Source organism: Talpa occidentalis, unplaced genomic scaffold (genome assembly GCF_014898055.3).
Source record: "Talpa occidentalis isolate TD23 unplaced genomic scaffold, MPIMG_talOcc4v2.1 talOcc4.2, whole genome shotgun sequence".
Classification (NCBI taxonomy): domain Eukaryota; kingdom Metazoa; phylum Chordata; class Mammalia; order Eulipotyphla; family Talpidae; genus Talpa; species Talpa occidentalis.
Window position 1 is genome coordinate 23541294 of NW_023602073.1, and position 115909 is coordinate 23657202.

At 48.2% G+C, this 115909-nt stretch overlaps 3 protein-coding genes across 9 annotated transcripts; 2 read left to right on the forward strand and 1 right to left on the reverse strand.

Moving 5' to 3' along the window:
• Window positions 1-4000: 4000 nt before the first annotated feature.
• On the reverse strand, window positions 4001-17768 carry SERPINB6 (serpin family B member 6). 2 transcript variants are annotated; one of them, XM_054698425.1, is made up of 7 exons: window positions 17751-17768; window positions 12217-12391; window positions 10132-10281; window positions 8711-8828; window positions 7862-8004; window positions 4952-5107; window positions 4001-4532 (listed from the first exon to the last, which is right to left on the reverse strand). In XM_054698425.1, exons 2-7 carry the CDS (start codon window positions 12379-12381, stop codon window positions 4128-4130), a joined length of 1137 nt encoding a protein of 378 aa, XP_054554400.1. In that variant the 5' UTR covers window positions 12382-12391; window positions 17751-17768; the 3' UTR covers window positions 4001-4127. The 2 variants fall into 2 exon arrangements, with proteins under 2 accessions (XP_054554400.1, XP_037375075.1); XM_037519178.2 differs by lacking the exon at window positions 17751-17768 and adding an exon at window positions 17163-17227.
• A 20259-nt stretch (window positions 17769-38027) lies between these two features.
• NQO2 (N-ribosyldihydronicotinamide:quinone reductase 2) lies at window positions 38028-79415 on the forward strand. Of its 6 annotated transcripts, XR_008553035.1 has the most exons (9): window positions 38028-38068; window positions 40900-41016; window positions 47115-47279; window positions 48802-48932; window positions 50615-50731; window positions 51765-51866; window positions 72743-72815; window positions 74609-74736; window positions 79331-79369. XR_008553035.1 is itself a non-coding variant. In XM_054698426.1 (8 exons), the coding sequence occupies exons 2-8, from the start codon at window positions 41010-41012 to the stop codon at window positions 79372-79374; spliced, it is 639 nt and encodes a 212-aa protein (XP_054554401.1). In that variant the 5' UTR covers window positions 38028-38068; window positions 40900-41009; the 3' UTR covers window positions 79375-79415. The 6 variants fall into 6 exon arrangements, 5 of the variants coding, with proteins under 5 accessions (XP_054554401.1, XP_037375076.1, XP_037375077.1 ...); XM_054698426.1 differs by lacking the exon at window positions 74609-74736 and having other exon boundaries at window positions 79331-79415; XM_037519179.2 differs by lacking the exons at window positions 72743-72815; window positions 74609-74736; window positions 79331-79369 and adding an exon at window positions 53805-55153.
• Window positions 79379-110884, forward strand: RIPK1 (receptor interacting serine/threonine kinase 1; the record flags this gene model as incomplete). Its single annotated transcript, XM_037518564.2, has 10 exons — window positions 79379-79539; window positions 80275-80428; window positions 82867-83004; window positions 84513-84744; window positions 87944-88093; window positions 90755-90831; window positions 96817-96907; window positions 98268-98816; window positions 104244-104396; window positions 108580-110884. Coding segments are annotated over 10 exons (1992 nt in total), but the record flags the coding sequence as incomplete, so codon positions are not given.
• Between the last annotated feature and the right edge of the window lie 5025 nt (window positions 110885-115909).

The following is a 115909-nucleotide window of genomic DNA, read 5'->3' on the forward strand; positions in this document are numbered from 1 at the left end:
TTTTAAACCTTGGAGTGCACAGATCCCTTCAAATTAGTGTTTTTACATTCTTTGTGAAGACAGTGAGCAGTGGGGTTGCTGGATTATATGTTTTTTAAAGTGTAACTGTTTTTTTAAATTTCCTATCATCACCAGCTTCTGGTTTCTCTTATCTTTCTACTTTTTCATGGTGGTTTCTCGCCTCCATTTCCTCTACTGGGCAATGTTAGTCAGTAGCCTGGTATTTCCCATCAGCATCTACTCCACAGTGATGGCACACACAGGCGTGTGACACACTCACAGAAGAGTATGCCTCCGGGGTGGGCCCCAGCTCACACCAGGTCACCAGGTAACAGAGTGACTCCCCCCGATTCTCAGTGCTGCTATCCCATTTATACAGTAAAGCTTCTGAGATGTTGGAACTCAAACATCAACCTCTCCCTCTAAATGCCAAAAGGATTTCATTTTCATATAAAACAAAACAGCCATGGTGTCTAAATACACTGCACTGTGGAAAGGTTTAAACTGGCCTAGGGCCTCCCTGGTAGTGCAGGGGTTAAACATAGCACTGTGAAGCTGTCTGCAGCCTCTGCAGCATGAGTTTGATCCCGGGCCAGGGAGCAACCCACATGGCACAGCAGACCTCCCCTGTTTCACCCATTGCTCCCCTCAGCAGTGTATTTTAGTAGATCTGTCTATTCTGCTCCCTGCTCTCTCTGGTGAATCCTCACACACACACACCCCCACAACTCTGGCCTGCACCCCAGTTCTTCTAATGTGCAAAAAAACAAAAACAAAAACCAAAAAAAACCTGGCACCTTCCCTCACCCCTCCATCAACTTCACACCACTGTCACGTTGCACACATGATAGGGTAGAATTCTTTCATATATTTATTTTTTAATTTTTTTTTATTTATGCATCATATAACTGGGCTGCAGGCCAGAGGTGCGGGGGGTGAGAGGATTCACCAGAGACAAAGTGGGGAACAGAATAGGTGGAACTACTGAAATACAGTGCTGAGAGGAGCAGCAGGCAAGATAGAGGAGGTCTGCTGTGCCATGTAGTTTAGCCCTCCCCCCCTCACACCTCTGGCCTACATCCCAGTTCTTCTACACAAAAATTAAAAAAAAAAAAAAATAGATGAGAACTTGGTTTATATGGTTTACAGGAAAGAAAGGAAATTAGGTGCTACGAGACCCTAAGCCAGGTCAGACATAAACCTACTCTGTCTGGGCAGGAAGAGGCCTGAAGGTTTCCTGTGGAGAGAAGCTAAGGGGAAGGGGGCGCCACCCACCTCTCCCTTCCCCCTCCCCTGCCCCTGCCTGCCCAGACACCAGTTTAAATTTATACCTAAGGGAGCAGGCAGGTGAGGGGGATTCTTTTTTTTTTAAGGATTTCTTTTTTAAATTTATTTGTTTAAGCACACAAGAACTAGGGTGCAGGCAGAGGTGCAGGGGTGAAAGGATTCAGCAGAGACAGAGCAGGGAACAGAACAGGCAGACTGACTGAAGTACACTGCTGAGGGGAGCAGGTAGCTCCCTGGCTGGGGTCGCAGGTGAGGGGCCTTCTTAAGAGGAAGCCTGCTCAGAATAGGGAGGAGACTTTCCATTTGAGGTCTTTGGGGCATTGCCAGTAACCACCAAGGTTTACACAGCCTGGGAATGAGTAGAGAGGGTGAGGCAGGAAGGGCAGGGCTTCCAAAAAAAAAAAAACTGCAAAAAAAATTGCTGTTCCCACCGGCTGATGAGCAAGAGCTTAAATACCTAATGACTCCAGGCCTGGCACCTGCTGCCATGAATTTACTAGTTTTCCCCCAGAATGTAAATTCCTGAGTTATCTTTTCACAGCTCATGAAATTGGCCTCTATAGGGGGAATAAGGGAGTTGCACACCCAGAAGAAAGACCAGCTGGGTCCATATCAGCACCTGGGCCGGCCTCCCTGAGCTGCTCGCCTGGAAACCGTCTCGAGCCTGCGAGACCCCCAGCCGCAGCCCCTCGGAGCTCACAGCCAGCAGCCCAGTGTTGCTTCCTCAGCCAATCGAGTAGCTCCTCTGTTCTCAGCCCCGGCCCTAAAGCCTCTCCAGGCCCCGCACTTGCCGTGTCTCTCATGCCTGAGGCCTCCCCAGGTTCTCTGTCCTGCTCTTTCCCTAATCAACCAACACCGACTCACTGCCTGCGCCCACCGAGACGGTGGAGTCCCCTTTTCAGGCCTGACCTGGGGTCTCAAGAGCCCTTTCCTGCTTCCTAGCTGGAGCAGGGACAGCGGCCAGCTGGCTCCCAGCTTACCCGCCTGTGCTGTTGGAGGGAGGGGTGGGGCTGGGGGCCCTGGGCCTCCGTCATCCAGTGACAGAGGGGACTCCAGGGGGACCCCAGATGAGTAGCAGTGAGACCATTGGCTCTATGAGCACCCCATCCCAGGGGGTTCTAGGTGAGTGAACGAAAGTACTAGGTCGGGTAAGGGCGAAGACATCCACCTGATTCTGGGGCATTTCTGCTATCCGAAGGGGGTAACAGGAAGGGGAGGGGGAGACCGGCCCAGCCAAGGGAGATGGGAGAACTGGGAGGCCTCATGAGCAGCCAGGCCCTGAACCCCGATCTGCAGCAAGGCACGAAGCTACGGCGGAACCTGTCTCAGTGTTCTTCCAAGCAGAGGAGAAGCAGCAGGTGAAGAACACAAAGTTAAAGGTTTTGTTTTTATTTTTCATTAGCCGAAAAGGCCAGAGCTGGAGGCAGGCCTTCTCCGGGCAGCGTCTCTCCAGCGCCCTCTAGTGACATATCCCAGCAGTCACTCATCCTGGAGGCCCGGAACCCACGTGACCTGACCTCCAGCCCCCACCTTACCCTAGCACCTCAGACCCCTCCTGGGCTTATCGCCTGCCAAGGATTAAATAAAATCATCCACGTGAAACAACTGATGCAATGTCAGGGCTCGGGAACCCTCGGTGAGTAGGGGAGAGACACCTTCCTAGAATTACACCCTAGGGGGAGGTGACTTGGCAGATTTGCTGCCCATGTGATGGCAAGGAGTCCTGGTGCAATGTCATCGAAGATGGGGAGTTCAGGGGGTGACTCTGCTTTTACTGAAATCACTGTGTGGTGGTGACTCCTGGGGGCACATCAACAAGACAGCTGAAGTGAAAGAACTCAGGGAGCCCCAGGAGCCTCTAGAACAGCTGGTGTCCGTTGATTCCTCTCTCATGTGCTGTGAAGCACTGGCAGTCGCAATCAGGACTCACCCCGGCCTGGCCTGGAGGTCCCTGTCCAGGGTGGAGACAAGCACCTGGATGGTCAGCCTGGACGGGCAGGCTTGCAGGGCCCCCTGGGGGTGTAAAGAGGGTGGGCTGGAAGGGTCCTTCAGTTTGGTTGGAGGGAGCTGTTGAGGGCAGTGCAGGAGCTGTTGAGGGCGTGCAAGTCAGTGGGGGAGAGGGTGGTGGCCACCCCCAGGGTACAGCATGGTCCCTAATGCAGTGCTTTGCTGCTGAGTGGGTGACCCTATTTCTAGCTAGTGACATAAGTGGCTGAAGATCCTCCGCCACTTCTTTCTTCTCTCAGTTAAATACAGTCATTTGGCGTCTACTCAGGAAACTCGCCCACAGCGCCCCTGGCACAGGACCTGTAGGCCTTCTGGCCTCTGGTGGCCACTCTATTTCAGGGCAAGTGGCCAAGTGCGCACTGAACAGGTAGGTATGTGACCGTGCAGTCCTGTGAATGAGCTGGGACTGGTCTTTCTAGGGTTAAAATTGCGTTCCTGCCTTTGTTGGGGGGGGGGTGAGCAGCCTCCGAGACCTGCTGGCCACACCTCCTGCGTGCCTCACTTTGTCCTAGATGGATGAGAAAGGGAAGGTCACCCTCTCAGCCTGGACAGAGCCGCCCTCTGTCCCAGGTGGCACCCCACGACGGGTGTGGCTGGGAGGGGACCTACCCCAAGGTGGGCAGTGTGGCCACAGGCCCCCCTGAAAGGCAATTTCAGGTCCCAGAGCACATCTGCCTGTGAACTCACAAATACACAAGAACTCTAGAGAACAGGATTTATTCCTGGATCGTCACTGAAGGCGACTTTGGGTGGCAGGCACTTTGGGAAGTGTTGGGAGGGTTGTGGCTGGGGGGCAGTGGGTAGGCAGGAAGATGGCAGCCGGCGGTACCTCCCTACGGGGAGGCGAATCGGCCGCAGAACAGGATGCCCTTGGTCTTGCTGTGCTGGATGAAGAAGAGGAAGGGGTGGTCGGCACAGAACTTGGGGGTGATCATCGCGCACTTGAACATCATGATGGCGGCGGTAGCCGCGGCCGCCTCGGTGCCCTCCTCGTTGACCTCCACAAAGGCCTTGTGCGCGACCTTGGACAGCGTCAGCCGGTCCCCGGCCGACATTCCGGAGAAATCAGCCCTGGCCTCGTCGAAGGCATCGCTCATGCCCAGGCTGCGCAGCACGGCCTTCATGTCGTAGTTCTCCTCCAGCTTGAAGCGCGGCAGGGACAGCTCCACCTCCTCCTCGTCCATCATGTCAGGGTTCGTCCACTCCAAGAACTTCTCGTAAGTGAGTTCTTTTTCCACCTGGAAAAGGAGAGGTGAAGATTTTTTTTTAAAGATTTATTTATGCATACAAGAACTGGGGTGTAGGCCAGAGGTGCAGGGGTGAGAGGATTCACCAGAGACAGAGTGGGGAGCAGAACAGGCAGATGACCAAAATACACTGCTGAGGGGAGCAGTGGGGAGACAGGAGAGGTCTGCTGCGCCATGTGGGTAGCTCCCTGGCCAGCTGTGGATGGAACTCGTGCTGCAGAGGCTGCAGACAGCTTCACAGTGCTGTGCTCCATCCCTTGCACCACCAGAGAGGCCCTGAGGTGCAAATTTTGAGATCAAGAGCAGCAAGGGTGATGTCCGTGACGTCTGCCATGACAGGGTCCAGATGGGAAGTGGGGGCAGGGACCCCAGGGGGAGCCCCAGCAGCCTCGGGGTGACGGCAGCCTTACCATTCTCAAGTCTCTGCCTCTTTCTGGGAGCATGATGATCATGTTCAGCTCCTGGCCAGCGTAGGGCAGCATCAGGATCTGGGTAAAGATGTCTCCTATGTAGGTTATTTTATACTTAGATTTCCTAAACATCATCTGCACAGTTTTCTTCTCGTTCTGTAAAGGGAATGGAGAAACATTTAGTTGAAACGGGACCTGTTGAACTTAGGGGACAAGTCGGGCAAAGCTGCCTGCTCCGGGCCCCGGAAGTACTGTCTTGGCTTCTGAAACCCCCACCAACCCCCTGATTGCCTCCAGAGGTCAGGGTGCTCAGGGGCCCCTTGGAATTGAACTCCTGAACCTCTGGGCCTGGCCCACTCCCCTGCAGCAGACTCATGTTTTCCAGGCTACTTGGTGGCAACATTTGGACATGAGGGGAACCTGCATTGTCACGTGTCTCCCTGGGCGCCCACCTCTCCTTCCAAGTCTGTGCCACCTACGATTGTCCCTTTATCAGGGGATGGTCACACCCACCAGGCTCCTTTTTTTTTTTTAAAGATTTTTTTTTTTAGATTTTATTTATTTATGCACTCAAGACCGGGGGTACAGGCCAGGGGTGCAGGGGGTGAGAGGATTTACCAGAGACAGAGTGGGGAACAGAACAGGTAGACTGACTGAAATACACTGCTGAGGGGAGTCAGGAAAGGTCTGATGTGCCATGTGGGTTGTTCTCTGGCCAGGGGTCGAACTCATGCTGCAGAGGCTGCAGTTAGCTTCATAGGTTGCATATTATTAACCCCTTGCACCACCAGGGAGGCCCCCCTTTTTTAAAAAAAAGATTTATTTTTATTTATACAAGAACCGGGGCACAGGCCAGATGAGTGGGAGGTGAGAGGATTCACCAGAGACAGAGCGGGGAACAGAACACGCAGACTGACGATATACACTGCTGAGGGGAGCAGCGGGAGGGCAAGACAGGAGAGGTCTGCTCACCATATGGGTTGCTCTGAGGCTGGCAGGGATCAAACCAGCACTGCAGAGGCTGCAGACAGCTTCACAGTGCTGCGCTCAACCGCCTGCACCACCAGGGAGGCCCTCCCCCACCCCTTTTTTTAAAGATTTATTTACTTATGCACACAAGAGCTAGGGTACAGGCCAGAGGTGTGGGGGGGGCGGTGAGAGGCTTGGGATTGAACTCATGCTGCAGTGACTGCAGATAGCTTCATGGTGCTGAGACTTAACCCCGTGCGCCACAAGGGGGCCCCCCCAAAGGCTCCTTGACTTGTTTCTCTCACAGGGCACATCTGACTTATCAGCAAATGATGTTAACTCTCCCTATAAAACACTCAGCACCTCTGCTGTAGTCAGCCCAGCTGGGGTCATTGTGACAGTGCACCGTGCCCTCCCTGCTCCAGTGCATGTGCCAGCTCAGTGGCCAGAGAGATCCTGGTGCACCAACCAGGGAGCCAGGTCACATGGCTTGTGCTGAACACATCCCCCCTCCAAGGAGGAGGCAGAGGGCACTCAAGCCCTTACAGTGACCCATGATGGCAACAAGGGCACGGCACCCAGGCCTTCCACTCTCAACCTGTCACGATCTGCTTCCACCACAGGGGCCCTGAACAGCGGGTGGACAAAGCGGGCCCCTTCTGTCTGCCCAGTCAGCATGTACCCCAGCACCTGGAGAATGTACCCCAGGCCTCCTTTGGCCCTTACCTGAAACTGGGTGCCCACCATGGCCCCCCACCCCTTCCTCTAGATCTGTCTCTGCAGGAGACCCCAACTCATGCCCCTCACCTGCCCACCCACACCCTGAGAACCAGCCTCATGAGCAGAGGGCTGCTTGGCTGGAAGGTGTCCAACATGGCTCCTAGCACTGTCCACCCTCAGAAACTTCTGCTGAATAGATGAACAAGCCACTAAGGGACAGGGCACGGCCAGGCCAGCAGAACCCACACCACTGACGAGGGAAGAGCTGTCTGCCCCCAGGCATCCCAGCTAGCCAAGGAGGTAGCCCTGACACTGCCACATCTCCTAACTGCCCCCCAGCTTCTGAGCCCCATGCAAGGTAAGATGAGGCTTCTATGAACCTACTGCCACCCAGCGGCCCTCATCACGGCACACGAGGCTGCGGCCAGCAGAAGAAACACCCTTGCCCATCATTTTTCCTGGCCTCCGCCAAGTGGGCCCCCTCGACTCCCACCTCACGAACCTCCTTGGCCAGAGGAGCTTAGGGGAGGCTACAGGCCTCCAACTGGGGAGAAGGGCTATCAGGGAAGGCTCCCAGACGCTGCTGGGAGAAAGGAGTGGGTGCCAATGGGCATCGACTGGGGAGAACCCGGGTCTACAGGGAACACGCTGTTTTGGAGTCTAAACTTGACCCCAGCATTTCTGGGAAGCCCAGAAGGACCTTAGGCCTAAGATCCACAAAATCAGACCTGCAGTACAGACAAAGCACCTGGCACAGGATGGCAGGCGAGAGGGGAGCCATGCTGGGGAACTGGGCCAGAGGCCGAGGCAGGTGAGCCTTGGCTTCGATGTTGGAACAAAGGGGAGCAAAGAGCCTCAAGACTGGCTGGCAGTCTGGCTGCGAGCATGTTACCTGAGGTGAGGCTTCCATTTAAGAGCCAATGTGGGCTTAGGGGTTATGTCTCAGTGCTATGAAGCTATCGGCAACCACTGCAGCATGAGTTTGATCCCTGGCCAGGGAGATGACCCACATGGTGCAGCAGACCTCTCCTGTCTCCCTGATGCTCCCCTCAGCAGTGTATTTCAGTAGACCTGCCTATTCTGCTCCCCACTCTGTCTCAGGTGAGTCCTCTCACCCCCTGCACCTCTGGCCTGCATCCCAGTTCTACGCAAAAATGAAAGAACCAATGTGGACACAGGGCCTGTCTCCAAGAATGTCCTTTGTTACTGCACAGCCCTCACCTGACTGACATAAAAGGGAGCCTCGTGTGTGTGCTGCTTGTCAAACTTTTTATCCCAGTTGCCTTTGAAGTAGATGGCGTTCACAAGCACCAGAGATGTCATCGCATTCACCGAATCTGGAGGCAGCAAATCTTTAATTTTATCTGAAAAGGAAGAATTAAAGAACCAGTTAGGCAAAGAGTTTCCCGAGGCAGGAACACCAGGAACAGCATTCTGACGGGGCCATCTCAGTGCGTGATCAAGTACACGGACGAAGGAGTTCACTGCCCCCAAACAGAAACACAGGAAGGGAGCTTGGCCCTTCAAACAAGAGCTGACAAGCCCTTTTAAGAGAAATACTGTCAGCTGAATACAACACGTAAAGTCTGCAGGATGAGTCACAGCACAGAGAAAGAAAGAGGAGCTCGACCTGTAATGTAAACTGAGGAATGACATGGACGGGCAAAGGGGTGAGGGGCTGGAGCGAGTGTAGAGACGCATTGAAATAAAGACCCGCAGGTGGACCAGCGCCAGGTGAGATAATACAAGGTGACCAGCAGCACAGATGTAATGACGGGCAGGGAGACAGACACCCACATGCAAATTGATGTGAGTGCAATTTGTGGAACAAGAAGACTACATCAACATTCACCAGAAATGAAAGTGTGGATTGTTCTGGAGGAGACGTATGAACACTGGGAAACATCGCCGTGATGAGGGGAAAGCTAGAGAATATCACAGTGACAGTAACTCGGAGAGGGATTTTTTATAAGCGTACAGTTATTCAGAAAGCAAGTGTCATTCCTGAAATGGGACGGTCTGGTCAAGGACGGGACAGTAAGATGAAGAACAGAGTAACAGCGTCTTCACCTTCCGTCTTCTCAGCCACCCAGGAGTTGATGCGCTTCCGGGACGCCTCCCCAGCGTTGACAAAGTCCATCTCCTCCAGCTCTGCCTGGTAGAATTTGTGGCAGTCGTCCTTGAAGGGCTAGGAGACACAGTGACACCACATCATGGCCAGGGAAATAACCGCTGAATCGGTCAGAACCAGCCACCCTGATGATTCTTGTGCGGGATGGACAAATAAACACGAGGGATGGCCTCAGGCCCAACTTCTCCCTTTCTGGCTACATTTAACCTTCACTCATAACAAGTGAAATGGCAGCCTGCCTATCGAGGAGCCTCCTGAATCGGGGGCCCTTTGAGGAAGTCTGTGCACCAGTGGGGAAGGTGAAGACCTAGGGGTACAACAGCCAGAGTTCATGGCCCCCAATCTTGTGGGCTGAGTGAGGGCTTCCAGCAAGACCCATGGGTCCCTCTTCATTTCTGAACATCAGCCTTGGTGTTTCAGGTAAAGGATAGCTCTTGTGGCAGCTCCTGCCTCCATGGTTGGCAATGCCACTGTTGCCACCATTGCTCGCCAGTAATTGGATGAAATAAAGAGTGGCTGTACTGTGGATGCTCACAAATAGAGTACGTAAGACCCTCTTCCCCTGTGCGCTGGACTGGACAGTCAATGACGGGTAAGATCAGGGGCAGACTAAAGAAGGCACTGGCCAGCCTCATGTCTGTGACTTCTGACGACCTAAGACAGGCGCAGTCCCCGAGGGGCTTCATCATAATAAACTTTGGTGTTCAGATCAAACGAGGCCTACAAGCCTATAAGCTCAATCTAGGCACTAAGCCTGCAGTAAAAAACCCCTCTTTGCTTGAAAACAAGGCTGCTGAGAGTGTTGCCTACAAACAAGCCTGATGGAATTACCTACAAAGCAGTTTAACCATTAACCAGTTAATCATTGTTTCTGAATAAGTAGTAACTTAGCAACTTGTCCATAATTATACTATTTTCTTACCTGACTTTTTCTATATATGTGAAAATCAGTTTCAGGAAACGTATTGTAAACACATACGCTTAGCAACTTGTAAACCATTAGCTAGAAAATTGCTTTCTATGCCTAGGTAAAAAGAAACATTGTTATGCTGGAAAAATAGATTTTGTGTGACCTAATGCCTTTTGAAAATGTATAAATATGCGTAATGATTTGAGCAAATTACACTCAGATTTTCACTCTCCCTTGAGTGTGTCTGTGTGTCATTCTTTCTTGTCCCCCGCCCTAATTCCTTCGACCACCTTTTGCTCGTTCTCAATCCCTGAGACTGTCTCGATCTCCTGCCACCACTGGGCTGGTCTGCGGCAAGCTCTCCCTCCTCCCTCCCCCTCCTCCCCTTCTCTCCCCCACCTCCTCCTCCATGGCTTTACTTCCTCGGTGAACACAGCAAGCATGACTTACTGAGAGGAAATTAAAGGTCTTCTCTCCAAACAGCCTATTGGCCGTCCTGAGCAAGTACTGTGTGCCGGTCTTGTTCACTTCGCTGAGAAGCGACTGGAAGCCCTGGTGGACATCCCCACTGCCTCCGCGGCTCCGGTGGAAAGAGAGAGCCTGAAATCAAAACCGGAACACACACGTACAAGTTCAGTATGCCCTGGCATCTGGATCCAAGACAAAACCTGGCCTAAGAACCGTCCAGATGCTCACTCCAGCTGGGAAGAGTCACCCAATCAAGGACAAAAAGGTCATGGAAGCCACCCACTCACCCACCCAGCCTGCCTGGCACCCTCAGGGAGCCAGAGCCCAGTGGTTCTGGCAGAGTGGAGGGGCCGGGTTCTGTGTGCCCCTTGTTGCAGGCCTCCTGGCTCTGCAAACACAGGACCGTGGGGCAGGGGCAACCTCTCCCCGGGGTCCTGGAGTCTGCACAAGCCCTGTGACCTCAGACTAGAGAATGCAGAAACCAGAATGCCCCAGGACGACCTTAAACAAGCCGCTCCAGGCTCTCTCTCCTGCACCCCAGCCTCTAAGGTAAAAAACAAATCTAGCTGGTCCTCTCAAGACCCCCAGAGCTACTTCTAGGAGAAGGGACCTCAGACAGGCCATAGAGACCATCTTGACCCTGAGGACCCCTGCTGGCACCACGGGGTGCCGCCACAAAGTCGGAGGAGTAAACACTTCAGTGCTGTGATTTGTAGGAAATCAATTAATTTGATCATTCAAGTGACCAAAATCAATTTCGCAAACACAGCTCAGTCTTCATCCAGTTTCTGTCTCAAATGCCCCCCACCACCACCTCGGAATTTCCTGAGTGTTGAGAACATTAGAGATGACTTTCACTGTTTTTGAAGGAAACCTTGAGAAAACACCTGCGAAGGGAGGCTATGTGCCAGCAAAAACAACAAACAGAGCAGGCGGATCTTCTAGTCTCACCCAGATCTGGAGGAAGGGGAGAGGAGCTGAGATCAGGTCAGTGGCCAATGGCCAGTGATTTAATGGTTCAGGCCTATGCCACGAAGCCTCCAGAAACGCGGAAGCGGAGGGGGCTTCACGGAGCTGCTGAGCTGGTGAACATCTGGGGATCTGGGGAGAGTGGCGGCCTGCAGAGGGCCCGAAGCCCCGCACCTCACCCCTGCGCCTCCCTCCTCCAGCTCCGATTCGTATCCTTTGTGATAAACTGGTGATGGGGTGTGTAAATGGCTGAGCTCTGGGAGCTGCTCTGGCAAATTAAAGGAAGCTGAAGTGGGTGTCCTGGGACCCGGGAATTTGGGGCCAGCTGGTCAGAAGCACAGACGGTCTGTCTCTAGTTCACAGAGGTCTGTGTCGGGGGAACGGCACTACGGGGCCACAGTAGCCTGTTCCTCCTGGCGTGAAGCCTGAGCCTGACCCTCTGATGGGGTGACTGGGGAAGGGCACTGGCCTGTGCCTGGGCTGTGAGCCTGGGGCCTGGGGCCAGACCGCGGCCGCCCCAATGCAGGCCCCTCAGCTGCGCTAGTCTTGGCCACGTGACTAGCTTCAGCCTACAGGGACTTAGCAAGTGGTCACGGCTTATCCTGTGCGGGAGCCCAGGCTACCCCCCAGGACACCATGTGGAAGGCCTGGGGGTCCCACACTAGGATCCCAGCTGGGCCAAGGGGAGCAAGGGGAGCCGGGTCCACCCAGCGTTATGGGCAGAAAATCCTTAGCCGCGTGAGCTGCTAAGATTTGGGGCACTGATCACTCAGCAACAAATACCATGATTTGTGTCATGGACACGTTGGGCTCACAAGTACCTTTCTCAGGAGGTTTTACACTTAAATTCATTTTCCTGAGAAAAGGAAAAAATAGTCTAACAATGGAGATGCTGCTCACAGCAAGGACGTCGCTGGCTCAACCTGGACCTGGTGACCTGCATCTACTCGACATCTCAGACAGGAGCTGTGCGGGGCCCCCGCAGGCCCCCCCATGGGCAGGGATGCCTGCTGTCCATGCCTGGCTGCACCAGCACATCCTCTAGACATGGGGGCCCCCTCGGCGGCTGGTTGCCTGGAAGTAGCTTCAGGTACGTACCTGCGACATCTGGGCCGCGGTGTTCCCCTTGGCCCCCAGGAAGACCATGGCCAGGGCAGAGGAGATGCTCATGGGTGAGAAAAACACATTTTTCGAGTTGCCTTCACCCAGCTTTTTCAGGAGGTCAAAGGCAAAGGAGCCGTTGGCTTCTGCAAGCGCATCCATGGTAGCGAGCCTGGAACAGGGGGGCCAGTCAGTCAGTCCACGTGGGCCCCACGGCCGCCGCACTCGGGCTGCTGTTGCCCGTTATGGCTGACACTTTGGCTCAGTGAGCAAACGGATACGCATGCCAAACTCTGTGTGTGTCTTTGGGGTTCTATGGTTGCAAGCTTTTATAATGTGGGAGAGAGGACCCTGTTTTAGGATAACCCGCAGCCTCAAGATAAAAGATGGAGAAGATCAAAGCGCAGGCAGAGATATGTGAGAAACTGAAGAACAAGTGCTTCCGCCCTCAGTTCTCCCGGGAAACCTGTGCTCGTGTCACAGCCCAGGTCTGCCCATGTTCCCCCACCCTCCTGCCCCTGTGCTGGACTGAGGGGCACTTGGTGGTGCAGGGCAGCGGGAGCAGCCATGTCCTCCTCCAGATACAGGCCTCAGAGACCAGGCTGTACACAGGGACAGCTCCTGCCATGCAGGCCATCAGGCAAGGTCTTGGCAGCCCCGCAGGGTCCAGAACAGGGACCCTGCAGGGTAGTGGGAGATGGGGTAGGGTGGAGTGACAATTCCACAGGCCCTTACAGAGACTAAGTGGGACTCAAGGCCCAGGTTTTGTCTCTGGACTTCGGTTCTAGAAGACTTTTCTTCAGGGTTGGGAGCCTGGAGGGTGGGGTGGGGAGGCCCCACCAGTCAGCCTGCCTTAGGCTCTGCAGATGGGGCCGGGCAGTGGGGAGGAGTGACTAGGGCACAATGCCTGGCAGCATCATATTTCCAAGTATTTACCAAGAATGTTCCCCCCTCTCCCCGCCCCAAGGGAGCGGTCTGGCATTCTAGCACATTCCCAGTGACTCATCTGAACCATGGGTGGGGACTTTCCTGGGCCCTAGGGAAAGGGCAGCAGAAATGTGGGGAAGTGGGGAATTTATCCACTCTTCACATTTAGTGTGCCCTCTCATTTATCACTGGGGGGCAAGTGAGGGCCCCCAAAACATCCCCATCCTAATCCCTCAATTCTATGGCAAAAGACACTGCAGGAGGAACTGAATCAAGTTTCCTAATGGGGTGACCGTGCTGGATTATTCCCCAGGCCCTGAACTAAGTGGGGCTGTAAGAGGAGACCACGGGAGATTGGAGAGAGAAATTAAGGTGAGGACAGGAGCCAGAGGATGCTCTGCCTGCTGGCTTTGAACTGGAGCAGAGGCCAGGGGCCAGGGGCCAGAGGCCAGGGTAGCAGCTCTAATAAAGGGAAAAGACAAGGAACATTCTCTGCCAGGGGGGCCAGGTCTTGCCGACTGCTTCATTTCACTAGGAAACCCTAGTGAGTTCTCAAGTCGAGAACTGCAGGAGAATGACGAGTATGTAGCCTGAGTTTGTAGGAATTGGTACAAGAGCTGAGGGCAACATATTACACCTGAGAAATTGTGTCCACTGTCCTCGGTTACATGTTCTGTTTTCAAACCCTTCTTTAGTCTTCACAGAGAATGCTTAGAGCTGAGCCTTTCCACACCATCTTAGATTCCTAGTTTTCCATTAGTGCAACAGACACAGTATAAAATTATATCTGGATTCTAGGACAATTGCTCAATAAAAAGGAACAAGAAGTCAACCATGCCCTGGAGGGTATCCAAGCTATGCAGTGTAATTTTATAGCAGAAAATGTACTTATCATAAAATAATTGAATGGCCAGTCCTGATAAAAAACCTGCCACAGAAATGATACCGCCTGTACATTCTTAATGGGATGAGGATAAGCTGCTTCATCAGCCATCACCAGGGTGATGATAAAATACTACAGGCAGTTTCCTTGTTACCTAATAGGAGAGAGATAAGCCTATCAGTGATCCTAACTTTGCTCTGATAATCCAGGGCAAGCACAAACCAGGAAACCTAAGGAACATTACCAGAGAGGAGAGGAAAGCAACAAAACTATTAGCAAATGATTTGATGACTCAGAAGAGCAGCTGGAATCAATGAAATACTCCTAAACTGCTAAGACAACAGTGTAAAATGGTCTCAGAAAAAAAAGTTAAGAAAAATAGCCTGCAATAGAAATACATACAAAGAATATTAGCAAATTTACAAGATAGGAAAATGATAGCTAGCTATCTTGCTTAAAAGTGTTCACTTTGGGGCCTCCCTCGTGGCCTAGGGGGTAAGTCTCAGCTCTATCACCCCTAAAGCCTGAGTTCAATCACCGGCCAGGGAGCAACCCACATGGCGCAGCAGACCTCTCCTGTCTCACTGGCTGCTCCCCTCAGCAGTGTATTTCAGTGGCTCTGCCTGTTCTGCTCCCCAATCTGTCTCTGGTGAATCCTCTAGACACCCACCCCCCACCCCACCCCACCCCACACCTCTGGCTACACCCCAGTTCTTTTACTAGATAGATATATATATAGATAAGAATTTTTTTTTAATGTTCACTTCAGAAAAAGATAACAAACACCACTGCTTAAGTAAATACTGGGCTCTGGCATTATTTCTTAAAAGAACCTTATAACGTGGTGAGGCAGGCCGACAAATCAGTACCAGACAAGCAACTAAAGGGAGTCTTAGGTCTTTAAGGGCTTGCTCCTGAGTCCAGGGTGGCCAATCGGGCGTGTGTCTGTGGCGTTCTCTCTTCATCTCTAGAGCACATAGCCTTCTAGAAGAAAAGGAGAGGTGGAGCGCAAATCCCAGGTACCTCTGAAAAACATGAACTGTGCAAGTTCAAAATCCATTCCAGTACTGACTGCTACAGGCACTCCTGCTTATGCTATGCAAATGATGCTGCAAATCGGTGTCCTTTCGAATTACAAAAAAAATTAAAAGGAAAAAGGAAGAAATGAAAATGCTATGAACACATTCATACCATCAAAACCAAAAATTCCACTTCTAGAAACTTCACCCATGTGAAAGATGAAGAAACAAAGCAAACAAAAAACAAAGCCATAGAGCTGAAAGCAGGATGAATGGTGGTGACCAGGCTGGGGAGGGGAGAGGTAGAAGGGCCACTATCAAGGTGGTAGATGGAAACTAGGCCTCTGATGGTGTCCAGCTATCCACCTGAAATTTCTTCAATGCTGTAAACCAATATAATCTCAATGGGAAATTAATAAAAATATTTAATCCTAAAGGCAAAAGCTAGGTATTAAGGTTTTCCTCGTGAGCAATTTTATATGTGTGTATATAAATAAAACAAATCTAACAAATCCTAATACCATTTTTTCCCTGTAGCACCACAATAATGAACATTCATAACTGATATCAATCAATCCAGTCTTGGTGTTTTCTTAAGGTGTTGCTACTTAATTGTGCTTCCTCCAAAATGTAGCCACTTGAAAATTGGTTTGATGGAGTCTGGGGATCTTGCTTAGTCCCTGCCTTCATTTCTGTTTTCTGGTGGTGGGGTGTGTGTGTGTATGTATGTGTGTGTTGTGCATAATATGGAGTGTGTGGATGGTATGTGGATGTGTGTGCACTTAGTGTCTCTGAGCAGCCAACTCTAATATGTAAATGGGGTTATTGCTTCTACTTCATAGGTTTACTGTGAGGGTTAAATAAACTAATGCCTGGTGCACCGTGGGTATCCCACAAAGAGTGGGTACAGTTATACATTATTTTCTCCCTGCTGCTGTCCACACTTGATCTCAGATCCAGGAAACTAGGAAAAGCAAGATATTCCGTCCTCCAGGCCTACCCCTAGTGTGATGCAGGCCACCTTTGGTAGAAACAGAAAGGGAGGCTGACCTATCCATTTAATCTCACTGGACTGTTAATGGTTGGAGTCAACTGTAATATGCTGAGTTGGAATAAAATGCCTTGGAGTGGCACTGGCCCCATAATTTTAAATATTGGGTTTTCGTGGCCAAGTATGACTAAACTCGCACCCCCTGTCTGGGATGGCATAAAACAAGGATGCTATGCCTTCCAGTCATGCAATCCTAGGCACACCCCAGCCACACTGATAACAGTGCCATGCACTGAATCACAATGCACTTTACTTAGTAAGGCTAATCCAAAGGTTACTTCTCATGTTACTTCTCATGTTATCAGCCCTAAACCACCCTAGGGAGGAAGCTGGCAGCTATGGGTCATATTCCCTTCCAGGCACAGCGGGCCGCCTGGAAAGCAAAAGTGGCAACACTGACTCGGCTTCCCCTGGGCACCGTATTCCCGGACGCATTAACGTGGATATTAATTTTCCAAAACAGTTTTATGGGATACCGGAAAGGGGAAGGGCGGAGAGGGAGGAGGGGAAAAGAATAAAGTAACTTAAATGCCAATTTCTTCTAGCACACAAGCCCAGAGTATTAGTGAAATGCCCCCCATGTCCTCTCAGCCCTGGAGGTACCAAATCTTGTCATTGCCACATTTACTAAGTTTAGTAAAAAAGAGAGAGAACAAGGTCTGGAATGGGCCTCACGATGATCTTCGCAGGTCTGAGAGACCTCAAAACTGTGGCGCACTTTGCCAAGCTCTAGGGCACAAACCAGACCCCCAGGTTGGGAGAGCGGGGAGACCCGGGCGCCCCATCGGGAAAAGGCCCCGGGGAGCCGGCCGCTTCGGGCACCGACCCCTGCGCCCTCCCTGTCCTCCGCCCGCCCGATGCCCAACGCCGGGCGCCCTGCGTCGCGCGCCCGGCCGGCCGGGGTCGCCTGTGGCCGGGGCCGCGGGGGTCACCGCGGCAGAGGGACCCCGCGCAGCAGCCCGCATGGCTCGGCGCCGTCCCCAAGGCTGCGGGCGCGAGGCTGTGCGCGCCGGGCCGGGAGATCCAGGCGCCGCCGCCGGCCCGGCCGCCACGCGCAACTCACCAGCGGCGCGTCGCTCCCTGCCTGCTCGGCTCCCACGGAGAACGCGCCTCAGCCTCCCCCGCCGGGCCCCGGGAACACAGCGGGCGGCGGCCACGCCCCGCCGCGCCCGCGCCCCGCCCCTGCGCGCGCCCGCGCCTCCACCCTGCAGGAGCGGTCCCGGCCGGGCCAACGCCCTCCCTGCAGCGGGCGCTCCGAGGCCGCGCGCCCCCGTCCCCGCGCAGCCACGCCCGTCCCCGCGCAGCCACGCCCGTCCCCGCGCAGCCACGCCCGTCCCCGCGCAGCCACGCCCCTCCCCGCGCAGCCACGCCCCTCTCGCGCAGCCCCGCTACTTCCGCGCCCGGTTGTCCACACGGCCACGCCCTACACAGCCACGCCACTCCCGCGCCCGGCTGTCTACGCAGCCACGCCCCTTCCCACGCAGCCACGCCACTCCCGCGCCCGGCTGTCCACGCAGCCACGCCCCTCCCCACGCAGCCACGCCCCTCCCGCGCCCGGCCCTCCGCGCCTGCGGGTCTCTCAGCCGCGGCTGCTGCCGGCGGAGGGGGTGAGCGAAGCTCCGCGGGCCGCGGCGGCCCACGCCAGACATACCACAGAGGGTGGGTGCCGAGTGGGAGCGAGCTGAGCCGCGTCCTGGAGCCGGCCCGGCCGGCCGCTCCGGGCTTCAAATACTGTCGGGGAGGGAGGCGGACCGCGCCGGAGGGGAGGGCGGCTCCAGGTGTGCGCCAGGTACCTCCCTGCACTTTGACCCCCGCCGCGCGCCGGCCCGGCTCTCCCGCTGGAGGGGCCGCGCCCCCGCCCCCCGCCCACTGCCCGGGGCCGCCGCGAGGGGCATCCAGGCAGCCTTGATGTTCTGGGCCTCGCCGGCTGGGGACGAAGCGCTCGGTGACCAGAAAAGTGCCACGGCCCCCGCCCTGCAGAACAGAAGCTTAAAATGGACAAAGGCCCGGTTGTCATTTAGTGCGGCCGAGGACCCTAGTGCGCCTCTGGTCCACGCGAACTAGAGTCCACGATTAGAGGCCTGGCAGACTAATGCGGGTGAAATCCCTGTGGGGGCTCAGCAGCGATGCTGTTGACACCTAAACCAGAATTTCTTTTTTAGAAAAATACCGGATGGTCTCACTCATAGCAGGAATCTAGAAAACCTAAGTAAGAGACCAGGAAAAAGAATAACTATAAGAAAAAAAATCAAAATCAAAAACAACTAAACCAGAGACACACTATGGGGGGGGCGGCGGGGAAAGGAGGGATTGGGGTCAAAATAAGGGGGTTGCAATGGTATGGGGAATATAAAAATAAAATTAAAAAAAAGAATTTCTTTTTTTAAAAAGATTTATTTTTGTTTATTTATGCATATAAGAACTGGGGTTTAGGGCAGAGGTGTGGGGAGAAGGTGAGAGGATTCACCAGAGGCAGAGTGGGGAGCAGAACAGACTGACTGAAATACACTGCTGAGGGGAGCAGCCAGCGAGACAGGAGAGAGAGGTCTGCTGCGCCATGTGGGTCAGCTCCCTGGCTGGGGCTGGAAGCTCATGCTGCAGTGGCTGGTGATAGCTTGATAGCGCTGAGACTTTTAACTTCTGGGCCACCAAGGAGGCCCCAGAATTTAATTCATTGTTGAGGGTCGCAGAGTGTGTACTGATACAGGCACTGAAAAGATGAAAAGCTTTATTTTCAGAGCCAAAAGTGAAACCTGTCCGCTACGTACAGTGGAAGGAGCACATGAATTATTCATTGTGAAGTATTTGTTGTAGAAGCGGGTAACCTGACATCCTCAGGGAAAGGCAAGCGTAGAGATGCAATCTCTCTATGACAGCTGCAAGAAGCAGGTCATAAAATTGTTACTTTAAGGGATGTGTTTGGTCAGTCTGTGGGTTTGGTCAAACATTCCTCAGTGTTTATCGTCACAGGCTAGCACCATAGTGTGGGGGTTTGCAGTTACCATGTCTGAGTCTTTGGAGCTTCTTAGCATTCAAGCTGCTGTTACAGCTGACTCTGGCCACTCTCACTCTTCTGTCCTGGGCTGCTGATTTCCACTGTCATGGCGCTAGGAAGTAATTTAACCAACTCACTAGCCTTTGTACCCACTAGATGCCAGGAAAGGAAAAATAACCACCCTTCCTCCCAAGCTGTGACTGTTTTCATTTTATTTTTTGACGAGTGAAACAGAGAGACTCAGATATCTCATTTTCACCTTTATCCTCTCCAGTGCCTTTCACCCAGCACGGGGGGGACACCGGTGAGGCAGATTCCCTCACTAGTGCTGGTCAGGGCTCCTGACTGAATGACTCATGAGTCCCATTTTTGGGAGAGCGGACATTGCAATAATGCCTCCAATGCCTTTCACCCCATTTTTATTAGCTTCTGTTTTCCACCTTATCTTTTTTTTTTAAGGATTTAAGATTTATTTATGTATGTATACAAGAACTGGGGTGTAGGCCAGATGTGCGGGGGGTGAGAGGATTCACCAGAGAGAGTGGGAAGCAGAACTGGCAGATCTACTGAAATACACTGCTGAAGGGAGCAGCTGGGGGTGAGACAGGAGAGGTCCTCTGCACCATGTGGATCACCTCCCTGGCCAGTCGGGGGTGCTGCAGAGGCTGTGGATAGCTTCATAGCACTGTGCTTAACCCCTTGCGCTACCAGGGAGGCCCATGAGTACATTTTAAATATCTTGTTGGCTCTATGCAGCGATTCATGAATCAAGCAGCCTCCAAACTAGCAGTTAGGAGGGGCTTCCGGGGAACTCTAGAAAATGAAGGAATGATGACAGGACAGAAAAAAGGATCCTGCTAGCATAAGCAGACTTGGTTGTGGGCAGGTCACTTCCCTTTAGGGAGAGGCACGGGTGGGTGAGGCAGATTCCCTAACTAGTGCTGGTCAGGAGTGGGCTCCTGACTGAATGGCTCATGAGTCCAGTTTCTGGGAGTGCTGAAATTGCAATAAAGTCCCTGTTTAGTGATCTGGGGCTCAGCATAAGTGACTTTATTTGGCACCGGTTGTCTTGTTTTTAACACATTCTTGATCTACTCCTTATCTATTTTTTTTTTTAAGATTTACTTATTTATTTATACAAGCGCTGGAAACAGTCAGAAGCGCAGGAGGGTAAGAGAATTCACCAGAGCCAGAGTGGAGAAAAGAGCAGGCAGACTAACGAAGTACACTGCTGAGGGGAGCAGCGGGTGGCAGGAGAGGTCTGCGCACTATGTGGGACCCTCTCCCCAGCAGCCGGGGATCAAACCGGCGCTGCAGAGGCTGCGGGCAGCTTCGCAACACAGTGCTCAACTGCTGTGCCACCGGGGAGGCCCTCTACTCCTTATCTACAGGGAAATAATCTGTTCCCTGAAGATTAGTAGTTCTGCAACTTGCTTTTTTCACTTTCTACAATTTTGGACCTCTTTCTAACTTGCTCCTTAGAGATCATCCTTTTTTCTTTCCTAACTGCATCTTTCTTTGGGTGCCACTGAGGACCACTGGGGTTGTTTCCAATCTTGGGCCATTACAAGTAAAGCTGCCACTAATAATCTTGTTCTGTGCTTCTCAAACTTGAATGCACACAGGAAACATCCTGGGTGTTATTAAAATGCAGATTCCTATTCAGTAACTCCTATGATTCAGCATTTTGGACTAGCTCCCACGTAGCTGATGCCATCAGCCCCCAGACCACACTCTCAGTAGCAAGAACTTAGTGTCAATATTATTACTATTATTATTTTGCATAGAAGAACTGGGGTATAGGCCAGAGTTGCAGGGGTTGAGAGGATTCACCAGAGACAAAGTGGGGAACAGAACAGGTGGGCTTACTGAAATATACCGCTGAGGGGAGCAGCAGGCAAGACAGGAGAGGTCTGCTCTGCCATATTTGGGTTAGCTCCCTGGCCAGGGATCCAACCTCAGGGCGTCGTGGTGATAGCACCCAACTCCTAGGCCACCAAGGAGGCCCAATATTATTTTGTATTAATGGAGAAACAGAGCCTGGAATGCAGATGCCTAGATCCTAGATTGCTAGAAACGGGACTGCTAGATCAAAATACAAAGACACACAGTTTTTGTTAAATATTGTCAAATTCTTCTCCACAGGGATTATACCATGTTCTTCTCTTCCCCAGATATCTGAAGGTGTCACAGCCTTATAACTAGCAAAACTTGCCGTCTCTGACTTTTTATCAGTCTGATCAGTGAGAGTTGTAATCTCATGAAGTTTTAATTTGCATTTTCTTGTGATATGTGAGATTGAGCATCTTTTCATGTTTAAAAAGTATTGCCTCTTTTCTGTTTTATACCCCTCCCCACACTGTCAGTGATTGAAATTCATTTAAAAAATTATTTGGTGCATTTCTTCTTGGTTCCTTTTTTTTTTTTTTAAGATTTATTTATTTATTTATTTATTTATTTATTTATTTATTTATACAAGCACTGGGTACAGTCAGAAGCGCGGGAGGGTGAGAGAATTCACCAGAGCCAGAGGGGAGAGCAGAGCAGACAAACTGACGAAATACACTGCTGAGGGGAGCAGCGGGCACGCTGGGAGAGGTCTGCGCACCATGTGGGACCCTCGCCTGGCGGCCGGGGATGGAACTGGTGCTGCAGAGGCTGCGGGCAGCTTCACAACCCAGCGCTCAACCCCTGCGCCACCGGGGAGGCCCTCTTCTTGGTTCTTTTTTTTTTTTTTTTTTTTTATAGAGGCATGTTTATTTATTTATTTATTTGTTTGTTTGTTTGTTTTGTTTATACATGCACTGGGTACAGTCAGAAGCACGGGAGGGTGAGAGAATTCACCAGAGCCAGAGCGGAGAACAGAGCAGGCAGAAGGACCGAAGTACACTGCTGAGGGGAGCAGCGGGTGGCAGGAGAGGTCTGCGCACCATGTGGGACCCTCCTCCGGTGGCCGGGGAGCAGCCGGGGATTGAACCGGTGTCGCTGAGGCTGCGGGCAGCTTCGCAACCCAGCGCTCAACCGCTGCGCCACCGGGGAGGCCTCTTCTTGGTTCTTAAGTGCTTTTTATGTGTTGACATAATTAGCCCTTGATAATATAAGTTGTAAATATTTTTCCCAGCTTCTCATCTGTTTTCTGACATTGCTTCTAGTGAATTGACCCTACATTTTTTTAATGCCATCAATTGTACTGATTTTCTCTTATTGCTTCTAGAGTTTTGAATCATAATTAGGAAATCTTTCTCCAAATTATACAGCTCACCAATGTTTTCTTTCAGGATTTATATGGCTGTACTTTTCTAAATTAGATTGCTGATTCATTTAAGAGTTCTTGCTGGTGGAGGGGAAATATAGGCCCACTTTTAATCCTTTTTTCCAAATGGATTTCCACTTGTTCCAACCCCATTTCTTAAGAAGTCCACCTTTGTCACTGCCTGCTTTGCAGTTCCAAACTTGCCCTCAGAGGAATCAGCACAGACTGTAGACTGAGGGGGTACAGATAAGAACCAATTTGGGCTCTGGATTCTAGTCCTGTTCTCTATTCCAGCATTTCCAGAATATAGCTGATATTCAGAGGTAACACTCTAGTGTTTCACAGCTGGTTCTCAACTATAGGGGGTTGGGATGGGATGGGAGAAGAGTGATTAAATGTCAACCTTAAACCCTAACTTTGCCAAACATCTGTCATGAGCTTATAAATATTTCAGCCAAGACCATTTAAAAGATTTGTTTTTTGAATGATTGCTTGTATTATCTTGACATCTATTGAAAATTTTAAAAATCCATATTTTCACTAGTGATTTGACAACTGCCTTTACTACATATATATGGTTTATGTATGTGATATGCTCACAGAGAGAGGTGTTATGATGGATTTACTATCTGCTAGTTCCCTTACTTGCTCTTCTTTTTTCCTGATTATCCTTGTCTTTTTATTTAACTATATAAATGTAAGAACATACTTGCTAGCTCTAAATTAAACAAGAAACAGAAAATCCTCATTGGTAAATTTCTCAAAATCATATTTGCATTTACCTTGTGGTGAATTAATATTTGTATATTAATTTAATTGTCCTATCCAAGAGCATTCTGGACCTTCCTATTTTCTCAAATATTCTTTTTTCTTTCTCAGGAATGTTCTAAGGTTTCTTCATATAAGATTTGTTCATGTCCTGTCCAGTTTATTCATAGTTATTTTCTCTTTCTGAGAATATATAAGTAAGCACTTTTCCACCATTATAGTTTTGAACAGGCTTTTGTTTGTAAATGAGAAAATTAGTTCTTTTATATGTTAATTTTATCACCTGCTATCTTACTGAATTTTCCATTTGTGTTAGTTTTTTTTTTTTTTCATTGATTCTGTGAGTCCTACAGTCCTATCACCTGCAAATAGAAATAGTTTTATTTCTCTAGTCTCATGTCTCTGTTTTCTCTTGTCTGAGGGCATCAACTAATACCTCAAATAATAAATTACTTAGCCAGTCTTGTTAATACTAACAAAATAAAAATGTGGATATAAATCATCCATGTGACTTCAAAGAAAAAGTCATTCCTAACCCCATTTGCTTTTTCTAAAGAAGGATTTACTTGGCAGAGAGAGCTAGGGAGGGGTTCTGTATTCTTTACCATCCTGCCTGGATTTTTTTTTTTAATTGATTTATGCATACAAGAACTGGGGTACAGGCCAGAGGGTGGGGGGGTGAGAGGATTCACCAGAGACAGAGTGGGGAACAGAACAGGCAGATCTACTGAAATATACTGCTGAGGGGAGCAGTGCGTGAGACAGGAGAGGTCTGCTGCACCATGTGGGTATCTCCCTGGCCAGGCATCAAACTTGTGCCACAGTAGCTGTGGACAGCTTCATAGTGCTGATGCTTAACCCCTTGCACCACCAGGAAGACCCCATCCTGCCTGGATTTAAAGTAGGTTCCAGAACTGCTTCCAAATCCAGTAAGTTAATAATTCTCAGCTCAGCATCCTTCTAGGAAAATTCTCTAACACAGTGCTGCGACATGCATGTTCATCACTTCTTTCTTGACTTAACTATCCTGAAGAGCTTAGAATAAAAAACAATCAAAACCAAGTCACCATTTATCTTTAAAATAATAATCTGAGCACACAACTGGTTAACTACTGTGGCCATGTGACAAAGGCCAGGGGCTGGGGTTTCAATTGTCTTTAGCCAATAGGAGGCAGGAATCCCCCCTTTAAGCCAGTAATTTATAAGCGTTGGGGAGCTGCCATTCTGTAACAGGGATCCTCGGCAAACCAGTGTCCAAACCCCAAGACTGAAGGTCATTTTACAATCACTCAGCCAGGCCAGCTCCTCTGTTTTCTGTCTTCTCTTCCTCATTCCTGTTGCTTCTTTTTCTTTTTCTTTTTTTTAAGATTTATTTATTTGTACATACAAGAACTGGGGTGTAGGCCATGTGGCATTGAACTCATGTTGCAGTGGCTGGCGATAGTTGATAGCACTGTGTTCTAACCCTTGCACCACTAGGGAGGCGCGCTTAGTTTTTCTTTTTTCTTTTTTTTTAAGATTTTTTTATTTTTTTATGTGTACAAGAACTGGAGTACAGGCCAGTGGTGTGGGGGGTGAGAGGATTCACCAGAAACATAGTGGGGAGCAGAACAGGCAGGTCCACTGAAATCCACTGCTGAGGGGAGCAGCGGGCAAGTCAGGAGAGGTCTGCTGCACCATGTAGGTAGCTCCCTGGCCAGGGATCGAACTTGTGCTGTAGAGGCTGAGGCTAGTACTGCCTTAACCCCTTGTGCCACACAGGAACCCCTCCTCCCTGCTTAATCTTTAAATAGACCCCTGGTGCTCCTTCCCTGCAGCTGACCCAGAACACAAACACAGTGGAAGGCAAGCAGGGGTGACTCCCAAAATGGGCATCTCATCTCAAGGTTTTTCAGTATTCTGGCCTCCACTATCAGAGCATCCGAAGGAGGTGGGTTCTCTTGGGAAGAGTTTGTCGGCCTCTACAGTATTTCCTTTCCAGTTGGTGGCTTGAGGAGGGAGGAGAGGGCCGCAGTCAGGGCAGCGGAGAGTAGAAGGCAAGAACCTGTCCAAGTGCCAGGACCCACACACCACTGTCCTCATTGTTGTGGAATGTTTACAAAATTCCCTTCAAATACAGCAATGATGTCAACTAGAAGAGCTGATTCCAGAGAATGCCTTTTTCTTTCTGACGCCACTTGACCTTGTCCCTACTGCTCACCCTATCGGAAAGCACAAGGCTCTCACGGGGCGGCCCCCCAGGCAGTCCTCACTCCAGACTTCTCTGGGGTAGCAGTGGGGGCCACTCCCAGAGACTAATCTGAAAAAACTTTTCAGGTCATGGGTCACTTCTAAAGAACCAGGCTGGCAGCAGGGAAGGTGACGTGAGGCCTGAGGACAGAGGTCATGTGTGTCACCGTGCCTTCTGCCCACAAGGGCCAGCTTAGAAATGGCCACCACCCAAAGCAGGGAAACGTGAGAAGCCGTGCTCTGACCGGACAGTGGACAGTGGCGAGCAGGTGAACAGCACCACTCCCTCCGGGAGATCTTGACTTTCTTTCCTGCAAGAAGAGTGTTTGGGAAATGAAGATTTTTTTCTGTCATATCTCAGGTGCTGCTGACAGCTGCTCTTTGCTGCTCCCCAAGATGGCACACATAGCTGGAGGTGGACTCCCAGGCTCTCTTTAGTCTGGAGAGGACCCTAAGCTCCCAGCCCTGTACCCACCCTCAACTGGGAGGGCAGGCCAGTGGGATGCCCACAGAGCTCCCTGCTCCTGGCTTCACGCCAAGAACTCAGTTCCTTCCAGTGCTTTCTGGGACTGGGCAGACCATTGAGGTGGGTCTCAGGCTTAAGTGTGATCACCCCCAGCTTTCCCTCCAGATTCAAAAGGACCAGGTTGCTAGAGAATATTCTTTATCCCTCTGGTTTTCCTACCTTAAAACAGATCTAGCAATGACTTCGTACTGGAATTCTTGGGGGATTATGCACACACCGGTCTACTGCACTCCTATAGCTAAAACAATTCATCCAGGTGGGTAAAGGACCAAGAGACACAAGCCAGACTGTGCTCTCCTGCTCTACTTTATAGTTTTCTGATTGGCCCTTTAAAAAAAAAAAAGAGTAAATTATTTATGCATACAAGAACTGGAGTACAGGCCAGAGGTGGGGGGGTGAGAGTATTCACCAGAGACAGAGTGGGGAGCAGAACAAGCAGATCTACTGAAACACACTGCTGAGGGGAGCAGCAGGCGAGACAGGAGAGGTCTGCTGCACCATGTGGGTAGCTCCCTGGCAGGGAATCGAACTCATGCTGCAGTGGCTGGCGATAGCTTGAAAGCGCTATCTTTAACCCCTGTACACCAGGGAGGCCCCAGCCCATATTTTAAAAGAGAAAATGATTTTTCCTAAAGTATAAACCACTTTTCACACTCAGATACTTGGATTTTGTAAATCCTCCCAAAGGCAGAATTCACACTCTTCAAGTCCCAACTCAGTAGCCAGAGCTGGAAAGCAGTTACTTAGTTCATTTCTTGGCTATTAATTGTACTGGGTACTGCATCGGGTCACGAGGAAGTTGAGAAATAAAATGGGCCTGCCTTTTTCAGCAGTTCAGCGGGATGGGGAGGGAGGTCTTATTTGTCCTGCAGTGGGTGGCAGCGCTAAGTGAGCCGGAGGGAAAGCGCTCTGGGCTCCGGATGGATTCCCAGGGGCCCCAGGTGGGTGGAGCGACTGGAAGGAAAGTAGAGAAAGAACAGAGTAAGCAGGATAAGTGGGTGTGCGAAGGCGTGGGTACAGAAGGCTTACAGTAGGCAAAGTGAGTGTACTTTGAGGGGGCGGGCTGGGGAGTGGTACCCCCTCTAAGTGAAGGGAGGGGGTAAGGCTGGATGAATAGGTGGATTAGGGCTGGGCTGGGAGAGAGTACTGGGAGATTCTCAGGAATTGAGAATTTCTCCCTCAAGCCGTGGAGAACTGCTGGGGGATGTTAACAGCGATCATTCATCATTCATTCTGTCATTTCTCTCTTTCTTTCCCTCTCCTTAGACTCCCTTGCTCCTTCCCTGCCTCTTTAAGGTGAGGAGGGTCTTGGTGAAGCTGGTGACCCACCAAGCTAATTAGGAGGCAGAAATCACAGGACACAGTGACCAAGTGGGCTCGGAGCAGAGGAACCAGGAAACAGCTGGCGTTCCAGATGACTTTCAGTATTTTACTCCTTGCTATTTTAACTCAGATCATGGGTATGCATGATGATAGAATTAACTGGATGAGAGAACCAGGGAAGGAGGGTCAGGTTTGGGATCAGTCAAACTGGACTTGAGGCAGCAGGGTGTGAGAGTGCTTGTGAAGCCTGTAGGTGAGGACCCAGGGGCCCGCTGAAATGAAGGTGAAGGCCTGGGCTATCAGGGCTAGATGCAGCAGTAAGAAGGAGGCCGCGCCCACCCATTTTGTCAGGAGGCAGAAGCCAAGGCCAAGCCAGCCAGCTGCTGGGAAGCCAAGAAGCTGCTGGAAAAAACACCTAGCAGAGAGGACTGAGAAGGAGACCAAGAAGCTGGACAAGGGAGGGCAAAATGAGCAGCATCAGTGAGGGCAGGAGGCAGGATAAACACCAGAGTGCGTGCGATTCCCGCATGGAGAGGCAATGGAGCAGACTTGGGACACTCTCTGAAGTGACAAGAGAGACAGTGCTATCTAGAGCTGAGGGTGAACTGGGAGGACAGCGTTGAAGACAGAACAGAGAGGGGGTGTCCTCTGCTTTCTGAAGAGTGACAATCAGAAACAACTGGTAAAACACCGGGCAATTAGGAAATTGTCTGATTTAAAAGAAAACCTAAGCTAAAAACACGATTGCTTTGTCAAGAGTACAAGTCAGGGGCCTCCCTGGTGGCGCAAGGGGTTAAGCACAGCACTAGGAAGCTGTCAGCAGCCTCTGCAGCACAAGTTCGATCCCCAGCCAGGGAACTATCCACACAGTACAGCAGACCTCTCCTGTCTCCCTGCTGCTCCCCTCAGCAGTGTATTTCAGTAGATCTGCCTGTTCTGCTCCCCACTCTCTGGTGAATCCTCTCACCTCCCCACACCTCTGGCCTACACCCCAGGTCTTGTATGCATAAATAAATAAATCTTTCAAAAAAATAAAATATTTCTTTTCCTAAGATTTTAAGAAACAACTAAAAAATGGTGATCGCTTTCAGAATGCAAAGGAAGAACACGAGGAGCAGGAGCCCTGGTCTTGGGCAGCCTCTCCCTCAGGGCCCAGGTTGCCACTGCAGGGTCTGGATGAACTTGCACAAAAAGGTGGAGGAAGCTGTTCCCTCAAATGCCAAGTTAGAAAGACCCAGAGCTTGGCCAGAGGATTCCCGACCAGGGCCCAGCAGCCATGAATCTCCTGGAGCTAGGACAGCAGAGAAACACGCCCTGTGGGCAGCAGGGCCCAACCCTCCTGAGGCTCCTTGCAGCCCGCCCAAGGTGAGCTCTCTTAGGGTGCTCTGGGGTGCAAACTGGGCCTTGCATTACAAAGCCTTGATCTTGGCTAACTAGCAGGGTCCCTGCTGGGCCAGGCTTCCTGCCCAGGGAGTGGGAGCCCCTTCCTGCCCAGGGAGTTTGCACAGAGCCAAGAGGCACCATTTCAAAACCCAAGCTTGCAAAATGATGAAATGCGTGAAAGTAAAAAGGGGCATGAGATAACTATGTCAGCATTATTCCTTCTTGGCAAGAGTTAGGCAACTCCATTCCATTTAAACAGAGGCAAGCATGTTCCTGCACTTTCTAGGAACCCATCCACCTGGGACTGGGAAGGTAAGGATTCCAAGGTAGGGGGCCTCATCCCCACATCACTGATGCCAGGAGCAAAGCAGTAAGGATAGGGGCAGGGCTCTATTATCTGGCCACCCCCCCACCCCGCTATACTCCCCCACCCCACCCCCACACACATCCCTTAATATGGACTTTCTCTCCTCTCTTCATGGCTTCCAAAGACCACACCAGGTTCCCTAGGTCTCTGAGTCCTTCTTACCCTGTATTGATTGAACAGTACAAGGGGCAAAGTGTTCTGGGTGCAGTGTTATTTTTTTGGATGACTTCATATTTGCTCTTGGCTGTAACAGTTTTATTCTGCAACATTATGAAAGTGGTGGCAGTGAGTCACTCTTGATCTTATTCCTCCCACCCGGTTTTAATGAGCATCTCCTAGGGACCAGGAGCTGAACTCCAGGCTGACAACATGGTCAGATAAGACACGACCCTGCCCCAATGTAGCAATGGATGTTGAAAGAGAATAGAAAAGAGCGGTGCTGGTCTCTGCCCTGGCTCCTGACATGGGACTCCCTGGTTCCTTGGTCATTTTCTAAGTGATAAAAGTACTCCAGGTGTCTTTGGTTTGGCCTTTGCCGCCCCCCTTGCTGATCTGGGGCTCCCGAAAAGCGTTGTCATTTCCTGGATGTCTTCTGTGCTAATGAAGCAACTTTTCATGGACTCCTGGGTGGGCGAGTTGCCTGGAAAGGACAAGTCTTGACTAGGAGCTTGGAATTTTCAGCCTCGCCCCTTGCCACCCCCATTCTTTTGAAAAGGGAGGACTGGACTTGGAGCTAATGATCTAGCACGTCTACATGAGGAAGTCCCCATAAAAAATGTGAAGTTTTTATGAGGTTTGGAGGTCTTCCAGGTGGGTGAGCATATTCCTGCCAGGAGGGTGGCACACCCCAGAGGTTCCTGGACTGGGGGTCCTCCCAGACCTCACCCTGCATATCTCTTCATTTAGTTGTTCATCTGCATCCTTTCTCCTACCCTTTAAGAAGCTGGTAAACATAAGTGTTTCCCTGAATTGTGTGAGCCACCCTTGTGTGAGCCACCCTGGCAGGTTAATGGACCTCTTGGAGGCGTGGGAACGACCCACCTGTATCAAGCAGGTCAGAAGCGCAGGTGATACCCACGGCATGCAGCCAGCATCTGAGGGGTGTGTGTGAGAGAGAATCATGCAGAACTGAACCCTTAACCTGTGGGATCTGATGCTATCTCAGGCTGGAGTATCAGAATTAGTTAAATTGTTGGACATCCCGTTTGTATCCCGGGGACCTGCATGGTATGGGGGGGGGGTGCATGTGAAGGGGAGACAGCCACATTGGGTGACCAGACGCATAAGAAGTGAAATGTTTTGTGTGAAGCAGAAGGGAGACTCACAGGAGAGAAACCTGGGAGGAGGAATCACTGGGTTTTTCCCTGCACAGGAGAAAACTGAACTGAGGTTTTTCCCTACACATATCTATAACCACCCGAGACATAATATGATATGTGCTGTGATGGCGCTGAGTAGCAAGGAAAAAAAAAAATGTAGAAACAGCAACACTACATGTGATTGAAGGGCCAAGGATGTTGCCACAGAAGCCATGAGATCTGAAGAGTGAGGATGCTCTTAGTCAGCAGCACCCAATAGGAGGGTACTCTAAACTCGGAGACCAGAAAATGTGCGAAATATGCAGGCTTGAGAAAACAAGTAACTTAACTACTGCCATGGCATTAAATATGAAGCTGGACAAGATATCTGTGAAGGGACGTGTATGTCATTCTGATTTTTTAAAAGTTATTTATTTACGTGTACAAGAACTGGGGTACAGGCCAGAGGTGTGGGGGTGAGAGGGTTCACCAGAGACAGAGTGGGGAACAGAACAGGCAGACTGACCGAAATACACTGCTGAGGGGAGCAGTGGGGAGACAAGAGAGGTCTGCTGCGCCAAGTGGATTGCTCCCTGGCTGGCCGGGGGATCGAACTTGTGCTGCAGTGGCTGCGACAGTTTCATAGGTTGCATCTTAACCCCTTGCGCCACCAGGGAGGCCCTCTGATACATTTTTATCTATAGATCAGAGAGAGTATTTGAATAATTCTGAACTGTATGGTCATATCATCAGAGGTATATGTTGAGAAGACTGTTTTGGGATAAGGCGAACAAGTGGGGTGGGAGAGAGACAGTGTCAGTGCTATAATACTTTAATACGTCAAGACCCCAGGGCCTCCCTGGTGGCACAGCGGTTGAGCGCTGGGTTGCGAAGCTGCCCGCAGCCTCTGCGGCCCCGGTTCGATCCCCGGCTGCTCCCCGGCCACCAGAGGAGGGTCCCACATGGCGCGCAGACCTCTCTTGCCACCCGCTGCTCCCCTCAGCAGTGTACTTCGGTCCTTCTGCCTGCTCTGCTCCCCGCTCTGGCTCTGGTGAATTCTCTCACCCTCCCGTGCTTCTGACTGTACCCAGTGCTTGTATAAACAAAACAAACAAACAAACAAATAAATAAATAAAGCATGCCTCTATTAAAAAAAAAAAAAAAAAGACCCCAAGAGGTGACCAGAGGCAGTGGGGATGGGGGGCATGGAAGGGATTGCTCTTTAAGGATATGGCCTGGGGATTGTTGGGTGGGTCATGCCCCGAAAAACAAATGACAATCCACATATACCATAGTGGTCCCTACAGACAGTCTAGCTGTGCAGTAGTTTATACCTTCAAGGTTTGTGAAATTACTCCATGATGCCCTGCAAGGAGAAACTTTCACCGAAGGGCACATTATTTGTCCCCATAGCCAAGCAAGGCAAGACTCAGGCCAGTGTGGAATAAGATGGGCGGAACAGGAAGGCAAATGAACTTGGAGGAGAAAATGAATTTCACTTTGTCTATGGTAAGGTTGAGTTTCCACAGCAGGCTCAAGTGGGAGGTCTAGGCCCCAGAGGTCAACATGAGGGTCACCAGCAAATATGTAGCTAAAGTCATGGGCTGGGGAGGTTTGCCAGGGAGAGCACGGAACCCCAGGGATGCCCATACATAAGTGAATAGAGGAAAAGTTGCCAGAAAAAGACAAGGAGAGGCCAAAAGGGCATGGAAAGAATCAGAAGGGTTATCAATAAACTGTCTTATAAAAAAATTAATAACCCTGAGTCTTTCAGTAGAGCTGTAATTCCTTACACACACACACACACACACACACACACAAATGGAAGCAGCCGTAGGGACTGTGTGGTGGTGCCTTTGTGACGTCAGATAATCCATGTGAAGAAGTTGACTCGCTGCTGGTCCTCAGTGGACACCTGCGGGTGCTGCTGATGACAACCCAACCCCATTCCTTTTCCTATAATTACCCAGAAATACTCATGGGCCTTTCTTAGCTTACCTTTCAATAGCAGGGGATGCTGGCTCGGTTCACATCCCCGCAGCCCAGGTTCATGACCCTGAGCCAGAGAGAAGGTGGGGAGGATCCGGGCGGGATCATACTTGCTGGTGTGTAATCACAATGATGTCTGACAGCGCCGTCATTCCTGATTATTTTTCACTCTTGCTGTTGTGCATTCTGTGGGTTTGGGTGAATTTGTAGTGACATGCAGCCACCATTACAGGGTCACATGGAAGGGTCTCGCCGGCCTCTGAACCCCCTGTGCACTACCTATTCACCCCTCCTTCTCCTACAGCACCTGCAAATCCCTGATATTGTTCCTGTCTGTAATTTCACCTTTCCCAGAACATCATATCAGACAGTCTGCCACCTTTTCAGATTGATTTCTTTCACTTAGTAGTAAGTGTTCACCTTCAGTTTATTTTATTTTATTTTTTGCATAGAACTGGGGTGTAGGTCAGAGTGGGTAAGAGGGTAAGAAGATGGGTACGAGGATTCACCAGAGACAGAGTGGGGAGCAGAACAGGTGGATCTACTGAAATACACTGCTGAGGGGAGCAGCGGGGAGACAGGAGAGGTCTGCTGTGCCATGTGGGTCACCTCCCTGGCCAGGGATCAAATTCAGGCTGTAGGGGTGATCGCGCTGAGACTTAAGACCCACCAAGAGACCCTCACCTTTACTTCTAATTTTTAATCAAACTCTCACATAATTGGTACATTAATTGGTACAGTGAAAAACTAATACTGTTCATCATACAGTTGTCAAAATGTTATGGTTGGATTGGGGTAGAGATTCAGGGCTCAAGGTTTGGTCAAGTTCAAGACACACATAAATAATTTCTGAAAACACATCAAGATCGCCAGTGTTTGATTGTTCAACTAACCCTTACTTTAAAAACAAGAGGCTTGCATTCTCATTTTCAGCAGTCAATTATTCATGATATGAATGTCCACTTAGCCTCAGTAACTCATCACAAAGAGGCTCTTACTGGAATCTGGGCTCCAGATCACCATTTTGTTGGGATGATTCCACTTAAGAGTTATTAATGCAAAAAACCAACTTGTAACATGTTGCATGTCATAAATTGAGCTAGATTATAGCCACAGCTTTTGAGGACTCAATATCCATCACTCCTGAACAGCAACAGAAACACCAAAACACCCCAGGGAGACAGACTTCTCAGAAACCAGGTGTTTTGTAAGGAGAGCAGCATTATGACTCATTTCCAAGTGAAATTGGCAGATATCCATGTAGATTATAATGTTTAGGAAAAACCATTAGATTTCTCATGAGATTTCAGAGTTTGGATAGTTTTCAATGGAAGATAAATTTGACAGCCTGCAAGGATAACATCTGATTACCCCCATATATGCAAAGAAATCTAAAAATATTCAGAAGCACCAGGATGTTCACAGGATAAAGAATGGGCCTGTATCCCTGCTCCAAGGTCTATATCCTGGAAACTCAGCAGCAAAGTAGAAATAACAGTCAGAGGGAAGAAGTAAAAGAATCGCTGCTTCCTTGCTCTTCAAGGGATAGAACAGAAAAGAGAAAGATAACTACAGATTCGGAGAAAATATCTGTGAATTATTTATCTGCTACTACCCAGAATTTATAAAGAACTCTTATGACAAGTAGAAAAATTACCTAATTAAATTGAGCAAAGGACCTGTATAGACATTTCACCAAAGAAGATATACAAATGGCTGATAACACATGAAAAGATTTCATGTCATTTGTCATTGAGGAATTGCAACTCAAAACCACAGAGATACCACATCATGCCTATTAGGATAGTTATAATAATATTTTTTTAATTTTTTAAAGATTTATTTATTTATGCACACAAGAAGTGGGTACAGACCAGAGGTGTGGGTGTGAGAGGACTCACCAGAGACCTAGTGGGGAATAAAACAGGCAGACTGACTAAAATACACTGCTAAGGGGAGCAGCAGGCGAATCAGGAGAGGTCTGCCATGCCATGTGGGCAGCTCACTGGCCAGGGATCGAACTCGAGCTTCAGAGGCTGCAGATAGCTTCATAGTGCTGTGCTTAACCCCTTGTGTCACCAGGGAGGCCCATAATAATAATTTTTTAAATGTTGGTGAGAATGTGAAGTCAGAGCCCTCAAACATTGCTGGTGGGTATGTACAGTGGTGGAGTTGCTATAGAAACAGTTTGGTGGTTCCTTCAAAAGCTAAACAGAATTACCATATGATCCAAAATTTCAGTCCTATGTACATACTCAAAAGAATTGAAAACAGGGACTCAGAAATTGTACACCAACATCTCTGGCAGCATCATTCACACTAGCCAAACAATCTAAGTATCAGTCAACAGTGGTGAACAAAATATGGTATATAACATATAATGAAATATTATGCTACCATAAAAAAGGAATGGAGGTACCTTGAAAACATTATGGCTAAATGAAATGAGCCAGACACTCAGGACCATGTATTGTGTTCCCACTTGCATGAACTATCTAGAATAGGCAAATTCATGGAGACAGTAAGAATACTGTATAGGTTATTGGGGAATTGGGAGGGTAAGAAGTGGGAGGGGTGAGTAAGTAGCTATTGCTTAATAGTTGCTAAGTTTCTCTGTGGAGTGATGAAAATTTTTGGAAATAAATAATGGTGATGGGGGCACCACACTCTGGATGTAAGCCATGCCACTGAATTGTGTGTTTAGAATAGCTGAAAGGACTCATCTTATGTTACACATGTACTTCACTACAATAAAATAAATAAATGTTATTATCAAGAGTTAGTTTCCCAAAGGAAAGGGAATGCTGTCCACAGAGGGAAAAAGTCTTTAAATAAAGCTGAAAGTAATTACTCCTCTGTGCAATAGCTCAAGCTACTTTGATTAGCCTTCAGGGGTTCTTGATAGTTGTCTTCATCTGAAAACACAAAAGTGGAGTTGGGGAGATGAGGAAGTATAAAACTGTCTTACCTGCCTCCTTGCCTCTTCTGCCTAATTCCCTCCCGGCATTTCTTCCTAACAAGGGAAGAAATGAGAAGTGGGAATCTGGGAACCCCAAAAGAGATGTTTATTGTCGGTGCTATTTCTTGTAGTAGCGTCATCTCCTTAAGCTCAGGATACAAATATGGTCACATCTCATTTGTGTGCAGTAAATGCTCAATGTCCAAGCCCAGATTAATAAGCAGTGATTGCCTTTCACAAGTGGGCTCCTATTGAACTTTTGGAGAATCGACTGGGGCAGCTTACACCATTCAAAAGCCCAAGGGAATGAGGGCCTGCTTTCCTGCTCCCCAGTTCTGAGTAACTTACTCAGTCGCCACAGTGATTTCTTCATTGCCACAAGGCGGCGCAGTTGCAATGCAGCCATGTGTGCTCACAGCTGCCAAGCCTCCCTGGCTGGACCTGCTGTTTTCAGAGAAGAGGCCAACGTGGTCTCTCTTAGAGCTTAACTTTTTCACCAAGGACTAAAATGGCATCAGGTGGTTCCAGCTGTTTCACAGTTTCCTTGCCCTCCCCACAGATTCTACACCATCCAGAGGTCTGGATGGTTTTCTTTAGAAAGTACAAAAGACCTGAACATAGCCTTCCCACTGGACAACAAGGCTAGTGTCCTTCATGTAAGGACATCGACCTTCAACTAATCCGGGGCATCTCCACCTCCCTTTTTTCGGATGACTCATTTGGTTTCTATGTCACAAAGGTAATTTGAGGACTTCCCTGAGTGAGTTTCACCTGAAAAAGGCAAACAAACAAACCAAATTTCCAACAGAAATTTATCAACAGATGATAATAAACAAAATGTGGTATATATGTGCGATGGAACATTATTCTGCCATGTAAAAGGAATGGATGAACCTTGAAAACATTATGCTAAGTGAAGTGAGCCAGACTCCAAAGGCTATTCAGAAATGAGGGGATATTCTAGGCCATTCAGAAATGCCAAGCACTTTTTCTTCTGATGAAGGTCATTCTACAATGAAGATCTTCTAGGATCTCCTGGTTCATGAGTAGGTGGCATGAGTTTCCTGTGGCATACAGGAGGGTATCTCAAGCCACATTCTCACCCCCAATACAAGGAAAACATCAACAGCAGACAAGACCACCTCCAACCCTGGTCTCGGACAACATCCACAGATAATTTCACAAGGATCACAGGGGAATCTTCCTCCTGCTTAGTTGCTTGAATGGGGCCACCCCGGGAAGAAAGAAATCAAGGCAAAGGGTTTGGGGAGGGTCCTTGAGGAGTCAAAATGTAGGTGGGCTACCAAATGAGTGGGCACAACCAGAAAATGATGGAGAAGAAAAGAAGAGAATTAGCCCAGACGCCTCAGCAGCACCACTCCCCCAAACACCTCCACAGAGTGGCTTGTAGGGCATGGAGGCCCTCTTGAAACTTTGTTTTTTTAACATTAAACTTTTTTTTTTTTTTTTGGAGAAAACTGCAGATTCGCATGCAGGGACACGCAGTTCTAAGAACTGACACGGGCACGCCCATGTTTTCGCCAAGGCGAACGGCCAGACGACTGCCATGTGGACACGGCTCCGTCAGCACTAAACCATCCCCCAAGGGCCCGCTGTGCCCCACCCCAACCCGCAACCCCCATCTGTTCTCCGTTTCTGTTATTTGTCGTTTCTAGAATGTTACATAAATGGAATCACACAGCACGAAGCCTTTGGGCACTGGCTTTTTTCACTCGAGTGCGCGGGCCTTGCGCCGCCCCGCGAGCGGCACTCGCCCACGCCGCGACCTTCATTGTTTTATGCCGGACACCCGCCTAGGCAGGAGGGCACCCCCCGTCCCAACGCTGCGTCCAGCCGGGCGCCTCTGCGCCAGGCCCACCGGACCCCGACCGCACCCCAGGGGCAGGGGCGGAGCCCGGCGCAGGGCGGGGGCGGGGCGCGCAGGGCCGCGGGGAGGGAGAGCGGGGAGTACAGGGGGAGGGGCTCAGGGGGCGGGGCGGAGCGTCACCTCGGGGCCTGGCAATAGGCGGGGCGAGGCGAGGGGCGGGATGGAGTGGGCGCTCGGAGCCGGGAGTGGGCGGGGCGAGAGTAGGGGCGCGCGTGGAGAGGCGTGGTGTGGGCGTGGCATTTCTGGGGCGGGGCTCGACGGCGTCAGGGCGAGGGTCGAAGGGCGTGTTGGGGGCGGGGGCCGAGGGTAGAGGGGCGGGGAGGGGCGTGTCCGGAGCGCGGCTAGCTAATCGAGGGGGGTGGTGTGGGCGCGGCGTTTCCGGGGGCGGGGCTCGACGGCGTCAGGGGTGGGGCTCGAAGGGCGTGCTGGGGCGGGGGCCGAGGGGAGAGGGGCGGGGAGGGGCGTGTCCGGAGCGCGGCTAGCTAATCGAGGGGGCGTGGTGTGGGCGCGGGGTCTCCGGGGGCGGGGCTCGACGGCGTCAGGGGTGGGGCTCGAAGGGCGTGTCGGGGGCGGAGGCCGAGGATAGAGGGGCGGGGAGGGGGCGTGTCCGGAGCGCGGCTAGATAACCGAGAGGGCGTTTCCGGGGGGCGGGGCTCGTCGGCGGAGGGGGCGGGGTCGAAGGGCGTGTCGGGGGCGGGGAGGCCTAGTGAATAGGGGCGGGGCGTGGGACCCGATGGTCGCGGGGGGGTGTCGGGGCGGGGCTAGAGGGTCAGGGGGCGGGGCTGTCCGGGGGCGGGGTCCGGGCTGGTGGCCGGCTGCCCAGAGGTCGCGGTCTGGCGCGGGCCTGACCCGCAGAGCGCAGCCTCCCGCCTGCTGGGAGCGCGCCGTCAGCCGCTCGCGCCGGAAACTGCTGTGCCGCCGGGTGTCGTCGGTTCAGGCGGCCCGGGTCCGAGTCGTGCGGGCGGTCCCGGGGGCTTGCGCTGGCCGGAGGGTGAGTGCCTCCGCCCGCCAGGTCCCAGGGGCTTGGCAGGGACGTTTCCCGGTGCCGCCTCAGGGCGGGGCGGGCTCTGCTGACCTTCACTTCCCGGGCAGGCTGGGAACGCGCGGTCCTCGTCGTTCCTCCCGCCACCCGCTGCCCACTCCAAAACTGGGATTGCACTGGAAAGGAGGAGAGCCAGACCAGGAGATTATTGCGCTCCCAGGCGAGGTTCACCGACCCCCACGGAGGCCAGAGAAGTCGCGCCCGTTGGGGCTTGAGGGGAAGCTTTGGTAGGGCGGGGTCTGGCCTTGGCGGGAGGTGGAGTCGAAGTTGCTCTCAGACCTGGTTGTTCTTTTTTTTTTTTTAAGATTTATTTATTTATGCATACAAGAGCTGGGGTACAGGCCAGAGATGAGGGGGGTGAGTGTGAGGATTCACCAGAGACAGAGCGGGGAGCAGAACAGGCAGCCCCACCAAACACACTGCTGAGGGGAGCAGCGGGCGAGACAGGAGAGGTCTGCTGCGCTATGTGGGTTGCTCTCTGGCCGGCAATCAAACTCGTGCTGCAGAGGCTGCGGACTGCTTCATAGTGCTGTGCTTAACCCCTAGCGCCACCAGGGAGGCCCGGAACTGGTTATTCTTTCATTGCTACTTATCAGGCCCAGCTTCCCGTCTCAGGGATGCAGGTGGCATCAAGTTCCCCTTTTCTGCCCCATCCCTGCCGCGACCTCGACCTTACTGTCCTTACCTCTTCCCGAGCTCTAGCACCTGTGGGGCCAGGGTAGGTGCTTGACGGAGTCGTCTTGTTTAATCTGTCCTCAACCCTTTGAAATCGGTGTTGTGATTACCTGCATATTGTGGGGAGCAGGTAGGGACCTCCGGACCACAGCTTGAGAAGGGGGTGCCAAGACTGAGGCCTAGTCGACTCCCAGGGCTGCACTGACCTCGCATGACCACTGTGGTTTGTCAAGGATACTGTGACCGTCTGTAAGAAGTCCAGCAAAAATCTGCTTCTTTAGCCTTTTATCTTCTCTGAAAACATCATATATTCTAGTGGGGCTATTTATAGTTCCGGGGGAAAGGAAAATTAGAGCCCAGGAATAGGGAGATGGTCCCACGTGGGCGTGGGCCTCTTGGCCATCTAGCCCCGCCCCTACACTCACCCCTGTTAGAATACGGATGTGGAACTCCCCACTATGGAAAGAGGCATAGGAAAGTGAAAACAAAAAAGCCTCTGGCTGCTGATTAGGATAAAATAATGTGCATCATTTGATGCACATTTGAAGGGGGTATACATAATAGCTTGATGACCTTGCCTTCTTTCTTCCTATAGACCTGGGGAAGAGCATACTTTCTGATAATGGAAGAAACGTGACTGCTATGGAGTGGGGTAGTAAAGAAGGTGAGGGGGTGGGAAGAGCCCTGGACAGCTAGTCAAGAGCCTGGGCACATGGAGACCTCCCTAAATCCACGGGCTAATCTTAAAGACCAAGAGAAAGGATACCAGGGGTACCAAAGAGGTAGGTTCCTAACTATTCCATCAGTAGTCAATTCAGGCAAGTAGGGAAGGACTCAAACACACGTGGGGTCTGGGGGTGTTTGGAGGCCCCACCCCTGTCTGCAAGAGCCCTTTGCTCCCTTTGCCTGTTAAGTGCCCAGCTCAGCTCTAGCCTCGGTTAGATCAGCCTTTTTTCCTTTCTGTCCCCAGGCCATCCAGTCTTGGGTGACGCCCGTTCCTCTGCCCCCCTACTCTCCCTTTTTGTGGGATTCTACATATCCTCACCCTTTACCAAGGGCTCACAGACAGCCGGAGACTTGCTAATTGAGACCCTGCTCCAGATTCCAGTCATGGATAAGCTCAATTTCTGCCTTTATTTTTTCCATTATCCTGCCACTCTGACGTCTTGCAATGGTAGTTTGGCCATGGCTTGCATCTCCCAGTGTCTCCACACTGGCCCAGGTCATGGGCTCCTAAGCCTTTAGTGGAGCAGATTTGCTGGTGGCACCTTATCTCTTTTTTTTAAAAAAAAAAAAAAAAGATTTATTTATTTATTTATGCATACAAGAACTGGAGTATAAACCAGAGGCCTGGTGGGTGAGAGGATTCACCAGACAGAATGGGGAGCAGAACAGGTAGAGCCACTGAAACACACTGCTGAGGGAAGCAGTGGGTGAGACAGGAGAGGTCTGCTGCACCATGTGGGTCAGCTCCCTGGCTGGGATTGAACTCATGCTGCAGTGTCTGGTGAGAGCCCGATAGTGCTGTGTCTTCAACCCCTGCGCCACCAGGGAGGCCCAGAACCTTGACTCTTGAAGAATGAAGCTGGTTATCTCAGAGTTGGCTGCCAGGGCTGAGGAGTCAGGCCTTCTCTGGTCCACGAGGCCCTACTGTCTCCAGAGCCATATCCTGTGGCGGCCATGGCAGGTGTGCTCCGCCTCTCTCACCCACCTCAGCCCGGCCGGGCCTCTGCAGACTATGGCTACACTTGTAGCCATGGATTTCCTTCAGCCTGCTCAGCTAACTTGGTTACCTGGAGGAGAAAACTGGGGAGAGAGAGGAAAGACCGAGAGGCAGGATTCCCCGTTTCGTATCTGCTCTCTTGTTTCCCAGGGCCTCTTCTCTATGGCTACCTGTGTGCAAGGTTTAAAAATGGTGTTGATTTTGACACTGTGGCTGATTGTCCTCCAGGCCTGAGTTCCAGGGGGCCTCTTGCCTCTCCTGAGAATTCTTTTTTCTCACATGTTTGTGCGGCCTTCACAAAGCAGCTGTGAGGCCCAGAGTTGGCACAGGGCCCTCACCCCGGTGTCTCCCCACTTCCCTCAGGTGTTGTTTCCTCTTCCAGATCGCTGGGGTCACTGAGGACAGCCACCACACCTGAAAGCCACACGGAATCCCACTATTCCAGGATCAACTGGAGACCCTCCTCTCAGAGACACCCCAAATTCCGAGACCATGGCAGGTGACTATTGGCTGGCGGGGAGTTAAATTTTCAAAAATGCGAAAATTTTAAATCAGAGTTGAGTACATTGTTAAAAAAAATCCAGCTAACACTGAGGTATATAAAACTTGCATATAACCTGGACCCCTAGCTGGAACTACCTTGTTTGCATTTTCTCACATGTCTAATTGTCAGCCCCACCAGGATATAAGTCCCTCAAAAGTAACCGCCATGCTTAGCTCTGCCTCCAGTCTCTGGAATGGCCCCAGGGCATAGCAGGTGCTCAATAAATACAGTCACCCCAGGCTTAAGGCCCAGCTCTGTTCAGAGAAATATGTTGTTAGGAAGTTTTGTTGTTGTGTGAAGGTCACAGAGTGTAACTGCAGCTGGGCCAAACCCAGATGGGGCAGCCAACTACACACCTAGGCTTACCCAGTACAGCCAGTGGGGCCCCGCCGAACATGAGGGTCACTGTTGACTGGAATGTCATTCACTTTGCCTGCCTATGGCTGTTGAGTGAATGAGCACAGGAGTAGCCATGGTTGAAGATTCAGCGTGACTCCATCATTACTGTCTTCTGCTCACCACACGCAAATCTGCCATTTCTCTGGCTCTTCAGGGTAACATGAAAATCCTTTGAATTCAGGGCCTCCCTGGTGGTGCAGGGGTTAAACACATAATGCTATCAAGCTATCGCCAGCCACTGCAGCACAAGTTTGATCCCCGACTGGCCAGGGAGCTACTCACATGGTACAGCAGACCTCTCCTGTCTTGCCCGCTGTTCCCCTTAGCAGTGTATTTCAGTCAGTCTGCCAGATCTGTTCCCCACTCTCTCTGGTGAATCCTCTCACCCCCCCCCCCACACCTCTGGTCTATACCCCAGTTCTTGTATGCATAAATAATAAATCTTCAGGAAAAAAAGAAAGAAAAGAAAATCCTTTGAATTCAACACATAAAAACCAACCTCCTGGGGCCTCCCTGGGTTGCACAAGGAATTAAGACGCAGCATTATGAAGTTATCAGCAGCCGCTGCAGCATGAGTTCCATCCCCGGCCAGGGAGCTACCCACATGACGCAGCAGACCTCTCCTGTCTCCCCGCTGCTCCCCTCAGCAGTGTACGTCAGTCATTCTGCCTGTTCTGTTCCCCACTCTGTGTCTGGTGAATCCTCTCTTCCCCCCAACACCTCTGGCCTGTACTCCAGTTCTCATATGCATAAATAAATCAAAAATAAATCTTTAAAAAATGAAAACAACCTCCTTTCCACACAATATATTGTAGATTAGGATTTCTTGACCTCAGCACTACTGCACTACTGACATTTAGGGCCAGACTGTCCTTTGTTGGAGGGCTGACCTGTGCATCATAGGCTGTTTCTCAACATCTCTGGTCCTATTGACAAGATGCCACTGGGCATCCCCCCTTCACAATATCCCCCCTTCACACCCTTCCCAGTTGCGACAGCCAGAAATGTCTCAAGACAATGTGAACTGTCCCCTGGGGGCGTGGGCAAGTTGGTGAAGATTATTCTATTTGTATCCATTCTTCTTCTAAGTCTGCCCAAGTAGAGTTCCTTCATAACAAAGACATTTAAGAAGTTAACATAAAAAGTTTAATGATTAATTAATAATTAATGGAGTTCAACCTTTGTACTCAGTTCAATGCTCTGAAACTGTTTGCTTCAAACTAACACAGTTCATGTTTCCTCCTTGAGTGCCTAAACCAAAAATTTCAAATCAGGAGTTCAGACATTTTCATCTTAGCTGTTGCCTGTGCCCATCGAGTTAGATTAGCACAGCTGCCTCCCAGAAGTCAGTTCGTGATCTCACAGAATCTTCCATCTGTCAGTTTCTCTCTTTAGGTCAGTTAATTTTTGCTTTCTCTATTTTGGTGCTCCTAATTGTTCCGTTCTGTGGGTGGACTGATCTCTTTATCCTTAGATAATTGTCGAAGACCAGCCTCGGCAAAATGTCGTGTCAGGGGTCCCCGAAAGGATGAGATGGCCTAGGCGAAACTTTAAGGGCTGAAGGGAAGGGGATGAGGTAGTGAGAAGACACTGACGCTAGATGAGGTGCAAGTATCTCCTACTGAGGAACTCAGAGGGTCTTTATTCATTTTTAGCAGGCGTGAGATGACATCATCATATGCATAGAAGAAGCAAAGCAGAAACAATCAGTGCATTCTTTTCCCATAGACTTTTGGCTGCTATGTGCTCTCAGCGAGAAGGCAACCTTCAAGGTTAATAGATAAAAAACTAAAGCTTACACTAAAACTCATTATTTCAGTTTAGACAATTACCTAAGACAGTTGATAGCGGTCGGCACACTTAGGCATCAAAAGTTTCTTCTTATTCGCATGGCCTTCAGCCGAAGACCAGCTGCTTTCTGGTTATCAGCTAACAGGGTTTTTCTACCTAGAAACTTCTTAATACAATTAGCTTCATTTAAAAACTTTCCTAAGGGGCTTCCCCGGTGGCGCAGCGGTTGAGCGCTGGGTTGCGAAGCTGCCCGCAGCCTCTGCCGCGCCGGTTCGATCCCCGGCTGTTCCCCGGCCACCGGAGGAGGGTCCCACATGGCGCGCAGACCTCTCCTGCCGCCCGCTGCTCCCCTCAGCAGTGTACTTCGGTCCTTCTGCCTGTTCTGCTCCCCGCTCTGGCTCTGGTGAATTCTCTCACCCTCCCACGCTTCTGACTGTACCCAGTGCATGTATAAACAAATTAAAAAAAAAAAAAAAAGAAAAAAAATAAAAACTTTCCTAAGAAACTTCTAAAAACAAAAGAAGGACTTACTGTAATCATTGTGCTGGATTGCTTGTCAGGCATGTTCATGTATAACAAATTCTTTCCCATTGTCAGGCAGGCCAAATTTACAGTGTTTAATTTTTGAGCAGGTATTTCTTTGTGCCATTTACTTACAGTGTTCTATATGTATAATTTATTGCCCAATGTACTTTCTGAGAAGTTTTTTCTTATATGACCAAGAACAAAAAAAAAAGGGATGCTTGTAGTAGGTTATAGATTAATCTTCAGCCTCATGGTGCGAGGCACAAGGAATCTTCAGCCCCATCGTGTGAGGGTCTTTGGAAATCTTCCTTCGGCCCCGGCCCCATGGTGTGAGGCCCTTTTTCTTAGCTGCTTGTCAGTGTCTTATCTGGCTGGGGCAGCAAGGCCCCCCACAGATATTATCCATCTGTGTGTTTATTACCAGTTTGGTTTAAAGCAGTCTGTCTGATATGAGTATAGCCATCCCAGCCTTCTTTTTATTTCCATTTACATGGACTGTCTTTTTCAAGCCTTGCCCTCTCAGTCAGTGTCCTTTTATTTTTTAAAAAAGATTTATTTTATTTATTTATGCATACAAGGGGTGTAGGCCAGAGGTGCAGGGGGTGAGAGGATTCACCAGATACAGATTGGGGAGCAGAACAGGTGGATCTACTGAAATACACTGTTGAGAGGAGCAGCAGGTTGAGGTCTGCTGCGCCATGTGGGTAGCTCCCTGGCCAGAGATCAAACTCATGCTGCAGAGGCTGCAGATAGCTTCATTGTGCTGAGACTTAACCCCTTCTGCCAACAGGGGGGCCCCAGTGTCCTTTTATCTGAGGTGTGTCTCTTAGAGACAGCTTACAGCTGGATTTTGGCTTTTTACCAGCCACTCTATTCCTTTTTAATTGGAGGATTTAGTGTATTTACATTAAAGGTCATTCTTGAATAGCTCTGGCTTTACCATTTTGGAACTTGTTTTGTGGATGCTTTTATAGTTTCTCTCTGTTCTTTTTTCTTTTGTTCTCTTGTAGTTTGATAGCTCTCTTTAGTGTTAGGTTTAGATTCCTTTCTTACTTCTTTTATGTTTCCAGTGTAGATGTTTGTTTTGAGGTTTTTAAAAGGTTGATGTATACCACCCTGTGAATATAACATTCTATTTTAAATTGATGGCAAGTTCATTTTGAGCTCACTCTAACAGTCTGTATTTTTATTCTACTGCTTCTTATGGTTTATTTATATATTTTTTAGAGTTACTCTTTTTTTTTTTTTAACATTTCAGTATTTTTGCATAGAAGAACTGGGGTATAGGCCAGAGCTGTGGGGCGGGTGACAGGGGTGGTAAGAGGATTCGCTACAGACAGAGTAGGGAACAGAAAAGGCAGATGGACTGAAATACACTGCTGAGGGAAGCAATGGATGAAACAGGAGAGGTCTGCTGCGCCATGTGGGTAGCTCCCTGGCCGGGGATTGAACTTATGTCATTGCAGTAATAGCACTGAGACTCAACCCCTAGGCCGCCAGAGAGGCTCTGGTTTATTTTTTTTGATGCCATTTTTTGAATTCTTTTTTTATGTTTACTGTAACTGATTATTATGGTTTTAATCGATACTATGTCTTTTGTTTTTTATTCTTTGTGTTATCTTTATATATGGCTAACCCATTACCTTAACTACATATTGACTTTCGTACATGAGATGTTTCCCTTCCTATGTTTTCTTACTTCTTAGTGTCACTTCTTTATAGTTTATAGAAGCTCCTTTAATATCTCTTATAAGACCAGTTTATTGATGATGATATCCTTTAGCTTGTGTTGGCCTGGGAAGCTCTTTACTTCTTCAATTCTGAATGTTAACCTTATCAGGAAAGGTATTCTTGGCTGAGTTTTTTAAAATCTTTTAGCACTTTGAATATATCCCTTTGGATCTGTGAAATTTCTTGTGAAAAATCTGCCTTTAACCTTATCTCTTTTTTTAGGGGGGGGGGTCCTTTGTAGGCAACAAGCTGTTTTTCTCTTGCTGCTTTTATTTATTTATTTATTTATTTATTTATTTATTTATTTATTTATTTATTTTTAAAGAGTTATTTTATGCATACAAGACCTGGGGTAAGGCCAGCGGTGGGGGACAGGGGGTGATGAGAGGATTCACCAGAGACAGAGTGAGGAGCAGAACAGGCAGATCTACTGAAATACACTGCTGAGGGGAGCAGTAGGTGAGACAGGAGAGGTCTGCTGCACCATGTGGGTTTCTCCCCCGCCGGGGATCGAACTTGTGCTTGCAGTGGCTGCAGTTAGCTTCATAGGTTGCATCCCAACCCCTTGAGCCACCAGGGAGGCCCTCTCTTGTTTTTAATATGCTCTGTTTACCTGTAATGTTTGATTCTAATTATATTGTGTCTTGGTGAGGGTCTCTTTGGGTTTATTTTGTGAGGAACTATCTGTGGTTCTTGGACCTGGATATCTGTTTGCTTCCCAAGGCTGGGGAAGTTTTCAGTCATTATTTCTTCAGCTGGGTTACCTGTCCTTTGCTCTCACTCTTCCTTGTGGAACTTGTGCAATGTAGATGTTGTTCTGCTTGATGTTGTCTGGTATTTCCCATGAGGCAATTTCGTTTTTTTTTTTTTCCCAACTTATTTCTCCATCGGCTGCTGCTCAGAGTGTGTGTACCCTGGCCCTCCGTCTTCTAGCCCACCTGTCTGTTCCTCAGCTTCACCAGGTCTGAGTGGAAACCCTCTGATGTCCTTCTCAGTTCGGCTTTCTGAAGATGAGCCCCACCTTCCCCCAGAATCCTTACAGAATCTTCTAAATGCAGAAGACACCGCCTTAGAAGCTGTGGGTTTGCATGAGCCGGCCAGAACCCCGGAGCCCCACTCACCTTAGAGCCCCTTGTCTTCAGCCTCACCACCAACACCAGGGGTCTTTGTGGGCCCTGGCGTCCCTCCTGGGACTTGGGTCCAGTTCTCCATCTTTGGTTAAGTACCCAGTGACCGTGGGCCGGGAGGACAGGGAAGCAGCAACATGACGGGAGCTGACTGTGCCACATGGGGAGAGCATGGGAAACTGACGATGTGGGGGCCCCACTGACCCCTCACCACAGACAAGACAGATGGGGCTTTCAGAGACCTTCACAGGGTCATACTGAGGGGGCGTGACTGGGCCCACCGTCAGTGTGTGTCCGGTAAGCCTGATGATGGTGAGCCAGGATATAGCCGGAGTTGAAAAATGCGCGTTATTTTAAGCAGCTCATGCACGGAGAGGGTGGTGCTTCTCCGCGCCAGCCCTGGGGCGCAACTTCCGTGCCACCCTTGTCCCGATGCTCCTTGAATTTGGACCCAGAGGAATCTTTTCTCTGCTGATGTAGATAAGAAAGTGCTCATCGTCTACGCCCACCAAGAACCCCGCTCTTTCAATGGCTCCCTGAAGACAACGGCGGTGGAGGAGCTGAGCAGGCAGGGCTGCGCTGTCACCGTGTCCGACCTATATGCCATGGGCTTTGAGCCGCGCACCATGAGGCAGGATATTGTTGGTGAGTCTGGGATAAACGCTGTGGATGCTTCTTGTTGTTGTTTTTTAAGACTTTCTTCTTCTTTTTTTTTTTATTTCTTTTTAATTTTCATAAGGTAACATCAAATTGCCCGCCCACATGTTGCACCATTACACCCCCGCTGCTCTTTTGCTTTCTCTCCTCTTAAGTGATCTGCACCCTCCATGCATATATGCGAGAAGTTTTTTTCCTGCCCCAGTTTTATCGAGATATATCACAGGCCCTCAAGTCATGTCACTTTCTTTGACGTCCATCTGCAAGTATTGAGTCTGGCCTCCACCCTCCTGTTGTTCAAGTAGCGCTCACGTCCTTCTGTTTGAAGTTCTGTCAGCAAGAGCTCTGGGTTTTCATCCCAGGGGCATCCTTTCTTCTCTTTTATAAATCAACCAACTGTTTTCACTTAATGCACAGCAGAGCAGGGACTGGGAAAACAGCGGAAATGATGGCCTGGAGCTACTCACTTTTAAGTGAAGGAAGCACCACAAGCTACTGTGAAAAATACTTGTCAGCAGAGGGCACCAGGGTGAAAAGCAGACACCTCTTTGATGTGTCTCTCACACTCCACACCTCAGTGACAGACAAGCTTGACTTTCCACACAAATGTGCACAAAAGCACCTGCCCATGGATCTCCAAGGCCGCAGAAGTCCATGGGGCCCTCACCTCGGGACTCACTGGCTTCACTTAGACTCACTGGTGACATAGCCTTCAGGTCCCCCAAGCCAATTCCCCCTGTTGATTTAGAGCTCCATGGTCTCCAGCTTTGACTCGAGCCCTGTGTTAGTATTTCTTTTATGGCTCTGGATGTCCTGTCTTGCTTAGAAAGACCTCTCTTGCTTAAGCCCTGGGGCTTCACATGTGCAGGGAAAGTTTAAGCTCCCTAGCAAGAGACTTCAAGATCTGACCCTGCTCTCTAGGCCCATCACCTGCAGCCTTGCGGCCTTTCCCCCCTTCCTCAGGTGTGCTCCCAGGGGCTCTGTTGAGGGCTGGCCAGGTCATAGAACACCTCACTGTCTCTGCATCTTTTTCCCAAGATGTCCAGTGCTCTAGGCTCCCTGGTAAACTCCTGCTCCATCCTCAAAACCCGATTCACAAAGCCCCTCTCCAGGAACACGTTTGCTCAGCCATCCAGGCAGAGCTGGCACTGCCTTAAGGCCACCGCTGTGCTTGCTTCACACCCCAGAGCTAGATCACATGCATCCTGCTAGGTGTGTCTGGCCACAGCATTGGGCTGAGCTCGCTGACTAGTAAGGTCTTTTGTGTTAATCATTTAGCTCCCAATTCACTTCTCCTACTGCATTGTGAGTCCTGCAGCAGTAAGGACAGTAACATCTACAACTCTCACTCTCATAGCCTGACCCCCAGGGAGCTGTACCTGGTCAGGCCTCAGGGAATGACTTGTGATTCACTTGGCAGAGTGCAGATAACATACATTGCTAATGAGGGTGGCTGGGGGCCTGAGGATCTCCCTCGGGGGCTAAAACATCAGGTCCCGTTCCTCTACAGGTGATCTCTCGAATCCCAAGCATTTCAATTACGGGGTGGAAGTGTATGAGGCCTTCAAGAAGAGGTCACTGACCAGTGACATACTCGCCGAACAGAAGAAGGTTCAGGAAGCAGATCTGGTGATATTTCAGGTCCATTTTCCTGCTAATTAGCATATTGAATTAGATTCCTTCTATGTACAAACTCCAAACACAGAGTTCCATGCCCCTCAAAGTAGCACTGATGTTTTTGAAAACACACTGGCATGTTTACCTCCGTCCGGTGGGGTCGAGACCCCTCCCCGGTAGTCACTCAAGATCCTGACCCTGTGGCAGTAGGAAGCGTTTTCCCCTTAGCCTAGAGAAACCCCTGAATCTCGCCCATCCATCCCCCTCCAGTCTCCACCCAGATATGCAGGGGTTGCATGAAAACCAGATTTGTCTACACTGGTGTCCATCAAGGTAATTCAGGCCAAGCACGCTCCTGCCTTAAATATCCTGCCAGTAACAAGCAGGGTTTAGTTGCTGCCTGCCCCCTTCCCCCCCACCCCGTCCCACCCCAGTCCCACCCCACCACCTCACCCTCCCACCTCCCAGGTGTCCACTCACAAGCTGCCTCTGGACAGTCATCCACCACAGAAAGAGCTGCCCAGGACCCGGCTCCAGGGGCTCATCAGAGCCACCCTCCCCCCAGAGTCGGCACCACAGGCAGACCTGCAGGTGGCTTTAGGGAGTTGGCTGGTTGAAATGCAAGTAAAAAGGGAATAGAGAGAGGATTTAGTCTACTGGCCCTGCTCAATCAGGTCTCCTGAAAACACAGGCAGAAGAGGTGGACATGGGAGAGGGGGGCTGTTAAGACACGTCTGCCCCCGCCAGCCCCCCACCGCACCCTGGGTCACTCCTGTTGCTCACCACAACCCAGGGGCTGGGGCTGCTGGGACCAGTTTCCAGACAAAAGACATCCAGAGAAGTGACATTCCCAAACCCTCCCTTAAGTGAACTTGCATGTGTCGGGGCGGAACCTCATGCCTTCTCTGCATTCTCCCACACACACACTCCCAGACTGGCCTCTGGGTCCCCTCCAGCCAGCCCAACTCTTCCCCAGCCCCCCGAGCTCTTGTCTGGGCTCAGTGCAGGATGTCCTTTCTCCTAACCGCCCTGGGTGGGTGGCAGTGCCTGGGACATGGGTGGCTACGCGGTTTATCATCTGCAAGCCAGCAGCGACACTGGACAGTGGGCCTGAGTGAGACCTGCTGGCAGCCTGGGCCCCAGTCCCCACTGTGAGGCCCAGCTACGACTCTTCCTGTCTACTTGGGGTCAGCAGACCAGGTGGACCCAGCTTTCCCCTCCCCCTCCTGCCAGTGTAACTGGACAGCTAGGACTGGCCCAGGCCTGCTCCTTTTATAATGGCTTTTTTCCTACCCCATTTCACACCTGTTCTCCCCCACCTACCTTCTTTTCCTGAGGCTTCGCCCTGAGGGTCTACATTTTTTAAGTGTGTTATTATTCAACACTAAGCGCTCTGCTCATGGAGCACTGGTGCTGTCTGGGCAATGTAGCCTGCCATGGGGTTCTCGCAAGGTGCTATGAGCTCAGAACTAGTCATGGCCCCACTTGCCAGTCAGGAAAACAAGGCACAGAGAGGTCAAGTCACTTACCAGCATCACACAGCAGTAGGGTCAGGAGCTTGGCTTCAGTGCTGAGCTGGCCCACCCCGTGCCCCCATGACTCCCCAAGTGCCTGGGGGGAGGAGGAGAGTGGGAGTCCTCTGAGCGGGCGGGTAGCCCAGGAGAGCCACCACCCTCAGCGTCCCTCTGTCTGGTATTGACCCCCAGTTCCCACTGTACTGGATGAGCACACCCGCCATCCTGAAGGGCTGGATGGACAGGGTGCTGTGCCAGGGCTTCGCCTTCAGGTTCCCCGATTTCTACTACGACACCGGCTACTTCAAGGTACGTGCCTGGGAGGGCAGGGAGTCTGGTCTATAGATACTATGCGGCGCTATTTCTAGAAATTGCTCTACCTGTACATTATAAGTATTGTAACTACATATAATATGTACTTTATGTGCATATGTACTTACAAATAATACATACAGGGCTTGTAGTTATAGATTTATATGCTTATAATATGTAATTATATACAGATACATGGTATATTGTATCACATTATGCATGGGTACCATAATACATAGAAGTATTTAGTAAAATATCTTTCTAGGTGGCTTTTATTTCAGCAGGTCTTGACTGGGGACTGCGTATGGTTCCCACGGCAGGGTTTCTGAAGTTGTGGGCTTTCTGTCTAGTGAGGGCTGCAGCCATGTCCATACTCCCTGGAGCACGGTGGGGGAGGGCCTGGGGGCAGAAGTCAGCTCCCAGAGTGGCACCTTCCCCAGGATACAGCATGGAGCCTAATCGCTCTTTAGGCTACCCCTCTGAGCTCCGCATTCCTGCTGACAGACAAGTGAATAGCTAGGTCCCGGGGCCGGGCAGCACAGCCCCGGGAGGTGGGCAGCACAGCCCCGGGAGGTGGGCAGCACCACTACGACTGTACATTGCTTCCTGAGTTCTGAAAGCCTCAGGAAATAAGTGAGGAAAGAGTGACTCAGGAAGCCCCACACTGGAATGGGGGTGATGCTGCGTTGCTGCCTGGCCCCTGCGCCGGGTAGAACTCGCCACCTCATTTCACCCTTTGGTCACCCTTGGGGTCTGCACCTCACTTGACCATTTCCTGGGGCCAGCTCTACCAGAGTCTGGGGAATCAGAGCTGTGTCTGCTCCATCTGTTCCCTCCCCATGCCGCTTCCCTCCCTGCCTTCCCTTGGAGGTGGCTGTCCTGTCTCTGGCACCCCCGGGGATGTTACACTTGTGCATCCCCGGACAGCACCGACTTGGGATGTCCCCTCCCGACCATTCTGAGCCTTCAGGCTGGATGTGCAGCTGCCGCCTCTGGAGCCACACAGATGTAGCTGCCTTCTCCCCTGCAGGACAAGCTAGCCCTCCTCTCGCTGACCACGGGCGGCACGGCCGAGATGTACAGTAAATCCGGAGACATGGGGGATATCCGCTACTATCTGTGGCCTCTCCAGGTACATTCACACCCACTCCCCTGCAGCTCCCCTAGGTAGAAAACAAATGGGAGGCGAGCCTGAAACCCAGGCCATTTGCACCCTACCTGGACACAGGAAATGATACCCTCTTGCCTTTTAATTTTTTTACTGAAAACAAAGGTTGGGTGATTGGGAAACATGTATTGTTACATGTATTGTAACAAACATATATTGTTAACACTGTTGCTTGGGTGGAAGCTAAGCTGGAGCCACAGATGGGGCCCGAGTGTGTGCTGGCATGGGGCAAAGAGCTGTCCATGCTGACGCTGGCCCCCGTCCGGAGGGCGCCATTGTCCTTGAATCTTGGCAAGAGATGCCCTGGCCCCAGATTCAGGACAGCTCACACCCAGGGACCCCCTCCCCAGGACCCACTCAGAGCACAGGGCCTGCTCTCCCAGTGGCCTCCATGTACTGGGGTGCACAGCCTGTACCCCAGGGTGCCTAAGAATGGCCATGTGGGGAGTGGAGCGTAAGCAAAGCATGTGCAGGCAGACTGCGGTGTCACGCGTGAGGCAGGCCTGGTGACAGTGTGGGGGCTCCGAGGGAAGGGTTGGCTCTGGGTCACGCCCCCTCATCAGGAATAGGAGCCCCAGCAGCAGAGCTTGGGACTAAGCTCCCGGCTGTGCAGAGGGTGTCCATCAAGGGGCAAGGCGGCGCAGGCCCAAGGGTCTGACCTAAGGAACGCAGACAGGCGTGTGGGCCTGGACAAGGTGTGGAACGCACAGGGAGGAAAGTGGTACTTTTCTAGAAAAAAAGTGTTGCTTCCTTGAGAAGATTCAGCATGTTGATTCCATTTAGCATTGGTCTGCTGAAGAAAATGTCCATTTAGGATGTCTAAGCTCGAATTACCCGGGGAAGGTATTGCGCTGCATGGGGTGGGCTAAGGCTCCTGTCACTCCCCTCCAGATCTAAACTCCTGTCAGTGCCAGAGTGGACATTAAACAGAGTGCCAGTGCAGCTTGGGGGGGGGGGGCTGCTCGGAGGGTCTTTTCATACCTTTACTCTGCACCCTGCACACCAGGCCTTGTTCCAGGCGCTGTCCTAGGTGCTGGGGCTTTAGCCTGGAGACTGTGGAGACCTGTAGAAATCACATGAGCCTGAGGGGCAGGGAGGCTGACTGCAGAGACCCCACCATTTAGAAGACAGAAGTGCTCTTGGCCTGGTTCAGCATAGTTGTTTATTTTGTCAAAAACAACAAAATTGCCATTTACAAACCTGAACTTACTTCCCCACAGCATGGGTCTCTTCTGTGTCATTAGCTAAGTGTAAACTCTCCTTGTTTTTCAACAGTGTTTACAAATTTTTTTCAGTTGCAAAAGTCAACATTATAGGAAAAAATGAGACTATGAAATATAAAAATAGAGAGTCCTCTTAGTCCCCCCACTGCAGAATAGCCACTTCTAATAATCTGATGGATTTCCTTAAAGCCCACAAATATTCTTACATACATATATTATTAGGTTTATTCATTAATTTTTTACACGTCTGGTACACAACAAAGACTGCTTCGAATTTGTTGCGGTGGTTTTCATTTCATGTGTATCTTGAGTAACCTTCCTCGGAGGTGCTCTGCAGGGAGGATAATCTCACGCAGGGATGATCCATTGTCTGAATGTGCCGTGACTTATCCAATCCACCAAAGCCATAAAAGTCGCGTCTGAATCAGGAGCAAAGATGGCAGGTCCATCCCAGTCATCAGGATAGAACTGGGACCCTCTCGCGGCTCGAGACCCTCCGCTTCCCTCGTGGAGCTCGCACCCTGAGGCTCTAGGGGTGTGGGTACTCGCTGTGCCAAGGCTGTTCCTTTGCTCTGAAGGCGTATCTCACACCGTGTTCCCCACCCCCCCCCCACCCCCCCGTCCCCCTTGTGCCGGGAAGGCCCGGCCCTGATGGCTCTCTTCCCCCTGGCGGCTATAGCACGGCATTCTGCGCTTCTGTGGGTTCAAGGTGCTCGCCCCGCAGATCAGCTTCGCCCCGGAGTTCGTGTCGCAGGAAGAAAGGAAGCTCATGGTGGCGTCCTGGGCCCAGAGGCTGAAAAACATCTGGGAGGAGGAGCCAATCGACTGCAGTCCCGCCTGTTACTTCGATCAGTGACGAGGGGCGCCCAGTGCTCGCCCCAGGCCTGGCACGTGGGAAGGGCGGAGGACACCCTTGGCGCCTGAGTTCTGCCCCGCGCCATCGCCCATCTCCAGGCCCCCAGGCCTGCTTCCTGCCGTCCTCCTGGCTCCCCACTTCCACCCTTTAGGGCAATGCTGTTTTCACTTCCTTTTCTCCGGGGGGAGCTGCACTTCTCAGCTTTCTTGTTTCACTTCGTGAGTCAGCCTGCGTCACCATGCTTTTTCCTGGGAAATTGAATCTTTTCACAGCCAGTGTTTGAGGGCTGTGTTTACAGTTATTTCTCGTGTGCTTTTTTAACTTGCCTGATGGTTATGAAGTTTTCTGTGAACAGCCAAATTAACATTTATTTAAAATCAGTGAATGGCCATTACCAAGAAAACTTCCTGGCTGGTCCCACGAGGCACGTGCGCACCTACCGCTGCTAGTAACTGCCTTGAAGCTGACGCCCCTGTCAATGAGGTGCGGCCCAAAAAGCAAGTTAAGGTGTCCAGTGACATCACCACGGGGACCAAGCCGCTGCCCTTGGGCAGGGGCTCTTCTTCCTTAATGTCCCCAGTGCCGCCCACGGCCCCCTTCTCTTCAGACTCATCACCCAGCTCTTCCCCGGATCCCGTCCTTAGGCACTGGGCTGGAATCTCCATCTTCTAAGAGCTGTGTGCCCACATCATCTTTCTTCCTTGTCCTCTGCATCAGCAGTGTCCAACCCTTTTCCACCTGCATGTTCTTAGTATTCCTCATCAAATACTTTGTTCGAATGTTCCTTCTCCCTTTCTGTCTGAATGTCTGCTCATTCACAGCCATCTTCACATCCTGATTTTTCAGAGGTATTTTTTTCTAAGTCTCAACACCGTTTTCTTCTCAGGGGCTGCTCCCCATTCCTTCTCAGTGTCTCCTCAAAGCCACTGTCTTCACAGTCTCTGTGAGGCTCTCATCCGAGGCCATTCTCCACAGCTTGCAGGCGCCATGCCCTTGAGTATTATTTCAAAAGCATCTTCTTCAAAATCTCCCCCATCTTGGGCCTCCCCGGTGGCGCAGCGGTTGAGCGCTGGGTTGCGAAGCTGCCCGCAGCCTCTGCAGCATCGGTTCGATCCCTGGCTGCTCCGCGGCCACCAGAGGAGGGTCCCACATGGCGCGCAGACCTCTCCTGCCGCCCGCTGCTCCCCTCAGCAGTGTACTTCGGTCCTTCTGCCTGCTCTGCTCCCCGCTCTGGCTCTGGTGAATTCTCTCACCTTCCCGCGCTTCTGACTGTACCCAGTGCTTGTATAAATAATAAATAAATAAATCTTTAAAAAAAAAAAAAAATCTCCCCCATCTTCATGATTTTTTGCAAAATGGTTTTCCGTGTACAGGTGATCCTTCACTTTTCTCTGAAGTTCTTCACTGGCTGGGCCTCTGCTGACCACCTTGGTGTCCTCTGTGCCATGGTGAGGGTGGTGGCCTTCAGCAGAGTAGCATCAGCAGGGCAGTCCCTAGGGTCAGTTCTTTAATGGTGCTGGAGAGTTCTTTGGCTCAAGGTCGGTGCCAAATCTGTCAGGCTATGTTTCCAGTCTCCTCAGAAGTGATATTTCCTCCATATTTTTGGTTCTGATACCGGAATTGTCAGGCCTAGTCTTCCAGCCAGAAACGGATCCCAGGCTGCAGGGCAGCGCTGAGCCCCAGCCACTAGACCCCCCCATGGGTTGGTGTCTCACGAAGCCGCAGCAGGAACTTCGCAGACGCTCAGGCAAGCAAGCGAGAAGAGGCAGTTTGTTTATAGAAAGAAAAAGTTTATTGAGGAGAAAAAGAGCAGAAATGAAGTGGGACTCCCAGGCCAGGGAACCAGGCCTGGGAGGGGCAAGGAAGCCCAAGTGGAGTCGTGTCTCAGGGAATATAGACCTTCTTTCCCTCATTATTCTAAAACTTCACCAGTCTCTCTGTGATTGGTTAGCTCTCGGCTGTCTCACTCAATTCGCTACTGAGTGGGGATCTTCACATTCCTTATCCAACAGCCTTCTCTTTCCCCATTTGTTGCATCTTTAAATTCATGGCCCAGTCCTCTGGATGGGCATCCCTGCATTGAAGTTAAGCAGCTGCCCTTCTAATGTGTCCATAAATTAAACCACTCTCCATTTCTCCAGTCTCCGCCTCCCTTTACCACCTGAAGGAAACCAGGACCAGCATTAACAATGTTGTCCTTGGTCCTGGCATGTTTGTTTTTCCTAATGGAATGGGTTACTTTCCCTTGCTTGTCCTTATCTCTGAAGCCTCCCTAAATTCTTCAGAGGTCCCCTCCTGCACTGTGGCTAAAACTGCCTAATTCCTAGCTTGCCCTGTGTCTCAGTTCTTTGCTTCTTTCTGTGTCTTGGCAGCTCCTTGAGGCCTTTGATGATGAGGGCAGAGACCGAAGGGACCACCTCAGTCTGGGACTGTCCACAGTGGTCACTTTCACTGTCATCCTCAGACCCTTCCAGTTACCCATTGACTTAAATATCATCATCAACTTTTTTGGGGGGGGTCAGACCACAGGGTGTGGTACTCTCTGTTCCAAGGCTGTTCCAAGGCACACATGGCACCACCTTCCCCAGCAGTGCCCCTCAGGTATGTGGTGGTATCATCATTACTAAATTTTAAAACTAAGACCTCACTCCTTGCCCAGCAAGCACATTTGGGAGGCTTGAATGGATAAAGGGAGGGGATGGGGCAGCCATGGGGCCGGGTGGTTAAGCTGATGGCCCAGGTCCTCAGTCAGGACACACCCAAGACTGCTCACACCAACCATCACTGATGACTGGAACATAAACAGCCTCGGAACCCTCTCTCTGCACAGACTCCTGTCCCCCACTGCTCCTCCTAGCAGAGTATTTCAATAAATGCACCTTTTCTGTTCTATCCCTGGTGAATTCTTTTATCCCCACGCCTCCGGCCTCACCCCGATCCTTCCTGGCAACAAGGTCTACAATTATGATTGTGTTGAGGCCAAACTTAGACCGCATGGTGGAGGGGCTGGTGTCGGGTGAACCCAGATTCGGGGCTACAAAATGGCTACACGTTGGTCTTCTCTGAGCCAAAAGTCCATCATGGACAAGTTCTTTACATGCACTTAGTCATGGTTTCTTGAGTGCTCAACTGGATGTACCAGGTGCTTTAGAAAGGCTTTTGTTTAGAAGATCCCACTCTGAAAGAAACACGGAACCTGAACACTGAACACCTCCACTGGCTTTGGGGACACTAAAGAAAACTCCTCTCAGCTGCTCCCTACCCCCACCCTGCCCTTTTCAATGGGGTCTTCTCACCTAATCTGGGCCCCACCCCATGCTCAGTGAGGATTTGATGGCCTCTACACCACCTTCCCTCCAGGGCTGGTTTCTGCCCCTTTGCCCTGCTTGCTTTCTCTTTTTTTTTTTTTTTTCAAAGATTTACTTATGCATACAAGAGCTGGGGTGTAGGCCAGAGATGCAGTGGGTGAGAGGATTCACCAGAGGCAGAGTGGGGAGCAGAACAGGCAGACTGACTGAAATACACTGTTGAGGGGAGCAGCGGGCGTGTCAGGAGAGGTCTGCTGCGCCATGTGAGTAGCTCCCTGGCCAGGGATGGAACTCATGCTGCAGTGGCTGTGAATAGCTTCATAGTGCTGAGGTGTAACCCCTCGCACCAGGCTTCTAAACAAAAACCCTGCTTTCTTTTGGGGCAGTACTTCCCAATGTGCCCTGGGTTCCTGTCCCCAGACTCTGTCTCTGGAGCCCTTCAAAGTCGCCGAGAATTCTGCTCACGTGTCATCCAGGTAGCTCAGATTCAACATGTCATCACCGGACTCATCCTCCGGCTTCCCACCCCTCCACCACTACCTCCTACCCCAGTGACCAGAGTGTTCATTTGATGCTCTGCCCCCAAATCTGGGATGCACCTGGACTCATAGCCAGTTGAGTTTCCTGTCTTGTGATTAAAATTAATCATTAATCACAAATGCCTGCTATTGCCATCTACAGTTCGGCCAGTCATCCAAACCTTTTCTGCCCTGGATTATTGGGACACCCTCCTAAATCATTTTTCCTCAGATACCTTGTCCCTTATAGCTCATTTTCTACAAAATTCATAATCTTTGAGCGAGAACATGTGTGCAGATATGCACATACCCTTCCTGCCACTCTTACTCATTCTTCAGAGGTTTCTCATGGTCTTAGAACTGTCCAGAATCCTTGAGCTGGCCTGTGAGGTGCTATGTAGCCCTGCCTCCCTTCTTCTGCTGTGTCTCCTTCCCAGATCTCACCTGACATTCTCACCCTGAGGACCCGCGGCTGTCCTGGAGCAGGGCCTCAGTCTGGGCTCCTCCCTCCGGCCCGAATGTTGGGCCCGTTTCCTCCCACTTTGCACGACACCTTCTGTTCATGATAAGGAAGCCCTTCCTGGGCCCTGTGCTTCTCCTGGCTTTACAAACACTAGGTAGTGGCTTATTCACACAGGAAGCACAAGCACATTCTTGTCCCTACATGTTTCTAATGCCAAGACACTGTCACCCCCACTGTGAGGATTCAGAGTGCTCAGGAAAGCCCCAGTTTGTAAGGGTTAGTCACTGGTTGGGATGACCCACGGAGGTGGGGACAATGGGTCTCCCGGGAGCAGCCCAGGAGGAGGGCACTGAAGCCAACCTGGGGGAGGGGATGACTGGAGAAGCGCCAGCTCTGGGGGCAGGGGGACAAGAGGAGAGACAGCACCAAGGACTGGCGAGGAAGCCGAGGGGACAAGGACCAGGCCAGAGAGAGGGGCTCTGCCTGGGTGGAGGAGAAATCTGGGAGGGAATGTGCCGCCGTCCATGGCCAATGTCTGAGCTTCCTCGGGGTCTTTCCCCAGGAACTGAAGGAGGACAGGGGAGGGGGCACTGGCCTCCAGGGCCCCCAGACCCACAGAGCAGCTACTCGGTTTCAGAAGGTTCTCTTCAGTTCTCTCCTGTTGTGCAGTTAAGTCCCAGAGCTCAGTTTGGAGAGAGAGAGAAAAATCTTCCCTTTAAAAAAAAAAAACGATTTATTTATGCATACAAAAAGTGGAGTGCAGGCCAGAGGTGCAGGGGGTGAGAGGATTCACCAGAGACAGAGTGGGGAACAGAACAGGCAGATCTACTGAAACACACTGCTGAGGGGAGCAGCAGGCAAGACAGGAGAGGTCTGCTCGCCATGTGGGTAGCTCCCTGACTGGGGATCAAACTTGTGCTGCAGTTGTTAGGGGAAAAAGGCTGTCCTAAAGCTAATTCCATACAGGCTTTGTAGACTCCACCTCCCACTCCAGACCAAAACCAAAAGACACTGGGAGCTCCAAACCCCATCACCACCAAAGGGAACGTGGCTGGGACCTGAGGGTGGGGTTAAGCAGCCAGGTGTGGTATAAAGCCAGACACGTGGGCTTTGGAGGGGAATCCCCCATTTTTGGCTTTCCGCCAGCTTGCAGTGTTCGGCCAGCTCTGAGAGTGCCTTTGGGTTTCCAGGTCAGTGGACCGGGTAGGACGCATTAAAGACTTTATTTCCCTATTTCCTACCTGAGTTGTACATTTCATCATTTCCTTTTCCCTCGTAAATAAACCTTTTATTAACCTTTTGTGTGTGCCTGTAGTGGAGTATTTATAAGTCCCTATTAAGCACGCGGGTGACGACCCACAGCCAGGCAACTGTTTTATTTTATATCGGGGCTGCCCTGTAACACAGTGGCTACAGATAGCTTCGTAGGTTTGGTCTTAATCCCTTGCACCACAAGGGAAGCCTGAGAAAAGGCTTCTCTTGCTCACAGGAGGAAAGGTCTCAGGAATTGGGGAGTGCAGTGAGGCCTCACTTTAGCATTGGCCCCTAGGTACTGGAAACTGCTGCTTGAAGCCAGACAACATGTCAAGAAACCAGTCTGACCATAGGCTAATTGATAGAAACACGTTAATTTCCCACGGCCTATTTCTGGTGAGAAAAGCATCACCAGACTTCCAAGAACAGACCCCAAACACTTCTAATGGGCAAGAAGTAGCCTTTGTATTCATTCTCTCACTCACTCACTTCCCAATGAATGAATGCTCCAGGTGACCTGAGACTGCCTGGTGGCTCAGAGGGCAAAGTACCCCCACCCCTCTCCCCCTTCCCTTCCCTCCTCCCCTCCGTGCTCAGCCATCACAAGACACATTCCCCTGGGGCCTCTGAGATGCAGGGAACCCCACTGCAACCTCTGGGATGTGGCAGGAAGCCTGGGGCTCCAGAGAAAACCCCCACAGACACAGGAAGAACATGCAAACACCACAGTCACCCTGGCCAGGATCCCTTTTCATTTGTGGTCTCATCAGTGTTGCAATGAAATGACAATGAATGAAATAAGGTTATTTGACCTGCTGTCGCTCCTGGCAGCTGGAGACCATGAGAGAGAAATAGCACAAGTGGGGGGATGTGAGCCCCAGGAAACAGCAGGTGGATGTGGGAGGCGTGGCACAGGAGCAGCTCAGCGCGGGGGCAATGTTGGGGTGTGGGCAGCCCTGCCCACCCCGGACCCTTCTGCTGAGTTTTCTTGTTTGCTCCTCTGCTTACTGCAGACCAGGATTGTGCCAGCAGAGGGCGCCCTACCCCTGACCCTGAAGGCCCAGCCCTCTGAGACCCGCCTGGTGATAAATAACAAGAGCTGTGCACCCAGCTGGGCTTTGAATCAGGAAATCAAGCTTACAGCAATGAAGCCCATGGAAATCCATAAAAGTGAAAGTATTTTTTTTAATTCCATGCTTTGGTTTGTGAGCAGTTACTGTTATAGAGCAACCCCGATATTAAACGGGTTCCTGGCTGTGGGTCCTCACCCGCGCGCTTTAAAGGGACTTATGAATACTCTACTACATACACACACAAAAGGTTAATAAAAGGTTTATTTACAAGAGGAAAGGAAATAAGGAAAATGTACAACTCAGGGAGAAAATAGGGAAATAAAGTCTTTAATGCGTCCTACCCAATCTGACGACCTGGAAACCCAAAGTCACTCTCAGAGCTGGCCTGTCGCTGAGAGCTGGCAGAGAGCCAAAAATGGGGGACCCCCCCCCAAAGCCCACGTGTCTGCCTTTTATATCCACCTGGCTGCTTAACCCCACCCTCAGGTCCCAGCCACCTTCCCTTTGGTGGTGATGGGATTTGGAGTTCCCAGTGTCTTTGGCTTTGACCTGGGGTGGGGGTGGAGTCCACAAAGCCTAGATGGAATTAGCTTTGAGACATCCTTTTCCCCCTAACATTACCACTAGCTAGAATACTAAACAATGATAACAGGGCACGTATCGGAGGCCTAATGTGTACCAGGGGCTGATATAAATCCTTTCCATGTTTTATTACCTCGTGAAATCCTTAGAACAGCTACCTTTGCTGTCCACCTTACATTACAGCTGAGGAAACTGAGGTAAAGTTAGGTTAAAACACTTGCCAAGGAACACACTGCAGAGAGGCAGATGTGGGATTGGAACCCAGAGCAGCTGGTTCCCCGTGGAAGCAACCTGGTGCCCACAGTCAAGCGGTGCTGAAACCCACCCACCGGCCTGCAAGGTGGCCGGGTCGTGAACAGGCGTCTTTGCACCCGTTTCTCCTAATGGTAACACCCTGGTTTCCCCATGGGCTTGGGAGTTCTGCTCTTTCACCAAGTCCTGTGGTTTTCATAGGGGTGACACCTCAGGCCCCAGGAGAGGCACCTGGCAGACCTGACAGATCAGTGTTCCCTGCCTCGGAAAACCCAAGCCAGGCAACAAGTTTTGTTTTTTTTTTAATTTATTTATTTATGTATACAAGAACTGGGGTGCAGGCAAGAGGTGCAGGGGTGAGAGGATTCACCAGAGACAGAGTAGGGAGCAAAACAGGCAGATTGACTAAAATACACTGCTGAGGGGAGCAGCGGCCAAGACAGGAGAGGTCTGCTGTGCCACGTGGGTAGCTCCCTGGCTGGGGATCAAACTCATGCTGCAGTGGCTGCGGATAGCTTCATAGGTTGCATCTTAACTCCTTGAGCCACCAGGGAGGTCCACCAGGCAATAAGATTAAACTTGAATTCACTGGGTCTGCTGGGAAAAAGAAGCCTTTCTTGCTGCTGGACTTAGGGCTGTGACAATGTAATTCGATCTGGGGCATGACATAGTGAAACGCATATATGAAGTGAATATTGAGAAAACCTCATCCAACCTTCTTGAAGCCACAACTAGCTGATGCTATCCTTTGAACACCTGGATACATCCTTGCCTGAAGCTGAAATTTGATTCTTCAGTCCTTTAATCACGTTAAGCAATACACTGAGGTTTTTTTTTTTCCTTATGTGGTTTCCTATCAATTGCAACTTGTGAAATCCTAAATAATTCAATAAGCATGGCTAGTATTATATGCACATATGGAAAACTCCAGTGCAAAGAAAACATCAATTTTGCAATTTCATCAAAATGATATAAAAACATACAAAGAGTTGTATAAAAATTAGAGCAAAATTTGTGGTGCTATGTCAATTATTTTTCTCATGAAAGGGGAACGATATCTTGTCTAAAGAGCAAATGTGAAGAATCAGCTGCTGTAAGGAGCCGGGGGAGGCAGCAGAGGGCGCTAGAGAGTCCTGCAGTCGGTCCTGGTTCTCAGTAACCAGGTGTCCTTGAGCAAGATGATCAGCCTCTTTGGGCTTTAGTTCCCCCATCTATGAAATAAGGGGAACCTGGCCTTCCATGGGCACCCCTCCTGATGTGCTGGATTCCACTGGGCCCTTGGTCCTGCCCTTTTGTCATCTTTTCCCCTGTGGTCCCTGGAGCAGTTGAAATACTGTCTGCAACCTATCGCCCAGGGCTGAGCCTGACTCAGATCTAATCTATCCTCAGGTGTCAGGCTTCTGCTTGCCTCAGGACTTCTTCCTGTGCTCAAATAATATTTTGAAGAATCTCTGTATTGTTGAATGCTCACCAGCAAAGAGTAAGGGCTGAGACTATTAAGCTCAATGTCTAACACAAGAGGTGGTAAATTAAAGGCATTTCACAGGAGAGGATTCACCCTGGCAATGAACTCAAGGTGTGCACCTTATGACTATTAAAGATCAATGCACCTTGAGTATAAATCTGTAAGTTTGCATAGTAGCAAGTGTTAGTGCTAACAGGGGTGACTGGAAGAGGTATAGACTAAGGGAGGGAATATTAGTATGAAGACTGCATGTTTTGCTGTGCAAAATTGATCACAACTAGTAAAAAAAAAATAACTTCAGGCACACACAGCATGTTGCACACATTTTGTGATCATCAAGTTGAGCAGAAAAAAAGGCACAGAATCTCAGCTAAACTAAGTATAAAGCATGCCAAATGTGGGGGCTACCTGGTGGCGCAGGGGTTAAAGACTGCTGTCAAGCTATTGTCAGCCACTGTAGCTCGGCTTCAATCTCCAGCTGGCCAGGGAACATCCCATATGGCGCAGCAGACCTCTCCTGTCTCGCCTGCTGCTCCCCTTAGCAGTATATTTCAGTGGATCTGCCTGTTCTGCTCCCCACTCTGTCTCTGGGGACTCCTCTCATCCCCCTCACCTCTGGCCTACTCCCCAGTTCTTGTATATATAAATAAATCTTTTTTTAAAATTATGCAAATGAAAATACATTTGGGGATACAAATTCAAGTGGTAGAACAATCGTGAAATGTTCAGACTAGTTCTGTGATGGGCAGGGCCTCAAGGGTCCTTAAAGGATTGTTTATGTTCTGTTTCTTAAAGTAGGAGGAGGGTATTCATTTTACTCTCCTTTGCTGTATTCATAACATTTACTTTTCTAGAGGTGAAATCATTGGCTATGAAGAAAAGCAATAGTGAGCAAATTAATCAGGATAATTATTGTTTTAAAGACCTTCTATACTGGGGACAATGGCTAAGTGAATGTAGCTAGAGAATCACCTGTGGGAGCCCCGTGGGGCATCCAGGCACCTGACTAGGGCATGACTCTCAGCAGACAAAAATGTCCATGTGAATACACAGGTGTAAACTCGAAGCCCCCAAAACTGCACAGGTTTGGAAGCACAGGTGCTTGGGGGCACCAGTCTCTCACCTCCTGAGGTTTGGAAGCAATAATGCTGAGAAAACTCTGAGGGGTCTCATGCAATTTAGTCAAAAGAGAGAGCCAGGCTAGTGATGGCATTTGGGGGGTGGTGGGGTTAACTGGAAGAAAACAAAGATTTTACATCCTAAGCTGGTGTGGCCGTGATAGCAGGTACACTTGGCTACCTCGATGCTGGATTTTGTCAAATGCCTTTTCATTTTTTTTAAGATTTACTTATGTATGTATACAGGAACTGGGGTAGAGGCCAGAGGTGTGGGGGGTGAGAGGATTCACCAGAGACAGAGTGGGGAGCAGAACAGGCAGGCAGACTGAAATATCCTGCTGCGGGGAACAGTGGGCGAGGCAGGAGAGGTCTGCTGCACCATGTGGGTAGCTCCCTGGCCAGCAGGGGGATAGAACTTGTGCTGCAGAGGCTGCAAATAGCTTCACAGTGCTGTGCTTAATCCCTTGTGCCACCAGGGAGGCCCTCAAATGCCTTTTCTACAGCTATTGAAATGGTAGGTGGTGGGGTGTTTTTTTGTAGCCTGTCAGTCTCAGCCTATAATGACCAGTGTTCTAGCTAGACCTGCCTTTGTGATTCTTGTTATGATTTTGAGATACCCTCAGCAGTCACCCTCAGTAAATTTTGAAAGAGACAAGGATCTGCTCACAGATCCTGGAAAGCACAAACACATTTCTGGTGATGCAGCAACGTTGTGTGTAGGGGGAGAGGAAGAGCAGGGACCTGAGGTTCTGCTTTCATTGGCAAGGGTAGGGAACCTAGAGTTTCATGGTTTCACTCTTTATTGTTGCACTTAAAACATCAAAGTGGTGGGGCTTTCCTGGTGGCACAAGGGTTAAAGTGACAAGCTATCGCCAGTCACTGTAGCACAAGTTCAGTCCCCAGCCAGGGAGCTACCCACATGGTGCTCCTGTCTTGCCTGCTGTTACCTTCAGCAGTGGCTTCCAGTGGATCCACCTGTTCTGCTCCCCACTCTGTCTCTGATGAGTCCTCTCACCACCACCCCCACACCTCTGGCCTATACCCCAGTTCTTGTGTACATAAATAAAATGTACATTTAATTAAAAAAGTAAAAAACAATATGAAAGTGGTCATTTAAAGTGTAGGAAGAGAAAAACCAAGTGACCCAAATGGTCAAGATCTCATAATCAAAAGAGCATGGGGCTTGGGAGATAAAGGGACCCAGCCTTGACTGTCTAGTCCTGTCATTGGCCGTGTGGATGCCTCTGAAACACGTCTCAGCAATCAGAGCTCAAGATGGGCACTTGCTTGACAAAAGAGAAAAAACAACTGCCAGGGTTTATCCTGCAGATGTGCCTATCCACGTTCTATTCATGTGGCATGTTCTGCTGACCAGTTTCCTGATACTGAGCTACCTTGCATTCCTGGGGAAATGCCATGTGGTCATGGTGTGTAATCCTATAAATATCATGCTCAGTTAGGTCTGCAAATACTTTCTTCAGGATTTTTGCATCGATATTCACAATGATAGTGAAGTATAGTTTTCTCGTGATGTCTTTTATCTGGTCTTGGTACCAAGATGGTTCTGGCTTCATAGGGTGAGTTAGGAAGTGCCTCCCTCATCTTCTGTTTCCTGGAAGAGTTTGAGCAGAATTGGTGTTGGTTTTTTATTTCACCGTTAAAGCCAGTTAGTTCTGGACTTTTCATTGTTGGGCGGTTTCTAATTACTCAAGCTTTACTTAGCATGCATTACTTGAGATCTTCTTTTTCATTTTGAGTCTTTTAGGGAAGTTGTATGATTCTAGAAATCCGCCCACTTCATCTTTGTTTATGCACTTTGTTGTTATACAATTAATAATATTTTCTTAGAATTCCTTTTATTTCTGTGTAGTTGACAGTAATGTCCCCATTTTCATTTCTTATTTTAGTTATGTGTGTTTTCTTTCTCTCTCGGTCTAGCTAAAGTTTTGTCAATATATTGGTCTTTTCAAAGAAACAACTCATGGTTTCATTGATTATTGTTTTCTCTATTTTTATTAATCTCTTCTCTCATCTTTATTCTTTCCTTCCTTTTGCTAACTTTCGGCTTAGTTTTTTTTCTTTTTTGGTTCCTCAAGGTATAAAGTTAGGTTTTTAATTTCAGAGCTCTCTCTTTTTTTTTATTTAGGTCTTTACAGCTATAAATTTCCCTGTGAGTACTGCCTTCACCAGATCCTGTAAGTCTTTGTATGTTTTGTTTTAATTTTTACTTATTTCTAAGTATTTTCTAATTTCTCTCATGATTTAATCCTTGACCCACTTATGAATAGCATATGGTTTAATTTTCATCTATTTGTGAATTTATTCCATCTATTTGTGAATAGCAGTCCAGCTATTATTGATTAAATCCACTCTTAGTGATTAGTAGCTTCATTCCATTATGATCAGAAAAGATGCCATGTATGACTTCAATATTTTTAATTACTAATGACCCTAATCACATTTTCTTTGAGACTTATTTTATGACTTAAAATATGACCTGTCGTGGAGAATGCCCATGTGTGCTGAAGAAGACTGTATTTTCTACTTAGCTGAGTGTTCTGTGTATACCTGCTAGGTCTGGTTGCTATACTGAAGTCTCCAACTACTAATGTAGATACCCTATTTCTCCTTTCAATTGTGCCAGTAATTGCTTTATATGTTGTGGGACTCTGTTGTTTGCTCAATGTCTTTATAATTAAATCTTCTTGATTAGTGGACCCTTTCATCACCATGTGATGACTTTGTCTCTTTTTAAGTTATATATTGATTTTTTTTCATTTTTGGTATCAGTGGACTCTCTCAACTGGACTTCATCTTTCAGGGGACAATCAATTTTAATCTTTTCAAAGACTCAACTTTATTTTTTATTGAATTCTTCTGTTATATGTTTTATATCCCAATGATTTATTCTATTTATAGAACCTCAGTATATTTTTATTAAGTTGAATTTGTTCTTTGAGATGAAAACTCAAATAATTGATTTTCAACCCTTTGTAATTTAAAATACACATATTCACAGCCAGAATGACCCCTTTAAGAACTGATTTAGTTCACACTAAATCACACACACAAAATTGTCATGTATTTATATATATTTTTATTTATTTTAAAACATTTGTGATTGTGATTTTTTTGATTTATTTATGCATACACGAACTGGAGTATAGGCTAGAGTTATGGGGGTTGATAGGATTCACTAGAGACAGAGTGGGGAGCAGAATAGGCAGACTGACTGAAACACACTGCTGAGGGGAGCAGCGGGCAAATCAGGAGAGGTCTGCTGCACTATGTGGGTCAGCTCCCTGGCTGGAGATCAAATTCATGCTACACTGGCTGGCAATAGCTTGATAGCTCTGAGACTTTAATCCCTGTGCTGCCAGTGAGGCCCCTGATTGTGATTTTTATGTTTTCTTGACCCATGGTTATTTACAACTGCGATGCTTAATTTCTGAAATATTTGGGGATTTTTCTAGTTGCCCTTCTTTTACTGATAACTAGTTTAATTTCATTGTAGCCAGAGAACATATTTTGTATGATTTCACTCCTTGGAAATTTGTTGAGACCTGCTTTATTGCCCAAGACATTGCCTACTTTGGCAAATGTTTCTCATGCACTTTATTTTTTTTTAAGATTTATTATTTATTTATATAAGAACGGGGGTACAGGCCAGAGGTGTGGGAGGGTGAGAGAATTCACGAGAGACAGAGTGGGGAGCAGAACAGGCAGACAGACCGAAAACACTGCTGAGGAGAGCAGCAGGCGAGACCGGAGAGGTCTGCCACACCATGTGGGTATCTCCCTGGCTGGCCAGGAATCAAACCCACACTACAGCGGCTTCACAGTGCTGTGCTCAACCTGCTGCACCACCGAGGAGGCCCTCTCATGCACTTTATTTATTTATTTTTTTAAAAGATTTATTTATTTGTTTGTTTGTTTATACAAGCACTGGGTACAGTCAGAGGTGCGGGAGGGTGAGAGAATTCACCAGAGCCAGAGTGGAGAGTAGAACAGGCAGAGTGGCGAAGTACACTGCTGAGGGGAGCAGCGGGCGGCAGGAGAGGTCTGCGCGCCATGTGGGACCCTCGCCCGGTGGCTGGGAATCGAACTGGCGCTGCAGAGGTTGCGGGCAGCTTCGCAACCCAGTGCTCAACCGCTGCGCCACCAGGGAGGCCCCCCTCTCATGCACTTTAAAGAACATTCTGTAATTGATTTCTATATATGTGATGTTACTTAGATACGGAGCCTGTGGCAAGAATTAGGATTAGGTGAGATCATGAGGATGGATCCCTCATGGTAGGAATTCTGAAAGTTGTTTTCTCTTCCCAAGTGTGTACAAAGAAGAGGCCATATGAGCATACCGTGTGGTGATGGCCACTTCCAAGCCAGGAAGAGAGGCCCTACCAGATGTGGTCATGTTGGCATCTTGATCTTGTGCTTCCAGCCTCTAACAGGAGAATAAACGAGGGTCATTTTCACAACCCAGGCTATAGAGTTTTGTTACGGCACCCCAAGCCAACCCAACTTGGGCTCTTGCCTCAGAGCTTTAGTTACTACCCATCAACTCCATTCTCTACCTCCCTTGTACCATGAAGTTACTGAAAGTCCTGCTCAGGGCCTTCCTGGTAGTGCAAGGGGTTAAGCACAACACTATGAAGCTATCCACAGCCTCTACAGCATGAGTTTGATCCCTAGCCAGCCAGGGAGCTACCCACATGGTGCAGCAGACCTCTCCTATCTAGCCCGCTGCTCCCCTCAGCAGTGTATTTAAGTCAGTCTGCCTGTTCTGTTCCCCACTCTGTCTCTGGTGAATCCTCTCATCCCCTGCACCTCTGGCCTCTATTCCAGTTCTTATATGCATAAATAAATAAATCTATAAAAAAAATGTCCTGCTTAGCATTTCAGCATTTAGGTTTAGGGTATGTGAGCTCATATGTGTGCAGTTTTGTCACCAGCCAATCACTGGAGTGTGATGTCAAGTAATTTTGGGGTCACTTCTCTATAGTTTCCACCTTTTGGAGATTTTGCTCCAAACTCTGACCCCCTCAACAATGATACTGCTGCTTTCTGCTTTGGCTCTCTCATCCTTTGCATGTATTTAGAAATGTGCTCAGGAAGCAAGTTGTGCTGAATGACTGGAGAACTCCCCGTTTTATCTTCTTTTTGAAGACAGCACGCTCAAGTCCTCCCTGTGTTAGCCTTTCTCCAATGCCTTCCGCCATTTTATACCTTCTGTCCATTTCCCACTATTGCTTTCGATGGAAGGTTTCATTCTGGATGTTCTTTCAAGAACAGACAAGAAAGTCTTCTACTTATGTCTTCAGATCCAAGCAGAGTGTGACTTCTTCTGCCAAGTCACTCCTGTTTCTCTTCATCTTGAGTGGAATTATGATCCTGTCAAGTAGAACCTACACAGCACATGGCTCCTGCCTCTAGCACAACACTGATGGAGTCACATTTAATATTTCCAAACTGGGGGCCTCCCTTGTGGCGCAAGGGGTTAAGACACAACCTATGAAGCTCTCTGCAACACTGCAGCATGGGTTCAATCCCTGGCCGGCCAGGGAGCTACCCACATGGCGCAGCAGACCTCTCCTGACTCGCCTGCTGTTCCCCTCAGCAGTGTATTTCAGTCAGTCTGCCTGTTCTGTTCCCCACCCTGTCTCTGGTGAATCCTCTCACCCCCCACACCTCTGGCCTGTACCCCAGTTCTTGTATGCATAAATAAATAAATCTTAAAAAAATATATTTCCAACCTGGACCTTGCCCTCCAACTCCAAGTTCCTGTTTACACCTCCCTACTTGACATCTCTACCTGGATGTTTAGTGAGCATTAGCACGTTCAGACAGACCCCCTGAGACTCTCACAAACCCACGTTCTCACTATACTTGCGCATCTCCGTGTACAGCAGCTCTGCCCTTCAAGTCAGGCCCGAGACAATACTTTCGTTATCTCTTCATTTCTGTTTCTGATCTGTAAACGAGTCCTGCCACTTCCGCCTCGTATTTCCTCCCAAATCTGACTTCTGGCCGTCTCCATGGCTCTCGGGTCCCCGTCCTGCTGCATGACTCACAACCTGCGAAACTGTCTGTCTGCTTTGCACCTACTCCTATGGGTGTGTTTCCAACCCAGCAGCCAGAGTGAGCCTGTTGTAATTCAGAGTACCCTTGTCTTCTGCACACAACCCTCAATGGCCCCTGGAACCAGGCATGGTCAAAGGCAGACTTCTTGAAATCACCTGTAAGGCCACACATAATCTCCCCCACAAGAGTTTCACAGCAAAACTAGGCAGAAAGAACAGAGTTCCCACATAGGTCCCCCCAACATAGAGCTCTCCCATCATCTGACCTTATCCCATTACTCCTATCCTGTTCCTTCCACGAGTACCCCTTTTCTGTGCTCCCACGTCTGAGCCTTAGCCCTTGCTCTTCCCACTCTGCTCAATATGCTGTCCTCAAGATATCCTCATGGCTTCCTACCTCTTATTTTAGTTACAACTCAAATATCACCTTTTCAGTGAGATCTTTTCCGGCCACTCCAAAATTGTAACATATCCCCCACACATACATGCACATTTACTATCCAGAGTTGGTGATTTTTCCTCTTAGCACTAACCAGTAACATACTACCTCACTGGCTCATTTCTTTCTCTCTCTTTTTTTAAAGATTTATTTATTCATACAAGAACTGAGGTACAGGCCAGAGGTATGGGGGTGAGAGGATTCACCAGAGACAGAGTGGGGAACAGAACAGGCAGACTGACTGAAATACACTGCTGAGGGGAGCAGCAAGTGAGACAGGAGAGGTCTGCTGCGCCATGTGGGTAGCTCCCTGGCTGCGGATGGAACTCGTGCTGTGGTGGCTGCAGGCAGCTTCATAGTGCTGCGTCTTAACTCCTTGCGCCACCAGGGAGGCCTACTTTCTCTCTCTTTTTAAAAATACTTATTTTGCATAGAACTCAGGTGTAGGCCAGAGGTGCTGAGGGTGAGAGGATTCACCAGACACAGAGTGGGGAGTAGAACAGCAGAGTGATTGAAATACACTGTTAAGGGGAGCAGCTGGTGAGACAGGAAAGGTCTGTGGCAACCGTATGTGGGTTAGCTCCCTGGCCAGGGATTGAACTGAGGCCACAGGGGTGAGAGCACTGAGACTTAACCCCTAGGGCCACCAGGGAGTCCCTCATTTATTTCTCTACTATAATGTTAACTTCTACAAGACAGATATTTTTGTTCAATTTACTCACAACTGAGACTTTAGTGTAAGAACAGGTGCTTTGCAAATATTTGAATGGATTTTTTTTTTGTATCACTAGTACCTACCATCACATATAATCAATACCTGCCTGGCAGCCAATTATCAGAGATGTTTGTTGAATGACAAGTATTTCTTTAATATGTGTATATCTTTTAAAAAACATTAGCAGAAACAACAGAGTTCCCTTCTATTTGCCCCCCACCCAACAGCTTCCCTGTACCAACATCCTGCAGGTGGGATACATTTGTGAGGAAGAGTGAGCCCACACTGCATTTTGCTGTCAGCCAGGATACATGGCTGACATTAGGTTTTCCTCTTCCTGTTGCAGTTAGGGGTTTTGACAAGAGGTGGAACTTATCCATCATGATAGTATCATACAGAATAGTTTCTCTGTCCTACAAAGCCCCTGTGCTCTGCCTATCCATCACCCCTCCCCTCAAGCCTGGTAGCCACTGTTTTAACTATCTCCACTATTTTGTCTTCTCCAGACTGTCATATAATTGGAATCACGCATTGTTTTTTTTTTTAAAGATTTATTTATGCATACAAAAACTGGGGTACAGGCCAGAGGTGTGGAGGGGGGTGAGAGGATTCACCAGAGACATTGTAGGGGACAGAATAGGTGGACTGAGTGAAATACACTGCCAAGGGGAGTAGCAGGGGAGACAGGCGAGGTCTGCTGCACCATGTGGGTAGCTCCCTAGCTGGAGATCAAATTTATGCTGCAGTGGCTGTGGACAGCTTCATAGGTTGTGTCTTTTTTTTTTTCATAGGTTGTGTCTTAACTCCTTGTGCCACCAGGGAGGCCCCTGGAATCACACATTGTATACTTTTTTCAAATTGGCTCCTTTCCCTTGGGTGTAAGAACTTAAAATTCCTGCGTATCTTTTTGTGGTCTGATAGCTCATTTTTTAGTACTGAATAACATTCCATTACATGAATGGCTTGTCCACTCACCTATGAAGGGCATCTTGGTCATTTTCAAGTTGTGGCCAATTATGAATAAAGGTGCTATAAACATTCATATTCAGGTTTTTTACTTATCTGGGTAAATGCCAAGGCCTGTGCTTGCTGGATGATGTGGCAAGACTGGTCTTAGCTTGTTAGAAACTGTCTTTGTTCCAAAGTGGTCATATACCGTTTTGTACTCACACCAACAATGAATGAGAAATCCTGCTGTTCCACATCCTTACCAACATCTGGTACTGTCAGCTGACTTGAGTCAGCTACAAAGTCCAAAGTGGGTGGGACCTCTTAGAACTCTTCCAATTTGCAATTCCCCAGTGACCTATGGTGTTGAGCATCTATGTATACGCTTATTTTACACGTGTGGCGTATGTCTATTTAGTTCTTTTGCCCATTTTCTAATTGGTTATTCCTCTTCTTGTTGCGTTTTAAGATAAGCCCTTCATCACGTATCTGTTACAGGTATTTTCCCTCAGCGGCATCTCATTCTCATCGTTTCTTCCTCCACAGCCTCGCCGCCCATGGACGTTTATTACCCCGTTTGACAGGTGGAGGGAACGAAGAGGCCGGCGATTCGCCCAAGGTGGGTGCTCCGCTAGAATTCCCCGGGGAATCCACCCAGTGCCGTCTGCGAGGCCAGCCTGCGGCTAACCCGGGGAGGTGACAGTTCCTCTTTCTCCGGCTTCCCCACTCCCTCTAAGACAGTAAAACTGCGGCCCTCGGGCTGGGGAGTCTCGGGATCTTACTCTGGGCTCCAGCCCTTGCGCGCCAGGGGAAGGCGATCCTCGCCCGCTAAGGGCGCGCAGTCGGGGTGCGCAGCCCACGCCCCCATCCCCGCCCGCTAAGCTCCGGAATCGGGGCGGGCCCGTCCACTGTCCCCGCCCCCCAAAGGCAGCGGAGGCAGAGTACGCCGTCGAGCACGGCCCCCAGCCGCCAGCCGCGGCTCCCCGTAGCTCACTCTCAGATCGCTCGCCCGCCCGCCGACGCGGACTGCGGGTGTAGACGGCGGCCGGCCTCCCGGAGCGCGGCGGTGCCGGCGGGGCCCCAACGCAAGGCGCCCGGCCCACGGGACAGCGGGGACGGAGTGAGGGACGCGCTGGACGGCGGGGCGCACGGAGCCGGACGCGGTGAGCGCGGGCGGGGGCCCCTGAGCCGGAGACCCCGCGTCAGGCCCGGGTCGTGCCCCGGAGCGCCCCTCGGGGCTGCCAGGGCGTCGGGGCCACTGCCGACCCCGGCCTCGGCGGCTCCCGTCCTCCGGGCCCGGGAGACTTGCCGCGGAAACGAAAGTAACTAAGAAGCTGGCCACCGCCAGCTTCTTCGGGACCGGCTTCCGGGCGGGAGCGGGGCGGCGGCGTTGCCGGAAGTCGGGCTCGAACGCGTTGGTTGGGCAGGAGCGGGGCGGGGGCGTTCCCGGAAGTCGGGCTCGAGTGTGCTGGTTGGGTGGTGGGCGGGGCCGCGGCGTTGCCGGAAGTCGGGCTCGAGTGTGCTGGTTGGGCGGTGGGCGGGGCGGGGGCGGTCCCCGTAGTCGGGCTCGAGCGTGCCGGGTGGGCGGGGCCGCGGCGTTGCCGGAAGTCGGGCTCGAGCGGGCTGGGTGGGGAGGTGGGCGGGGCCCGCCGTGTTCCCGGAAGTCGGGCCGGCGAGCGGGCCTGTCCCGGAAGGCGGGGGCGGAGCTGCGCCCCGCCGCGGGGAGGTTCGGTCGTGGAGCCGCGCGGGAAGCGGAGACCGGCCCTCGGGCCTCGGTACCGTGTGACGCTGGCGTTGCCGCTTCCCCGCTGCTCGGTCCTTGTGTGGGCGGGCGTGGTGGGTGGTTCTGCGGTGGCGCTGACAGGCGCTGCTGCGTGATCTTGCGGGGACTGGGCGGTCCCGGGCCGCGACCTCCCGCCGACCCCGAAGGGGCTTTCGCCGTTGCACTTGGGGCCGCGGCCGGTGGCGAAGGTGATCGCCAGCAGCCCCGCGACGTCCCAAACGCGAGCTGGCAAGTGGGGAGAAAGCGTCGACAGCGACGACGACTGAGGGGATGGACGTCGACCCCTCGAGGCCTCTCTGTGGGGGGGCACAGGCTTCCGTGCAGGGCTGCGGAATCTCAGAATCTCTTCCCTCTAACATTTGTTAAGACCCGGCCGAGAGCCATGGATGACTCGTTTCTTGAGACTCTTGCTTATCTTCCGGCTCTTCCTGTCTCAGAGGTCGTGTTTACCTTGTACAGAACCTGAGCCTGTCACCAAGAACTAAGTTTGCAGGCGTCCTTTGGTCTTTTCACCGCTTTCCTGATCCGGGGTTCTTCCCTGATGGGCATTTGAAGAAATCAAGGCACGAGTGAACTTTGGAATGTGCAGTGACTTAGTCCTTGATTTGTGTTTTATAACCACCATGTAGATGCAATGAATAAGGAGGAAGTTGTGATCCGTTAGAAATTCGGAAAACTGCTGCTCTTCTAGACATGGCAAGTGAAGGAGACTCAACTTGTTTAAAATAAAATGTGGGGTGTATCAACATTATTACTGGTAAGACAGTAGCGATTTTCTTTAATTTCCTTTTCTCTCTCTGCGCTGTATTGAGTACCAGAGATATGTTGCACTTTCAGGAATTGTGACTATTGTTGAAAGTGAAGAAAAATTCCTAAAATACTAACTTCCAAAATGGCAAACTATTTGGTGCTTATTAAATCATAACATGCTAACAATACCAATGTGATCTGAGGCGATGAAAAACCATGTCTGGATGTACACATTGGCAAAAATGGCTGATTAATCTGTAGGATAGGGATTTGGAACCACCTTTTCAAAGGTTTTTAAAATTTCATCTGCACATTCCCCATGTTGCTGACCAAGCTTAAAAAGCTTAAAACAGGGACAGGGTTGTAAGAGGTCTTTACATCTTGGTTTAACAAAGATGCATGATTGTTTGCTTCTAGAGAAGTAGTGTGACTTAGTAAATTGATAGTGGAAGTTGTAGTGAAGAGACAAAATTTCATGTCCACCATCCCATACTTGAGATGAATCATTGAACTCCAGACTTTAGTTTCTTTATTTATAAATTGAAATGGTGAACATAAAACACTTCACACGCTCATAAAGTGCTAAAGAAGAGAGAATGCTTGGTTACAGTCTTCCAATCTCTTCTCCATCGGTTGTCTCTCCCTTGCCCAGAGCTCTTGTTTATCCAGGCCATCTCATCAAACTATTGTAATTGAAGAAATTAGGCAACTCCAGCTAGGAATCCTGAGTAAAATTAGAGTGATAGTATCAGGGGAAAAGGGGGGCAATGATAGGTAATTACCAACATTTTCTTTTTTTTTTTTTATTTATTTATTTATGCGTACAAGAACTGGGGTACAGGCCAGAGGTGTGGGGGGTGAGAGGATTCACCAGAGACAGAGTGGGGAGTAGAACAGGCAGACTGACTGAAATACACTGCTGAGGGAAGCAGCGGGTGAGACCTAAGAGTTCTGCTGTGCCATGTGGGTAGCTTCCTGGCCAGGGATCTAATGCGTGCTGCAGTGGCTGTGGACTGCTTCATAGGTTGCATCTTAACCCTTTGTACCACCATGGAGGCCCCTAACCAATATTTTCTGCTTGATACATTATGTATGGTGATCATTGAAAAATTGGAAAAGTCTGCTAATGCTGAAAAGTCAATATGGCTATATTTTGAAGCTTTAAAAAAAACTTTGACATAAAATAACTTATAAAATATACTATAAACAGGTCATAACTGCACTGCTTTAGAAACTATAGCAAAGTGATTGTAACTGAGGCTAAGAAATAGAATGTCATTGCCTTTTCTGATACACCCTGTACTCCTCTCTCCCACTTAGTAACCCTTGCTGTCCTGATTATTACCATAAATTAGTTCTCCCTGCTTTTTTTATATTAATATTTATTACTTGTTTGTATTTTCCCCAACTTTATTGAGGTTAATTGATAACCAAGACTGAATATAGATATGAGTACTTTAATATGTAGTCGTGCCCTGCCTTAGAAAGTCATTTGTGAAATTTCTTGGCATTTTCAGTTAATTTTAGAGGGGAAAAAATGCTTCCCTAAGTCCCTGAATTAATATCATCATGCACAACCATTAAGTCCTCCCATTAAAAAGGACAGTTACATTGTTAGTTGAAAATAGTTACATAATATAACAGACCAGTGGGCCTTCATTTGTTATTCTGTAACATGACTTTGAAATAAGGCTTTCCTACCTCCTTACTTTTTTTTTAAAGTTTTATTTTTATATACAAGAACTGGGGTGCAGGCCAGAGGTGTGGGGCTGAGAGGATTCACCAGAGACAAAATGGGGAGCAGAACAGGCAGATCTACTGAAATACACTGCTGAGGGGAGCAGCGGGGAGACAGGAGAGGTTTGCTCTGCAGGTGGATTGCTCCCTGGCCAGGATCTAACTCTTTCCACAGTAGCTGGTTATAGCTTGATAACACTGAGACTTTAACCCCTGCACAACTAGGGAGACTCCCTACCTAATTACATATTTGTATCTCTTGAGAATCTAAACTGCACACACACCTGTTCCCCAAGATCTTGCTTATTATAAAGTTGAGTTGTTCATAGGGAAGAGAGGGAGGAAGCAGTGCAAATAAGTAATTGCTAGAAAACGTGCAGAAGAGGCACGAGATTCAGGACGATTAGACTAAACCAGCAAACTGCAAGACTAAAAAGTGATGTGGGTCAGGAGCCAGCCTCACCAAGGGCAGCTGACCCCCCTCTCCATGCTCGAGGCACAAAAATCTTAGTTGGTCTTGGAAAATTTGAGGACTGAAGGAGAGACACTAAACAGAATGCTCATCAAGCTGAAAGCTTACTCCCAAGTGGGCTTATTTCAGGGCGTGGTTATAATTCCTCCTGTATTTGATTCTGTGAGCATTTTTTAGACGTTATTCATCATTCATCTACCACCTTATTTGTGAAACCTGCTGGTGTATTTCAGAGGATGGTTGGGCCCCAACTGATTCTCTTCTCTGTAAATGTCAATTGCTTTATGTGCTTTTTTCTGAGTCCTGTTACCAGGAATATCTATTTGCATTTCTTTGATTCCTAGATAAAGAGCCACTGAGTGAAGGAATTAGTCCTAAAAATTTTTTTTTACTATGCATATAATTCATGTATATTGTATAAGATTTGGAATTGTAACAAGAGTATAAGGATGAATGTAAAAATCACCCTACAGGCAAATAGTACCCTTGCTAACTTTGGTGTTTTTCATTATGTCTCTTTCTCTGTCCATCATCTATCTTGTATATGTATGTATATATATTACTTTTACAGACTACAATTTTGAATGCTTGTAATATTCCATCTTATGGTTGTATTATAATTCATTTTTATTGTATCCTTTATTTTTGGCTAGTTCAATAGTTTATCCTAAAAAAAATAACTAATTGGTCATGATCAACTGCCATAGCCAGGTTCTGTGCCAAGGACAGGAAATGGGTGTAGGGCATTTAGAGAACAACTAGAACTAATTTTTTTTTTTTTTCATCTTTGTGTAGAAGAACTAGGGTGTAGGCCAGAGGTTTTGGTGGGGGTGAGAGAATTCACCAGAGACAGGGTACAGAGCAGAGTAGGTGGACTGACTGAAATACACTGCTGAGGGGAGCAGCTGGCGAGACAGGAGAGGTCTGCTGTGCCATATGTGGGTCAGGTCCCTGGCCATGGATTGAATGCAGGCCATAGCAGTGATAGCACTGAGACTTAAGCCCTAGGCCATCAGGGAGGTCCTAGAAATAATTCTCAAATCTCAGCTGCCTTAGCTTTTTTTAAAAGGATTTATTTATTTATGCATATGAGAACTGGGGTCTAGGCCAGAGGTACAGGGGGTGAGAGGATTCACCAGAGACAGAGTGGGGAGCAGAACATGTAGATTGACTGAATTATGCTGCTGAGGCCGGGGATTGAACAGCTGCAGTGGTTGCCAATAGCTTCATAGTGCTGAGGCTTAACCCCTTGCACCACCAAGGAGGCCCTGTCTTAGCTTTTCAAAGGAGAAGCCAGGACGCTGTGAAAGTGTTGAAGGGGAAGATTTAGGATGGCTTCCCCAAGGAATGACATTGCCCTGAGACCTAAAAGCCATTAGCCTATAGCCAGGAGAAGAATGTGCCCTCCTTTGAGTGAGACACCCCAGATGACTTCTTTGTGCTGCAAGGATCTATGGCAAATTGGTAAAGGAGGCGTCAGACAAAAATTTATCACCTGGGCCTTCTCTGTCTTTTCTCTCCATTCTCACAAGGCTCCATCAGGGTCCCAGCTGCACAATGACCTTCCCAAAGGGGTGAGTGTGGCTAGATGTGGGTGCTGGGCCGCCACTTCCACAACCATCCAGGCTGTGAGGAATGTTCTTTCACACACTTTTTTTCTCATAAAATCCCAGAGTCCTATGAGGCAACCTGTTTCCTTTCACAGACAGGAAATGGAGGCTTCTGGAAGTTCCCTGAGTCACAGGGCTAGTGGCTTACTGAGCTGGAGTGAGACTCAGGACAGGGGCCTGTGCTCTCCACGGGCTTAGCTCCTACCACCTCACCTTCAGCACCACCTCGACCCTGCACCCTCCAGCCTTCAAGCCCTGAACATGTCAGCCTCCCAAAGGGGTGACCTTCCCAACATATCAGTCTCCCGCTGTCTGTCTCTTATGCTGCCCCACAGACATGTGACTTTCCTCAGGCTACTTCCTCTTACTGGGCAGCTGCCTCCTGTTATAGGAAAAGGGTCCTTGTGTGGTTTACTGTGCTGAAACGTCAGCACCCCTGGGTGCAGGGCCCACAGCCTCCGCAGAAGGCCTGGAAGGTCTGGAAGTTTCTCATCTGCAACAGGCTGCCTGCAGCTTAGGCATCTGCAGAAACCCTTGCAGCTACTCTTTCCAAAAACTCCCTGCCCCCCAGCGTTTTAATGAGAAAAATTTGCAAGTGCAAGGTCAAAAGACCTTGTCAAAGGTCCCCTGTTCTCCCCTCTGTCTACGAATCTGTTTATCTGTGAAGAATGCCTTGGGGATTTTGATGGGGTTTGCACTGAGTCTATAAGTTGCTTTGGGTAAAATGCCATTGAATGATGAATTTTTTGCACTGAGTTGTCCCCTTGTTTTCTGTATTACAGGACGCAGCTCCGAGTGTGTATTTCTGGGCATTGTGAGCATTTAGAAGGAAACCAGACATGTCTTTGAATGACATTAAGATGAAATCCAGTGACTTGCTGGAGCAAGAACATCTGGACAGCGGGGGCTTCGGAAAGGTGTCTCTGTGCCTGCACAGGTCCCATGGATATGTAATACTGAAAAAGGTGTACACCGGGCCCAACTGTGCTGAGTGAGTTGGAAGGAGGAGCGGGGCAACCATGAGACTCAGGGGGCCAGGCAGCCAGTGAGGTGACACGGGTCTTTGAAGCAGATATTCACTCTCATGGCAGCTTCACATCAGCTAACCCTGCAAGTGGTTATTATTATCCTGATGTCCCTGGAGATTGTGAGGCTGGTTAATGCAAAGCCCAGAGCTAGGAATGAGGGGAAGGAAAACGAGAAAGAGAAGAGCTAGAGGAGCTAACGGATGATGAGAAGAAAATGGGGTGGGAGGGTCAGGGAGACACAACTACTTGCTTCCATTCTTGGTTAGGATCAGCTCCCCTGCCAGGGAGGGGGTATGGTTTTGTGAATGAATCAAAGGATCCCACTCTTTAAGGCAGTTGGTGGAGCTGTTTCTCTTCTCTCACCCCTTTCCACCTTGGCTATATGGCTATGAAAGGGGCTGCATTTTTTTATTCTGCCCTGCAGCTCCATCTTGTTGGGGCTGTGCTGCCCTTTACTCTTAGCACTCACTCCTTGTGACTCAGCATTTCTGAGCGCACCCTGCCTGCCCCTGGAGGGGGGACACACAGAGAAGCCCTCTAAAGTGCGCCGTGTGCCGGGCACCTGTCTGCACCAAGCAGCAAAGATCTTTGTGCCCTGTGGCCACCTCGAAGGGTGTGCCGCGATTCTTGGAGGTGCGGGGTGTGGCACAGATGGGGAGAGGCCTGATGGCCCATCTGCACATGCATCTCTCTCACAGGTACAACGAGGCCCTGCTGGAGGAGGGCAAGATGATGCGCAGGCTGAGGCACAGCCGGGTGGTGGAGCTCCTGGGCGTCATCATGGAGGAGGGAAACTACTGCCTGGTCATGGAGTTCATGGAAAAGGGCAACCTGATGCACGTGCTCCAGGCGGTAGGCTGCCCACCCTTCCCCGTGTCACCTGTACTGGCTCTAGCCCTTGTTGACCACGTAGGTCACCCCCAGGTTCTTTGTGAGCGGGACAGTGTGAAAGAACACCTTTGTGGATGACTGGACACGTTGGACTTTCCAGAGTCAGGCCCCATTCCTTGACTTGCCCTCACCGTAGGGTGGACTCGCCCCCCGGTCAGTCCCTGTGGTCAGCTGTCTGTTCCCCACCACTTGCAAGGTCCCCTCCAGGTCTTAGAGTTGTGCTTGGCTCTTGTCAGCCTCTCAAGGCCCACCAACCAGACGGCGGTGCTGTCCTCGTGAGACACTTGGCCTTGTGCCGAGGTCATGGCCAAGGGGTACGCCCATCTTGGCTGACGGGTGAGGGCTGTGCGGGTTGCACTTGGATATCATGTAGGCAAATTGGAGGCTCACAGTGGAACACAAGCGGTGGCAGCCCCAGGTAAGACCTGCAATGGGACAGTATAAAACATTGGCCTAAACCAAGTGACTTTAAAGCCTTTTTTAAGTCTGCTTACCCATGAAGAGCGAGGCCTGGTGCTAGCAGCTCAGGAAGCAATAGGAACTAGGACAGAGATCGCAGTAAAGGACCGGTGTGACATGGTGGTATTTTGATGGGTGTGTCTGGTTGCTATGGGAACACGAGGAGAGACAGGCCTCCCCCGTGGGGGTGATGGGAAGGGCTTTTGTAAGGAGGGTGCTTGAGCCAAAGTCTGTGGGAGAGGTAGAGGTTCTGAGACAGAGAACCGGAGCGTAAGTGTTAGGACAGAGGCTGGTCTGTGCAGAAGAAGGAGAGCGTGGCACTATGGGGGCTACAGATGTGGGGGTTTTGGCCAAAGCAAAGGTGAGATATGCCTGCCTTTGTGGCAAACTTACCACCTTGTCCTGTGTTTCCCGACAGCTGGCCCAAGCCGCGTCAGTTCTTTTCTGTCAGACATTTCCCACAGGTCCCTGTGGGGGGTAAAAGTCACCACTGGCACATGAGGGGCTGTGATCTGCTCAGCGTGCTCCCCTCCCCAAAACTAGACAAGGTCAGATGCGTGAAGTAAGAAGGCATTTTGGTTGGGGTACATCGTTTGGGACATTAGTTGGGGCTCAGGAAGAAAGTCAGGAGGATGGATGGGGAGAAGCAGAAAGAGGGGTCTACTTGACTCACTCAGAAATGTTTCCTGCATCGGAAGGGAACACCAAGGAAGAAGGGAATCTCCTGCATTTCTGTCCGCTGCTGACCAGGCCTGCCAGGCTGTGGTTCGACTATGTCATGAGCGAGATGTGGCTTGGGGGTGGGCGTGGGACTCCAGCCCCCATCATTTAAATCTTTTTCCTGTCTACTAGCTAGCTATTGATAGATAGATAGATATATACATATATATATATATATAAATTTTAGGAAACAGTTTGTAGGGACTATACACACACAGGAGTTTATGTTATTCACTATTAAAACTAATACTTAACCACTGTAACAGAAACTGGAATTGTCTATCTTAGCATCGATGTTCATCTAACTAGAATGCAATTTAAAGTAAGAATGACCTGGAAATCTACCAGGAATCTGGTAGATTAAAGAATCTGACAGCAAATCACCAAAGATATAGTAAATTCACTTCACCATTGTGTTAACAATATCTTGTTAGCTCACAGATTTTTTTTTTTTCCCCCCCTTAGGGGAATTGGGATGTAGGCCAAATGTACAAATGTACAGCAGGTGAGAGGATTCACCAGAGACAGACTGGGGAGTAGAAGAGGCAGATTGGCTGAAATACACTGCTCAGGAGAGTTCTGCTGCGCTATGTGGGTCAGCTCCCCGCCTGGGGATTGAACTCAGGCTGCAGCAGTGATAGCGCTGAGACTTAATTAACCCCTAGGCCACCAGGAAGGCCTTCATAGATTAACTTTTATATGTTTGTAATGAGTGTGAGCCCATTCCCTGTATTTTTTCCCTAAATATTATTTCATAGTATTCACATATTTAACATATAGTAGTGCATATATAATATCATGAAGAATATTAGGTTCTATAGGCACTTATCCAGTTATTCAACACACATTCCAGGTACAATGGAATAATAATAATATGCTAAATAATAATATCACCATCATAACAATAATGATAAAAATGAAACTATATGACTTTATTCTCTAGGAGCTTAATTCTGTAGCATTTTTATATGGTACCATATTGGCATGGAAGTTTTATTTTTACACTGAGATCACACAGCATTCTTCATTTATAAAGTTGTCCTTAGCCCCTGTCCTTAGAAATCAGGGATCCTGGGATGAACTCTTGAAAGGGGAACCAACTTTACAGAGAGAGCAGTGCTGGTGGCTTCAGACCACGCCACTGTTAGTGAAGTGACCGTGTGGCCTGGTGGGTTCCCTGTCGATCTGCTGACCTCATAGGCTGCCTCTCTCTGTTTCAGATTAGCATCCCCCTTTCTGTTAAGGGGAGGGTCATCATGGAGACCATCCAGGGGATGTGCTACTTGCACAGCGAGGGGGTGATACACAAGGACCTCAAGCCGGAAAACATCCTCGTGGACAATAACTTCCACATCAAGGTAAACCAAAATCTGGAGGCTTCCAGGGGACCGGGGCACTTTCGTGCAGGTCTCCAGCAAAGTTCGTGTTTGTACTTGCGGATGGTAAAGGAAGACCTAGCGCTTGTCCCAGCAAAAGGCTTGAAGGATTGAAAAGAGGCTGACTTGATGGGGTTGATGTCTTTTACTGGTTCCTCTGCTCTCATCTGCATTTTTCTTTTTAAATCAGTTCCCTTTTGAAAGCTTTTAACTCTTTCATTGTGGTGAAGGAAAGGACAACAGATTTTCCTTCTCCTTACTTAAGAGCAAGATTTACCTGAGCCAAGCATCCAGTCTAGAGGGCTCTGACAGCAGGGTCCCAGCACGAGGCTCTGAAGGGCAGCGGCGCAGCCACTGCATCCATCTGTGCTCGAAGGTTCTCCTGCCTGCACTGATTTTGTCTGGGATGGATTTTTCCTCCCAGGTCTTTAAAGGAAGGTTTTCCTTTACACTAATAACTGATCTCTTACATTCTGGGTTAGACTCTGCGGGTGTTAGATAATCACCTGCCACTATTTATCCCCACAGTTGTGGAGTCTCAGAGACAAAAGTGCAACCATCAACTTTGATTTCTCCTGAACTATATTGTTCTCTCACTTTGCCTTGCCAGCTGCTGCTTTGCTCTGTGTCCGACTTTGGTATTTTTCTCTCTGCTTTCTTGTTGCTTTGTCTCTTCCTCCTCCTCCTGTCTTCTCTTAGGTTCAGGCTCCTAGATAGCTCCACAGTCCTTGTCCTCAGTATTTCTGTCGAATCCTTGGGAACTTGCATCCATGGACTTCTGGACATCATTTGGGAAAACAGAAGGTGTAGTATCTCATCCCCTCTGCCTTACAGATCTGCTGACAGGAAAGTATCTTCCCCCACCTCCAGCCCGAAAGGTAGCAGGAAAACATAAATGCAGAGTAAGCAAACATGATCTGTTGTTCATATTAGAAATGTCTTCCCTGGGCCTCTCTGGTGGTGCAAGGGGTTAAGCACAGCACTGTGAAGCTGTCCGCAGCCACTATAGCATGAGTTTGATCCAGGGAGCTACCCACATGGCACAGCAGACCTATCCTGACTCGCCCGCTGCTCCCCTCAGCAGTGTATTTCAGTCAGTCTGCCTGCTCTACTCCCCACTCTGTCTCTGGTGAGTCCTCTCACCCCCTACACCTCTGGCCTGTACCCCAGTTCTTGAATGCATAAATAAATAAATCTTAAAAGAAAGAAAGAAAGAAAGAAATGTCTTCCCTCCCTGCCAGCAAATTCCCTGGTTTTATTGCCTAAGAATTGAGATACCTGAAGTTCACATGGACATTTCTTAGGGGACATTTTCCGGTTGGTTGAGGAAACACCAAGTCTCTGTGAGTCTGTTGAGAAGTAGCTGTTTTAAGTTTACCCCATGCAACCATTTCTGGAAAATTCACTCCACCTCACATCTACTGGATGAGCCCCAAATTGAAAGCTTGTCGACATCACGAACCAATCCTGCTGGTTGGATTTTATTGTAGATTGCTGATCTTGGAGTCGCCTCCTTTAAGACCTGGAGCAAACTGACCAAAGAGGAGCACAACGAGCAGAAGAAACTGAACCAGAGTGCCTCTAAGACGACCGGGGGCACCCTCTGCTACATGGCCCCCGAGCACCTCAATGACGTCAACGCCAAGCCCTCAGAGAAGTCCGATGTGTACAGTTTTGCCATTGTGCTGTGGGCGATTTTTGCCAACAAGGCGCCATATGAAAGTAAGACACTGACCTAGGTGTGGAAACTGGGTATGAGTCAAAACTGTGCAGTGAAATCGGTGAAGATTGACCAGTGTTTGTTCCCATACTGTCTGCCTCAGCCACTAGGCAGTGAGTGCCACGGGGCGGGGCCCATGTCTGACTTACTCCCTGCTGCTTCCCAGCAGCCACCCACAGTACCCGACCACAGGGTGCTCAGTATGGTTCCCCTTTTAGTAATCAGGGATCCTGGAACATAAAGGAACCCAGATAAGACCTCTGAGCTTGGGAGATTGGGGGAGGCCTGTCACATTCCAGGATCCTCCCTGGACAAGGAAAAATGCTTCTGCTTAAAAGGACTTACCCACTCCCACTGCAAGACGTGCACTTCGGCTTTCTGCTTTCACTCCCTTACTCCTTTCTTTTTTTTTTTTTTTTTTAATAGAGGCATGTTTTATTTATTTATTTGTTTGTTTGTTTGTTTTTGTTTATACATGCACTGGGTACAGTCAGAAGCGCGGGAGGGTGAGAGAATTCACCAGAGCCAGAGCGGGGAGCAGAGCAGGCAGAAGGACCGAGGTACACTGCTGAGGGGAGCAGCGGGCGGCAGGAGAGGTCTGCACGCCATGTGGAACCCTCCTCTGGTGGCCGGGGAGCAGCCGGGGATCGAGCCGGCGCCGCGGAGGCCGCGGGCAGCTTCGCAACCCAGCGCTCAACCGCTGCGCCACCGGGGAAGCCCCCCTTACTCCTTTCAAGAACAGCTTCTCTTTCATAATTTCCACGGAAGGGCCTGTCTCAGTGTTGCCAGCCATTGCAGCACGAGTTTGATCCCCAGCCAGGTTGGTGACCCACTTGGCGCAGCAGACCCCTCCTGTCTCACGCGCTGTTCCCTGCAGCAGTGTATTTCAGTCAATCTGCCTGTACTGTTCCCCACTCTCTCTGGTGAATCCTCTCACTCTCCCACACCTCTGGCCTGTACCCCAGTTTTTGGATGCATAAATAAATAAAAATAAATCTTTAAGATAAATAAATAATTACCACCACGGCCACTTTCACCGGATTGGAGACTCTAAACTGGAGAGCGGCAGGGCTCACACAGCATGGTGGTGCCTACGTCGTCCTTCAGTTTCTTACATGCCCAAATTAATGGACTTTTTCTTATCCGTTCCCCCTGGCGAGTTTCAAACACTCCCCGTGGTGCAGTGCTCCTCTCCTTGCCGCTGCTGTTCAGTGGCCTGGGCCCACCTTGGCCTAGATGCCCACTTCCCCAGTAGGTCTGTCGTGTGTGCCCGGGGAACCGCCAAGGCAACAGTCACCAGACAAGCTCATCCTCTCAGTGCTCTCCTTGTAGCCCATTCTCCTCTGCTTTTCATCTACTGTGCAAAAACCGGTACTCCATTCACCTGCTGAGTCACCCCAGACTCGCCCTTGCCCCTCGTCTCCCACATCCTGTCAGACATCAACACCTGTGAGTTCCAGCAATGTGTATACGTGATTCAAGATGACCCTGAACCCACCCGCTGTCTTCTGTGTCCACCTGTCCTGGCCCCTCCATCTCTCTGCTCCAGCTCCTCCACCATCCACCATGACCGTCTCGCTCACCTGTGTAAGATCCTCCCAAGACCTCCTGCGGCCTTTAGGAGAAAATTCAGGTTCCTCATTCTGGCCCTTTAGTGGCTTTTCCTTTTCTCTCTCTTGCCTTATTCCTTCACTTTTTACCTTAGTTAATGGGCCAGTGGTACTGAACCACTTAGAATTTCTGGGATGCCACCATGATTCTAGATCCTGTGATCTGTTCAACCAGGAGTCCTCTCTGAGTCCGCCTTCCCTGTTCTTTACCTGGATAGCTCCTGCTTATTTTTCTGGACTCAACAAAGCCACCTCTGATCTTCTATAAGTGGTTTACGCTTCTGGTGTCACCTGTACTTTCTTCCTGAATAGCAGTTCTCACTGCATATTTAAGGTCACTCTTGTTCAGCTGGGCAAGACCTGTGCTCCACTTGTCTTTGTATCAAACTGGAACCTGCCATTAGCTTCCCCTGCACATCCCACTGCCTCTGCTAGGGGACAGCTTTGTGGTGAATTCCATCTTTCATCTGCAGAAACAGAAATGTAGTTAGATCTTCTCAGCCATGGAAGATGCCAGCTACTGGCTGCCTGCCACCGGTGGGGTGGGGGTTGGGTGGAGGCAGCTGTCCTTCACAGGACAACTTAGAAAGCTAGTTTAAGCAACTGTACAACTGGAACGTTGTACAGTGTCCACCTATCCTGGCCCCTCCATCTCTCTGCTCCAGCTCCTCCACCATCCACCATGACCATCTCACTCACCTGTGTAAGCCATCATGTCATATGCCATCATGTTAACAGAATGCATGAACAAGGAGTGATGGTATATTTTGTTTTTTGCAGGTTCCATTAAATGCTAGCTATACTGCAAAATTGTAGTATTTTGATTAATCACAACAGAATATGCTATGAATTATGTACTTATGAATTATGTTGATGGAAAAAACCTAAGAATATTTATTGTTGCCCTGGCTGTTATTTTTGTTTCTGCATAAACAAAAAAGAAAAATAAATACAATGTTCTAAATGAGACAGCAAAATACACCAAACATGTTGGGCTCTACATGTCTTGTAAGAGAGATATTTTACACATAGATTGAAGGAGTTGCTAGATACCCTTGATTTTAGCACGAGGTGTTCCTTTTTTTTTTTTTTTTTTTTTTAAGATTATTTACACAAGAACTGGGGTACAGGCCAGAGGCGTGGGAGGGTGAGAGGATTCACCAGAGGCAGAGCAGGGAACAGAACAGGAGCAGTGGGTGAGACAGGAGAAGTCTGTTGCACCATGTGTGTATCTCCCTGGCCGGCTGGGCATCAAGGCTGTGGACAGCTTCACAGCGCTGTGCTCAACCCACTGTGCCACCGGGGAGGCCCACAAGGTGTTCCTTTTAAAATGCTCAAATAGTCAGATTATTTGATTGAATTGCCCGCTCTACTGCAGAGCTAGCCATTCATGATACTTATTTTTGGCCCTGCAGTTAATGCTGCCATCTTAAAAAAAAATGCTCTCTTAATGTCTTTGTCAAACGTAGGTTTATTTTCACAGCACACCCCAGGCAGAAAGAGATCGTGGCGGTGGGCGAGGCTTTCCCTTCCTGCCTCCCAACCTGAGCGCGAGGCTCCACCTAACTCGAGCGCCTCATTTTCTTGGCAGATGCCATCAGCGAGCAGCAGCTGATAATCTGCATCAAGTCTGGGAACAGGCCTGACGTGGCAGTCGTCCTGGAGTTCTGCCCCCAGGAGGTCATCAACCTCATGAAGCAGTGCTGGGACACGGACCCGGCGCTGCGGCCTACCTTTGTGGGTAAGGGTGTCCCTCAGCTGCGCCGGCTGCATCCCACGTGGTGATTGACCAGAACGATATTGTCAGGAATTTGCCTTGAGTCTCTAGAAAGCTGAGCCCCACTCCACTGCAATTTCACACTCATTTTCTAAATTGCAAACATTTCGTTGAAAGGCTCCAGCCCCCTTCCCAAAGCATGGAGGCACACAAGACCCTCTTCTATCTTTCATTCCTAATGAACTTTTCAAACTGTGTAAAACACACGTAATACACGATTGCCCATGTTCCCTGTTGCCCCGTGGACAGTGCAGTGGCATTAAGTCCGCTCACAGTGTGGCACCGCCTTCGTCACCTCCTGCCTCTAAAATTTCTTCATCTTCCCAAACTGAAGCTCTGTCTGGCCCTATGAACACTAACCCCACCCTCCCTTCGCCCAGCCTCGCAGCCGCCCTACCTGCTTTCTGCCTGTGGATGCGACTGCCCTGGGTACCTCACAGAAGAGCAAGCACCCATATTTCTCCTCATGTGACTGGCTCATTTCACTCAGCAGAGTATCCTGGAGGATCAGCCATGTTGTTGCCTGTCAGAATCTCCTCCGTGTATTGCTGGCTAGTGTCCGCAGAGGCACAGACTTATATAGTCATCTGCCCGTGGACACTGGGGTTGCCTCCAAGCATCTTAGCTTCCTTCATTTCTCTCCCATGGTCTGTCAGGAATGTACTTTGTCCTCTCAATTGAGCCTGTAATAGAGGAAGGAGGAAAGGGACGTGGGTGTTTATCACATCCTGGCACTGCTGCCTGCTCCTTGGTGTCATCCAGGCTCTTAGTAAGATTCTAGAAACAGGAAAAAAGAAAATCAGGTGGAAAAAATAAACAGTAGGAAAGCATGAAGGAGCACATGGGGCATTTTGCCCTCATATTTCCATCATGGGAAAACAGAACAGAAGGCCCACTGCTGCTGCCAAAGGCGTAGCTCCTTTAGCTGCCTATCTTCTCACTTGCTCGTCACCCAGAATCTTCTCTCCACTGGGTCTCTGATACCCTTTTCACTTTCTTTAATGAAAGTCCTGATTATGAGATGATAGGAGAGTCACCTGCAGTTGTAAGAAGTAACGCAGACATATTCCAGGTGCTCTTTATTTCCCTCAGTGATGATATCTGGCTCAACTACAGTACAGCTTCATAGCCGGGATCCTGACTGGTACAGATACCTCTTTCCCCCTGAAGAAGACCTCCTCTTGCCCTTTAATAGCCACATCCACTCCTTGCCTAACCCCACTTCCTCCATCTCTGGCAACCACTAATCTGTTCTCTATTTCTATAATGTCACACCAAGAATGTTACATAAGTGGAATCATAAAATAACTTTTGGGATTGACTCTTTGTCACTCAGCATAACCCTGGTATTCATCCAGATTGGGTATATCAATAGTTATTCTTTTTCATTGCTGAGTAGTATTCCATGGTATGGTGGAACCACAGTTGGTTTATTCACTTCTCAAAGGACATCTGGTAGGTTCCTAGTTTTTTTGGCTAATAAAGCCACTGTACATATTCATATACAGAAATAAGCCCTTATTTCTCTGGAGTAAATACCCAGTAGTAGAATAGGTAGGTCATATTGTAGTTCATTTACTTCCAGTATGACTGTACTATTTTATGTGCCCACCACCAGTATATGAGTAATCCTATTTCTCTGCATCCTTGTCACCATTTGGTGTTGCTATTTTTTATTTTAGCCATTCTGATACGTAGGTAGTGATATCTCATTGTGGTTTTAATTTGCATTCTGTAATGACTAATGATGTTGACTATCTTTCTGTGTCTCTTTATGTATTTTGCCCATTTTCTAATCAGATCGCTTCTTTTTTGACTGTCAAATTTTGCATGTTCTTTAGATACTCTATCAACTACTCCTTTGTTGCAATTGTGGTTTGTAAATATTTTCTCCCAACCTGTAGCTTGGTTTTTCATCCTCTTAGCAGGATATTCCATAGAGTCAGAGTTTTATTTTGATGAAGTCTAGCTTATTAATTTTTCCTTTTATGGATTATCTTGTTCACATCAGCTCTAAGGACACTGTCAGTGTTAAGACACTAAAAATCGTCTTCAATTTTTTGCTCTAGAATTCTTAGTTTTACATTTAGATCTGTATTAGTCTGTTAAGTTCCTTTCTTTTCCCTCCTATGAAGTTGATAGACATTCAAACAGAAGAATGATAACATAGAACTACATATTTGGTTATCTTTCTTGCAGTCAATTTAGTTTCTATCCTATTGGGAAAATACCATGATCCATCTTGAAAAGTGGAAGTTGCCTTTTTCTTTTCTGCCGGGCAATTCTAACTCTTCACACTTACTGTGAGTAGCCTGTCCTGTAGTAAATCTGATGCTGGGGGGACCTCAACAAGCAGTTCACCCAGCTTCTTCCCTGAGAGCAAGCGTGCTCCATGCTGCGGCTGAACGTGCACACTCAGGCCCAGGGCTTCCAGTGTTTCCCTGTCCCGGGCTGCGGGCCTCTTGTTAGTGTCTTCTTGAATGCCAGTGACTTAATATTTAAATTTTCCTGTTACTGTTTTGTCTACAGAGTAAGGTAAATATATTATCAGACATAATAAATTTATATCTTGCTTTCATTTAAGAAAATATTTAAGAAATCTGAAGTACTGTTTTCTTCATCTAGGCATTGAAGAAGTATTTAAACCTTTTTACCTAGAGCAATTAGAAGGATTGGTAGAAGAGGATGTGAAGAGTTTAAAGGTAGGTGATTAAAACAGATGCTCAAAATCTGAACATACCAAAGCAGGGTATCATCAGTCATGAAAATCGAAGCTGTTTATTTGTGGCTGAGACTTGAGATAAGCTAGTTTGGTAGTCACATGAAACAAAGTTAGCAGTTTTATACAGACATCATCAAGTTGGCCAGCTGGACCCATTCTACTTTTCATAAAGAAAATACTGGACCTCCCTACTTTTTTCAGTGCTATCAAGCTATTGTCAGCCACTGCAGCATGAGTTCGATCCCCGGCCAAGGAGCTGCCCATATGGCATAGTAGACCTCTCCTGTCTCGCCTGCTGCTCCCCTCAGCAGTGTATTTCAGTAGATCCACCTGTTCTGTTCCCCACTCTGTCTCAGGTGAATCCTCTCACCCCTTGCACCTCTGGCCTGGACCCCAGTTTTTGTATGCATAAATAAATAAAATAAATCTTTTAAAAAAAGGAAAGAAAATACCAGCCTCCTACTACGGAGGAAGTGCTAGAGGATCTAATCTTCGGGCAGTGTGTCAAAGAAACAGCTCAGTCACATGGACACTGATGTGGACTGTCATTTGAGAACCACGTTTGTGCCAGTTATAAAAGCTGGATCCTTCTCCTCCTTCCCTATGCTAATCAACAGATGGGAGCAGCATCTGCCTGGCCTGAAGCAGTGAGTTTGGTGGGTGAGCTCAGAGCAGCCTGTCAAAGACCAATTATCAACCAGCGGAATAGGAGGAACCAAGACTTCCCCTAAATAGGCACTCAGGAAACAGGCTGCTGACGTCAGTATTACAGCAACCGGCTGGGAGGCCACAGTAGATAAAACAGGTAGCAAATGAAGATTTTAAAATCAAAAAAGATACATGCAATCGAGAATTACCAGGCTTTTGAGGGGTACCTATACTGTAAAAGTGGTCTTTAATGCAAACCACGGAAGTAGTAACAGGGTGTGGGAAAAGATAGTCACTGATACAAAAAAAAAAACCATGACAGCAATCAGGAATGTTTCGTAAGCTGAAAGGTTCAGTCAGCAGGAGATAATGATAACTTTCAATATGTCCATGCCCTTAATAACCTGACCTCAAGGGCCTCCCCAGTGGCACAAGGGGTTAAGCACAGCACTATGAACCTATCCCCAGCCTCTGCAGCATAAGTTCAATCCCCAGTCAGCCAGGGAGCTGACCCACATGGCATAGTAGACCTCTCCTGTGGAGCCCCTTTTCCCCTCAGCAGTGTTTTTCAGTTCATTTGCCTGTTCTGTTCCCCACTCTGGTGAATCCTCTCAACCCCCCGCCCCACCCCAGCACTTCTGACCTGTACCTCAGTTCTTGTATGCATAAATAAATAAATCTTTAAAAAAAATACACCTAACAAAAACTGACAAGACTTCAATGAGAAAGGACCAAATCCACAGTTATAGTTGGAGATTTTAACACAGATTTCTCTTTAATTAACCATAGACAAAAGATTATCAGTAAATTCATAGTAAATTTGAAGAACTTGGTAGTCAACATTAATATAGTTTAAATCAGTGATTAAAAACCTTCCAACAAAATATTTCATGACCTTATAGCTTCATCAGCAATTTCTGCTAAATACTCAGTGAAGCAATTATTCCAATCTTAGACACATTTATCTGGTAACAGACTAGGACACGCTCCCAAACTCATTTTATGAAACTCTTATAACCAGCCAGAAAAGGAAGATAAAAGGAAAATATCAAACCATTCTCATTGAACAGTAAAGATGCGAAAACTCTGAATAAATTATAGACCACCGGAATCCTTCGGTGAAGGACAGAGGCTACTACATCATAACCAAGTTGGGTTTATTCCAAAAATACAGAGGTAGCTTAGCTTGGAGACAGTGGGCCACTGTAATTCATTATCTTGTTAAATTATATTTTTTTAGCAGATGCAGAAAAAACAGCAGATTAAATACAATATTTATTCTAGATAAAAAAATGCTATCAAGTTTGGACAAGATGAAGAGTTCTTACTTGATAAAAGTTTCTTGAAACAGCAACAGAGCATGTGTCAGAGTTATCAATGAAATGTTATAAATTTTCCTTGAGATCATGTGAAAAGCAAGGACGCCCCATTCCCCACTGCTGGTCAGCATGAAGGAGGGGGCCTGAGCTGCTGCAGCAGAGCAAGAGAAAGGAAGAAGACTTAGAAAGGAAGGAACAAAACTCATTCTCCACAGGTGATAGGATATATATATACATAGAAAATGTGAGAGAGGCCTCCCTGGTGGCGCATGGGGTTAAGATGCAGCCTGTGAAGCTATCTGCAGCCCCTGCAGCACTAGTTTGATCCCTGGCCAGGGAGCTACCCACGTGGTGCAGCAGACCTCTGCTGTCTCCCCGCTACTCCCCTCAGCAGTGTATTTCAGTCATTCCGCCTATTCTGCTCCCCATTCTGTCTCTGGTGAACCCTCTCAACCCCTGCATCTCTGGCTTGTACCCTAGTTCTTGTATGCATAAATAAATACAAAAATCTTAAAAGAAAAAAAAAAAAAGAAAATGCCAGAGAACCCATAATGGAACTTATCTGATTATAAAATTACTATACAGAAAATCAGTTCTATCTCTTAGTGGAAAATATACTTTTTTAAAGATGCCATTTACAATAGTATAAAATAATCTATTACTAGGAATACATCTATCAAAGGAGTACCCCATGGGGAGAAGCAGACCCTTTTATGGAGAGACATTAAATAAGATCTTAATAAATGAGGGGCTACAACACTTACTTGATGTTTTGGGAGACACAGTATCATAAAGATGTCAGTTCTGGGGCCTCCCTGATGGCACAGGTGGTTGAGCGCCGCACTGTGAAGTTGGCTACAGCCTCTGCAGTGCAGGTTTGATCCCAGCCGGCCAGTGAGAATCCCACATGGCAGACCTCTCCTGTCTCGCCCTCAACAGTGTATTTCGTCAGTCTGCCTGTTCTGTTCCCCGCTCTGTCTCTGGTGAATTCTCCCACACATTTGGTCTGTACCCCGATTCTTGTATAAAAATAAATCTTTAAAAAAAAGATGTCAGTTCTTTGCCAGTAATTCATTCCCAACCAAATCCTAACTTGTAGCTATGAATTCTGGGGAGCAGGTACATGGGGAGAATGGAGCCTGACACAGTGACTCTGAAATTCCTGTGAAAAGGTAAAGAAGGGAGTAGGAATAACCCATGGTCTTGAAGAGCTGGACTAGGTGTGGGGTTGCCCTGCACCCCCCCAAGGAGGACACGCAAATTTGGGAAGTGTTGCCTATTTCAGTTGTAAATGAAATGATACAATAAGTATCTGGTATTTGCTTTAAAATAAGTATACCTGAAACAAGATTGGCCATATATTAATAGCTCTTAATGTCCCGTGATGAGTACATCCTGCTTGTGTATGTGGTTACAAATTACCATAATAGAAGGGTGGTGGTTTTTTTGCTTTTGTTTATCACAAACCTGTATACTCCCTGAAAACTCTAGGAACACTTCTAGGTCTTAATGTTCCCTTAAACTGAAATCCACTACTACAGCAGATGCAAATATCCTGCTAGGAGTCATGCCCAATCTGTGAGAAGTTTCGGGAAGAATTTGTCATAGATTCATAAAAAATCTAAGCAATAGGAAAGCAAAAGGCTATACAGTAAAGAGATAAATGATGATAAATGAATGATAAATGAATGACCCAATGTGAACAATGTTTTTATGTCATAACAGTATGAATGCTGACTCCTAAGAATACACCCAATTTTGATGTAAATAAAGTGTGATTGTGTGATTCTGCATAATTTGAGTCTTTGATAAGGAATTTGTACTTATGTATTTTATACAGTAAAAACTAAGCATCAAAAGAGTTGCTTTCATAAAAAATGACACAAAGATGTCTGTTACGGGAAATAAAAAGCAGTATCTAGCAGATTGCAAAGAATGGAAGTATCATGACCCCCGCCATTCTCCCACAGTCAGGCATATGTTCATCCAGTGAATTTTTTTAAATTAAATTGCAGGCTTTTTTAATTTATCTAATGATTTATTTATTTATACATACAGGAGCTGGGGTACAGGCCAGAGGTGCAGGTGTGAGCAGACTCACCAGAGACAGAGCAGGGAGCAAATCAGGCAGATCCACTGAAATACACTGCTGAGGGGAGCAGCGGGAGAGACAGGAGAGGTCTGCTGCACCATGTGGGTAGCTCCCTGGCCGGGTATTGAACTTGTGCTGCCGTGGCTGCCGATAGCTCCTTAGTGCTGAGACTTAACCCCTTGTGCCACCAGGGAGGCCACAGTGAATATTTTTGACCACCTACTCATGTAGTTGGCACTCTTAAGAGTAAAATGCATGTAGGACTAGGATGAACAAATGGAAGGAAATGCCAGAATGTTAAGTTTTGCCTTTGAGTAAAAGCACTCTGCATAGGTTTCTCTTTTTAGATACAATTCTCCACATTTCCATCATAAGTGTTATTACGTTCACAGGGAAAAAAATGATTAGCTTTTATTGGGGTAAAATATACATAACACAAAATTCTCCATCTTACCCATTTTTAAGAGTCCAATTAAGGACATTCATGATGTTGTGCAACCACCACCGGCACCACCATCTCCAAGATATTTTTATCTTCCCAGATGGAAACTCTGTACCAGGGAATGGCCATTCCCCTGTCCTCCCCCTGCCCCCCCCCAAACTGTTTGATGAATTTGCCTATCCTCAGTACCGATAGGCATGGGACGATGGGTGTCCTTCTGTGTCTCACGTGCTTCACTTAGCTTAATGGTTTCAAGGTTTATCATTTGGTAGCTTGTGCCAGAATTTCACTTCCCCTTTAGGGCGGGATAATATTCCAACCTTATGAGAAAAGGAAGCCATACAATGCAACACTTGCTTGAAGGGAGTATTACAACATTTTATTTGTTCATTCATTGTTGATGGATCCCAAGATTGTCTCCTCCTTTTATCTGTAATGAACAATGCTGTCAGCAACATTATCTTTTTGAGTCCCTGCTGTCAGTTCTTTGGAGTGTGGAATTGGAGTGGAATTGCTGGAGTATGTGGTCATTTTATGTCTGACATTTTGAGGAACCATCAAACTATTTCCACATAGCTGCAACAATTTACAATCCTACCAGAAACACACAAGGGCTCTAAATTCTCAGTGTTCTCACCAACCTTTCATTTCCTGGTTTTTGTTTTTTTAAAGAATACCCATTCTAATGATCATGATGCATCCCCTTAGTGGTTTGGATTTGCATTTCCCTAATGATTGACATTGTTTCTTTCCATGTGCTTATTGGCCATTTGTGTATCTTTGGAGGAATGTCTATCTTTCCATCATTTTTTAATTAGGGTGTTCGTTTGTTGATATTGAGTTATAGGGATTCTTTATATACTCTGGACATTTAGCCCATATTAGGTATATAAGATTTGCAAAAAAAAATCTATTCTGTGTGGGTTATCTTTTCACTCTCTTGATGGTGTCCTTTGTTGTGCAGATTTTAATTTTGATGTTGTCTATTTTATCTCCACTTTGTTGCCTATGCCATGAAGGTTTTTCCCCCTGTTTTCTTGTAATAGTTATATGGTTTTATCTCTTAAGCTTAGGTGTTTGATTCATTTTGGGTTAACTTTATGTTGTAAAGGAAGGATCTGACCTCATTCTTTTACAGTCTTCTCACTCTTGTCAAAATTAATCAGCCATATATACACGGAATTATTTCTGGGTTCTTCATTGGTCTGTATGTCTGACCTTAGGGCAATACCATACTGTTTTAATTACTGTCACTTTGTGGTGAGTTTTGAAATCAAAGTGTGAGCCCTTTACCTTTGCTCTTAATTTTACAGATTGTTCAAGCTATTTGGGAAACACATTTATTTATTTTTAGAGATTTACTGCTTGTAGAGCTATGTATAATTTCTACTTTATGAAATGATTCATTTATCCTGTAATAATTTTATGAAACTGACAATTGTGTATTTATGCTCTTAATTATAGAAGAAGTATCCATGTGAAAATACCATTGTGAAGAGAATGCAGTCTCTCCAGCTGGACAGTGTAGCCATACCTCCCAGCAGGTCAAATTCAGGTAACTTACACTCTGATCAAAAATTTATTTCTTCATTTATTTATTTGCTCATCCATTCACTCTTCTCACACTTTTCACAACCATATGAGAAATAGAAGACACACTATAAAAGTTAACACTTGCCTTAATGGAATTGTTACCTATTCAGGAGTCAAGAAACAATATTCGAAATATTAAGTAACCAGATATTCAACAAAATCATAAAGTATCCTGAATTTAAGAGGCCGTATATATCTGATGGGGAGAAAGTGAACAGGTCAGGAAAAGGAAGGGGAAGTATATGAAAACAAAGTCTTTGAGGATGTGAGGGTAGCTAGATCCAGAGTTTAAGCAAAGAGGGGTCCTGGACCAAGCAAGGACACTTTTTTCATTACATCATGAGCAGAGGTAAGGATATAGAATACTGACACCAATGTTAGCTGTCTGTTCTGGAGTAAGTAACTTAACCACTTGTAAACCTAATAACTGCTCCCACTTTGACAGCACTTTTAAAGAATAAAAGAACTGGGCCTCGTGGTAGCGTAGGGGTTAAGTTTCAATGCTATGATCTCTAAGGCCTGAGTTCAATCCCCGGCCAGGGAGCTGACCCACGTGGTGCAGCAGACCTCTCCTGTCTCGCCCGCTGCTCCCTTCAGCAGTATATTTCAGTACATCTACATGTTCTGCTCCCTACTCTGTCTCTAGTGAATCCTCTCACCCATCGCACCTCTGGCCTACACTTCAGTTCTATGCAAAAATTAAAAATAAAGAAAAGAACCCATGAGAATCCCATTTTCCAACCGTGACTCACATCTAGGAGACAACCACCTTCTCTGTTCCAGCACAAGACCCTTCTGTTCTTGGTAATTCTGCAGGTGACCTTTCCTGCTGCTTGTTAGCACCCCCTAGTGCACTCACTGCTTGGCAGTGACCCCCAACTCTTTTTTTTTTAAGAGATTTATTTATTTATGCATACAACAATTGGGGTATAGGCCAGAGTTGTGGGGGTGAGAGGATTCACCAGAGACAGAGTAGGGAACAGAGCAGGCAGATGTAATGAAATACACTGCTGAGGGGAGTAGCGGTGAGTCAGGAGAGGTCTGCTGCACCATGTGGTTCAGCTCCCTGGCCGGGGATCGAACTTGTGCTGCAGTGGCAGTGGATTGCTTCATAGTGCTGTGTCTTAACCCTTTGCACCACCAGGGAGGCCTGGCTCCCACTCTACCTGTGTTGCCATGGGAAGAGGGTTCTCCTCAACAATTTTCCCTTTGTTCTTCAGGTTTCCAGTATGTCACTCTGAGGTGGAGACTTATAGTAGGGGTCAGTTTTTATTTTCCTTTTTCTTATTTTGTGAAACTCAATGTTGACCATTTGTTCCCAGCCACAGAACAGCCCAATTCGCTGCACAGCTCACAAGGGCTCGGGACGGGCCCCGTGGAGGAGTCCTGGTTTGCACCCTACCCGGACCAGCAGCCGGAGGAGAACGAGCTCAGCCTGCAGAGTAAACTCCAGGAAGAAGCCAACTACCACCTTTACGGCAGCCGCATGGACAGGCAGACAAAACAGCAGCCCAGACAGAATGTGGCTTATAATAGAGAGGAGGAAAGAAGACGAAGGGTTTCCCATGACCCTTTTGCACAGCAGAAACCTCATGAGAACGCTCAGAGCCCAGGGATGATGGGGCCTACTTACCCCAGTGCAGCCGGCCGGGCAGGGCTGACCAGCCAGCTCCCATCATGTTACTGGAGCAATGGACTGTCCACCCAGCCTGGTTTTGGAGCAAGACCACTGGATCCGTTTGCAGCGAGTTCAGGAGTTTGGCAAGGGCCAAATTTTAACTACATGTTAAGCCAGCATAAACCCGCAGTGCCTGAGACCAGCACATTTGGGAACACGCCCACCATGCCCTTCAGCTCCCTGCCATGGAGAGGTAATGGATCTTTACCAGTCTCCTTCTTACCTTTTCAAAATTCTTCTGCAAGTAGAGCAGCCGCTAGCTTTATGGTTGATGATAAGGTGTGGTGGGGACAACAGGCCAGTTGTTTGGATTCCGCAGCTGCCCGCAACACTGGCTTCTGTGGCCTGGGCCCGTCTCAGGCTGGGGAGGGTTCACCACAGTCCTTGCCAACGGCAGGATCTTCCTCTCTAACCTGAGTCACAGTGGTCCCATTAGACCTGAGCTCTGATGTCAATGAAGGTGTCCCCTTACATTCTTGCAATTCCTTCCTGTTTTCAGAAGGTAAGAAGTAAGTCTTGGTTGTTTTTTTAATGATTTATTTATTTATGCATACAAGAACTGGGGTACAGGCCAGAGGTGCAGGGGGTGAGAGGACTCGCCAGAGACAGAGTGGAGAACAAAACAGACTGACTGAAATACACTGCTGAGGGGAGCAGCGGGCGAGACAGGAGAGGTCTGCTGCACCATGTGGGTAGCTTCCTGGCCGGAGATTGAACTTATGCTGCAGTGGCTGCGGACAGCTTCATAGGTTGCGTTTTAACCCCTTGCGCCACCAGCGAGGCCCCAAGTTTTGGTTATTTTTGTTTCTTACATAGGCCAAAGGCTACCATTTGCAATGAAAAGTTTTCTTTCAATTCTCATCTCTTTCAGGTTCAAGTGAAAAATAGTTAATAGTAGTTACTGGTAGTCAACAGTAGAAGGGATTTGATTTAGCATCCTGCAACCTAGTCGAATACTTCTTATAATACCACTTTATCCACATGAGTGGCGTCTATTAATGGTCTCCCCTGTGTGCCCTGAGAATCTTGAGATCAGCTCAGGTAGAGGAAGCTTTGAGAACATAGTACTCAATCATAATGTCTTTCAAAAGGCCAAAGTTTCCAAAAACTTCAATGGGAACATTCTGGATCCCTCCCCGCTCCCCCACTAAGAGGTATTATCGTAAGATATATTGGGTCAAGCATTAAACAGAATTTAAGTCATATAGAATCATACGGGTGAAAGGCTCTTTTATTTCCTTTGTGTCTAGGAATGAAATTTTTTTTAGTGTTGCCATCACATCATTTTATTTGTTCATGATTACTAAAAAAAAATTCTGAGGCAAATATACTGCACGATGCCACAAAGTTTTCCAGGCACTGGGAAGACAACAAAGGACAAACACCCTGAGTCCCTGCCCTTGTGGAGCATTTTTAAATAAATCCTAGGGCATGGAAGGCAGACCATAAAGCGTGAAGAGATTGGTCATTTTTTATACTGTCACTATATGCAAAACCCAACCACACTAGAAATCTCCCTGTGTCCCCTTCCAGTAGCTGCTTTCGCCAGTGACAAATATACTGGGATCTGTGAATTACTCCGAGTTGTAAGTGAAGGTGTCCACTTCAGGGGAGGAAGAGACTTGAATCTCTGATAAATAATGGAATTATCTGTGTTTCTACCCCTAAAGACAAGCCTACAGAGCACCAAATGGCCATAGCCACACGGTAAATAAACAAGTAGAGTTTCTCAATTTGCAAATTTAACTGATTTTGCACATTTAACTGATTCTTCCCCTTCTGTTATCGCTTTATCCTAACTCTGCATCTAATGTGGTTTTCTAATTTGCCAAGCTGTGGAGGAGTGTGTGTCTCTACCAGAAATGGCATAGTGAGAAGAAGCATTTCTTTAAAAAAAAAAAAAAAAGATTTATTTATTTATGCATACAAGAGCTGGGGTACAGAACCAAGGTGCAGGGAGTGGGGAGGGGGTGAGAGGATTCACCAGAGACAGAGTGGGGAGCAGAACAGGAGGAATGACTGAAATACGCTGCTGAGGGGAGCAGCGGGCGAGACAGGAGAGGTCTGCTGCGCCATGTGGGTAGCTCCCTGGGTGGCTGAGTATCGAACTTAGGCTGCAGAGGTTGCGGACAGCTTCATAGGTTGCATCTTAACCCCTTGCACCACCAGGGAGGCCCAAGAGAAGAAGCATTTCTTCCTGATGAAACAGCTACCAGGCCCCTTCCTTTGCATTCAGAGCGATGATTTTAAGTGAGGCCAGAAACAGAAAGCTCCTGGGAGCAAGTTGGCTGACTCCTGCGCTGGTCCCCATGGTGCCACCCACTGCCCGACTCTGTGCAGGTCACGTCTCCTCTCTGGCGTCCATTGTCCTCAGCTGAGGAAGGAAAATGCTAGAGCTGGAAGGCGGCGCATTGCCAGGTCCCTGGTGCTCCTAGTACTGCCCCCATTTCTCCATTTCACAACTATTACGGTTTTTCCTAGTGGCCAGATTTGAGCAGGCAGCCAGCCAAAAAGCACTGAGTGAGAAACACAGGCGGGGTGCAGAGCTGCCGGGTGGAACCCTAGCTGGGTCACATGCTGGCTGACTTCCCCTCTATCTGCGCAAAGACTATTGGGTGATGGAGCATCAGGCAGAGAGGTGGGGGCTGGGAAGACTGCATAGGCTCAGCTCTGGTCTGATACTCAGGGAATAAATGCACAGTCAGTGGCGGCTGCTGTGCTGGTTACCATGACAGTCATTATTGACAAAGAACATGTAGGCAAGAAAAGCCTTTAGAAGCAAAAGCTAAGCCTTAGAGCCCATCCTTACCCAGGGGTTCTTCACTGGGATTCGGGAACCTCAGTTGGGGTAGCCTCATGAACCACCTAAAATACACAGTATTTCTGTGTGTGCACATGTACATTTCTTACACCTTCTGGTAGAGAAGGCCCCTGTTTTCCTTGTCCTGCTTGAAGAACATGCCGGGAAGTGTGTGTGGTGTGGGGCCCAGGAGACTGTGGAGGTGCTGAGAGCCACACCCATCACCTCCCTCCACAGCCCTGTCTTATCTTCAGCTCACTCTCCCCTACAGATGTGCACTCTGTGTCCTTTAGTGACTGCAGTAGGACTCAACAAATTCAATTCAGCATGAATATAACCAAACTTGTACCACAGTGTCCTGGGGTTAGGATCATGCAGAATACAGGAAGGAACGAATGCAATCCCTGCTCTCTAAGGACTCGTCCGATAGAGACAAGTCACACTAACCTTCCTGGGTACAAAGCAGCCTAGGACAGAGCCGCTGTGGCTAAGAAGGCTACAGTGGAGGGTCATGGAAGAAGACAGATTTCAACCTGGGCTGTGTTAATAACCCATGAAGAGACAGGAATAGCTTGCAAAAGACACAAAGGTTATATTCATGAGTCAGTGGGAAGCCTGGTGTGACTGGAGTCTAGATTGGAGAGAAGGAGCAGGTGGTGAAAGAAAGATGAGGGAGAGGTTAGTTAGGCTGAAGCTCTGGTTGGCCTCAGGCACTGAGCTGAGAGGTCCGGTTTGACCATATTTAGGGAAAGATCCTTATCAGGTGCTTGGCTGTCAAGATGCCACTGGGAAATGTGACCAAGCCTTGTTGTTTTCTTCATCTACCTCCATTCTCTGATTTGATGGTGACCATGTGTTTGTTGTTTTTTCTCAATGGTGAGAAAATGTACCAAAATTTACCTTCTTAACCATTCAGCAGCATTAAGTTGCTGGGTGACTATCCCCACCGTCCATCTCCAGAACTTGGTCATCTCTCTACCTGAAATTCATCAGATGCTACCTCTCCACTGTCCCCCCACCTTTCAGCCTCTGTCACCAACCTCCTGTGTTCTGTGACTGTGTATTTGGTTCATCTGGGTACCCCATACAAATGGAGCCATATAGTATTTGTCCATTTGTGACCACTTATTTCACTTAGAACAATGGCCTCAATAGTAGTGTGTGTCAGGATTTTGTTTTTAATGGCTGAATAATACTCTATGATGTATATAGACCACATCTAGCTTATCTATTCATTTGTTGGTGGACACTTGGGTCGCTTTCATTTTTTGGCTATTGTGAATAATGCAGCTGTGCACAGATGCGTATGAATATCTTCGAGATGCTACTTTCAGGGTGGAGTATAAAGCAAGAGAGGTGGAATTACTGGATCATACCATAATTCTATTTTTAATTTTTTGAGGAATCCCTGTACTGTTCACCACAATGGTGGTACCATTTTACTTTCCTACCAGCTGTGTAAAGCTCAAGTGAAAGCTCAACGTTTCTGATCAATGAGTCCTTAAGAGGCATTTTTTTTTAATATTTATTTATTATTTTTTATTTTTTACATCATTGTAAGATTGATTTATTTATGCATACAAGAACTGGGGTACAGGCTAGAGGTGTCAATGGTGATCATGGTAAGAGGATTCACCAGAGACAGAGTGGGGAGCAAAACAAGTGGTTCTACTAAAATACACTGCTGAGAGGAGCAGCGGGCCATTCAGGAGAGGTCTGCTGCGCTATGTGGGTCACCTCCCTGGCTGCTTGGGGATTGAACTCGCGCTGCAGTGGTTGTGAATAGCTTCATAGGTTGCGTCTTAACCCCTTGCGCCACCAGGGAGGCTTCCATTGTTGTTGTTTTTTTTAAGATTATTTATTTACACAAGAACTGGGTGAATCACGGGATTTACACTGTTCTTGTATGAATGAATAAATAAATCTCAAGAAAAACAAATCAGGGCCTCCTGGTGACACAGCAGGTTGAGTGCAGTGCTGTGAAGCTGTTTGCAACCTCTGCAGTGCGGGTTTGATCCCGGCCAGCTGTGCTCGCTTCGGCAGCACATATACTAAAATTGATCCCGGCCAGCTGGTGAGAATCCCACATGGTGCGGCAGACCTCTCCTGTCTCACCCACTGCTCCCCTCAGCCATGTATTTTGGTCGTCTGCCGGTTTTGCTCCCCACTCTGTCTCTGGTGAATCCTCTCACCCTCCCTCACCTCTGGCCTATACCCCAGCTCTTATATAAAAATAAATAAATCTTTAAAAAAAAAATCAATATTTGCTTCACCCCTCAGGTGTAGTCCCCATAGAATTTCCTTCACCAGTGCCCCCATGCACCATCACCTCAGTCCCCTCTGCTGGGACTCCCTCCCTCTTATTCTTCTCCCTCCTCCCCTCCCCCCCCCCACAGGATGTCTCTTGTTTATAATTGTCTGTTTTTGCTTTGTTGTGTTTTGTATTGTTGTTATTTTTTTACACTGATGTCTTATTTGATTCCCCTATATTCCTCCTATAAGTGAAACCATCCGATATTTTTCTTTTTCCTTCTGACTTATTTCACTTAAAGATTTATTTATTTATGCATACAAGAACTGGGGTACAGTATCTCCACATCCTTGCTGACACTTGTCATTTTCTGTTTTGTTTTTATAGTAGTCATCCTAATGGATATGAGGTGGTTCAGTCAGTCATATTTTAAGGAAATTATCAAAGCATAGCACAGGATAAATAATATAACTGAAACATTTGAAGTCCCTACCCCCTTACCACAGTATTTTTTATCCTCTAGCTTTCACATTAGACCTGCTTACAGCTGCGTGTTTCTTTCCATGCAGATGAGACTCCCAAATGTTCCATCTACAACAGCAGTGGCATTCAGATCGGAGACCATAATTACATGGAGGTTTCTGGCATGAGCACTGCATTCCCGGACAACATGTGCATGAACTTGAACACTGAGTCAGCTTCCATGTACCAAGATATCTTTGGTAAGATGCCTCTTGGGAGCTGACCCACATGGCGCAGCATACCTCTCCTGTCTCACCCGCTGCTCCTCTCAGCAGTGTGTTTCAGTTAGTCTGCCTGTTCTGTTCCCCATTCTGTCTCTGGTGAATCCTCTCACCCCCTACACCTCCTGCCTACACCCCAGTGTTACGTTGGGCAACACACTGATAAAGAACCAGGAGTCATGGAGCAGGCTACATAATGTAGGATACTGCTGAAGAGCAAGATCCTGGCTGTTTTTACTGATAGAATAATCATACAGCATCAGTTACATGGGTTAGGAGGACAAGGAGAAAAGGATGGGCGAAACTAGGCAATGTCATCAAGGGCTTTGGGAGGGACATGAGTCTGCTGACCAGACAACTCTTTATCTGCTTGATGACCAAGTGTTGTAATTGAAACCAGACCCCAGACTCCTGGCCATGGCCCTAATCTTATCAACAAGGCATTCCATTGATCAGCTTCTGGGATCCCTTGTCATCCATTGGTCCTTGATCCCCTGGGCGTTCCCGGTAATACCTCATGATGCATACCCTTCCCAGGGTGATCAAGCTTTCTGCTCTTGATTGATTTGAAAGGCATCTTATAAAGTTTGGCTCCTATGACTGATTGACTGGTTCTGAAGGGCAGTTCTGACCTTGTATAGGAATGCAGAACTGTAGGTAACAATAATGGTGGCCAAACAGGCCACTTAAGTTTAGCAGACCCATACCCCAGTTCTTTTTTTTTTTTAATTTATTTTTTAAATTATTTTATGTATTTTTTACATCATTTTTCATTTTTGTACAATGTATGCATTTTCATCTTGGTTATAGTCCCCGTAAGATTCCCACCACCCATTCACCCATGAACTCTCACTATGGTCCCTTATGCTCTTCCCGCCATTGATTTGCTTCTACTCCCTTCTCCCCCCCCATAGTGTGTCTCTGATTTATAGCTGCTGTTGATTTTGATTTTTACTTATTATAATTTGTTTTTTTTTTCCCTGATCCCTTATTTAGATCCTCTATCCTGCTATAAGTAAGATATTCCAGTATTTTTCTTTTTCTTTCTGGCTTATTTCACTGAGCATGATCCCTTCCCGCTCCATCCTTGTTGCTGCGAATGGCATGAGTTTATTTTTTTTAATTGCTGAGTAATAGTCCATTGTGTATATATACCACATCTTCTTCATCCAGACATCTGTTTTTGGGCATTTGGGTTGTTTCGATAGCTTACCTATTGTAAATAGTGCTGCAATAAGCATGGGGTGCAGGTGCCCTTTTTTTTTTTTTTTTTTTTTTTAAAGATTTATTTATTTATTTATACAAGCACTGGGTACAGTAAGAAGCACGGGAGGGTGAGAGAATTCACCAGAGCCAGAGCAGGGAGCAGAGCAGGCAGAAGGACCGAGGTACACTGCTGAGGGGAGCAGCGGGCGGCAGGAGAGGTCTGCGCGCCATGTGGGACCCTCCTCTGGTGGCCGGGGAGCAGCCGGGGATCGAACCGGTGCTGAAGAGGCTGCAGGCAGCTTCACAACCCAGTGCTCAACCGCTGCGCCACCAGGGAGGCCCGCAGGTGCCCTTTTGAATTAATGTTTTTGTGTCCTTTGGGTAGATCCCTAGGAGTGGAATTGCTGGGTCATATGGAAGCTACATTTTTAGCAGACTGAGGAACCTCCACACAGCTTTCCATAGTGGTTGGACCAGTTTGCACTCTCACCAGCAGTGCAGGAGAGTTCCTTTTTCTCCACATCCTCACCAACATTTGTTGTTGCTAGTTTTTTTAATATGTGCCATTCTTACTGGCCATACCCCAGTTCTTGTATGCATAAATAAAAAAAATCTTTAAAAAAAATGCTTCTTAAGCACTCATTGATCAGGAACACTGAGCTTTCGCTGTACCTGAATGCATTCACAGACTGGATGGCCTGTTTCCTTGAATAAGTAAGTGGAACATGAACAGTTGGTTGAAGGGGATCATGAGTGGTACAAGTTTAATTCTGGTGATGTTTAAATAAGTGGAAAATGTGCCACTTATTTAAGGGCACATTTGCCCCACAAAGGGCAAAAACTGGTATTATAAACATGCTATAAATAGGGCCACAGGCTGAATTGTGTCGAACTGCCTCTCACATAAGCCGGGGATTCGTTCCCAAAACGACCACCTATAGCTCAGACACACATCTGTTGGGGGGAAGAGAGTTCCTGTTATAATTTACAGACAGACTCTTTTTTTTTTTAATAATAAATTTTATTTTTATATTCCCCATACAATTGCAACCCCCTTATTTTGACCCCAATCCCTCCTCTCCTGTCCCCTACCCCCATAGAGTGTCTCTGGTTCATTGTCCATAGTTCATAGTTGATTTTGAGTTTCACTTTCTTATAGTTATTCATTTTCCTGGTCCCTTATTTAAGTTTTCTAGATTCCTGCTATGAGGGAGACCATCTGGTATTTTTCTTTTTCTTTCTGGCTTATTTCGCTGAGCATGATCCCTTCCAGCGCCATCCATGTTGCTGCAAATTGCATGTGTTTATCTTTTTTGAATGCTGAGTAATATTCCATGGTATATATGTACCACATCTTCTTGATCCAGTCATCTATTTTTGGGCATTTGGGTTGTTTCCAAAGCTTAACTATTGTAAATAGTGCTGCTATAAACATAGGGGTGCAGGTGCTCTTTGGAATTGATGTTTCTGTGTCCTTTGGGTAAATACCTAGGAGTGCAATTGCTGGATCATATGGAAGCTCTATGTTTAGTAGGTCCGGAAATCTCCACACAGCTCTCCATAGTGGTTGGACCAGTTTGCACTCCCACCAACAGTGCAGGAGAGTTCCTTTTTCTCCACACCCTCGCCAACATTTGTTGTTGCTAGTTTTTTTTAATATGTGCCATTCTCACTGGTGTAAGATGGTATCTCATGGTAGTTTTGATTTGCATTTCCCTGATGACAAGTGATGTTGAACATTTTTTCATATGCCTGTTGGCCATTTGCATTTCCTCTTCAGAGAAGTTTCTTTTTAGCTCTTCTGCCCATTTTTTGACTGGATTATTTTCTTTGTTGTTGTTGAGTCTCATCAGCTCTTTGCAGATTTTTGTGATCAGTCCTTTATCATTAGTGTTGTGTGCAAAAATGTTCTCCCAGTTGGTGGGGTTTCTCTTTGTTTTGGTTATTGTCTCTTTTGCTGTGCAGAAGCTCTTTAATTTGATGTAGTCCCAGCTGTTTATCTTTGCCTTCACTATCACTGCTTTGGGTGATGTGTCTCTAAAGATGTCTTTGATGTGCATATCCTGTAGTGTTTCGCCTATATTTCCTTCTATGTATTTTATGGTTTCAGGTCTTATGTCTAGTTCTTTAATCCATTTTGAGTTGGTTTTTGTGTATGGTGTGAGGTAGTGGTCAAGCTTCATTCTTTTGCATGTAGCGACCCAATTTTCCCAGCACCATTTATTGAACAAACTTTCTTTGCTCCAATGCATAGTCTTTGCTCCTTTGTCAAAGATTAGTTGACCATAAATCTGTGGGTTTATTTCTGGATTTTCTATTCGATTCTATTGGTCTGTATGTCTGTTCTTGTTCCAATACCATGCAGTTTTGATGATTATGGCTTTGTAGTATAGTTTGAAGTCTGGGCGTGTGATGCCTCCATTCCCTTCTTTTTTTTTTTTCAGGAGAGCTTTGGCTATTCCGGGTTTTCGGTGATTCCATATGAATTTCATCAATAATTGTTCTATTTCTTTGAAGAATGACATTGAAATTTTGATTGGAATAGCATTGAATCTGTATATTGCTTTTGGTAGGATGGCCATTTTAATAATGTTTATTCTTCCAATCCATGAGCAGGGGATGTCTTTCTATTTCTTTTAACAGTGTTTTATAGTTTTCTTTGTATAGGTCCTTTACCTCTTTTGTTAGATTTATTCCCAAGTATTTGATTTTTTTTGTTTCAATAATAAAAGGGATGGTTTTTTTGATTTCTTCTTCTTCAGATTTATTGTTTGTGCACACAGACTCTTCATGGGTGAGAAGACCTACAAAATATATAGTCTAGTCAACAACTATAGAATTAAGAAGTTACCGTTTTCACTGCCTCTTGGTGCTCTTCGCTTTCCAGGGGGTCTTTGATGCTAGAATGTTCCATTGGGTTATAGCTGGATGCTGTCTTCTCTTTTCTCTTTGACAGATAATACCACTAGTGTGACTGATAAACACCTGGACCCCGTCAGGGACAAGCTGGGAAGGCACTGGAAAAAGTGTGCTCGTAAGCTGGGCTTCACTGAATCTCAGATCGATGAAATCGACCACGACTATGAGCGAGACGGACTGAGGGAAAAGGTTTACCAGATGCTCCAAAGGTGGCTCATGAGGGAAGGTAATAAGGGCGCCACCGTGGGAAAGCTGGCCTTTGCGCTCTTCCAGTCTTCCAGAATGGACCTTCTGGACCGGTTGATAAGCATCAGCCAGCGCTAACTCCAGGACGGGCTTCAGCTGTGTGAGGCAGTGTCCTCACTCAGCGGCCCACTGAGACCATGCCTCAATCATCAGGCATTCTTTTTACACTAATACGGGTTTTCTGTCTGCATAAACATCATTTCCTGCATTCCTCAATGGAGAATGGGGAAAGAAATCTATAGGAAACCACCTACAAAATAGGACAACCTATTCTTTCTTTTTTTTTTAAAGATTTTCTTACCCATGCATACAAGAACTGGTGCACAGGCCATATGCATGGTGGGTGAGAGGATCCACCAGAGACACATGGGGGAGCAAAACAGGTGGATTGACTGAAACACACTGCTGAGGGGACCAGCGGGTGAGACAGGAGAGGTCTGCTGCACCATGTGGGTAGCTCCCTGACCGGGGATCAAACTCATGCTGCAGTGCCTGCGGATAGCTTCATAGGTTGTGTCTTAACCCTTTGAGCCACCAGGGGGGCCGAGGACAACCTGTTCTTGAAGGCCTGAGACCCAGTCAAAAAAGAAACCCAATTGGATTTGGAAAGGGAAAGCAGAGAGATTTGAAGAAGACCAGTTTCTTTCCATTCATTCCATAACCTCACTTGTATTATTCACTGTTTCTCAGACTTTTTGTCTGAGTGAGGGGGAAAAAAAAATTCTGAGAATTTCAAGTCTACTTTCTTACATTGCAGTAAGAAAGTATGTTCGGAACATAGAAGAGTCAAATTCTCTGTTCTCTTCAAGTGGTATTTTTGGAGTCACAGCCCCCGGTCACCCCAAAAGGGTGACTTAAGTATCAAATGCTCTGTCAGTTGCTACAGGCTTCAGGAATTGCATGCAGTCTCAGCTCCATAAATAAATTTAAGGGACTTTAAGGAGCACTAAGAAGGGGGAAAAACGAGAGAGCAAAAATGTCCGAAGGAACCGACACAAGGAATTGCTACTAGTTATGACAACTCCCAAAATTCCTGGTGATGTTTGGGATTTTCCCTAGTGTACTTTATGCACTTTCCAACCCGTGCACTTTGAAGAGGGAGCAGGGATGCAGGGGAAGATTGATGTCTTTCCCCTCCACCCCGCACTGTGATGGGAGCCTGGGTGCTGATCACCGTGGGTTGCTTCCTCAGTTTACCCCAGGGCACTGTAGAAACTTTCTTTCTTCTGGGTGCTATGGTGTGAAAAAAGGAAAAAAAGACAGCTTCAGAAGCTGGTAATGGTGCTTAGCACCCGACCTTTCAAAGCCCATCTGTGACCCAGGAGTGAAGGAAGGACTAAGAAGGCTGGAACGTGGAGTCGCCGGGCTGTTGGCAGGCAGCCAGATCTTTGCTGGCCAGAGAGTGCAGCAGTCCGCTCAGTCCCCCAGAGTGGGAGGCAGGGGACCTCATGTTCAACCTGGATGTAGGAACAATCTTGTGGCTGGCAACAGTTGTTTCTGATTCTAAATCTCCTCCAGCAGACACACACACACACACACATACACAAAACAGGGCTGTAAAGCAGAATTTCTCAACCGTGGCCCTATTGGAATATTGGACTGGGTAATTTTCTCTCGTGGGAAGCTGTCCCGGGCATCGTAGGATGATTGGACACAGCCCTGGTGCTACATCACTCCATGCCAATAGCACTGTTACTCCTCTCGACCCCCCTCCAGCTGTGACAAAACTGCAGATCTTGCCGGGTGTTCCCTGGAAGGTCAGAATGGAGAAGAACACTGCTTTAAAGTAGTGAACCCAAGTTCTCATATCCACACTGACCTGGGCTCACCGCTCAGGTGCCAGGCAGCCCGAGACCACTTAGACTAAAGGGAAAATTGGAGGTGCTGAGGGCCCCCAAGACTTTGCCAGAAGGAGTGGGATGGTTTCTAGATGTATCATTTGTGCCTCTGTTCTAACAGTTGTTCTAAATTCCAGAGATTGTGTGCTGCTAAAAGATAAAAACAAAACATGTTGCCAAAGGACCTTTGAAAATAAAATTTTGTACTTCAAAAATAAGCCATGGAAATGGTGTGTTTGTAGAAATGAATCAGTTTGGGCTTCTCCGCTGTGTCTTTTTTTTTTTAAGATTTATTTATTTATACAAGAACTTGGGTACAGGCCAGAGGCACGGGAGGGTGAGACGATTCACCAGAGACAGAGCGGGGAGAACAGGCAGACAACCGAAACACTGCTGAGGGGAGCAGCAGGTGAGACAGGAGAGGTCTGCTGCGCCATGTGGGTATTTCCCTGGCCGCCAGGAATTGAACCTGTGCTGCAGAATCTTTAGACAGCATTACAGCACTGTGCTCAACCTGTTGCACCACTGGGGAGGCCCCATTCTCCACTGTGTCTTTATCGCGTGGGTGAGCATTTGCTGTTCCTACTCCCTTCTCGCCATTTGCTGTTGGCAGAAGAGAAGCTGATGGAAAGAAAAGGAGCTTCTGGACAGTGCCTTTTAGCTCTCGGGATGAGAACTCACTGTCCTGAGAACCCGCAGTGCTGGGGTCCTTCAAACAGGTCAGATGCTTTTCCTTCATCCCTTGATTCCCTCCCACCCCGATCCCCCCCCCCAAAAAAAATAGGCTAAAAAGTAGGCAAATTGAAACTGAGGCATTTCAATAAAAGGCCAAGCACCATAAAAACCCTAGTCTTAAACCGAAACCAATTAATAAGATGACACAGACTACATACACAGGAAAGTGATCACACTTGGTACCAAAGAAGATACCCAGATGCCAGGGTCACTTCCCAGGTAAGTGAGGCCCACACAGGGCTCCCAGCCCTGCTTGGCAGATGCCCTGCTTCTTGCTATGGTCACATATCCTGCTTTAGGTCCCTAGAGTGAAGTTAGGTCCTCAGGAGCCAAAAAAAGGAAGTGTTACTCACAAATTGTCTTTTTTAAAGAAAAGATTTATTTATGCATACCACAAGAGCTGGCGTGTAAGCCAGAGGTGTGGTGGGTGAGAGGATTCACCAGAGACAGAGTAGGGAGCAGAACAGGCAGATTGACTGAAATGCACAGCTGAGGTGAGACAGGAGAGGTCTGCAGCACCATGTGGGGCAGCTCCCTGGCCGGCCAGGGATCAAACCCGTGCTGCAGTGGCTGGTGATAGCTTGATAGCGCTGTCTTTAATGCCTGCACCACCAGGGAGGCCCCACAAAATGTCTGAAATAGTATTTTGTGTGCTATTGAAAAGTTTCTCTAATTATACTAATGTTAATGAAAGTAGGCGTTTATAGGGTTAAGGTTTTAGCAGCATCTGACTACAAGGGGATTGCTGAAGGGCTGATGCTACTAAAGTGAATTCTGCAGTAGGTACTAATCCAAATGTAGAAATCTTAAATTGAGCAGGTTTAACTTCAGCCCTCCAATCTAACTTTTGGGGTCTTTCCTGGCCTGCTTGCTAACACCTCTCAGCCTCAGTTTCCTCACCTACCGATAGGGGGCAGTAGTACATAACGTTGATGTTTGGATTAAAATAAGGTATTATGTGCCTGGTGCAAAAATAGTAATTATTGTTTTTAATTACACAGCACTGTCAGGCATGAAGAACTAGTTGTCAAGTGTGTACTTAAATTATGACAGTAAGAACCGAAAACCTCCCAGCGCTACCGTTTTTGCTTACCAGCTAGACCAGGAACTTTAACCCTCATCCTCTCTGACAGGAAATCCCAATCCCCAATGAGAACAGTGCAGTACAAGGACTTTGCATGTCCCTAACACTTTTTTTTAAAGATTTATTTATTTTATTTATACAAGCACTGGATACAGTCAGAAGCACGGGAGGGTGAGAGAATTCACCAGAGCCAGAGCAGGGAGCAGAGCAGGCAGAAGGACCGAAGTACACTGCTGAGGGGAGCAGCGGGCGGCAGGAGAGGTCTGCGCGCCATGTGGGACCCTCCTCCGGTGGCCGGGGAGCAGCCGGGGATCAAACCGGCGCTGCAGAGGCTGCGGGCAGCTTTGCAACCCAGCGCTCAACCGCTGCGCCACTGGGGAGGCCCCCTAACACTTTTTTTTAAAAAAGGATTTATGTATTTATGCTTACAAGAACTGGGGTGTAAGCCAGAGGCGTGGAGGTGGTGTGTGTGTGGGGATTCACCAGAGAGAGTGGGGAAAAGAACAGGCAGATCCACTGAAATACACTGCTGAAGGGAGCAGAGGGCAAGTCAGGAGGGGTCTGCTGCGCCATGTGGGTCACCTCCGTGGCCGGCCAGGGATGGAACTCATGCTGCATTGGCTGCTAATAGCTTGATAGCGCTGTCTTTAACCCCTGTGCCACCAGAGAGGCCCCACGGCCCTAACACTTAAAAGCACTGTGTTTTGGGGGATATTAATACTGGAAGGGTCTCTTAGAGGAGAAATAGTACAATACACAAGGAAGCTGTTATCTCCAATAATTCAAGCCAAGGCAAAACAGCAGCCATGAACCTACTGCTTATATGCAGTTAAGATGAGGCAGAATGGTAGCCAGACTTAAAAGGGCTTTTTCTCCATATCTTCACCTGCAGATGAAGAGCTGCAGCTGATAAATTTTATAAAACTTATGTGGTCTAAAGAAAGAAAATAATAATAGAGGTAAAACACGTAAAATTTACCATCTCAATCATCACTACGAGTACAGTTCAGCCGAGGCAGTACATTCACAGGTCTGGGCATCCATCACCATCATCTGTCTCCAGAACTCCTTTCATCTTGTAAAACTGAAACTCTGTCCCCATTTATGGGGAGCCATGCTACTCATGTCGTCTGACAAAAGTCCGGGCATGGGGCAGATTTCTGAAAAATCAGGAATCTTGTTAGCTGACTCCAAGATTCTCCTCATTTGCTTATGGTTAGTTTCTACCATTGCTAAAATATGCGTTTAAAAGTAAAACTGCAAATACTGATCAATCACTGAACAACCAAGTTGATGACAAATGGCACTGCATGATACAAGTATTACATTTTTCATAAAATTGGTAGTCCTCTGCCAAAAAGGCAGCAATTCAACATTTAGCTTTACATTAACCAGTGAAAAAACTTCTGGAAACAAAATGTTGTAAACATCTATCGGCCAAGTCTTTGATATAGAGATGTGGTCTCTTGAGGCAAGAGCTAATCGGAGAAAGAAATTCCTTTACTTTAAAGTTAAAGATAACAGTTGGAATGCAGAGGCGAGCCATGCTCCAAGTATAAGAAGATTCCTGATAAACCAGGCGACAGCCATAGTTGACTCCTGCTAAATTCTTCCTGTTTGTTTAGGGCTAATTCCCTTGGATGTGACAATTGGTATGATAGCTGTTAGAGTATACATTCAAGAATAAGTCAACAGCAATTTGTGACTGGTTGAGCTAGTAATCACGGCAGCACAAATAACGCACTCGGAAATGGTCAATGTTACAACTACTGATATGTCACATATTGACCATTTTTTGAGAATCAAAGGCTATAACCATCTCCGCCCCTACCCCTGATGAAATATTTGTAGTTTCTTAAAACAACAACCAGCAACCTTATGGAAGAGGAAATTGCCCCTAGATCTTAAAGTTAAATACGGAAACTAGGCTGACTAGATAGTAGAGGAGTGATAGGTAGAAAACTCTTAGTTTAGATTAGGAGACTTCCTCCCTTAATTGAGAGTTGGGGGGTAGGGAAGAGTCAGTGCGCCTTGCCTGGCATTAACGCCCTCCAGGCCCTTGGTTCCTTAATATCAAATCAATATTAAAACAATATACTATAGATGATGATTTCTATAGAAAAGCCTTCTGGTTTTTACTTTAATCAATTAGTTATATGTTAGTCTAAACTTTATAGGTTAGTTAGAAATAATCTCTTTGTCTCCCTTCCCCCAGGTAACTTCCTGCCCTTTGTTTCCCTCAGCCCTTAGTTAATTGTTCACCATGGCAAACTTAGAAATGTTAGTTGCAGACACATAGGCTTTTTTGCTAGTAATACAATAACTGTTGGATTGTAAATAACTACTTTGAAAACATTCATTTAGCAACTGTGCCTTCTTTAAGACAAAGAATAAAAAATGTTACACCTCTGCCTGAAGGCAAACAGACCCTTGGCTGCTCCTGAAAAAGAACATGTGATGATTATTACCTTTCTACCTTATGCTTGTGCACTCACGATTTGCTTAGTATAAATAAAGGACTGCTGAGACCCTCAGTAGGATGATGTCAGCACCCTGATCAAGTGTCTGCGTCTCCTCATTCCCCCGTTCCCCTCCCTTATCATTTTCTCTACAATTGCACTGACGCCTTCCCTTCCTTCAGGAACTCCTGACACCCAGAATGCTGTGGCTGGCTCGCAACACCCATTCAACACTCATTTCTCATCCCCTTTCCCTCCAGACCTTGTCAACCACTATTTCATGATTTTGACTCCTTTAGGAACTGGATAGAAGCAGGATCATGCAGTATTTGACCTTTTGTGTCTGGTGTATATCACTGAGCATAATATCCTCAAGGATCCTCCATGTTGTAGCCTGTATCAAAATTTCTCTTTTTAAAGGCTGAATACTATTCCACGGTATGGTTACATACATACATTTATACTTTGTATGTGTATATGTTTATTTATACAGTCCTCCTCTTATGGACAGTTGGGGGTTACTCCCCCCTTTTGGCTATTGAGAAGAATGCAGCTATGCATGTGGGTGTGCAAGTACCTCTAAGACCCTGGTTTCAGTTCTTTGGGGCATATGCCCAGGAGGGGAATTGCTGGCTCTTACGGTCCCTCCACATTTAATTTTTTGGGGAACCATCATACTATTTCCCATGACTGCATTTTCCACCCCCACAACAGTGCACAGCCTTCCAATTCCTCCCCATGCCTGTGGACACATTCATTTCTAGTTTTTTTGAAAACACACATCCTAATGCATACGCGACGGTATGAGGATCAGAACAATAAAACCCCTTCGTGCACACGCATTTCATCCCACCCTTGGGAGTGGGACCCCCCCTCCCCACCCTGGCAGCCGACCGGGTGAGGGCGGGAGGGTCGTCCAGGCCCGGGCCAGGGGCGGGCGGGCCAGTGCCGCCCAGGTCTCCAGAAGGCCGAGGCGACAGGGCACCTAGAAAGGGGAGAGAATCC

Bases quoted from the DNA above. Each gene is read 5' to 3' on its own strand.
- NQO2 (XM_037519179.2), top strand. The intron at 47,280-48,801 runs GTGAGTCTGGGA...GTTCCTCTACAG, and splicing joins CATGAGGCAGGATATTGTTG to GTGATCTCTCGAATCCCAAG. The intron at 48,933-50,614 runs GTCCATTTTCCT...ATTGACCCCCAG, and splicing joins CAGATCTGGTGATATTTCAG to TTCCCACTGTACTGGATGAG.
- SERPINB6 (XM_054698425.1), bottom strand. From the start codon at position 12,381: ATGGATGCGCTTGCAGAAGCCAACGGCTCCTTTGCCTTTGACCTCCTG. The intron at 8,829-10,131 runs GTAAGTCATGCT...TGTGTCTCCTAG, and splicing joins AGACCTTTAATTTCCTCTCA to CCCTTCAAGGACGACTGCCA. The intron at 8,005-8,710 runs GTGAAGACGCTG...CTTCCTTTTCAG, and splicing joins GGTGGCTGAGAAGACGGAAG to ATAAAATTAAAGATTTGCTG.